Source organism: Hemicordylus capensis, chromosome 2 (genome assembly GCF_027244095.1).
Source record: "Hemicordylus capensis ecotype Gifberg chromosome 2, rHemCap1.1.pri, whole genome shotgun sequence".
Lineage (NCBI taxonomy): Eukaryota > Metazoa > Chordata > Lepidosauria > Squamata > Cordylidae > Hemicordylus > Hemicordylus capensis.
The window spans coordinates 254,153,429-254,297,607 of record NC_069658.1 but is presented as its reverse complement, the minus strand read 5'-3'; the positions used below and the strand labels follow the sequence as shown (position 1 = coordinate 254,297,607).

Genomic DNA, 144,179 nt, shown 5'->3' with positions numbered 1-144,179 from the left:
TTTGAAAAAATTGAAGCCAGTAGAGTGTCTGGGCTATACCAGTGCCCTCCTCTGCCCAACCTTAGGATTTATCCATTGTGGGGGTTCCTAAAGGATACCTTGGGGGGGGGAGATTTTGTTTAATCCATCATTTGGTCCATCTCTCTGGCGGGCAAAGCAGTCACCCAATTGATTCTATCTTCTTGTTATCTTTTTAGTGTTGTGTTTGACTCCTTCAGGAGAAGGAGGCTGCCCACGGGTGAATTAGATAAGGAAACAAGATGAACAAGATCTGTTAACTCAGGAAGGGAGGGTGGGAGGGAGAGAGAAGGTGGGGAAGAAAGACAGGGGAAGAGTGAGTGGAGGAGAAAGAAAGAGAGAGAGAGAAAAGGAGGGAAAGAGAGAAAGAAGGAAGGGTGAAGGACGGGCCCGAGCCTGTCAGTGGCCTGAGGGGATTGAGTGGCCATGGTGGTGCCTATTGGCTGCAAGGAAGGGCCCAGACAACCACACTGCTGTTTGGAGCTACTGAGGCCATTGGCAGAGGCAGGCAAGGGATGGGCCTGGGCTTGGGCCTATCAGTGGCCTGAGGGGAACAAGTGACCATGGCAGTGGCGGCAGCGAGGAAGGGCCTGATCAATCACTGCTGCTGCTACGCCTGTGGAGAAGAGCAGGAGCGGGGCTTGGGTGAGGGTGGGGAGGTCTCTGGGGATAGGGGGCTGCAGCTTGGCCAATAGGTGCCAGCAGCACTGCAGCCATGACCAAAAGGGGTGAGGGGGATGGAAGCAACAGGATGGAGGAGGAGGAGGAGCAGAAGTGTGGCTCAGGTGAGGGTGGGGATATCTCTGAGGTGAGGGGGGCTGTGGCAGGGGGTGAGAGGAGCAATCAAGTACTAGCACGCAGATGTTCTGTGCAGGTTAAGCTAGTTATTATTTTATGTAAACCGCTTAGTGCACTTTTTGTTGAAAAACAGTTTATAAAAGATAGCAGTAGTAGTCATAGTTGTCGTCATCATCATAATGGTGGTGGTGATCCAGCTTTTAAAAATAAATTGACACTGATGCCTCTCAACAGAGTAGTCTCAGTAGTCTGCCAGAATGTGCTTTCACTCTGAAATGCAAAAAATCTATCTATCTGTCTATCTATCTATCTTGCAGACTGACCCAAACTTCCGTCTCTGAGCAGTTCACAATAACACAAAACAGATTAAAAATAAAAAACACTTAAAACAATTTAAAACAATTTAAAATCTTAGTACGGTTAAAAAGCTTGGGTGAAAAGATAAGTCTTTAAAGACTTTTTAAAAGTTATCAAATATCTGCTTGCTGTGGACACAAAACTAAAAACACAAATCTATTTTAAACTTTCACTTTTCGCAAATTGAGCATATGGTTCAAGTTTGCTTTTAGCAGGATTTGCTGTCAAAGTGAAACTAACAAGGGTTTCTTGATTCAGATTCTCCCTGGAGACCATTTTTAGCCATAGAACTAAAAGAAAATTGAGAGTGAGACATAGACCTCTCTTTTGGCTCGCACTTGAAAGTCACCATTTGGGTGGCAGGGCCATGACCCAGCTAAGGGAAACTGCTCTGTTTCCAGATATCTTTTTACCCAGCCCCATTTTCCTGTTACTGCTTGCTATTCAAATTTTATTTTCAATGTCGTTTTGGCTCTCCTGTGTTATGCAAAAGTGGTTTCCAGTTTCAGGGGGAAATGCAGAGCTTGTGCTGACTGAGAGTCAAAAGGGCCCATGGAACTTCATTGAAATGGGGCCCCTGTGGATTCAGCTTGACATACGAACCTGGAGCACATATCATCTTACATTTAAAAATGGGTGGCCCATCTTCATTAAGCTCCTCAGTTTGGCTATCATGCTATTGCCTTTGGACTAGGACTTGCAGAACTGAAAAAGCATCCTTGTAGGACCCAGTTTGTCCTGATGTCAAACTAAATGTTCACGCTAGCTAGTAATCAACATGCTACATATGCTCAAGGTTCAGTTACGCTTGCCACCGGCTTGTTTGGTGGCGACCCAGGACTAGGCTTTCTCTGTGGCTGCCCCAGGGCTTTGGAATATGTTCCCTGATGAAATAAGAGCATCTCCTTCTCTGTTTGTTTTCACGAAGGCCCTCAAGACTCACCTGTTCTTGCAGGCTTTTAATTAGAATGAATTTTAATAATTTGTTTTAATAATTGTTTCATGCTACTTTTAAAATTGTTTCATGTATATTAATCTGTGCTGATTTTTAAATATTATTTAAAATTTTGTACATCACCTAAAGATGTACATATCAGGCAGTATAAAAATAGCTATTGCTAGTATAAAAATATGATAAACTAACAAACATACCCTGGGTCTCAGGAGCATATGCAGCATGTTGATTGCTAGCTGGTGTGAACATTATCAGGGGACATCTTTTGCCAGTTCTTAAAGAGCTACCATAGCTGCCAATTTTCAGGCACAATTCAAAAGGCTGAGGGTGACACACAGGGAACAATTATTTCTCATAATTTCCCTGGGAACAACACTGTGTTGTCATCATAGTATCATTCTGAGGCAACCTCTGAGGAAAAAATGGCAACTGCCAATGGGACAAATTCTGTCCCCTGCACCTGATGCATGAAGTTCTTACAGGATAACTTTCGGCTCAGCTGTAGTGACTGAAAGCCTCTGATTTTATATTGTCTGGTTTGTTTTAATTGCTCATATGTCTTTTGTTTCACTGAAATATCTTCTGTTCTTAGCCCTCTCATGAATAAGTGTGATTGTGATTTATACACACACACACGTGTATGTATAGAAATATATATATATAATATTTCTATACCGCCTGATATAGACATCTCTAGGTGGTGTACAAAGTTAAATCATAGCAAATGTAAAACAATATAAAACAGTTAAAATTGATAAAACAAAACAAGTTAAAAAAATCTCAAAAGATAAAATATTGAGGTTTTTTTTAAAAAAAATCAGTTAAAAGCCTGGGAAAACAGGTAGATAGATATTGAAGTTCTTCAAAAAGCAAGCAGAGAAGGTGTTATTTCAAGAGGGACCGTATTCCAGAGCTCTAGGGCAGCTGCAGAGAAGGCCCGGTCCTGAGTTGCCAGCAAAGGAGCCGGCGGTAATCATAAGCGGGCCTCTCCAGAGGATCTTAATAGGCGACAGGATTCATGACAGAGAGGGCACCCTCAAGTACCCTGGATCCAAGCCATTAAGGGCTTTATAGGTAACAAGTGTTTTCAAGCCCGTTTAAATAACGGGCGCTAGTAGGGGAGAGTTCCGCCGCTCGCCTTCCTTTCCCGCCCACCCGGCGGGCTCCCTCCTCCATCTTTCCCTCCCTCCCTGCCCTTTCTGCAGAGCCCCAGTCACCGGACGGGCGGTCTCTGGACGGGCCGCTGCCGGCCTCCACGGCCCGGCCGGGCCCTTCGCAGTCGCCTCCATGCCGGCCTCCGCTCCATCCCCGGTCTCCGTCTCCCCGGGCCGGTCTCCGTCTCTCCCTTCTAGCCTCTCTCCTCTGGCCGAGGCGGTGGCTCTGCCGCCGCCTCGGTCAATTTCCCCTGCCGCCTCTTCCCCGGCTTCGCGGTGGCCGCTTCTGGCCTTTCCGCGGCCGGGCGAAGCAACCAAGATGGCTGCCTGGTCCCTGTGTCCATTTCTGCCTCGGCCGTACTGGGCATGAACTCCGCGCATGCCCAGAACGGCCGAGGGAGGCACGGACACACGCCTTGGTGTCCACAGATGGACACCAAGGCTTTTATTAGAGAGGATAACCAGCACTTTGTCTTTCATTCGGAAACATATCAGCAGAAATCGGTGTTATATACAGGTAGTCCCTTCGGGCTGACCCAGAGACCAATCTGGCAATAGAATTTTGTACCAGTTGTAGTTTCTGGACTACAGACAAAGGCAGCTCCATGTAGAATGCATTACAGTAGTCAAGCCTAGAGGTTACTAGGGAGGTCCAAACCAGCTCGAGATCAAGCTGTTTCACCATCAAACTGGCTTGGGGCCAGTTCAGAGTTCCAAAGATTTCTTTTTTAATTAATTACTGCCAGTAATTAATGACAGTAGGTTCTGTCATGGCTGTGGGGTGTCTCCAAATGTTTCCCCCTGCCAGGCCTCCCCCCCCCCGGTCTTTTTTGAGCCATTTAGGCTCATTTTGGGGTCTTTTCGGCTCTCTCCCTGCTCACGGTGGCCATTTTGAAGGCTGTCATGCATGTGCACAGGCTGTTTGCATACCCGAGTCATGACCCAGGCATGCAAATAGCCCATGTGCATGCATGCCGGCCTTCAAAGTGGCCACCGTGAGCAGGGAGAGGCCCCCAAAGCCCCCCAAATAGGCCTAAACAGCCCAAAAAAGACTGGGTGGAGGCCAGCAGAGGGAGGGGGAAGCTGATAAAAGGTGCTCCTGGCCACTGCCTCAACCTGAGAAAGCAGAGAGAGTTTGGGATCCAAGAGCACACCCAGACTACATACCTGAGATTTCAAGGGGAGTGTAACCTCATCCAAAGATAAAGACATAAAGACTTTGAGCCGGGTCTCACGATCCGTGAGAGCCGGTTTGTGAGAGTGAGTGGGGAGAGTGGGCTAAGCCCATTCTCCCTGCACACGAACAGGACAGGAGCCCTGGGTGGCCCGATCGGCTGCCCACATGATTGCTGGCTCTGGTACGGAGCCGGTGGGGGCTGGGGGAAGTGGCGGCCGATCGGCCCCCAGAAGCTCCAGCATGCCCTGCGCGAGTGTGCAGGGCATGCTGGCAAGACCCCCGGAGCCGGGAGGCAGGTTTTTCCCTTCCCTCCGGGGGTCTTCTCATGAGTAGCCATGGCACGGAGCTACGCCGCGGCTACTCACAATAAAAGTGAGGGGGAGCTCACAATAAAAGTGGGGGGGCTACTTGAGCAGGTTTCCCACTCAAGAACCACCGGGCTCACAGCCGAGCCCAGTGGTTCTCACGACTGCAGAAAATTGGGCTAGCGAGGCTAGCCCAGTTTTCTGCAATTGTGTGAATAGCCTCTTTGAATAAATATAAATTGTTACAAGAAGCCATCTTTCCTCTTCCTAGCAACATCTGTCTGATGCTGTGAGGGCTTTCGCATCAGCAGTTTCCTTGTACTGACAACCATTTCCTCCCTCATTTATTCCTGAGAATGCAGAGGACATTCCACCCAAATTATTGCATTCCTGTAGCCCTATTCACACATTATATTCAATGCATGTACAATCTATGTACAGTCTACACATGTACAGATCTGTAAGCATGTGCAGTTATTCACACATTAACATTCAATGTACATACAGGAGTCCACTTCCTACCAATACCCTGCATCGTGGGGGGGGGGGGGGCGGCTATACCCAGTTGCTTTACCGCAGGAGGTTTTACTGCAAGTTCAAATTTGCCCAAAAACAACACCACAAAAAGTGGATTTTTAAATCTTGGACATAAATTGGGTTAGGCTCTAATACAAAATGAAAAAACCCAAAGTGCGTCCCAATATCGCACAGACTTTGGCATGAATCCGGCCGATGTACACAACCTCATTCCAAGCTAAAAACACCAACTGGGAATGCTCCAGGTTCACTTTTCAAATGATCACATGTGCAGTCATTAGCCAAAACAAACAAACAAAATGTACATGTTTACAGACACCTGCATACACATATAACATAATGGGGCTATTCTTACGATCACAAAAATCGGGCTAGGAAAATCCTAGCCCGGTTTTTGTGATTGTCAGAACCACTGGGCTCGCAGCTGAGCCCGGTGGTTCTGGAGCGGCTAACCTGCTCTTGTAGCCCGCCCCTTCGCCCTGGTTTGCGGAGTGAGCGGTCCGCAAACCCGGGCTATCTGCTCGTGAGTAGGCGCGGCTCTGCGCCACGGCTATTCACAAGTAGACCCCCGGCCGGGAGGCTTAAAAGCAGCCTCCCGGCTCGGGGGTCTCCCCAGTATACCCTGCGCACTCACGCAGGGCATACTGGGGCTTCCGAGGGCCACGCAGCCCCCGAGCTCTAAAAACAGTTGCCAAAAAACAACTTGCTCAGGCATTAAAAGATATAAATGCTGCACTTGCAGAAATAACAACCAATAATTTGCAAGAAACAAACCAACTAATGTACAGTGCAGCAACAATAACACAAGAGCTCGGATATAAGATCAGTGGACCTGTAAAAAAAGAAAGCAGTACATCACCTAAAAGGAAGATTAGATTAGAAAATAAAATCGCCAGGCTTAGATCAGATGCTAGTAAATTGAAAGATATGAAAGACAAGAAGCTGAAGAATGAAAACACCAAACAATACCTGATCAAAAAATACCACCTAGATTCAAGGAAAATTAGAGAAGTCCTGGAAATAATAAAGCAGCAAATAACAGCAGTGTCAAAGAAGATTTGCAGATATGAAGCCAGAATTACACAACACAGGCAGAATCTCCAATTCCAGTCGAATCAGAGACTTTTGTACCAAAGCATAGAAGGAGAAACTGCAAGAAACGTAGAAACACCAAATAAAGAAGAAACAGTGCAATTCTGGGGGAAATTATGGGACAATCCAATAGATTATAATAAAAAAGCAGGCTGGATGAAAGAGGTCAAAAAATGTAACCACCAAATGCAAGATCTAATAATAACACCAGAATTAATAAGTGAAAGAGCAAAGAAAATTTAAAAATAGATTGCGCCAGGCGAAGATGAACTGCATGGCTTCTGGCTTAAACACCTAACAAGCCTTCATAAACAACTATCAAAACAGTTCAATCACATTTTGCAAGGAGGTGATATTGAACAATGGCCAACAACTGGGAAAACTCATCTCATCATGAAAGACCAAGCAAAAGGTGCAGTTCCAAGTTATTATAGACCAATAACCTGTCTGCCAACCATGTTCAAATTATTAACTGGAATAATAGCAGATGAAGTGATGCAACACTTATTAACTAACAAACAGCTTCCAGTTGAACAGAAAGGAAATTGCTCAAACACCAGAGGCACAAAAGACCAGCTGCTGATTGACAAAATGAAAAACAAATCTAAGTGTTGCATGGATTGACTACAAGAAAGCCTTCGATTCATTGCCTCACACATGGATACTAAAATGTTTAGAAACAACTGGTGTCAGCAAAAACATTCAGATATTTATAAATAAAGCAATGAGCATGTGGAGTACACAGTTAAAAATCAATGGCGAGACACTTGGACAGGTTAGCATTAGAAGAGGCATTTTCCAAGGGGACTCACTATCCCCTCTGTTGTTTGTAATCGCCATGACCCCACTTTCACAAATACTAAACAAAACAGGCCTTGGATACCAAACATCTAAAACATCAAGTAAAATCAATCATCTGCTGTACATGGATGATCTGAAGTTGTATGGAAAGTCCCAGTCAGAAATTGAATCACTGCTAAACACTGTCCGTATATTCAGTAGCGATATAGCAATGGAGTTTGGACTAGACAAGTGTGCTGCATTAATAATGAACAGAGGAAAAATAAGAAAAACAGAAGGAATAGAACTGCCCAATGGAAGCAACATCAAGAATCTGGAAGAGAAAGAACATTACAAATACTTGGGCATTCTCCGGGCTCATAACATCAGAGGGGTCATAGCAGAGGGGTGAATTATGGTGAATAGAAAAGGTGTGAATTCTCATTCTATCATAGCAAATGAGATATTTTTCAATTAAACAACTCTCATGACCCCACTTTCACTTTTTCACACTTTCCTTTACTATGAATAATATGAGGAAGTAATCAATTTAGCACACTTCGCCTTATGAAGACAAACCTCATACAAATAAATTCACCATAATTCACCCCTCTGCCCAATCACTCTTAAATTGGGGATGGGTGGTAGCCTCCAGCCATTAGGCACTATCTACCAGCCCACCCCACTCCTTTGGGGCAGATCCACTTTCTGCCCCCAATCTGCCCCAAAGACACCCAAACTTCAAAAATTCTCAAAAAATCAGCCCTCTGCCCAATCCCTCTGAAATTGGGGTGGTAGCCTCCACCCATTAGGCACTACCACCCCACCCCACTATTTTGGGGCAGATCCACTTTCTGTCCCCAAACTGCCCCAAAGTCACTAAAACTTCAAAAATTCTCAAAAAATCACCCCTTTGTCCAAACCCCCTGAAATTGGGGTGGTAGCCTCCACCCATTAGGCACTACCATCACACCCCACTATTCTGCCCCAGGCCCCACTTTCTGCCCCAATATGCCCCAATATGCCCCAAAGATATGAAATTTTCAGAAATTTACCAAAAATCAGCCCTTTGCCCAATCCCCCTGAAATTGGGGTGGTAGCCTGCACCCATTAGGCACTACCACCCCACCCCACTCCTTTTGCCCAGATCCCATGCTATGCCCCCGAACTGCCCCAAAGTCACTAAAACTTTAAAAATTCACCAAAAATCAGCCCTTTGCCCAATCCCCCTGAAATTGGGGTGGTAGACTCTACCCATTGGGCAATACCACCCCACCCCAAAATTTTGCCCCTGGGCCCCTTTTTACCCCCCGAATCGATTCGGATTCGGATTAAATCCGAATCCGAACCAAATCAAGGGTGATTCGGGTGACCCAGATTCGGGCACAAAACAGAACAGGGGTGATTCGGTTCGGGTCCGAGCCAAATCACCCGAAATCCCAAATTGCACACCCCTACTAAGCACACACACAGAGAAGAAGCAGGAGGCGGAGTGTGGATTCTATGATAGCATATTAGAGTGGATTGATGGTGTCTCATTGAAAATCTCATTTGCTATCATAGAATCCACACTCAATACCTCAGAAACAAGAGAACCCTGTACCCATGGGGGTGCCCCTACCAGAGATCCCTGTACCCCATGGGTTAGAAACCCATGGGGGTGGTTGGCACCCTATGTGCACTACACCACCACTTGCTCTGGGCCACCCCAGCACCCCCATGTGCTCTTATAGGGCTGCTGAAAGCTCCATTATAACTTATTATGAGGAAAAACCTTAAAGACGCGTAAACTTCAAAAATCACTTAAAAATCACCTCTTTGCCCAATTCCTTTCAAATAATTCTGATAGCTTCCTTGCCCACCCTAGGAACTACCACCCACCACACTGCACTCTACGACACCCCTTTCCCCCCGACGTGAAGCTATACATTTGCTGCAATCCTAATTATTCTCTATGAGGAATTCAAAAACACTTAACAATTCACCAATAATCAGAGGAGTGTCCAATTGCCTTGAGATTTTTTGGGTGGTAGGCACCCATGCCTGTCTACCATCCACCCTGCTTTTGTGCTCCTAGGTCCTCCACAACAGGGGATATGGACTGGTTCGGGTCCCATTATACTCAATGAGAAAAATAATTAAAAATATTTCAAATATTCATAAAAAATCATAGGGGTGTCTGATTGCTTCAGGGTTTGCATGGTTGTTGGCACCCATGAGTGCTCCACAATAAGAAATAATGGCCTGGTTCGGGTCCCATTATATCCTATGAGAGAAAAATAAAAATATTTTTCAAAAATTCATAAAAAATCGTACGAGTGTCCGATTGCTTTGGGGTTTGGGTGACAGGTACCCCTGGGTGCCAGCTACCATCTGACCAATTTTCAGCTTTCCTAACCAATCCGAACCTGTCCGAACCGGTTCGAAACGAACCACCCCCAGTTCGGTTCGGATTCGAACCGAACCAGGGGTGGTTCGGTTCGATCCGAACCTCCGAACCGGAACCGGTTCGGACCCGAACCGGTTCGGATCCGAACCAGTTCGCACACCCCTATTTATTAGGATAGGTCTCAGCTGTAATGGTCAACTATTTAACTGTCCAAACAGCCTTTCCCAAGAATATGAAGGAAACGAGGGAGGGATATGTACTTACGTTCTCTTATCCACCAGGCTCCTTGTGTTCCTTGTGATCGCAGGGGCTTGTTCCAGGCTCCCCCGCACACTTTCCACTAAACTCCTGCAAAACTCCTATGTTGTGTTTGCTATCCCTGTGCGCTATGCTCTCGGGCCTTCACCTCATATGTAGAGTAGGCTTCCAACTGTCACACTGGATGTGAGTCAAAGGAAAGGAATGTGGGGCCTCTCCCAGCCCTAGCTGACTCCACCCCCTCCAGGCACCTACTAAGTAAACACTGGAGTTAGGTAAGAACTCCTAAGAACTCCTAGCCCTGTGATATCTTAACCCTAACAAGTAACAGAGAGAGAGAGAGAGAGACTAAGACCTACCCCTTAAAGAGAAACAACCCCTGCAAAAACCCCCTCTTCCTGTTAGTTTGTTTGAAGGGGAAAAGGCTAGATGTTTAGAAAGGCTTGCTCACCTTCTCAGCTGTGTCTGCTCTTCCCAGAGTAGCCTTCCAACTTCCAATATTGTATTGTATTGTACCCATGGCAACACTGGCAAGGCTTTCCAGCCACAGCTAGCCCAGAGAAGTAAAGTGGACAAGCTTGTCAGTCTTGAGCAGGGCTTCTTATCCCAACCTTGGGTCTCCAGAGGTTGGACCACAACTCCTATCATCCCCAGCCACAATGGCATGTGAGGATGATGGAAACCCAAGATTTATTACCTCTGCTCTAAACTGAGAGTCCAGTGACAGGTGGTTCAGGAGATCTATGGCTGGATTTCCATATGTATTTCTTTTCATATACAAGCACCCACAGAGTGGAGAAAAGGTTGGCATGGGATTGGTGCAGCATGATGTTCATCACAATAAGTACCCACATTGTTCCTACCTCCACCCACCCCCACAGAGCCAACAGCTGATGGGAGTGATTTAGATTGGGAAAATAGTGTGGTAGAAAGGATGTGGGCCAGTTCAGATGATATGTCAGCTTGGACCCTGGGTATTTAAGAGAATGTCTTCTTCGGCATGAACCCCACCACCTGTTGAGATCATCAGGAGAGGTCCGTCTGCAGCTGCCACCGGCTCGTCTGGTTACTACTCGGGGATGGGCCTTTTCAGTTGCTGCCCCGATGCTTTGGAACATGCTCCCTGCTTAAATAAGAGCTTCCCCATCTCTGACAATTTAAAAAAAAATCTTTAAAGACACATTTGTTCACCTAGGCTTTTAATTAAATACCATTTTAATAGTTTTAACTTCATTTTAAAATATTGTTTTAAGGCTTTAAATTATTATGTTTTAACTTTTTGTTGTCATTTATTTTAACCAATGTTTTAAGTTGTCATTTATTTGTTTTAACTAATTTTTAACTTTTTGTTTTTGTTGTAAACTGCCCAGAGACATAAGTTTTGGGTGGTATAAAAATATATAAAATAAATAAAATAAAAATAAATGTCCAAACTGCTCCACCTACATGCAATTAGAGATGTCAGTCTGCACATCCTGCTCCTTGTCCTGGTACACTATTCCAGTTGTCAAAATCACATGGAAGTTGGTTCATTCACACTGCCCCCTCACACGTGATTTAAATACATGACAATACTGGATTTGCAATTGTTAAAACTGGAATGGCACTCAGGGAGAGGAAGTGGGATGTATGTATGCACTCTCTTCCCTAATCACGTGCGGGTGGGGCCAGTTCAGACATAATCTGGACTGGCGCAGTGTAATGGTGATGCTGCTTTGATTTCAACTGGAGTTTCCATGCATTTGCTTTTAAGTGAAAACAAAGATGCTGGGAGATCAAATCATGTGTCTGCAAAAGGTATAGTTTGGCCCTCCAAACAGACACGTTTATCCATTAAATGTTGCTAGATTACAGCTGCAGTAGTTAGCGAAGTTTTCAATGGTCAGTTTCACCACCTGTTTGCATGAGTCCACAGTAATATATATATATATTAAAAAACAATAAAATTGACATAGCTTTTCCTTATCTCTGTGGCAAATCCCCCTAAACCCAGTAAAACTTACTTAGATGGACTTACTGCTGAGATTTATTTTATTTTATTTATCGTATTTTTATACCGCCTGATATGTACATCTCAAGGCAGTATTCAAAATTTAAAATATTTAAAAATCAACACATTGAAATATACAACACACAATTAAAACTATAGTATAAAACAGTTACTATTAAAATTAATTCTAATTAAAAGCTTGTGAGAACAGGAGAGCCTTGAGGGTCTTCCAGAAAACAGAAAAGGAGATGCTCTTATTTCAGCAGGGAGCATATTCCAGAGCCCTGGGGCAGCCACAGAAAAACCTCAGTCCTGGGTCACCACCAAACGAGCTGGTGGCAACCGTAACCAGACCTCTCCAGAAGATCGTAACAGGCGGCAGGGTTCATGACAAAGGTGCTATCTTAAATAGCCTGGACCCAAGGGCTTTATAGGTAATAACCAGCACTTTGTATTTCACTCAGAAACATATTGGCAGATGGAAGGCAGGGAAGAACTCTGACAGCAATATCCTCTGACAGGGAAGAACTCTGACAGCAATATCAGGTGATAGGCTAGGGATGGACTGCCCACCCTTCCAAAGAGGTTTATCTTGCTATAAGGACTTAGTAGCATGCAGTCACCATTTGCTGGGTGGATTTGCGGAATGCCAAGAGTCAGCAGAGGGCGCTGCTTGGCAACTTGTCTCACCAGTCTTCCGCAAGGAAAGGGTGTTTGACAGCTATGTTCCTTATTGTCTGCTTTCCTGACTGTGGCTAGCTTTGCTTGGGAAGAATCTAAGCTGTTATTGAAATGGGCTAAATGGGGAGCCGCTGCCCTTTCGGAACCTGTAATAAGAGAAATGTTTTATTTATTTGTTTGCTTGTTTGCTTGTTTGATTGACTGATTTTTATACCACCCTTCCAAAATGGCTGAGGGCAGTTTACATATATAGCAAAGGGTTTTGGACACTGGAAGTACTGCTTGCCGCGTACTTCTTCAAGGCTACCTTCCTTCCCCCTCTCCCATAGCCTGCCTTTTCCCAGCAAGCCAACTGGAAACCAAAGGCTGGAGGAGAGAGAAACTACCTGTGATCAATCATGCTGCTTTGGCAGTGTTTACCTAGGACAGAGCATGGGCAAAATCGAGCCAGCCACCCATGTTTTCGCTGGCAATGGGGAGGCAGTATTGTGGTGCAGGGAGCACAACTTTCGCGGGTAGGCTTTGGGCAGGGGGAGAGCACGTTTGCTTCTGGCTGTGTTAAAAAAGGTTTGGTGAACCTAGAAATTCTGTTCCAGGCTGGGCTTATAGAACAGTGTTGGCATGTGGTGGTGGTGGGGACCCTCATAAAGAAAAGATTGGTGCAAGTCCCTGCAAGCTATCGGGGAGCACTTCACACATGATTGGGATTTTTCATTGCGCATTAGAGTGTAGCCCTATTTCTATCCAGGGTTTAAAAGTCCACTTTTTGCATGGGCAATTTTGAACTTGCAGTAAAGCCTCGCAGCAAACTTGCAACAAAGCCTGCTGTGTGAAAAACACCCTGGAAGTGCCCTGGCAGGCTCTTGCTGCAGTCTCTTTACATTTCAGCAAAAACTGAGATTTTAATCATGATTCTTCTGTGTCCTCTGGTGGCAAAACTGGAGAGCACAGTCTGATGTGCTATGCTTAATATTTACATGTCCTACAGTGTAAATATTGTAGGCTCTGTGGTCGCCAGGAGTCGACACCGATTCGACAGCACAACTTTACCTTTACCTTTACAGTGCAAAAGGGTGACATCGAGAAGGGAATGAAAGTGTATGCGAGTGTGTGTGTAATGAATTCTCCTCACTATTGGTTTCACTTTTTTTTTATATAGTCACTGTATCCCAGTCCATGTACTGCCTCTAGAGAGCGCCAGTGTTTTAAAAGTCCACATCTAACATTTCTCTCTGGTCAGATTATCAACAATGTAAGGAATGGCACAGCGGGGAAATGCTTGACTAACAAGCAGAAGGTTGCCAGTTCAAATCCCTGCTGGTGTGTTTCCCAGACTATGGGAAACACCTATATCGGGCAGCAGCGATATAGGAAGATGCTGAAAGGCATCATCTCATACTGCACTGGAGGAGGCAATGGTAAACCCCTCCTGTATTCTACCACAGATAACCACAGGGCTCTGTGGGCACCAGGGCACTTTCTAGACTAGACTCTACAACAGGGTCAGGATGCATCTCGGAAGTGTGCTTCCACACTTCCTGCATTGCGACACCGCAGTCCCTACGGGGACAGCAGGGCACCGTTTCCAATGCCTTGTTGCAAATTTAATCTCTGTGATACAGAGCAAGGACGTTGTATATCCAGCGTGAAAAAGTTGCTGCCTTTTCAGGTTGTTAGTTGCTGCGAGTCTGCTCTCCCTACTGTTTACGATCCGAATACGACTTGCCCGAATGGAGGCATTTTGCTGCTGTTTCATCAGCTAGTCTGGAAAGTTCCCAGGAGTCGAAATCGACTTGACAGCACACGTTACCTTTACCTTTAAGTAAGACAGGTGCCCCATGAAAACAGAGGGGGGAAATGGGGAGCAGAAAACCTGAGATGCACAGAAAGAAGAGGTACTTAGTTACCCTAATACATTCTGAAAACATGACAGGGGTTCTGCAAATGATAACACTCTGTTATATATAGCAAACTTCAAAGCTCCAGTTGAGATCAAAACAGCATCCTGTATTGAAGGAGCTACACTGGCTTCCGATATGTTTCCGGGCAAAATACAAGGTGTTGGTTATAACCTATAAAGCCCTAACAGCTTGGTCCCTAGTTATTTAAGAGAATGCCTTCTTCGTCATGAACCCCACCGCCCACTGAGATCATCTGGAGAGGTCTGTCTGCATTTGCCACCGGCTTAACTGGTGGCCATTCAGGGACAGGCCTTCTCCGTTGCTGCCCTGAGACTTTGGAATGCACTCCCTAGTGAAATAAGAGCCTCCCTATCTCTGACAGCTTTTAAAAAGTCTTTACAGACACATCTGTTTACCCAGGCTTTTAATTAATATGGTTTTAATGGGTTTTAATGCTGTTTTAAAATATTGTTTTAAAAATTTTAAATGGTTGTAAAGTTTTAAATTTTTATTTTCTGTTTTTATTTTGTTGTAAACCACCCAAAGACGTAAGTTTTGGGCAGTATAAAAATATGTTAAATAAATTAATAAAATTAAAAATTACATGAGCCAGTTCAGGTTATGTCTGAACTGGCCCCACTCACACGTGATTAGGGAAGAGAGCGTATACATACATCCCATTTCCTCTCCCTGCATCCCATTCCAGTTTTAACAGTTGCAAACCCAGCATTGTCATGTATTTAAATCATGTGTGAAGGGGCAGTGTGGATGAACCAACTTCCAGATGATTTTGAAAACTGGTTAGTCAAACTGGGTGTAATGTGATTTTGCTTTCTAGAAAGAAAAGCATTGTTAGCCAGTAAAAATAGGTTTCACACTGGAGCACTATCTAGTAGTCATCGTTTGCATGGTTTTCATGATCCTGATACCTGGATAATGCTAAGGAAGCTCATCATTGATGGCTGTTAATATTAATGTTTTTGTTAATATCCCCAGTATGGGACTGTTGGCAACCCTAATCCTCCACTCCATCAGAACCACAGAGTACCTGGAAGGGAGGAAGAAGGGAAAGAAATTGTATCTCATTAATTACTTCATTCTTTGTGAAAATAACTGGTTTGATCTGAGCCATAGGTTCTTCCCATCAACTGAAATCAAGGGACAAATGGCTTCCCGTAAGATGCCAGCAGATGCAATGGAGGTTGTTTCTGCCTCCATTGCGTCAGTGCAGACCAGTGGAGCTGTTCTGTGTAGCAAAGGCATTGCTCCACACATCCCTCCAGGTAATGTGAGAGGAACCATCTATAGCCCATTGTGATCAATTTGCATGTCACTTCTATTCGGAAACTGCAGCTAGTGCAAAATCTGGCAGGTAGGGTTTTATCTGGAGCTGTCCACTGGGATCATATTACCCCTGTTTTGAAAGAGCTACATTGGCTGCCAATTTGTTTCTGGATCCAATTCTTGGGTGCTGGTTTTGACCTTTAAAGCCCTTAATGGTTTGGGCCCTGCATAACTGAGGCACCACCTGTTCCCTAGGGTTTCTGCCCGCTTGACAAGGTCATTGGAGGGGGCTCTCCTCCATGTGCCGACAATGAGGGAAGTTTGGCTGTCTTGCACACAGGACAGGACCTTCTCAGTTATTGCCCTCCAACTTTGGAATGGTCTCCCAGTGGGCATCCGCTCCTCAGTCTCCATCAGTTTTAAGAAAGCAAGTGAAATCTTGGCTTTTTACCCAGGTTTTTATATGAGTGTAGTTTTTCTTGCTGCTGCTCTGTATTTTATGGTCTCATTGTGTATGTTTTTTTTTAATCCTTTAGAGTTATATTTTTATATTCCAATTTAATATTTTTATTGTGTAACTGTTTTATAGTTTTATATTGTGTAAATGTTTTGCAAACTGCCTTGAGATTGTTATAATGAAAGGGGGTATAAAAATCTTACAATAAATAAAAATAAAAAATATCACCACCATCAACAGGTCCTTTTAATGGAGAACCTAGGTGATTTGATGCCTATAGGTTGGCAGGAAAAACAGGGTCACCTGAAGTCAGGGTAGTTCAGCTTTCAATTCATCCATTAAAAACCCATGGATTTTATGGATGAGTTGAGGGTTGCACTACTTTACCTTTAGGTTTACTGTCAATCTATACACACTAAATCATCCAGCTTTGGGGCAGTCAGTATCTTTTAGCCCAACCTACTTTACAGGGTTGTTGTGAGGATAAAATAGTAAGCATGCACAAACACACACACACACACACACACACACACACACACCATCATCTTGGATTAAGGTGGAATCTTGGATTAAGGTGGCAAAAAGAAGGGACTCAAAGGCCACCCAGTCTAACCTCTGGCCTCAAAGCAGGACCATTTCCCTCCACAGAGAGAACAAAAGCTATGGAGTTGAAGTGTGAAGAATGATATTATGCACATGAGACAACAGGCTTTACAGACATCAGGGAAACACAAAGAAAGAAGGAATTTATTTATTTATTTATTTATTTATATCCCACTCTTCCTCCAAGAAGCCCAGAGTTATGTACATTGTTATGTTTATCAACCCTGTGAGGCAGGTTAGGCTGAGAAATACATGACTGGCCCAGAGTCACCCAGTTTTAAATTGTTTAATTTACTGTATATGTTTTCAGCTCTTTGCTCCATTTTAAATTCTATGTAAACTGCCTAGAGATTTATGGATTAGGCAGTATACAAATGTGAGAAATAATGAATACTGTACATATATATAACATATTTACTTAATGCTATTATGCCTGCCCCATGATGCATATAAAACCTGCCTTGTGTGTGCAATTTCATTTATAGACACATAAATACTTGATCTGATCTAATCTACAAAATGAGAACTAGCAGAAACTTTCACCTTTAGACTTGCAGCAAATCATTTCTTTCATATTCACAGCAATGAGGAAGTTCTCCAAGTCTGAGGAATTCTAATCGCTGAGACTGAGATTGGGAGCAGGGTGTAGCGGGTGGGGGCGGGAATGGAGAGAGGCCGAGTGAGCGGGACCTCAGCTAAAGCTGTCATCTGCTAGGATGTCACCTCCAACTTTCTTTTTCAAGCCTGAGCCCATGAGTACAAGAATGACAAAAGGATTTTTGCTAGCCATTCTGGTTATGAATTGAAACAGTGTTCCAGAGGGAAGGCTGCTTCTCCACACACACACACACACACACACACACACACACACACACACCACCCCCCACAACCAGGAGCTTTCCCAGACAGCATGGTTTACAATGCGATTAAGAGGGGTGAAGTTCTGTGAGTTACAGGGCATATCGGATATTTCAAATCTGCCCAAAAACGTGGCGCAAAAAGTGGATTTTTAAACTCTGGACATAAATCGGGCTCGGTGGTGGATTCAAGCAGAGGCAGAGTAGGCATTTGCCTATGACGGCAAAATCCGAGGAGCAGCAAACTTTGCCCCGCGTCAGATTTGCCACCCCTCTCTGTGGGCAGCAGCAGCTGCAGCAAGGATGGAGTGGACGAGGAGAAGGTCCCCCACCCTTTTACCTTATTACAAAAAAGGCAAACCTTTTTCATTTAAAGTAAAAGGGCAGCAAAAGCCTTTCTGCCTATGGATAGCAAAAAGCTTAATCTGCCCCTGATAGGGCTAAGCTCCAATGGGCAATAAAACCCCTGAATCATGTCTGGAGTGCTCCCCGATAGCTCGCAGGGACTTTGGTGTAAAACTGGACCATATATGCATGCACACCTGCCCTTCTGTTGTGAAGCAAAGTAAAATCACTGTCTAGAAGCGGCCCAGCCCCTGCTACTTTTTTAACAGCCATGGGATTTCCAAACACTGGCAAGTCGATAGTGCTTCTTGCCCTACCATGAAAAGCTTAACCTGCTGATTTCTGCAGCAAGAAATCAGCTGGCAACCATGCCCAGGAGACAACACACATTTAATCAGCTGGCAACCATGTCCAGGAGACAACACACAAGAATATAGGAGGCTGTCTTCTGCCGAGTCGGACCATTGATCCATCTATCAGAACATTGATATTGGTCCAAGTCAGATCACTGGTCCATCTACCAGATCATTGATACTGGTCCGAGTCAGATCATTGGTCCATCTAGCTCAGTGTGGTCTACAGTGATGGGCAGCGGCTCTCCAAGGTTCCAGGCAGGAGTCTTTCCTAGTCCTACCTGGAGATGCTGGGAACTGAACCTGGGGCCTTCTGTCTACAAAACAGGATGCTCTGCCAGTGAACTATGGCCCCATACACACACACACACACACACACACACACACACACACACACACACACACAGAGCACAACTGCTTAATTTGCCTGTAGGGCCAAACCAGCCCTGTATACTGGCTATGAGTCACTCAGTCTTTTCTGCTCATACATGGAAGAACTCCTTCTTCCCTTTCTGCATTGTCACTGTTACTACATTCGGAAGATTGCTTAAAGAGTGGTGGGAAGTCAAAGCAGCCCTTGCCAGTTTCAAGCTTCCTTTTCACATAGTGCTGGAGTGTTTCCCATATCATTTAATAATGAGCTGCCAATCGGTGACATTTATTTTAGCTGATTAATCATCTGCTTGTTGAGTGACTGAGTAATCAAGTGAATTTAAATCACTGGTGTATCACCAAAACCTCTATATACTGTAGGTGCCTCTTTGAGAAATGGAAGGCAGGAAGGTTGCTAGGGGGAAAAACCCTCAGCTTTGTGGCAGAGGAACTATTTATAAGAAATTGAACAGAACAATTGAACTTTAACTGAGAAACAAGAGTTAGATATTTATTACTAACTGAAATATAGGCTAAGAAAACAATAAACAGAGTCTCTTATGCAGAGAAAGAGAGAAACTCTCAGTTTGACTTCTAGACAAGAAGAGTAACTGAAACTTACATCGCATTCACATGTAACATGAAACTGGAGGTTGACAAACCTGCGGTTTCAATTTCAAACCGTAAATTGCATCACAGATGTTTCTCCAACTGTGGTCTGGCAAACTCCAGTTTCTGGAGAGGGGAACCCCTCCCTGCTGCTTGGCCCCCGAGGGTGATGCCAGCAAGCTCCATGGCCAGACTGTAGTAGGAAAAGCGTCAGCATGTCCACAGAGCAGCTACAATTGACAACGATCTTGAAGGAGGTATGCCAAGCATGATCGTGCATTTTTTGAATGGTCTGTCCATTCTCAGAATGGAAAGGGTATTTAAATCCCTTTAAATGCCATGCCATGTCAACGCTTCTTCTGACAGTGATGGCACCACTGCCCTCTTAAGAGCCCTGCACTAAAATAGTCCATCACAAGGAAGACGGGGGATGTCTGAGGGGCCACTATTTCCCGGTTAGGAAAGGAAAGATAACACAATGACTTCCTAGAAGGGGTGATGTATATGTGGGAGGGGAAAGGAAGCTTGAGTTCTGCCCCACTTCCACCTAGGATGCTCTTGCGAGGGATCACCCTGGCAAAGCAAGCCATGCAGACCAAACCAAAGCCCTGCTCCCCTGGCAGCTTGCTGCCAATGGGCTATACTTGTCATGAGAGGGCCAGTCTACTGGGGAGGACCATGGGGTTGTAAACCCCCTAGATCTTCCATTGGACTGCTTGCTCACAAGTTAAGCTAACCCCAAAGGGGGTCACTTGCATGGGGCCCCCACTCTCTCTTTGTCAAAAATAGAACTTTTGCACTGCAACCCCTCCTCCCCTGGGAAGCTGTGCACACACCCAAAGGAAATTTTGATGCTCCGTGTATCAGAGCCTGGCCATGTGCGCGAACAGGGGGAACAGTGGGTGTGGGGACGGATCATTACTCCCATTCAAAATGCATTGACAGCTACTTGGTGGCAGTCACCAAGACAGGAAGGGCAGTTTCTGGGGCACCCATCCCCATGGCTTTCCTCCATAGAGCAACCAGGCTCGATCTAGAACCCTAGGGGACTGACACTCTAGTGAGAGGGCTGTCCGTGGGAGAAGGGCTGTCCGTCACGGAGCCGGTAATCGTGTGGGTGGCCAATCCAGCCACCCAGGGCTCCCTGCACACACTCCATAACCGGTTCTCACTGATCGTGAGACCCGGCTCATTATTAGAGATTGTGGCAAACACCCCTGCCCCACAGACGGTTCTTCTCATGATTTGTGAGGGGGTGTTTCCATGGCCTGGCACTCTCTTGAGCAAGTGCAGTCCGCTCTGTGTCAGCATCCATCCTCATTGCATATGAGGAATCGCTCCTTTCACTGGCGCAATGCTGATCCTGCTGCCTGGCCCTTCTCATGAGTAAGCCTAGGGACCGAACAGGTACCCTAAAGGGGAAGGGGCTGGGGGCCCCTTCCCCAACATTTTTTTTTTGGGGGGGATACAAACTTGTTGCTCAGGAAGCAAATGGCAGGAGCTGCCTTTTAAACCCAACCCTGGACCCCCCCCCAAGCCACATGTCCCCATCCCAGTGCTGTGATGGAGTCCCCTGCTCATGTTGCCACCTGGAGTGTTTGTGCTTGTGAACATACATCATTGTTGCTTCATTCTCGGGGAGCAAAGCACTTAGTGCCCATTCTGTCATCCCATCCCTTTCCCTCCTGCTTGCCAGGTGGGGGGAGCAAGGGACAGAGTGGGAGGAGGGAATGCCCCTGTGTGACTTTGCCACTTGACAAGCTGACCAGCTTGGGATGGGACGTGGCAGCATCCCTATTGCTGGCCAACTCCATAGCTGGATAAGTGACAGGAGGGGCGGAGCTGGTGCTCAGAGAGGTGGCCAGAGAGAAGCGCTGCGGGCATGGAGCAGGCAATTCCAGGTGGGTGAGCACCACCATCTCTATGACTGCGGTTTCAAAAAGTAGCACAAAACCACCATTATGGTGGGGTCCAGGTTTGGATGTAACACTTTGGTGACCAAACTGGAGGTGTCGGTTAGGGATGTGCGAACCGGTTCGGAGGTTCGGATCCAAACCGAACCAGGGGTGGTCCGTTTCGAAACGTTTCGGACCGGTTTGGATTGGTTTGTACACCTGAAAATTGGTAGGATGGTAGCTGGCACCCAGGGGTATCTGTCACCCAAACCCCAAAGCAATCGGACACTCGTACGATTTTTTAATGAATTTTTGAAAATTATTTTTATTTTTTTCTCATAGGATATAATGGGACCTGAACCAGGCCATTATTCCTTATTGTGGAGCACCTAGGGGCACAAAAGTGGGGTGGGTGGTAGACAGACAGGGGTGGGTGGTAGACTGCAATACTAATTATTCTCTATGAGGAATTCAAAAATACTTTAACAATTCACCAATAATCAGAGGAGTGTCCAATTGCCTTGAGATTTTTTGGGTGGTAGGCACCCCATCTGTCTACCACCCACCCCGCTTTTGTGCCCCTAGGTGCTCCACAATAGGGGATATAGACTGGTTTGGGTCCCATTATACTCAATGAGAAAAATAATTAAAAATATTTCAAATATTCATAAAAAATCATAGGGGTGTCTGATTGCTTCATGGTTTGCATGGTTGTTGGCACCCATGGGTGCTCCACAATAAGGAATAATGGCCTGGTTCAGGTCCCATTATATCCTATGAGAGAAAAAAATAATATTTTTCAAAAATTCATTAAAAATCGTACGAGTGTCCGATTGCTTTGGGATTTGGGTGACAGGTACCCCTGGGTGCCAGCTACCATCCTACCAATTTTCAGATGTCCAAACCGATCCAAACCGGTCTGAACCAGTTTGGATCCGAACCGAACCAGGGGGTGGTTCGGACAAAACCAAAAATGAACCACCCCCTCCTGGTTCGGACCCAGTTCGGATCCGAACCAAACCGGGTGAACCGGTTTTGTGCACATCCCTAGTGTCGGTGGTGAACCTTACTGCAAACCCAAGGTTCAAATTGGAGTTTAGAAGCAAACCAGAGGTCGCTTTTGGTTCAAAATCACAGTTGTACAAATTTGGACATACTGGAGTTCCAACCTCTGCCCCGTTTAACTCCAGTTTCACGTTCCGTCTGAATTTGGCCTTAGGCAGAGATGCATACACATAGACAAGCATGCACTGGACCAGAACAGAGAAAATGCAATATTTAACCACACAGCAAATTCCAACAAGCCTATCTTGCTGCTGTGTCTTTAAGAGAGGCTTGCTTTGCAGAAATCAGCAGGGAAAGCTTGTTAGGGCAAGGAGCCAAGCCCTCAAACAGCTGTTAAAGGGACAGCTACAGGAACCAGTTCAAAAGTTGGCAGCCCTAGAAGAAAGGGCTAGAAGAAAGACTGGGTGGGTTCAGACATTGTATGGAACCATCGTTAAGGTCTACTAAAGTTTATTTAATACATCTGGCTTGTTACCGCAGATGATCATCAAAGCTTGGTTTGTTTCACTGTATTGTAATTTATTTGTTCCTGCCCCTTCTTTGTACACCCATGGCTCTCTCTATGCCATTCGCTATGTGAGAGAAGAACTATTGAAACAAACCATGATTACAGGTTCAGCTATCACAAGAAACCACAGTTAGGTCAAACCGATCAAATCTTGGCTTCCGATTGCTCAAAATAAACCACTGTTTGTTGACTGGCATGGGTTCAGAATACAAATTAACCACACTTAGACTAAATAAACCATGGCTCCACATGATGTCTGAACCTATCCTGTGTGGGATTATTAGTTGCCTAATGAATAAAAACTACCAGTAATGGTTGGAAGCAAAGGCAATTGCTAGGGCCCTGTCAGATGCAATGCAGAGACATGGAAGTTTCTAACCAAGCTTCTGAAAACAAGTGGAGAATTCCTTCCCCAGATGATGGATAGCAACATGACTTGTTTTTCTGGAAGGTGGTTTCTTTGGTCCCTCCCTCTGCCCTTCGCTGATTCCGTGGCTGTTTCTTGGCTGCTCTGAGCCACGCCTCTTGCAACAAGCCAAGAATAATGCTCGGGGGTCAGTTTGGACACGACAAGATGGCAAATTCAGCCTCGCTTAAAACAAACAAGCCAAGCCACTACACACCTTGGTTTCAAATCTCAGTTTGCTTGAACTGCAATTGAATTAGGGAGGCACATTCAGATGGAAAAACATAGAATGCTTTCACCTGAGCTCCTGCTTTGCGTCTGAATGACCTTACTATATTCATTTTCATTTCATTTGTGACAGGGACAAAAGAGTCTCATATAATAGACAAGCAAGCCCTTAACTTTAAGTCTCTTGCCCTCACTTAGCATTTATATACTGATCCAGAGCATTCAAAGCTCTTCACACAGATAATCTCAATCTTTAAAACAGTCCTGTAGGGTGGGTCTGTAGAAGGTGGCAGAGTCTGAAGGTTTGCCTAAAAGCCTTCTAGGGAGTTCTTGGCTGATATGAGATTTAATTTGTTTTACTTATTTTGTACATTGCCCTTCAATAACAATGATCAGGATGAATAAAACCATAGGAAAGAATATTTCTTTTAAAACAAAAAAAATTCCAATTTTAAAGCAGTGAAAGAAAAGCAGCAAAAAGATATCAAGCTATTAAAATATATATTCAGATAACTATTTAAGTAATATTTAAAAGATCTGAATCAGCAACTTTATTTTTACATTTATATCCCGCTCTTCCTCCAAGGAGCCCAGAGTTGCTCCTTGTGTACATGAGTATGCTTATCCTCACAACAACCCTATGAGGTAGGTTAGACTGAGAGACAAGTGACTGGCTCAGAGTCATGCAGTGAATTCTATGGATGAATAGGGATTTGTACTTGGGTCTCCTCAGTCTACTCCAACACCACTGTACCACACTGATTCTTAAAAAAAAAAAAAATTAACCCACTAAAGTCAGCAGTCCAAATAGTTATTTTCAAAAGCACAGGAGCAGAGGCCAGTAAAAAAGTTGGCAACCCTATCTACTAGATCTTTTTGCAGACTCTAAGTTAACACTTCTTTTCTTAGCAGGTTTCTATACCTCTTTGATGCTTGACAGGTAGAAACTGAGCAGGTGAAGACGTTTCCTAGGCTCCAAATGCATTAATGAAGAAATATCAGCTGTTGGATTTCTGCTTGCGACACACATATTAAAGGCACAGGAGCCTTGTCAGGGGAAAGGATGGTCACAACGTGCACATTTTTTTCAAAACTTCATGATATATGTCAATGTACAGGTTGAGAAAGAAAAGCACCGGGAAGCCCTGTGGCACAAGTTTTTGTGGGCTAGAACCCACTTTGCCAGATGTGGACCTGGCCTCCTCTGTGGTTGTAATAGTCAAATGGCAGACAGAAATTCAATAGGCATTGCATTATGTCTCATGCAGCTGTAAAAGAAATCCAGGAACCATCTTCTCCCACATGAATCTGCCTGAGTATTGAGACCCTTTCCCCATAGGCTCCAACTCTTCCTATTTACCAGCGAATCTGCCCTGTTAAATCACTGTTCCTATTTTTGTGTCTTGGGGATGTATATATATTTTTTTTTTAATTCACATGAGTTGCTAAGGCCAGAGTAAGGGGGAGTTGCTAAGGCAACCTGTGGTACTCCAGATGTGGCCAAACTACAACTCCCACCATCCCTAGCCACAATAAATTGTAGCTGGGGGTGATGGGGTTTGTGGTTCAGCAACATCTGGAGTACCATAGGTTTTGAACTCCTGTGCTAGGCATTCTTCAGAATCCACCTTCCTCTCCAGAGTCTTTAAAAATTAAATCTCCTGGTGAGTGGGTGGGTGGGTGGAGGCATCGTGTCTCTAGTAAGGATGTGCACGGAACCAGTTCAGAGGCCCTTTATGGGCCTCCAAGTCCAAACCGGTTTGACTGGTGGGTGGTTCTGCCGGTTCGAAGGTGGGGGGTACAGCTTTAAGGGCGGTGGAGTGAAAGGAGCGATTCCTCATATGCAATGATGATGGATGCTGACACAGAGCGGACTGCACTTGCTCAAGAGAGTGCCAGGCCATGGAAACACCCCCTCACAAATCATGAGAAGAACCGTCTGTGGGGCAGGGGTGTTTGCCACAATCTCTAATAATGAGCCGGGTCTCACAATCAGTGAGAACCGGTTTTGGAGTGTGTGCAGGGAGAGCGGGCTAAGCCCGCTCTCCCCACACACGAGCGGGGAAGGAGCCCTGGGTGGCCGGTGGCGGTGGAGGATGCACTTACCCCTCCCGCTGCTTTCCCCCCATCAGCATCCAATTTCAGTAAAGCCTATCGGGATGGGAGCATACCTCCCTGCTGGCCTGTTGCCCCCGTTTACTGGAACTACCCAGACGTATTTGGGGCGGGCGCATGCACATCACACACGCATGCACTTGATGTGCATGTGCATGGGCACAACGTGTGTGTGCCCGCATCTCCCAGGTAGTTCCAGTAAATGGGTGCATTATTATTATTATTATTTTATTTTAAAAATAGAATTATTTGATTGCTTTTGGATTTATTTTCTTTTAAAATCTGGATTATTGTTTAGCTATCTTGATCGAAAGATGGGGTAGAAATGTTGGTAAATAATGATAATAATTGGCACATAAACTCTGCTGGGGAAAATAGTTTAGCAACCTTCTTGTGTAGATGGAATAGAGACCTTCCTCTATTCTGAAGCTGCTCAGTGGTTTTGTTCTGCACAATAGCCTGCTTGACTGCTAGTTCTTAAACCTATCTTGCTTCCCAACCTCTCTCCAGCAGCCCTTAGGAAGGCCAAATGCATTGTGTAAAGGAGGATGAACTTCAGTGGCTAAGTGCAGAAGAGGGAATTGTGGCTGCTGTCCATTACCACTGCAAAAAATTTCCCCTTATTCTACACAACTATTAAAAAGTGCAAATAGCCCTGATGGCCCATTAGAAAAATTCCCTGTAGGAATAATAAAAACAAAACTTCTTTTCCTTGTTAAAACCTTCAGAGACTGGCTCAAGAGTTTGCAACCCTATAATCCTTGGAGGATAACTTAATGTTTTATAAGGCAGTTGTGGCCAAGCTGAAGCTCTCCAGTTATTGTTGGACTAAAACTCCCATCATCCCCAGATGGAGATGATGGAACTTGTAGTCCAACAGGAGCTGGAGAGCCTCAGTCTGGCCACCACTGCATTATAACAAAAATAGTCTATAAATGTTAACCACATTCATTAAAATAATTATAATTTTCCCTATCTTCTCTCAAGAAGCTGAAATATGTATTATTATTAGTAGTATTCATTAACACAGCCAGACAGATGTTATTGACTGGTTTGTATTATCCAGACATCGAGTCCTTCTCAAGGACCTGGGAATGGGATGGCTGAATTTTATTGTCAGTGTTGTTGCTGTTGTTATAGATGTCATCGCAGAATATAGGCTGTTCCCAGTAAAGTTGCTTTTTGTAATTGGCTGATGGTGATTTCTGTGGCCCCTATGGTGTTGAGGTGCTCTTCAAGGTCTTTTGGAACTGCACCCAGGGCGCCAATTCCCACTGGGATTATTTGGGTCTTTTTCTGCCACAGCCTTTCAATTTCAATTTGTAGATCTTTGTATTTGGTGATTTTTTTCTATTTCTTTTTCTTCTATTCTGCTATCCCCTGGTATTGCTATGTCATTTATTTTGACTTGTGTTTCTTTCTTCTCGACTACAGTTATATCTGGTGTATTGTGTGGCAGATGTTTGTCTGTTTGTAGTTGGAAGTCCCATAATATTTTTACATCTTCATTTTCGACAACTTTTTCAATTTTATGGTCCCACCAATTTTTGGCTACAGGTAGCTTGTATTTTTTGCAGATGTTCCAGTGTATCATCCCTGCTACCTTGTCATGCCTTTGTTTGTAGTCAGTCTGTGCGATCTTCTTACAACAGCTGATCAGGTCGTCCACTGTTTCATCTGCTTCTTTACGAAGGCGGCACTTGCTGTTTGTTGTTGATTTTTTTACTTTTGCTCTTATTGCATTTGTTCTTAGTGCCTGTTCTTGTGCAGCCGGTATTAAACCCTCTGTTTCTTTCTTCAAGTTGCCATTTTTTATTATTTATTTATTTATTTATTTATTTATTTATTTATTTATTTATTTATTTTATTTTAGAAACTCAGTCTTGTATATCATGGCTAAATTTCCAGCAAATTCATTAGCTACAGACTATGGCAGTATAGCTCTTTAATGGCTCTATTGGGACCAATGAAAAACCACAAAGTAGTGTGCCAACTTTGTAGTTAAACAAAATGTCTTCCTGAAGTCTGAAGAAGATTTCTGGTAAGCTCAAAAGCTGGCACAATATGTTGTGGTTTTTCATTGATCCCAGTACAACTATTAAACATGCAAGCTGTCTTGTAGCTAAGGAATTTGCTGGAATGGAAAGCTAGTCTCCTCCCAATGACTTTAAAATGCATACTTTGACTTCTTGTGAAAATTTAGCTTGTGTCAAGTAGAGAAAATTAGAATTATCTACAGAAACGTGGTTAGCATTTGCAGAGGACATTTTCTTTTAAGGAATTAAGCCCTCCTTCAAGGTTTTGTAGGATCCCCAGATCTTGAGCCCATCTGTGTAACTGTTCCTGTAACAACAATCTGAGCTGCACTAATTAGCAGGTGATCATGTTTAGCTCCTAGGGATGTGCAAACCGGCTCAAGCCAGGGCCTCGCAGAGGCCATTTGTGCGTGCACAGCAGTGGTCAAAATGGCTCCCGCGCTGCGCTACAGAAGTCTGAACGCTCTGAAAAGGCCTATAGAACTGGCTGCAGTGGTGATTATTAAAGCCTGCAGGGGGAGGGGGAATCTCCGTGGACACATACGCACCCCGCCAACTTTGGCAACCCCCCAGAGGGGGTTTAAGGTTAAAAAATAAATTTTTAAAAAATTACAAAAGGCTTGCGAACCCCCCCGGACCAAGCTGAACCGGGATTGGGGATTCGAGGGGGTGTCAGACCAAACTGGTCCGGTTGGGTTTGAGGCCGGTCCGGCCTCAAACCCAACCGGATCAGCCGGTTCCGTGCGCACACCCCATTAGCTCCACGATGTGTGAAAAGCTTCACTTACAGATTTCTAAATGGAATTTAAAGGGACACTAGCCAACCAGATCAGGTTTTTTCTGGCCAATCAACAGCTCTGATGGCTGACTGGAGACTCTGATTAATTAACTGTCTAGATTATATATAACTAAGAAACAAGCAGACAGGCTGTCATAAGTTATGTGTTTAAAAAAGTGCTAATGTGAACTTTGAATTGTATTCAGGCACAGTGAATTAAGTGTGCACAGTTCCCTTAAATACAAACCAGCCTCCAAACTGCCCCCTTCTCCCTCCGCCACTAAAAAAAACAGCAACCCTGCTGCAGGCCTGTGTTTACAGCACTGCCAGGATTTATACACACCCCTCTCTAATAAACCTTGTATTTTACCCATTTGGGCCCTTAGTGTATACTCATGTTGACTTGGGGCATGTGTGTGTGTATATATATATATATATATACACACACACACACACAGGAACTTGACAGCACACTTTACCTTTGCAGGAACCCTGTCCCCCTTATATAGTCATCCTAGCTACTCTGCAGAGAATTAGGCACCCTATATTTTGTAACAATTATTGGACACTGCCTCTTTCAGAGGTAAACCACTTGGGCCCAAGGTATTTAAGAGAGTGCCTTCTTCTTCATGAATCCTATTGCATATTGAAATCATTGGTGGAGGTCCAATTGTGATTACCAATGGCTTGTTTAGTAGTGACCCATGAACCAAGATGGAACCAAGACTGCTGGCACTTAAAATCAAAAAGGTTGCAGAACAGCTTTTAAAATGACGCCTGGGGAATAGCCGACAGGAGCTGGGCAGTATCCAGTATGGCAAATGCCATCCTTTAAAGTGTGATGGTGCAAAGGATTCAGATAAAAGAGAAGGGGAACAGAGCAGAACCACATAAAGAGCAGACAGAAGGCTGTGCCAGCTAGTCAAAGAGTCCAAAGAAAGATAACATACACCAGATGAGAGATTCAGCATATAGGTGGTTATATGCCAATGCCAGAAGCCCCCGAGCCAAGATAGGTGAGCCGGCGTGCTTGGTCGCTAGTGCAGAAATAGATATAGATATAATGGACATAACAGAAACATGGTGGAACAGTGAGAAACAGTGGGACACTGTTATCCGTGGATATAAACTCTATAGAAAGGACAGGGAGAGGTGCCTTGGAGGTGGAGTAGCACTGTATGTTAAAGAAGGGATAGAATCTAATGAAGTAGAAAACCTAGGTGGACCAGAGTCCTCCACAGAAACCCTGCGGGTGACAATACAAGGCCTGAAAGGAAATGTGCTACTGGAGATGTACCATCGCCCTCTGGATCAAAAAGCTGACAGTGACTGGGAGTCGCAGCAGGAAATCAGGGAGGCTTCAAGGAGAGGCAGAGGAGTAATAATGGGTGACTTCAATTACCCACACATAAACTGGATAAATTCACAAGTAATAAGAAAGTGGTCAAATTTCTAGATACGCTGAATGACTGTGCCCTAGAACAGTTGGTCTTGGAACCAACCAGAGAGAAGGTGACCTTGGACTTAGTCCTGAGCGGCACCCTTTAGGGAACAGTGACCATAGTGTGATCAAATTCAGCATACATGTGGGGAGAGAATCACCAAGGAAGTCTAACACAGACATTTTGAATTTCAGAAGAGGAAACTTCTCCAAAATGATGAGTATGGTGAAAAGAAAGCTGAAAGAGAGAATCAAGAGAGTCACTTTGCTCCAGAATGCATGGAGTTTACTCAAAACCACAATACTAGAAGCCCAGTTAGATTGTATACCCAAAAGGAAGAAAGGTACCACTAAGTCCAGGAGGATGCCAGCATGGCTAACAGGTAACGACAAGGAAGCCATGGAAGGGAAGAAGACTTCCTTCTGAAATTGGAAGGCCTGCCCAAATGAGGAGAACAGAAAGGAACACAAGGAGGCGGATCTCATGATCAGTGAGACCCGCTTTTGCCGATACTGTAGGGAGAGTGGGCTAAGCCCGCTCTCCCCATGGACGATCACTGCAGGAGCCCTGGGCGGCCGTATCAGCCGCCCACATGATTGCCGGCTCCATGACGGAGCCAGCGGGGGCTGGGGGGAGTGGGGGCTGATTGGCCCCCGGAAGCTCCAGCATGCCCTGTGCGAGTGCGCAGGGCATGCTGGCGAGACCCCCGGAGCTGGGAGGCGGCTTTTTGCCTCCCCTCCAGGGGTCTCCTCATGAGTAGCTGTGGCACGGAGCCACGGTGTGGCTACTCACGATCAGAAAGCCCGGGTTTGAGAAATGCTTGCTCCGCAAACCCGGGCTTTAGGGAGGGCTACTTGAGCAGGTTACCCGCTCGTAAACCACCGGGCTCACCTGTGAGCCCGGTTGTTTACACAATCAGCAAAAATTGGGCTAGGCTTTCCTAGCCTGATTTTTGTTGATCTTGAGAATAGCCCCAAACTCTGGCAAAAGAAATGCAAGGCAACAATAAGGGAGGTGAAAAGAGAGTTTGAGGAACATTTAGCTAAAAGTATCAAGGGGAATAACAAAAACTTCTTTAAATACATCAGATGCAAGAAACCTGCCAGGGAGGCGGTTGGACCGTTATATAATGAGGGAGTGAAAGGGATTGTTAAGGAGGATATAGAGGTTGCAAAGAACCTAAATGAGTTCTTTGCATCTGTCTTCACAGCAGAGGATACTGAGCATATACTTGTTCCTGAAACAGGCTTTTCAGGGATGGAGGCTAAAGAACTGAGCCAGATAGAAGTGACAAGAGATGATGTTCTAAACTTTCTGGAAAAACTGAAAACTAACAAATCGCCAGGGCCGGATGTCATCCATCCAAGAGTCCTCAAAGAACTCAAATGTGAAATGTGACAGCCAACAACCTGGATGGCTTTAAGAGGGGCTTGTATAACTTCATGGAGGAGAGGTTTATCAACGGCTACATTCGGAGGGCTGTGGGCCACCTCCAGCCTCAAAGGCAGGATGCCTCTGAGTACCAGTTGCAGGGGAGTAACAGCAAGAGAGATGGCATGCCCTCAACTCCTGCCTGTGGCTTTCAGCGGCATCTGGTGGGCCACTGTGTGAAACAGGATGCTGGACTACATGGGCCCGATCCAGCAGGGCTGTTCTTATGACTTTCATTACTAAGCTTGCAGATCATCCACATTATCACCTATCAGAGTGGTGTCATCAACGTAGCGCAGGTTATTGATGTTTCTTCCTCCAACTTTAAAACCACGCTCATCTTCTTCCAATCCAGCTTCTCTCAGTATATATTCAGCATATAAATTGAATAAAGAAGGATAAAGTACACAGCCTTGTCTTATTCCTTTGCCGATCTGGAACCAGTCTGTTTCACCATGTTCCGTCTGGACTGTGGCTTCCTGTCCTGTGTATAGGTTTCCCATGAGGACAATGAGATGTTCTGGGACGCCCATTTCCCTACGGATATTCCACAACTTGACATGGTTGACACAACTGAACGCTTTTCTGTAACCAATAAAGCATATACAGTATTGACTTATTTCTGGTATTCTTTGGCTTTCTCAATTATCCAGCATGCACCAGCAATTATGTCTCTTGTTCCTCGCCCTTTTCTGAAACCAGCTTGAACATCCGGCACTTCCCTTTCCATAGGGCTCTAATCTGCATTGGATGATCCTGAGCATTATTTTGCTAGCATGTGAAATTAAGGATATTGTGCGATGGTTTGCGCAAGTCTCCTCTCTTTGGTATGGGTATGTAGACTGACCTCTTCCAGTCTGTTGTCCACTGTGTCGTTCTCCAAATTTGCTGGCATAGTTTGATTAGAGCCTTGACTGATTCTTCTTCTGTTGCCTGCCATATTTCTGTAGGTATTCAATCAGTTCCTGTAGCCTTCCGACTTGGTAATGACTGGAGTGCTGATCTTACTTCATCTTCCCATACTAGAGGTTCTTGCAAGTAGGGAATATCTTCTAGAGTGGCTCCCCAAAAATCTTCTGCTCTAGGCAGGTGCTTCACTTTGCCCATCCTTGACTAGCTCAGTAGAGTGCTGGTCTAGAACAGGGTTTCTCAGTGTTGGGTCCCCAGATGTTATTGGACTTCAACTCCCATAATCCCCAGGCCCAGTGGCCTTTGGCTGGGGATTATGGGAGTTGAAGTCCAATAACATCTGGAGACCCAACGTTGAGAATCCCCGCTCTAGAGCATCTCCATGGAGATGCTTTAGGTCAGCACTGTACTTGGTGGCTCAAAACACGACCTCTTTCCACTCCCTTCCCTGGCTTTTAAAAACCCAGGATGGGAGAAGCAGACAGTGGATAGCTAGGGCTGCTCTGGCTCATGTGCTACTGGGTGAGATGTGGGGAAAGAGGGATATGGTGGGCTGGGCTGTCAGTAAGGAAGTATGATGGGTGGAGAGGGTGGAAGGAGAGTGAGTGAGAGATTGGTGTGGAAACTATGGCTGAACCTGGTGTCACAAAAGCAGGTAGCATATTGCTTCCATGCCTCAGGTGCCACAGGGGTTTCAGCCACTATTGTATCTGCAGAACAAGCTGCTGTTAAAGCCACAGAACCCTTGGCAATTCTAAGGGGGAGAGCCCCCAGTCTATTTCCACCTCTTATTTAAGAGTGTACTTAAGAGAACACTTTAAGAGTGTATTTAAGAGAGCCCTGCTGCCTATTGAGGTAATCTGGGGAGGTCTGTCTGCAGTTGCCACAAGCTCATCTGGTGGCTTCTCAGGGACAGGCCTTCTCCATTGCCACCCTACAGAGCCTCTCTGACAGCTTTCGGGCTGTTAAAATGCAATTATTCATCCAGGCTTTTAATTAGACTAATACAATTCAGCATAGTTTTAAATTGCTTTAATTATTTTAATGTTTGTTTTAATCTTGTTTTATTGTAAACTGCCCAGAGACGTAAGTTTTGGGTGGAATAGAAATATGCTAAAATAAATAAAAATAAAAATAAAATATATCTCCTCCAATGATCTTGAAGCAAGTCAATGCTTCAGCACAAAGGTCTGATCTCAGCTCTGTTTCCAATAGCAACCTCGGGGACAGACAAAAAAGCAGCTACATTTTCAATCAATATTGAATGCTGTCCTTGACAGCCAAGAACAAAAAAGCTTTCCCCCTCTCCTTTACTCTCCTGTGTTCCCCAACTCTGCCAGCCAGCATCCTGTAATCCTTTCCCAGCCCACAAGCCCATCAGATACAGGCATAGCTATTTATCTTTCCCTGGCTTGTGAAGAGGAGATAAGTGCCTACGTCCCTCTTTAATCAGACAGCTGTAGAAAGGGCTGTGTCTCACTCCCCATTCAAAAGGTCCTCCGGCCTCCCAAGCACACAGATAAGGAGACTGATCCAAATGCAAAGGCACATGGAAGCAGGAAGCTGCCTACTATAGGGAAGTGAGGCTGGGTGTAGGTTGGTAATGGGAGATATGAAGTGATGGGATAAGGTATTCAGGGCATGGCTAACAAGAGGGCGAAGTCCCTGGGCCCTCAAAATGCATTTCAAACCAACTCACAAACAAGGAAAGGTCAGATTCATCATTATGCGAAGTACACTGCCGACCAGAACAGCCGCCACAAAGAACCACCCCCTCCCCGCCCACACACACAGAACTTCAAACCTCCATAGTTGTTCAGTTATTTGGAATTTCTCAGAATGCAATGTGTGCTTAGTTTGCTCCTTGAAGTTGGCATTCTGTGGTTAATTCAGTCTGTTAAGCTGAAAGGCTGGTGAGTGAATGCTAACAGTTGCACGGAGGGCAAAATTTCATCTGGTGCAGTTTCCCCCAGGCACCGTGCTGCAGTGATGGGAGAAGCCACCAATGCTGACCGTATCATGAAGCAAGATGAACATGGCCACTTCAGAAGGCAGATTGTGGTGGGTCAGTCTCAGGGGCAGCAGAGCAACCCATCTGGCACCTTCCCCATGGATGATCTGCAGAGAATGGAAAGCGGAATGGCTTTCCTTCATTCTCTTCCTTCCTTATTTATTAGGAAATGGAAGTGGTGGGAGACTTGAAGGAAGGAAGGAATTGTGGGCTATGTGGTTGAGACTGCCTTGGTCGGCCTGATGGATGATCTCCAATTGGCTATCGACAGAGGGAGTGTGACTCTGCTGATCCTTTTGGATCCCTCTGTGGCTTTTGAGACCATCGACCATGGTATCCTTCTGTGCTGCCTGAGCGAGGTGGGATTAGGTGGCACCGTTTCATAATGGTTCCATTCCTACCTCTCTGGTAGATTCCAGATGGTGTCGCTTGGAAACTGTTGCCCCGCAAAGCGAGAACTGAAGTATGGAGTTCCACAAGGCTCCATGCTGTCTCCAGTGCTCTTTAACATCTACATGAAACCACTGGGAGAGATAATCAAGAGTGTGCTGGGTGTTATCAATATGCTGATGACACCCAGATTTACTTCTCCATGTTGACCTCATCAGGAAATGGTATATCTTCCCTAAATGCCTGCCTGGAAGCTGTAATGGGCTGGATGAAACATAAACTGAGGTTGAATCCAAATAAGATGGAGGTACAGACTGTGCAGGTTCGGGATCCGAGAGATGGTTTAGCTCTGCCTGTTCTGGATGGGGTTACACTCCCACTGAAAGATCAGGTACGTAGCTTGGAAGTGCTCCTGGACCCCAAGCTCTCTCTGGTTTCTCAGGCTGAGGCAGTATCCAGGAGTGCTTTTTATCAGCTTCGGTTGATACGTCAGCTACATCCATTTCTAGAGATGAATGACCTTCAAACAGTGGTACATCTGCTGGTAACCTCCAGACTTGGCTACTGTAATGCCCTCTACATGGGGCTGCCTTTGTATGTAGTCCGGAAACTACAATTGGTACAGAATGCGGCAGCCAGATTATTCTCTGGGACAACACGAAGGGAACTGCACTGGCTGCCAATATGTTTCCGGGTGAAATACAAAGTGCTAGTTATCTTTTAATCTTTTAATTAAAATTGTTTTAATGGTTTTAATGCTGTTTTAAAATATTGTTTTAAATGTTTTAAATCATTCTGTTTTAAACTTTTTGTTTTTGTTTTAACTAATGTTTTACTTTCTGTTTTTATTTTGTAAACCGCCCAGAGATGTATGTTTTGGGTGGTATAAAAATATGTTAAATAAATAAATAATAAATATTACCTATAAAGCCCTTAATGGCTTGGATCCAGGTGATTTAAAAGAGCGCCTCCTTTGTCATGAACCCTGCTGCCTGTTACAATCTTCTGGAGAGGTCCGGTTAGGGTTACCACCAGCTCATCTGGTGGCGACTCAGGACCAGGCTTTCTCTGTGGCTACTCCAGGGCTTTGGAATATGCCTCCCGCTGTATTAAGAGCATCTCCTTCTCTGTTTGTTTTCAGGAAGAATGTCAAGATTATCCTGTTTTCACAAGCTTTTAATTAGAATTCATTTTAATAATTTGTTTTATATTGTTTTTATTGTGTTTTATCTATTTTAATCTGTGATTTTTAATATTAAAATGTGTGCACCGCCTAGAGATGTACACATCAGGCAGTATAAAATATGATAAATAAATAATAAATTGGAGTGAGGTGGTGGTAGGGAAAAAAGAGCAAGAAAGAGGAAGATAAGGGGTGCCATTTGGTGCTCCACTTCAAGCAGCAAAATGTCCAGACTAAGAGAAACACTGATGCAGGCCTGTGTTTAGACCCCTATCAGGCAGCTGCATTACCACGTATGACTCCAAGACCAGTTTTGTTTTGTTTTGTTTTTAGTTCTTGATCTTAGAAATAGGGGACTCATCTTAAATTCAGAATCTTCTTCTTTTTGAGTGAATATAGGCATAACCTGTATTTAACCTGTGTTTTTTTAAGGGGGACATCTTTTTTGTCTTCTAGTCTGATACATACATTATGTCTGTTTAATAAACCCAGGAGGATAGCTACAATTGAACAGCGGGGGGGGGGGGGGGAGACAAATGTCCCTGGCCCCTTGAGCGAGGGAGGCCCAATAGCTGAGTGGCAACTTGCTCTTTGCTTTCCCCTTCATACTGTCCAAAGAAGGGGGGGCAGGGCCCATCTTGACTTCTGGTCCCAGAGCCCACTCCAACCTTCCTATGCCCCTGAATAAACCTGTTATGTTACTAACCCCTGTTTGGACCCTGAATGTGTAATCAAATTTTTTTCTGGCCATTGTATACATGAATATTATTAAAACTGAAAGTCATACTAACCTGCATATTACCTTCTGTGCAACTCTTAAAGGTACAACAACCCTCTTAGCATTTAGTAACATCTTGAGGCTCTTCACACGATTAGTGTGAAGAGCCTCTAGGGGGGTTGCGGGGAGAGCAGGCTTAGCCCACTCTCCCTGCAGACGAGCAGACAGGCTGCTCTGGGCAGCCGCCCACATGACTGCAGGGTCCGTCACGGGACTGGGGAGTTCGGGGGCCATGCGGCCCCTGGAAGCTCCAGCATGCCCATGCTGGAGAGACCCCCGAGCCTCCCAGTCGGGGGTCTACTCGTGAGTAGCCATGGTGCGGAACCGCACCGCGGCTACTCACGATTTTAAAAAGCAGGTTTGCAGAGCACTCACTCAGCAAACCCGGTTTAAGGGCCAGGCTACCTAAGCGGTGGTTTACACGAGCCCGGTGGTTTACACAAGCAGCAAAAATCAGGCGAGGCTCTTCAAGCCCGATTTTTGCTGCTCATGGGAATAGCCTCTTTGTGTCTGTTTCCTTACACTGTTAGGGTTCTCGAGGGCAAAAGGGGAGGTTCTTCCTAGGGCACTCTCCCTAGAAAAGCAGGAATTGTAAGGATTATGGGATGGAAAGGACGACAAAGATCCTGCACCTTTAAGGGCTGTGTAGAAGCAAGACTTGTTTCATAGCTGCTTCCTTCCTAAACACAAAGTAATTGTACGTAGATTTAACTAAGAGTTGATTCAGAAACAACTCCATTTTCTCATTCTCATTTCCCTCCCTTTTCCCTTCTGACTGCGCTCCCCACACTTTCTACAGGATCCCCACTGAGACAAACCTCTCAACTAGAAAACATAAAAGACAGAATAAAATACACCCCTCCCCTTTATAACAACCAGAATTGAATTAATTTAAAATTTTCAGTGACAAAGTCTTGAAATCTTTTAAGTGGTCTCCTGCCACCCACATTTCTCCTAATTCTTGGTTTCTCTGGCACAGGAACTGTTAGTGATGTTTTTTTCTGGTACAGAGGATTGCCCACCACTTTCATCAGCCTCCTCTGTGAGGTCAACACAGGAGGCAAGATCAAATTCCTCTCCAGTTCCTCTCGGGGGATCAGACTCCCTTTCCACATTTATCATAGTATGCATGCTGGAAAGTCTCAAACTGTTCCACTTCTTTCAGTCATCCAATATGACAGAATTTCCTTGCATTTCAATTATTTGTTTTGGTCTGGAATATCAAGAACATCCCTATCTCAATTTATAAGGCAGCCATACTCCAACAAAGTCCCCCACCTGAAATGTTCACTGGAGAGGAGAGCTGGTCTTGTGGTAGCAAGCATGACATGTCCCCTTAGCTAAGCAGGGTCCGGCCTGGTTGCATATGAATGGGAGATTAGAAGTGTGAGCACTGTAAGATATTCCCCTCAGGGAATGAAGCTGTCACTCTTGGAAGAGCAGAAGGTTTCAAGTTCCCTCCCTGACTTCTCCAAGATAGGACAAGTTTTTGGTTTTTTTAATAGGACAAGATTTTTTTATTGAACCAACAAACTACCAAAGTATACAGTATGTTGCCAAAGCACAATTATATACAAAGTGGTTGTTTGTACATGATATATCTACACAGATGTACACACAAGGATTTGGAAACCCACAAGGTTATGAAGTATATGCAGTTAGTACTGTAACTCAGGGGTGGGGGATTACAAGGCACATCAGGTAATCGAGGGGGGGGGGTTACATCCAACGTCCATTTCCATAATTTGTCCCATTGCTGTTTAGAAGAGATACTGAGAGAGATTCCTGCCTGCAAGCTTGGAGAAGCCGCTGCCTGTCTGTGAAGACAGTACTGAGCTAGATAGACCAATGGTCTGACTCAGTATATGGCAGTTTCCTATGTTCCTGTTTCACACCTCTTTTCTGATCCATAGAGAACTTGTATTTTTGTTGCTTTTCTCTTTCCCAACCACAAATCTTTGCATCCTCAGAGTGAGATGGCATGGAAAGATCTATCAGTTGTTGCCATTGGGTAAGTTTGGTGGTAGCTTTGTGTCCTCTCAGCAGTTCAAAAGGTGATTTTCCTGTAGTAGGATGAGGAGTAGTTTGATAAGCAAATAGAGTTTCCCCGGAAAGCCTTCTTTCCAGGGTTGTTTTGCATGGTAGGCAGCTGTTTCTTTCACGAATCTGTTCATTCTTTCCACTTAGCCATTCCCTCGAGGATGATACAAGGAAATAGTATTGTGTTTTATTCCATGGTTATGCAAGTATTGCTACATTTCAAATGAGGTAAGCTGTAACCCATTGTCAGGCACTAGTTTTTTAAGAAGACCTTCTTTTGCTAAAACTGAAGCTGGGAACTGAATCACCTTGTTTGGAGTAATTATGTCAGCAAATGAAACTTCTGGCCACCTGGAATAGTAATCCACCATCACTATAACAAATCTTTGCTTTGCGGGTTGGTTATCAAAAGGCCCCATTATATCCAGAGCACGTTTTTCCCAGGGACCATTGGGATATTCTACTGTAGTCAAGGGGGTGGTAAAAGTATTCTGTGATTTGTCAGATACAACACAAGCCATACAGTGTCTGATTACATTTTCAATGTGTTTGTCCACACTTGGCCACCAAAAGTTTCTCTGATTCGCCTTTTAGTCAAGCTCATACCCAGGTGACTTTCATGGGCAATTTTGATCACTTTTGCTTGTAAGAAGGTTGGCACCACCAAATTACCAGTCCTCAGCACCAGCTCATTGAGAACAGACAGCTCACTTGCTATGTGCATGTATGATTGTAGATGTTCAGGTACCTTGTTTTTGTGTGGCCACCCATTAGTTATGTAAGGTTTAAGTTCAATAAGCACTGGATCAGCACTGAGGGCTGCTTTCCATTCAGAAGACATGATCACTCCATGAGTGGATGAAGCTATTTGCACAATAACAACTCCTTCATCCTCTTGGCCTGGAAACGGAAGTCGAAATAAACCATCTGCAGTTGTATTCCGAAGACCTGAAAGATATTCCACCTGGAAATCAAAATCCATAAATCTACTGATCAATTTGGCTGTTCTTGGGGTTGCTCCACTGGATCCCTGAGTAGTAAATAAAGCTGATAGGAGTTCATGGTCTGTTGGTAAAGTGAATTTTCTGCCCCACAAGTAAGTCCTGAAGTGCTTCCCCGCCCAGAAACTGGCTAGGGCTTCTTTTTCAATGATGAAACACATCTTCTCTGAAGCAGTAAGCACTCTGGAAGCAAAGGCAATGGTAACTTCCCTCCCCCTTTTTTGCTGGGTCAAGACAGCAACCAAACCACATTCAGAAGCATCAGTGGTTACAATAGTGTGCCTGTTGCTGTCAAAGGAACTAAGAGCAGGGCTTTCAACAATGGCCGATTTGATAGTCTGAAAACCTACCTTTCTGATAGTCTGAAAACTAGTTCAGATTTTGAGATTTTGATAGTCTGTAAACTAGCCTTAAGGAAACCACAGGTTTGTTTAACCTCAGCTAAATGCTGGTTTAAGAACTGGGGCTTGGCAGAGGGGCAGTGCCGGGAGCATCCTTGCTCCCTGTGCTTCACATGCCCAGCCGAAAACCAGGCTGGGCTGCCATAGCTTGGGTTCGGCTACACCTGTGAATACCCTTACAGAGTCCTAAAAATGATTGAAGTGTATCCTTGTTGTGTGGCTCTGGTGCTTCCTGAATAGCTGTTACCAAGCCTGGTTTGTGATGTACACCACTCTGTGATATTGTGTGTCCCAAGCACGTCACCAGGTGTGCACAAAATTAACATTTCTCTGCAGAGATAGTATGTCCGTATTGTCGCAGGTTTCTTAAGACTTCTGTCAGTTTAACACCATGCTTCTCAATGGTTTTGCCATAGACTAAAATGTCATCCCCAAAAGTAAGTGATGCCATCCACAGTTCCAAAAATTAAGTGTATCATTCACTGAAATACCAAAACTGCAAAGGCTAATCCAAAGGGCAGTCTTTTGTAGTGAAAAAGACCATCGTGGGTAATGAGGGCTGTGTATTTATGAGAACCTTTGAGCAGATGATAGACCAAAGACAAGTCCAAAAGTTGTGAACACTGAGGCCTCTTTCAGAGTAAGCAGCATTTCATTGATATTGGGTAATGGATGACAATCCACTACCATGTTGGAGTTCACATCTCTTAAATCTATGCACATTTGACGTGTACTGTTTGATTTCTGCACAAGAACAATAGGAGAGACCCATTCTGATGCATCAACAGCTTTTATGATGTCAGCACACTTTAGTCTTAAGAGCTCCTCTTTAAGTGGTTAGCACAATGCTACGAGTACGTTCCTTACCTTATGTTGTACGGGTATTGCATTTGCCTTCATCGGAATTTTATGTTAGAAATGTTTGGCTGTGCCAGGAGTATCAGCAAAAATGTCTGAGAAATCAGCAATCATATCAGCATATGGATGCTTCATAATCTGCAATACGGGTTCCGTGCTATTTGAGTCTCACACTATCCATAGATCTTTCTGAGGTTTCCAGCCCAATATAGAGAATCCTTTTTGTGACACATAAACTTTCCCTTCTGCAGGACATCCTTTGTATTCCAGGACAGCCGTGAAGTATCTCCACTTCATGGCCATTAAATTTAATTTGACAATGTAGAAAAGCAGGCTGATTCTGTCACATGTAAAATGCTGTCAGGAAGTGGTTTATCTGCCTCATCCTTATCATATGGTGAATCAGTAATGGAGTGGATAGCAGACTTTAGCAAAGTGCCCCATTTACCTTCCATGCAGGACAGTGAGCAAATTGGCTTTTGTGGGCAGAGTCTCCACGATTGGTAGCATTGGTAGCCCCTCCTTTCTTGTGCTTCCACTTTCTGGGGCAGTGCAATATGAGAAGATTGGGTCTGGAAGGATTTAGAGTGAGCAGCCTGGATTTCAGAAGGTGGGTTTGGGGGTACTAAAGAGAGCGATCTGGCACAGTAAAGACTCAGAGCATTTCCTTCCCTCCTAGCCATCTCTATAACTTTATCCAAGGTAAGTTTCCACTTGAATAGCAGTTTTTCACACAGTTTGGAGCAGTCTGTTTTCACAACAATCTGATCCCTGATCAATTTCATCAGTAAAGCTGGCAAACTCACAGATTACACTTAAGGTACACAATGTTGCGACAGACTGATTGATAGATTCATCAGGCAGTTGGGATCTAGAACAGAACTTGTAACATTAAGCAATCACATTCAAAGTAGGGTTGAAATGATCATCTAAGGATTGAAGAACAGCTTCATAAGGGTTGACACCCCCTTCCAATTTGACAGAAAATGCCAAATGATTATATATTCTTTGGTCTTCAGGGCCCAGGCAATGAAGCAAACTGCCTGGGCCCTTTCATTCTGCTTTGCTGTCGTAAAAGCAGGGGTCTGTATGGTTGCAGAAATAGGATCTCCGTTGTTTCCAGGGAAGAGCAGGTTCTCCTGGGCGCTTTCCAGATAGCGAGGTTTACACCAGCGGAAAGTGGTGTAAGCTGCGATGACTTGTGGTGCCGTATTTAAACTGCAGTCAAAACCATGTTAATGGTCCGTGGTAAGCTGACGGCCATTCATATATTGCCATCCATTGCAACATGTTTTCTCAGGAGTGACTGTTCATATATTCTGCTTCAAACGTGTTCTCCGCTCCCTCCTCCTGCCCCATTTTGGCCAGTGGGGTTGCAGAGGGGGATGGCATGACAAGGAGTTTTTTGTTTGTTTTTTGTAAATTCTCTAGGCGGTTTTGTGCAAAACTGTCACCAAGAGGAGCACCATGGCGCAAACTACAATTCCTTGATTGCCTCTCTGTATTAAGGAAATAGAAAGGAGATTGTACCTTCGCGCAAGAACCCGAGCGAAAATAAATTAAAAATTCATACACCAAAAGGGGCTTTCGATATCAACAAACCCTCGAGCTGCGGAATCAGTCCTCCACACCACATCGCATTGAGAACAGTTTGCAGGCTTGCTGGTAAATGATTCAGTTCACTGGGCTTCCTTGCAGTAAACTAGGGGGGAATGTCCTTTGCCTTGCAATAAACAAATGGGATTGCACAGAAGTAAATGATTTTAGTTCAATAATGTGAAAGAGATGGAATACTCAGTCTGTCCTTGTCAGTGCAATGTAGGCAATAATGTGTCCCCATATTGTGTTCTCAATAAACACACTTTGTGAATTATGTTTAATCCACCACAATAAATGCATGTGTGGAATTTGGTCGCCAACACAGAACTGACACCAAACTGTTATCCCACTATTCCTCCCTTGCTATGGGGTAAAGAGGCATATTTTCAAATCGTAAAGTGTGCCATCGAGTCAGTGTCGACTCCTGGCGCCCACAGAGCCCTGTGGTTGTCTTTGGTAGAATGCAGGTGGGGTTTACCATTGCCTCCTTCCTCACAGTATGAGATGATGCCTTTCAGCATCTTCCTATATCGCTGCGGCCCAATATAGGTGTTCTCCATACTCTGGGAAACATACCAGTGGGGATTCGAACCAGCAACCTCTGGCTTGCTAGTCAAGTCATTTCCCCACTGTGCCAAATCTTAGCTCTCTTATATTCAGCAGTCAGAGACCAATTGTCCCTATGTCTACCTTGTGTTTATTTTTAATTGTGAGCCCTGTGGGGAAAGGTAACCATCTCGTTCCTTTTCCTACATAGGCTGTTTTTGTTTAAAGGCAACATATAAAAGTTATCAATCATCATCATAAGAGTTCGTTTTCAAAAAGATCCAGTTTCTCTCCTTATAGCTACGGAGAGAAACCTTTTGGAAATGGGCTGGCAGTGCTGGGTGGCCAAAAGGTGGAGGAGGACCAGGGTGAGCAAGATTTCTAAGCAGTCAGAGGAGAGTCAGGCGGAGTAGAAAGACCTACAGCAGGCCTGCTCAACTTTGGCCCCGCCAGCTTTTTTTGGACTATAACTCCCATAATCCCCAGACACAGTGGCCAATAGCTAGGGATTATGGGAGTTGTAGGCCAACATCTGCAGGAGGACCGATGCGAAATTGAGCAGGCCTGACCTACAGCAAGGGTGGGCAACCTTGGCTCCAATTGTTGCTGAATTACAACTCCCATTATCCCCAGCTGCGATTAATTGCATCTGAGAATGATGGGAGTTGTAGTTCAGAACCAGTTGGAGAGCCAAGGTGGCATAGCCCTGACCTAAACGGTGTGCCTGTCCAGGAGACCTATGTGAAGAAATGAGCCTTGAAGAGGAATGTGAAGAAATGGGTAGTCAAGAGGCCTGGTAAACACAGAGGGAAGCTGTTCCAGGCATAGAGCGTATCATAGTGGAAAGCATGGAGAAAGGAGCAGGGAGGCAAGATGGCAGGGGGCAGTTAATAACTGGTTTCCTCTTTTGGAGCAGATGCTGAGGAAGGAAGATGGAGAGAGAGAGTTGAAATATTTTCCAGTCCAGAAGAGGGGAGATAATATATATATTATCTTAGCAACATGAGCACTAGAAATTTGGCATGAATATGGAAGCAATACTGGTGGCCTTTGTGAGTTATCACACCATAGGGTGGGTTGCTGGCTTCTTTTCTGGCAATGCTCCTGTGTCTTGAACATCTGCATGTCAAACAGAAATTCTGCTGGTGATGCAATGATGAAGGAGATGCTTAATCTCAACACTATTCATTTATATATTCCAATCTCTAGCCTGCTTCATTTCAAAGGACTGAAACCATAGGCTGTGTTGATACCAGTTTTTTTCTTTGTCTAAGGTCATACTGGGAACCCTTAGTACAGGGCTGCACAGCTTCAGCCTTCCAGCTGTTTTTTGACCACTCCCATAATCCTCAGCCACAGTGGCCAATAGTCAGGGATTATGGGAGTTGTAGGCCAAGATCTGCAGGAGGGCCAAAATTGTGCAGCCCTGCTGTAGTAGAGCCCACATCCAAGTTTCTTTTGGAGGCAAGTCAGTGCTCCATTAAAGATACATTCACTTCCTTGCAATGTTTGTGGCCCAGGTCTGGACAGACATCCTATGGACTATGTCCTCCCCAGGGGCGGAGCCACCATTGAGTGGACGGGTTCAAAGAACCTGGGTTGCTGCCAATCAGGGGCCATGCCTGGAGCCCCAGCCACACTTCCTGCATCTGATGTCCCCACTGGAGAGCCTTCTTGCCAGTAAGTCTAACATAAGAAGAGTTTTGCTGGACCAGTTCAAAGGGCCATATTGTCCAGCATTCTCTTTTCCACGGTGGTCAGTCAGATGCCTCTGTGGAGCCCATAAGCAGGACAAGGAGGCAACAGCCATCTCTCTTGTTCAGCCAAGTAAAGTAAGGGAGGGAGGAAAAACTGGCACCATGTCCAGCTTTTTCTCTGCCCCCCCCCCACCGCTTTTGCTTTGCTGAACAACCAGCCTGATGAAGAGCTCTGCAAAGTTCAGAGAAGCTTGCTGCTCAGGATTTTGTGTCAGTGTGGTGAGTGCTGGACTGTGGCTTTTGGATTATTATTTTTTAATGGACCGACACAATTTTTCTTCATGGCAGCTAATTGTTAGGAGTTGATCTGTTCACCTGGAGAATGTTGAGTCTTTGGAAGGACACGGCTATCAGGGCTTGAAGAAAGTGATCCCCCCAAGTAAGGGCAGAGGCATTTTATCCCCCGACCTTGGGGCCCCAGTCTGTGGCCTCCAAGGTCCAGGGGGGCCTCCTGCCACCACCCCACGCCTGCCTGGCCACCACCCCGCAGTGCCGAACTGCAGCACGGGAAACTTCAAGAATTCTAGCTGCCATCTGCACGGCTTGGGTGTGGGGTGAGAGCCGAGCAGGCCTTCCCCACCCCTGTGGTGGTGGCGGCGGCGGGTAGAATGAGAGCAGCTGCAGGGCCTGACCATTTGGCTCAGTAGCCCTTGAGAACTGCGAGGCACACCAGAGTGCCTGCGCAGTTGGAATAGAGTGTCACAAGCTCATGATGTCAGGGCTTGTGACACTCTATTCCAACTGTGCAGGCACGCTGGAACACCTCACATTTCTCAAGGGCCGCTGGGCCGAATGGTCAGGCCCAGCGGCCACTCCTGCTCTCCTGCTGCCACCACCACTGGGGTGGAGGAGGCCTGCTCTGCTCACCCCACACACCCCAGACCTCAGCCGCACATACAACAGCTAGAATTATTGAGGTTTTGGGGGCCACGAGGCAACAGTGGCATGCTTCTGGGGAGGCCCTCCATAGGAGGCCTTCAAAAAATGCAGGTCCCCCTTTTTTGAACTTAAAAAAAAAACCTTTAAAAATTTTTTTTACTCGCGGGGGCTCTGAAGCCCTTCAGGTCCAGTCACCAAAATTACCTAGGTACTCCCCTGTTTAAGGGAAGGGTGCTGGGTGTGTAGGAAGCAAAAGTCATTGCTGAGAGCTAGCTGAAGGCACTTTGGGGTGTAGGACATAGGAAGCTGCCTTATAGCGTGTCAGACCCTTGGCCCATCTAGCTCAGTATTGTTTACATTAACTGGCAGTGGCTCTCCAAGGTTTCAGGCAGGACTCTCTCCCAGCCCTCCCTGGAGATGCCAGGGATTGAACCTGGGACGCTCTGCATGCAAAGCAGACGTCCTACTACTGGGCTATAGTCCCATCCCCCAACCATAGAATCTTAGAGTTTAGGATGGTCCCTGGAGGTCTTCTAGTCCAGACCCCTGTTCAGTGTAGTGCTGAACATTATCTCTCTCTAGGGGTAGGATGTGGGATTGTGCCTGTGTGTGTAGTGGTTCCATTACACACTGTAGTGGATGTCAGAGATCAGGGATTTAAACTCGGCTCAGCCATGAAGCTCACTGGGTCACCTTGAGCCAGTCACTCTCTCTCAGCCTAACCTACCTCACAAGGTTGTCAAGAGGATAAAAAATGGAAGAGGGAGACCCATGCATGTTGCCATGAGCTAGGGGTGTGCACAAATAAAAAATCACGGTTCAATTTGAATTCAGATCAAATTCGCACCGAACCGAATGTTGCCGAACTGGTTTGGTCGAATTGACTGGACGGTCCATCCCATTTGACTGAACTAGTTTGGCGGTTCGAGCGCAATCCATTGAGGATTCCACTTTACAAGTAAAGGGTTGGGGGTCCTGGGAAGATGTAAGGGGTGGCCGGGGGGGGCAGCAAGAGAGGTAGTTAAGGTGCCTTACCCAGCCGGCACGGCAACTAGTAAAGCCGCTCCCCACCGCTGCCATGGCGCATAGATGAAGCATGTACCACAATGCCTCTTTTAGCAAGCTGTGGATGCACAGAGGCCAGAACTTCACCGTTGCAGTGCAGGCAGCCTGCTAAAAGAAGCATTGCAGTGTGTGCTTGGGCTATGGGCTGCACCGGAGGAGGCAGGGAGCGGTAGCCATGATGGGCAGGAAGACACCTTAACTATTTTGCCACCCCCTAGCTGCCTGTTCAGTGCTGAACTGGTCTGCCCAAATCGCCACTGGTTTGGTTCGTGATCAAGTCACTGAACTGGCCCAGCTCAAGACAAACCGGTTGAGCGTCAAATGGTTCGTGCACACCCCTACCAGGAGCTCCTTGGAAGAAGAGTGCAAGAGCGCAAGCAGAGAGAAAGAGAAGCAACTCCTCACTTAAATTTTTTCCGGGGAAAGGAAAGACACATGAGGGGGCTCAATAAAGTGGGTGGGGGGACTCAGATGCTTAGGGGAGATCCACACACCTGGGATGACAGCATACAAATGTCATACATGAATATAGTGGATCTGTTGCCTTGAGGGAGGGCCTCCTCTTTGCCTCCATTCATGCCCCCCCTTGAAATAAGGCAAAGATTACCCAAATGCCTGGTGTCTCCAGGACACACAAAGGAAATCAAACCCCGATAGCACTGCTGCCCCCAGAATTTCTCACTGCTTGGGGAAGTGGAGAGTGCAAATAGGCCTGCAAGCTGAGAGGCTGTGACAGGAGGCAGGGGAGGAGGAAGGAGGAACATCAAACCAAGCCAACGCCATTAGGACTTTAGAGGTCAAAACCACTCCTTGAATGGTGGCCCAAAGACAACAGAAGAACTGGCACAGCACAAAGAAAGGTGTGCTGATGTGCTCCTGGAAATCTACCCACATCAGAAGGCAAACTGCCAGTCTGTCTGCACCCACCTAATGGCTTTTCACATCCAAAATATGCTGTGCCCAGGCTCAATCATGAACAATGGGTACAGGTTGATCTATGACTTTCAAGCAGGAGCAGCATTGGTGGGGGGGGAGTATATTTTGGGGAGGCACAGAAGGGGCAAAGTGCATTTCTGGGGAAGGCATGGGCTGCGTTCCACACGTCAAATATCTGGAAGAAAAATAATGGTGCATTTTACATGAACGCTCCGATCTTTGACATAACTCAAAGAGAACTTCTAGGGAGCTGCTCTTCATATCTATTGATTGATGAGGATGATAACCAAGCAGCCTGAGGATGTGAAAAGTGCCTTTTCTGCAAGTAACCACAGGGTTCTGGCAATGGGGTGGTGGGGTGGTGAGCTAATTGTCTGACACTGTCTGTCCCCCCCCCAGCCCCCCACTCCCTATTACATTCCCCTTGTGCTTTCATACCTGGCCCACTGTCCCCACCCTGCTGTTGAACTCTTTGTATTTCCTGAAGCTTGTTTACTGAACTCTGGGTTTAGGTGTGTGGAAAGGCATCTAGAGGAGCAGGTCGCCCAGTGCCCCACTCTTACAGGGACCCCTCACTGCAGCACCGCAACAGAGATCATTCTAGATCCAGCGGGGCTAGAACAACAGTGATTCATCATTCATTCCTTTTGGATAAAGGAAGCCCTTTAGCTCACATCTCCTCCAGAATGGGAGGTATATGTTCACATATTGGGCAGATTCACCCCAAAGTCCCTGCAAGCTATTGGGGAGCAGTTCACACACAATTCGGGTTTTTCACTGCACATTAGAATGCTGCTTGATTTATATACGGGGTTTAAAAAAATCACTTTTTGCATCAATTTTTTGGGACAACTTCAAGTTCGCAGTAAAGCCTCACAGTAAACTCACGGTAAAGCCTGCTGTGTGAAGAACACCCTGGTGAAGCGGTTCAGGGCAAGGAATTCAGATGAGATTTTGTCCACCGGCTTTCAGCACATTCAATAAGGACGTGTGTGCTTCATGGGTGTACCCATCCTTCCCCACTTCCCAAACATGCCCAGGCACATTTTCATAATCACATGGAGGGGCAGCTTACTGAAACTGCTCCTCTACACACACTGTAAATACTACCTAGTATTACCAATGCACTGTAAATACCAGTATTTAGAGCAGGCCTGCTCAACTTAGCCCCTCCTAAATTGAGGTTTTGGACTGCAGCTCCCATAATTCCCAGTCGCAGTGGCCAATAGTCAGGGATTATGGGAGTTGTAGGCCAACATCTGCAGGAGGGACGAAGTTGAGCAGCCCTGATTTAGAGAGTTTGTAGAAGAAGAGTTTGGGTAAATCTCCTCCCCAACACATGATTACAGAAAAGCATCCTGGTGGATCAGGAGTAGGGAAGGACGTATGTGTTCACAGAGCACGCGCATCCTTATCACATGTGCTGGGATCTGGCAGACAAAGTATCATCTAAACTGATCCTTAATGTCTCAGCTACAAGTGCTGATTCTGAATCTGATAACCCTAAATGCTTTTCCTGTGGGATCTCTCTGTCAGGGAAGCCCATCAGTGGCAGAGCATCTTCCTTGCATGCATTGCAGAACATCCTAAATCCAATCCCTGGCATCTCCAGGGGGTGCTGAGAAAAACTCATGCCTGCAGTCCTGGAGAGTTGCTGCTAGTCTGACAATACTGAGCTCAATGAGTTAGAACCTCTTGGGTACCTATGCCTGAAACCCTGAAGAGCCATTGCCAGTCATTGCAACATAGACCAGGGTTTCTTAACATTGGGCCCCCAGATGTTGTTGGACTACAACTCCCAGGTTCCCCAGCCACAAAGTATATGTCTGGGGATTCTGGGAGTTGTAGTCCAACAACATCTGGGAGCACAAGGTTAAGAAACCCTGGTCTATGTTGCAATGGACCATTGTAGGGTAGCCTAGAGGTTCCCAACCTTGGGTCTCCAAATGTTATTCCAGGTCCCATCATCCCAGCAACAATGGCTTTTCACCATTGGAGATTGCAGTCCAACAATATCTAGTTGTAGTCCTACCATTCACCTTTGAGCCTGAACATAGGAAGCTGCCAAATCATTGGCCCATCAATGTTGGTATTGTCTGTACCATGGGATTCTGAGCCATTGATGAGCCAATGATTTGGCAGCTTCCCATGTTCAGGCTCAAAGGTGAATAGTTGGTACTGCAGGTGTCCCGAATTGTGCTCCAATCATTCATATTGTTACAAAATAGTGCCTCAATAGCTGGTGGGCCATCCTTTTGGAAGTTAATTTATTTATTACATTTAGTTAGTTAGTTAGTTAGTTAGTTAGTTAGTTAGTTAGTTAGTTGATTTATATATATATATCTTCCAAAATGGCTCAGGGTGGTTTACAAAAGGATAAGAACAATTAAAACCAGTTAACAATTAAAATCAAAACTATAAAAACAGAATAAAATCAATTAAACATTCAAACAGCTAAAAACCCTGGAAAACCAGGGCAACCATTTAAAACAATTTAAAACAGTTTACAGTAGTTTAAAGACCCTGGAAGTAGTTTAAAAACCCTGGAAGGCCAGGCCAAACAGATAGGTTTTAAGGGCTCTCCTGAATGACAGGAATGAACTCAAATTACGGATTTCTGCCAGGAGTGCATTCCACAGTCTAGGAGCAGCTACAGAGAAGGCCCACCTCTGAGTTGCCACCAGATGAACCAGTGGCAACTGGAGATGGACCTCCTCAGATGATCTTAACATACAGTGGGGATCATGCAGATGAAGGCGCTCTCAAAGATAACTCGGACCTAAGCCATTCAGGGCTTTAAAGGTAATAACCAGCACTTTGCATTTTGCCCAGATACATATTTTGCCCAGAAACATATTGGCAGCCAGTGTAACTGTTTCAAGACAGGCATAATAGTCTCTCCAGGTTGCCCCAGAGACCAATCTAGCTGCTACATTTTGAACTAACTGAAGTTTCCAAACTAGATACAAAGGCAGCCCCACATAGAGCACATTGCAATAGTCAAGCCAGGATATTACCAGCCGATGCACCACTGTTTTGAGGTCATCTTCTTCAAGGAATGGGCACAGCTGTCAAATCAGCCGACGCTGATAGAAAGCACTCCTGGTCATGGCCTCCACCTGAGATACCAGGGTGAGGCCTGGGTCCAGGAGTACTCCCAAGCTGCACACCTGCTCCTTCTGGGGGAGTGTAACCCCATCCAGTACAGGAAGATCTAACTCACCCCTCAGATTCTGAGCCCCCACAATGAGCACCTCTGACTTGCTTGGATTCAGCTTCAAATTGTTATCCCTCATCCAGCCCGTTACTGCTTGTAGGCAGGTATTTAGAGAATGAGTGCCATTTCCTGAAGATGAAAAGGAAATGTTGATTTGGGTGTCATCAGCATACTGGTAACACCCAGCACCAAATCTCCTGATGACCTCACCCAGCGGTTTCATGTAGATAGATAAGCATTGGTGACAGAATGGAGCCCTGAGGGGTTCAGTGATTAACAGTTAATCACTCAGTGATTAACAGTTAATCACTGTTAACAACTCTGACCAATTCTGAGTATGTGCCATGCCATTATGGAAAAGTGTAAGTGTTGCATACATCCTGTCTTCTGGCAGAGACTCATGGGATGGTTTGGATCACCTCATCCCCCTTTCGCCCTTCCCCTGTAGGTCTGGGTGAGTCAGTGAAAGAAGAGCAAGCAGGGGTGAGATTCTAGGTGGGAGATTCCAGGAAGGATTTTAGAGAGAGCCAAGCCAAAGCAGGGAGCCGCAGCATTCCAGGGTGCAGGTTGGCCTCTCTGATGCAATCTGCTGGTGACTTCTAAGAATAAACTGCTGTCTTTCAACTTCATCCTATGCTCAACCTGTATATGTGTGTCAATACACCAATAGTACAAAGACACGAAGGCTGTTCTCACAAGCTGCCTAACCCAGGCTAGGGCAGCCCAGTCTGGGTTAGGCTGCTCATGTGCCTCACCGGGATCGAGGTGGATCCTGGCACTGCTGTGGTGCCTAACCTGCCTTTTTGACCTGGCCTTTAGTCTGAGTTAAGGGCACCAGTGCACCCTTAACCCGGTGGCTGGTACTGTGTGTTTGCTTGGGCTGCTTCCAGCCTGAGCAGACATGGAGATGGGCACTGAGAGTGCCTGTCTGACAGTAGAATCCCCCAATGCACCGGGCTCATTGCATGGTGAACTTTGGGATTCCCAGAGCCTGTATGGATTGTCCCTGCCTCCAGAAAGCCACGCAGCTCCCGGGAGATCCACTTGTGTGCTTGACCAAGCTGTGTGGCCAGGCGGTGGTGGGGAGGGAAAGGAGATTGTCTGAAGGAAGGTAGGTTCAGTGCAGCTGCCTCCCCCACCCCACCAGTCCCAGCCCACCCTAGCATCGGCCGTGTGAATAGCCATGCTGTCACGGAGAGGCAAGCTGGTCTGTTGGAGAGGAGAGCTGGTCTTGTGGTAGCAAGCATGACTTGTCCCCTTAGCTAAGCAGGGTCCACCCTGGTTGCATATGAAAGGGAGACTAGAAGTGTGAGCACTGGAAGATATTCCCCTCAGGGAATGGAGCTGCCACTCTGGGAAGAGCAGAAGGTTCCAGGTTCCCTCCCTAGCTTCTCCGAGATAGGGCTGAAAGTGATTCCTGCCTGCCAGGGGCGGAGCCACCATTGGGCCAACGGGTTCAAAGAACGCAGGCCATGCCCAATCAGGGGCTGCACCTTGAAGCCCCGACATGCCCCACGCGTCTGACGTCAGATGTGGGGGTGCTGGTTTAGCTCCCAAGCGGGGGCCGCGTGGCGCCTTCGGGAGTTGAACTCCAACTTCCGAATGGAGCCTCAAGGCTCCGTTCGGGAGCCAGACCACGTCCACACCAGGATCACAACGGGGCGCCGGCAGTCAGGCTCCGCACCTGCTGCCTGCAACCTTGGAGAAGCTGCTAGTCTGTGAAGACAATACTGAGCTAGATGGACCAATGGTCTGACTCAGTGAGGCTATTCAGACGATGGGAGAAAATTGAGCTAGCGGAGGCTAGCCCAATTTTCTCCCTTCGTGAGAACCAACGGGCTCTGCTGCAAGCCCAGTGGTTCTTCAGTGGGTAACCCGCTAAACTAACCCATTGCTTAAACCAGGTTTGTGGAGCGACCGCTCCGCAAACCCGGTTTTTTCAAACATGTGTTGCCGCGGTAACTCACGAGTAGACCCCTGGCAGGGAGGCTCAAAAGCAGCCTCCGGGTTCGGGGGTCTCTCCAGCATGCCCTGCACGCTCGCGCAGGGCATGCTGGAGCTTCCAGGGATCATGTGGCCCCCAAACTCCCCAGCGCCCACCGGCTCCCTAACGGAGCCGGAAGTCGTGTGAGTGGCCACTGCAGCAGACTGACTGCTCGTGTGCAGAGAGAGCGGGCTAGCTCTAACCAGCTAAGCCCACTCTCCCTGCTAACCCTCTGGAGGCGGGTCTTCTTGATCGTGAGACCCGCCTCAGTATATAGCAGCTTCCTATATTTCTATGTCAGTCTGCCTTGACTCTCCTTCTAAGGTGTGCCGTGAATCCCTGGATTTTCTTATCAACTGGGGATGTGGAACAACCGAGGCAGCTGAACACTATATGTGGGGCATTTTCCAGATTAAACCCTACAACAGTGTCACTACGGATCTGCTAAGTGTGCTTCCATACTGCCTGTCAGGGGCGTAGCTTCCATTGGATAAGGGAGGACAATTGCACCTGGGCCCACATGGTTTGAGAGGCCCCCAAGGGACCGCAGAGCAGCCCCCCCTTTGTCCATGAGTCACCCCTGCTGTGCTTTTGCCTCCCCCCCATGCTCACCACTACTTCTCATCTCTGCCACTGGGGGAGCGGCGGCGGGCGGGCTTCTCCCCACTCTACTACAGGCCAGCGCATGGGCTTCCCTTCCTCCAAACAGTGCACCTGCGCTGTTTGAGTACAGAAGCTGCCGCATACCATGATGTCACGGCATGCAGCGGTCTCCATATTCAAACAGTGCAGAAGCACTGTCCAGAAGAAGGAAAGTCTGCATACTGGCCAGTAGTGAAGTGTGGGAAGCCAGGGAGAATCTCGTCTGCTGCCGCTGCTCTCCTGACAGCAAAGAGGTGAAGTAGCAGCAGGGGCAACAGTGAGGTGACAGTGAGGCCCCCCACCCCAGAAGTAATTAATGGGGAGGCTTGCAGATGAAGGGGGTGTGGTTTCGGCACTGGGGTCCCCCTGCCTAACTTTGTCCCCTGGCCTCCGGGAACCTTGCTACACCCCTGCTGCCTGTGTATCAATATCACAGTCCCTGCACTTGCAGCAAGGTGCTGTCCACATTTCCGAGGCCTTGTTTCGGGTTTTATCTTTGCAGTATAGTGCTACAATGTTGTATGTGCGTCGCAAAAAAGTAGCTGTATTTTCCTATAGTAGGGGTTTGAGATTCTGGGGATCGTTTTCAATATGATCCTGCCAAGCCGAAGCAGTTTACTGAGGTTGCAGCAAGTAATCTGGAAAGTGCCTGGGAGAAAGTAAAGGGATCATGTGGAGACTCCACTGAGGTGGGAACTAATCTGGTTATTGGTGGTTGGTTCTCTGCCTCTGGTGGTGAGCTTCGCCAACCTCCCTCTTTCAGAGTGTTAAAGAAGCACGTTAAAATTGATGTACCCATGCAAACCATCCACGTTGGGAGGGCAGTCTAACCTAAGGCCTAGGGAACCACAGCACAGCCATCTTAATATGAAGTCCCATAACTCTCTATGCCTCTTCCACACTGGAAACTAAGGGGTTAATCCCCCCAGTCCTCTCTGCCCAGGGAGGTAGCCTTTACCTCTTAAGGAGTTAATCTGCTGCAGCTGTTGGTATCTTACTCTTCAGCTAAGAGAAACATAGACAAGGGGCCCATAAAACACCTCTAAGGAGATAAGGGAAGGGGCAATGGACAGCAGATGTTGGGAAACTGATACAAGTTAAGGGATGGTCAATTGTCTTGTTCTGATGTAAACAAAGGTGGATCTGCACTGATGATAGGCTTTGCATTCCTTCTAAGACTTTTGTTACATCATGACAGATGACTAAGCTACACTCTGTGTATAAATACTTACCTGTAACTGGGGGTCTTCACTCTCAATTTGGGTGTGCCCCAAAAGCCTTACTTGCTAGCAGTAAACATCCTATAAGCTTTTCCCTGTGTGTGTGTGTGTATTATTTGGTGTCGTGCACCACCGGCTTTCACGATTATATCAAAATGATGAGTTTGTAAGGCATTATAGTTTTTATTCTCTGTCTGCCTCCAGTAGGTTTTTAATCTGTAAATCCGGTTGGCCGAGTTTTTGACTGAATTGTATTGATTTTATATTGTTTGATCTGTTTTATTGCCTTTGTGAGCTGCCACGAGCCGAATTGTACTGGATGTGTGGGAAACAAATATTTTAAATAATTAATAAATAAATTTCCCTGGCACGAAGAGACTGTGATGAGGGCCTTTCACCTGCTGAATTCCTGCTTGTCATTCAGTTGCAAGAGGCACCGTTTCCCTGCCACAAATTGTTTTAAAAATAGTAACCCTAGGGTGGGGAATGCAGGGGGGAGGGGGGGCATAGTACCATGTTCTCTCTTTGTTCAGAAAGATGTTGGTATTTACAGGGCAAGTCCTAACTGGCCCAGTTACACAACCTCTGACTTCCTCATTCCGCCATCCACAGTTGTGGGATCGGAGGCTACAAATAATCAAGATGCAACTCACTCTGCAACGACAAAGACTCTTGTGGGACCTTGCTGCAACAGACTGGAACGGCTGCCTTGCTGGAATTTACCAACTGTACTGTGTCTGGCATGCAGTGCGCAATTCAAATAGCCCCCACTCCCCCCCCCCCCAGCAAAATGACTTCTTCAAATGGCTGCATGTATTATTATTATTATTTCTCGTTTACACAGTCAGACAGGTGTTATTGACTGGTTTGTTTTATCCAGACATCGAGTCCTTCCCAAGGAGTCAGGACCTGGGATGCCATAATTTTATTGTCACTGTTGTTGTTACAGATATCGTCGTAGAATATAGGCTGTTCCCAGTAAAGCTGCTTTTTGTAATTGGCTGATGGTGATTTCTGTGGCCCCTATGGTGTTGAGGTGCTCTATTATTATTATTATTATTATTATTATTACATTTATATCCTGCTCTTCCTCCAAGGAGCCAAGAGCGGTGCACTACATACTTGAGTTTCTCTTTCACAACAACCCTGTGAAGTAGGTTAGGCTGAGAGAGAAGTGACTGGCCCAGAGTCACCCAGCTAGTTTCATGGCTGAATGGGGATTTGAACTTAGGTCTCGCCTGCTAATTGGTGTTTGGGGCTCTTTACAAAAAATGTAAATAGTAGTAGTAATAATAAAATAATAATAATAATAATACCACTTTAAAAATGAAAATTAAAGCTATGTTTAAAGGGGAGGGCTGGGAACAGGAGAGAAGCAGCAGGGGAAAGCGGTATGACCCAAATGATCCTTGAAAAACAAATGCAGCCTGGACAACAGAAAAATCCTCCTTGGTGCTGGAAAAGACAATACTTCTTCACACAGTGCATACTTAATCCATGGAATTCACTGCCACAAGATGTTATAAAGATTGCTAGCTTATTGACTTCCCAAAGAAGTCACACAAGTTCATGGAGGATGAGTCTATCAGTGGCAATGTGGAACCTCCATGTTCCAGAGCAGTGTGCTTGTCAATACCAGTTGCCAAGGAACAAGAGTGGGAGAAGGCTATTGCCTTTGTGCCCTAGTTGTGAGTTTCCTTGTAGCATCTGTGAGAAATAGGATGCCAAAGATGGACCTTTGACCTGATCCAGCAGGGGTCTTCTGATGAAGGGATGAACAGAGATAGAATCTGAACAGAGAAAATTCCATCCAGAGAGCCCTTTTGCAACTGGAAAACATTTTCTTACACCTTTTACTCTATGAAGTGCTTTGAGAATGTTTTAGTTGAAAAGTGGTATACAAATATTTTAATATATGTTTCATGATTATGTGATTAAAATATGCAAGTTATAAAACAACTGTAGTTGCCATTAAACAACAACAACACCAGAGCTGTTCCTCTTCAGTTGTCATCCAACCAGAATATTACTGACTCAAACAGAATTTTATTTTCTTGATCTTGCAAGGCTGCAGATCAAATTTTAAAAACTCGAGATGAAACATTTTTCTTGCTAGTTGGCATGTGAAAGCTGCGACAACACCCACATGTATATTATTTTAAACCGTGTACATGCACACCCCAAGCCATGCCTCCTGTGCCTGATGTCAGATGCAGGGGGCGGGGCCAAGACCAGGGATTAGGCTCGTCAGCCCCTGCAGAGATTCCCTAGTCAGTGGTTTGTGGAACCTGCCTTCTCAAGGAGGCAGGGAAAGGAGCTCCCAATCAGGGATTCCATGAACCACTGACTGGGGAAGCTCTGCAGGGGCTGATAGGCCCTGTCCCCTCTATTGGCCCCACCCCCTGCATCTGATGTCAGATGCAGGAGGCGTGGCCAATGCCTAGGAAAGGGTCAGTTGGGGCCTTCTCCCATCCTCCCCAGTTAGCATTTCATTGAAATGCTGGCTATGCTTTTTCCCATCAGCCCAGCCAGCATTTCAGTGAAACACCAGCTGGGGAGAATACGGGCGTGTTTCATTTGCTGGCTAAGCGCAGGAGGGGGCAAGGGGGCACCCTGGCCGAGGGTGAGGGGGTGCCTTGACGGCCAGGGGACAGTTGTCCTCCCTTTCTCCATCATCTCTACGCCCCTGATGTCGGGAATAGTGTTGCCTTATGGCTCATCTGCGTGTTGAGCAGCATGAAGGCAAACCTATGTGTGTTACTTTCCTGCCACATAGAGTTCTGTCCTTTAACATGAGGATTGTGCAGATGGCTAGTGCCATTTAATAGGACTTAGTTGGAAAGAATGCTCTACATGAACGTTGGTTGTTCAGCCATGGCGAGAGGGAGGACAGCACATGCCACAGTATAACCAACCAGTCTTTTGACAGGTGAGGAAGCATTCCCTTCACAATGGGAAATCACTCTGTACATTCTCAGAGGAACGCGGCTGGAGATGTCAGCATTTCTGCAAACAACATATACCAGCATGGTAGTCCAGAAAAGTATAACCTGTGCCATAAAACATACTCAACATATAGCACAACAGCACCTTGATTCAAGCTGTGCACACATGATCAGGGGTTTCATTTCATGTTTTTTGATGGAGAGAAAAACAGTTATGGGAGGGAAAGATTCACTCCTCTTAGATATCTTCAATTGCACCCCACCCCCTCAAAAAGCCATGGCTTCTAAAACTAATTGTTTTGGTTGTTCTTATGCCTCACAAGAACTACAATATAGGTGATCCTAAGGATAAACCACACATGGTCCCTCTTGCGTTTTCCCTCAATGGAGCCTGTGCAGATGATTATTTCTGAGCTCCAAATGGAGCATCTCCCCCCTTGGCTCTTATGGCAGCAGCTCTGATCCAGCAACGGTGACTGTAAAGCAGAGTTGTGCCATCGAGTCAGTGCCGACTCCTCATGACCACAGAGCCATGTGGTTTTCTTTGGTAGAATACAGGAGGGGTTTATCATTGCCATCTCCCGCCCTGTATGAGATGATGCCTTTCAGCATCATCCTATATCACTGCTATATCACTGCTGCCCAATATAAGTGTTTCCCATAGTCTGGGAAACGTACCAGCGGGGATTAGAACCCGCAACCTCTTGATCCCTAGGCAAGTTACTTCCCCACTGTGCCATTAGGTGGCTTCTGGGTGACTGTACAGATATAAGAAAGAAAGAGGGTACTAAAGGAGGAAAAGGCTGTTTGCTCTAACTTCCCAATGGTTAAATTGCAGCCAGTGTCCTTGTCAATGGAGTATTGAACTTGACTAGACCAGCTGGGAAGCAATTTCTGGACTAGTTAATTTCAATCCTAAGTAGAAGCAGCCTGTACAGGTGGCATAAGAGTGGTGATGAATGAGCTTCAGGTGCTGCTCTCCTCTCCAGACACTTAGGTCTACCTAATTTTGCCCACTGCTGCATTAAACCCAGGTGTTTGGGCTGGTTATTTGCCTGAGCCCATGTATTCCACAGGGTTGCTAACTTTTTCTGGCCTGGGCCCCTGTTCCTTTAGCATAAGTTTGATCTTCAGCTATTAGCAGGCAATAACGCTTACATACAAGGATTACCTTTTGATTTCTGCAATCCATGTTACCATTAAAGTCAGGAGGGTGGGTTTCTGCTCAAATGGCAACTCTGCTGCTCCAGCCTTCTGTTTTCAACAGCACTCAGCCCCATCTCTGGGAAGCGCCCAAACAGGGCCTGAAAGTAATTGTCCTCCCCAGTTGAGGGTTCCCAGGATCTGATGCCCAGAGTGGCACTTGGGGCTACATGAGTGACAGATCATGTGAATAAACATTAATTCTTTCACAGGCTGTTTTTCAAAAATTACCCCCCCACACACACACACACCATAACAGTCATTCCTGAAGTGTTACAAACATGTGTAGAGAATGTGCTGCTCAACATGGATAATAGCCAATAGGAGCCTGCGAAGACTCCATCAGTCTGTCCACACATCTGTCACAGTGCCAGTAACTGTTCTTCTAGAGGCCAGTTCTGGGTTTCCCAGAATACAGCCCGAAGGCACTACAAGACCGATCAAGCCAGTTAAACCAGAAAGACCACTGCATTACTGAAAAGGGGAACATGCGCACCACAGACCATGACGGTTCTATTATAGTCTCTCCAGGTGTATGATAAACAACCCTTTAACATCAAAAATGGTATTCTTTTATCATTTCTATTGCTCTCTTCCCTGGACAAAGGGCATTGTGACACATTAGCTCATGGTAGATTTGCACATCAGGAATTGCACCTGGATCTTCTTCGTGCCAAGCATGTGCACTGTCATCGAATTGTAGCCAGCACTAAAATCTGGGAGTTGCATATGGAATCCAGCCTAATGCTGTGTATTTTAACTGTAGTGGCTCTGTGGAATCTCAAGCAAGAGTCTTTCCTAGTCATATGAACATACAAAGCTGTCTTATATTGACCCAGACCACTGCTCCTCCTAGCTTAATATTGCCTTCCCTGACTGGCAGCAGATCGCCAGGAATTCGGACAAAAAGTGTCTTTCTTAATGCTATCTGGATTGAACCTGGAACCTTCCGCATGCAAAGCAGGCACTCTACCTCTAGGTCATAGCCCTCCCCCACAACTGTGAAAGGACTAGGAACCTGCTTTGTACTGAGTCAGAGTATTGTTCCATCCAACTCAGTATTGTCTACACTGGCTGGCAGCAACTTTCCAGGGGTGCAGACAGAGAAAGATCCTTCCCGGCCTTACCTGGAGATGCCAGGGAGTGAACCTGGGACCTACTGCATGCAAAGTATAAAATCTATCCTAGGGCTTGATAAATACCAGGCATCAGGGAGGGATGGCGCCTAGAAACTATGGTACTTAGACTAGGATATTCAGGAGCAGGGTTATTTAATAAAAATCGTTATTTGTCCCAGGTAGCCCTGTGTCTATTCGAAGTATGCTATTTATAAAGGGGACAAAGCCAGTGCGGTGTAGTGGTTAGAGTGCTGGACTAGGACTGGGGAGACCTGAGTTCAATCCCCATTCAGCCATGATACTTGCTGGGTGACTCTGGGCCAGTCACTTCTCTCTCAGACTAACCTACTTCACAGGGTTGTTGTGAGGAGAAACTCAAGTATGTAGTACACTGCTCTGGGCTCCTTGGAGGAAGAGCAGGATATTAAATGTGTATTTAAAAAGAGGAAGAAGAAGAAGAAGCCCATTTACCCTCCCCCGCTCCAAAGTAGGCAGCTTCGCATGATCACCCTAAAGTAACGGAAAATATGTAGGAGGGAACTGGAGGTTTCCGGCAAGCACATGTTCCCAATGGAAGCATTGTCTTTAGCTGCCATCCACTCATTCTGCACTGGACTTCTGAAGATTCTACTGACTTGTAGAATCTAGAAATTTTACAATCTAGACTTGTCCTGCACTGGACTTCCCACATGTAGGATCTAGAGATTCTGAAATAGAATTCTGATTCCTTGCAGCAGGATCTCTGACTTCTGTCACCAAGGTTTGATGTTGGATTGACAGTTTTGGTAGAATCTCAGTATTGAGGCATAGGAACTGGTAGCTGGCAGCAGGGGCATAACTATAATGGGGCAAGGGGAGACAGTTGTCTGGGGGCCCACTGCCGGGGGGGCGGCAGAGGCAAGTCACATGACTGACTCTCCCAGCCGAGCACCCGCCCAGGCTTCCTTCAGTGGTATTCATCCTCCGAAATGGATGTGAGTGAAGACCTGGAGCTACCAGAACAGCAGGTCTTTCTCTAGTACCATTAAATGACTTGCATCGTCCACAATTTACAAAACCTTTCAAAAAACAATTTAGGATGAGTTTCAGTGGGGCGGGGGGGCGCATTTTAAAATCTTGTCTCTGGGCCCACTACAACCTTGCTACACCCCTGGCTGGCAGCTTCAGATGGCATGGGAGCACGCACTGGCTAGGAATCTCCAGTTCCCTCCTACTTGCTTTCTATTTATTTTTAGGTGATCGTGCAAAGCAGCCCCGTGTCTGTCAAGTAATTGTGTCAAGTGTCCATTATCTGGCGCCTACATTTTGGGGCTGGCTCCTAGATCCAAAGAAAATGGGCCAAGGCCTGTTCTCCCACTGAGCTCTGGCTCCCTCTTTTTTTCTGCCAGCACAGCTAGCACAGCCAGGTTGGCCCGACAGGGAGGAGCCTGGATGGAGTGGAACCATCTCCGAAGACGCAGACCATATTGCTCCGTCCTGCATTGCCTCCTCCGCCCATCCCCCTCTTCCTACACAAACACCACATCACATCCTGAGTTATGTGTTACTCAACGCAGCTTTGGGCTTCACATCTGCTCTTGGTAGCAAGTTGTTCCTGTACAGAAGTTCACCAGCGGAAACTTTTTTTCTTTTTCCTGGCATGGTGATTCCCTAACTGCTGAACTCCTGTCTTCCTCCTATCTGTTGAAAGCACAGATGCCCTGCCAGAAGCACAGTTCCTGCCTCGAGCCGTACAACCCATTTGCCAACAAGCAAGAACGGGACACTCCCACAGCACTTGGCAATCCTCCTTCAGAGAGGGCACACATCTGAAGCCGCTGTCCGCTGTTGTCGCTCAATGCAACGGCCTTGTATAGACGCAGTATAGCTCTGTAAATTCTGGGACAAAGAGAGAGAAACGATCACCCTCATGCCCTGCCTGTGAGCTCCCAAAGGTATTTGGTTGGATGCTGTTGGCAAAGGGATGCTGGACTAGATGGACTTCGGGTCTGATCCAGACAGGGCAATTCATCCATGAGGCAAGGTAAAGCGATGGCCTCAGGCAGCACCCATGTCATGGGGCAGTGCCAGTGTAGGTATCATCTCATCCACTATTGCAGCTGCTGCTATCTGGTTCTGCACTGCCCTCCCTTTCTGACCCCTCCCCACCTTGTCTCTCAGCCCAGCCCCCTGACACCAAACAAGAGATGGAGCCAGCCTCATCTCCCTTGCTAGCACCGCCCTTTCTCATCTCCAGCCTGCCTTACTTTCTGGACATGCTGGGTTTTTAAACTGCAAGTCAGTGGCAGAGGCTGTGGTGATGAGGGAGCATAGGAGCGCACTTCTGCAAATGCCTAATATCCCACAAATGCAGTCGCATGAAACTACAGCTACTAATGCCTTTTTTAATGTGCCTACAGCAGCATGGGTGGTGCAAAAACCATTCACGGGACAGTGTGCGGTATGCCAGTCAATATTACAGTCTTTCGGTTATAGGGATAGCAGCATGTTTCTGCGAAGCTTGCTAGATGTAAGCTTATACAGGATGAGCACCATGTAGCTCATGCATGGCTTGAATACAGCCATGTATTGAATACAGAATATAGCTTGAATACAGCCAATCAAGAATGTGTTTCTGCTCACTGCTGTGGAGGCATGAGCAAACACAATCAAAAAGTCCCCGGGGGGGAGAAATTTTGGGGAAAGTCTACCATGATTTAATGAAAACTATATTCATCATCATCATCATCATCATTATTATTATTATTATTATTAATAATTCAATTTCTATACTGCCCTTCCAAAAATGGTGCAGGGTGGTTTACACAGAGAAATAATAAATAAATAAGATGGATCCGTGTCCCCAAAGGGCTCACAATCTAAAAAGAAACATAAGATAGACACTAGCAACAGTCACTGGAGTGATTCTGTGCTGCAGGTGGATCAGGCCAGTTACTCTCCCCCTGCTAAATAAAGAGAATCACCACGTTAAAAGTTGCCTCTTTACCAAGTTAGCAGGGGTAAGGTTATGAGAATACATTATTCTTTTGGGTTGTGGGGATAGGTGAAAAAAGTTTGATAACCATGGCAACAGAAGTCACTGTAGGACTGGGGTGTACCTTCCATAGCTGACTAGGGGAGGGAATTTTAGCAGACAGCTTTTCTCCCCACACACCACTGCAGCCTAGAAGTAGCGCCTGCTGAAAGCCTCTTTCAACACAACTATTACTTATGTATTGTTCCACTACAACGACAAAGCCAGGGTACCACAACCATCAGAACCACAGTATTAGAGGTACAGAATCTTCTCCCGGGCTGTTCTTGTCCTCACTCACCTTTGATATCCACAGGTAGGTGGAGTAGCCCTCCCCCAGGAACACAATCACTCTGCTAGTGCTTTTAACAGCTTCCTGGCAGGCAGAAAATCAACAGGTGCTGCTCTGCCATGATGGAATGGGAGCTTTGGCCTATTACAGACTCAGAATTAAAGGCACAAGAGGAAGGTGGTGACCCTGAGCCGCAGGTGCTGACTACACACGCGAATCCACCCTATGACACATGCTGAATCCAAATCACCCACCACACCAGCCGCCCGGGGAGTGAGTGTCTCGCGATGTCACACTCCTTCCCTCCACTCGCCATGCTCTCCAAGGCCCAGGGCCACACATACACCCACATACACTCACAGAGACCCGTCAGGGCACTTTGCCACTCCCTTGAAGGGAGGGAGCGACTCGAGGGAGGGAGGGACCGGCTTAGACTCCGTTGCGCCGAGCAGCAAGGAAACCGACTCGCCTCCTCTGTGATCCCTGCAGGAGTGAACAGAAGGAAAACACAGAGCGCAGCCGGCAGCCCCCCTCAGGGGAAAAGAGAGCAGGGCAGAAAGGTAAGCAGGCGCCTGGATGGCAAGTGCCGACTTACCTCTTTAATTACCTCGCTGTCTGTTCCTCTTTCCCCTTCTTCTCTCTTTCTAGCTTGTGGAGCTGCCTAATCAACTTGATCTGCCTGTCTTTGGCTGGCTCTGGGCATGTTCTTAAACTCTCTCTCTCTCTCTCTCTCTCTCATCTGTCGGGTGGCACTTCAAAGACTTCTGCTACAATACGCCTGGAAGGAGCCTCACAATTCTTTCCTGTCTTTCCTCCCGTCTCACCCCAACACGGCAGCGGCTGGCCCTCTGGAATGTCTCTTGTGTTCCCTGAAGCCCCTTCCCTTCCTTCCATTCCCTTCTCTCCTCTCCCCTTCTGTCTGTCTCCGCTACTTCATCTTTTCCCACACCAGTGATCTCGCTGCTCCGCCTCAAACGCGACGATCAGGTAATATTTTCCATCAAACAGCAGACAGCCTGTGTCTGCCTACTTTACTTATCCTGCTTTAAAAAAAACAACACCCAAGAGAGTGCTTCTTGTGTCCCATGCCACGAACCTCCCTCCCGCAACCTTCACTCTCTGGGGCAGCTTATAGCTGTGTCCATGTTGCTTGCAGCCCTCCCCCTCCTTGGCTACCCACAGACCTGCCCATGTCCCAGCTCGCAGCAACTCTCTTGTTATTCCAGTCCCTCCAAAAGGCCCCTGCTCTGGTGGTGTTTATTCTCTGGACATTCCTCTGCCTTCAGGATGGATGGACAGATGGACCAAAGGGTGACTCCAGAAAGCTTGTCCCTGGCTCTAGTGCCCAAAAGAGGGTGAGGGAATTTGACCGTGGTGTGTGTGTGTGTGTGCGCGCGCATGCAGCACAGAGACAGACAGGATGGGGGGCACACAGGCTTGTGGGGCAGCAGCCCAGCCTCTCCCTTCTCTCTTTCTCCAGATGCATGATTTACATCTCCGCAGAGACATAAGCCAGAAACTCCATCCCTGACCTTTTGCTTTCCCTTGGGGTACAAACACTGTTTGGAGAGGAATTAACTCCTCCTTTCCCGGCTTTGTAGTGACAGCCTCACAAGCAGCAGACCAGACTGGGAGGGAAACGAATCCCAGAAAGGCCCAGGATGTCCAGAGTTTCATTGAGCTCTGGGACACCCTGCCATGGGATAGCAATGCACCTAGCTAGTATGATCAGAGATGATTGCTGAGCCACGGGTTTGGAAGATACGGAGGCAACGGACATATCTTTACACTTTTTAGCAAACGTTCCCAAAGTGGTTTACATGAATATAAATAAATAAATAAAATGGCTCCCTGCCCCCAAAAGGGCTCACAATCTAAAAAAGAAACATAAGATAGATACCAGCAACAGCCACTGGAGGGATGCTGTGCTGGGGATGGATAGGGCCAGTTGCTCTCCCCCTGCTAAATATAAGAGAATCGCTACTTTTAAAAGGTGCCCCTTTGCTCAGTTAGCAGGGGACCCCCCCCCAAAAAAAAGACCCTGAAAAGGCATCCATTCCAATCTCTCCCCAGCATCAACAGGGAGTACACCCAGGACCCTTCATCTTTCAAACATGCTGTGCATAGGAAACCACTATGTGCTACAAACAGGGAACAGGTGCACTGCAAAACTGATATGGCTGGAGGTTGGTTCTACAGAGCAAATCTCCCCAGAAGACTCAAGCTGCAGACTAGGGGGCTAGTCACAGAGCAGCCACAGAGAAGGCCTAGTCACGAGTCGCCACCAAACGAGCCAGTGGCAATGTAACCGGACCTCTCCAGATGACCTTAATAGGTGACTGGTTTCATGATGGAGAAGGCACTCTGTTAAGTACCATGGACCTAAGCCATTGCTGAGGGCTTTATAGGTAATGACCAGCACTTTGTATTTTGCTCGGAAAAATATCAGCAACCAGTGCAGTTCTTTAAAAACCAGTGTTATATAGTCCATTCAGGTTGTCACAGAGACTAGTCTGGCTGCCGCATTCTGTACCAATTGTAGTTTCCAGACTACGTACAAAGGCAGCTGTGTTCCCTCTATAATGTGCACATGTGCTCGCACACACATTTTTTCTATGTTCGCTCAGCTGATTTTAGATCCTGCTCAGGTTGAATCAGGAAGGCCCCATTCTGGATGTACATTCGCATACACTGCCATGATACTGCTGCCCAGAACAAAACTCATTCTGCACACAGATAAGAAAAATTAGAACAACACTGAAAAGCAGCCCCACGTAGAATGCGTTACAGTAGTCAAGCCTGGACATTACCAGCATATGCACCACTGTTTTAAGATAATTTACCTCCAGAAATAGGAGTAGCTGACATATCAGTCAAAGCTTATAAAAAGTGCTCCTGGCTACTTCCTCAACCTCAAAACCCGACAGAAAGGGTTTTGGATTGAGGAGCACACCTAAGCTACATACCTGATCATTCAGATACATCCAGAATGGGCATCCAGAATGGGCAGATCTAAGAGCCAGCATGGTGGCTGGCCCCACTCTGGGCTCCTTGGAGGAAGAGCAGGTTAGAAAATGTAGATAACAACAACAACAACATCCAGAATGGGCTAAACCATCTCTTGAGTCCAACCCTCCACAGTCAGTACCTCCGTCTTATTTGGATTCAACTTCAGTTTTTTATCCCTCATCCAGTCCATTACTACCTCCAGGCAGGCATTTAGGGAAGTTATGCCATTTAGGGAAGTTATGCCATTTCCTGATGAGCATCAGCATATTGATAACACCCTGCACCAAATCTCCTGATGATGATAACAGTGGTTTCATATAGATGTTAAAGCACATTGGAGACAGTATGGAGCCTTGGAGACAATATGGAGCCTCCTTACCTTAGTTCTCCCTTTGCAGAGCAGCAGTCTCCAAGCAACACCATCTGGCATCTACTAGAGAGGTAGGAATGGAACCACTATAAAACAGTACCACTCAATCCCACCTCCCTCATGCAACCCAGAAGGATACCATGGTCAATGGTATCAAAAGTCTCAAGAGATCCAAAAGGATCAGCAGAGTCACACTCCCTCTGTCGATAGCCAATTGGAGATGATCCATCAGGCTAACCAAGGCAATCTCAACCCCACAGCCTGCTCAAAAGCCACTTTCAAATGGGTCTAGATTATCTGTATCATAAGAACATAAGAACAGCCCTGCTGGATCAGGCCCAAGGCCCATCTAGTCCAGCATCCTGTTTCACACAGTGGCCCACCAGATGCTTCTGGAAGCCACAGGCAGGAGCCGAGGGCATGCCCCCTATCCCGCTGCCACTCCCCTGCAACTGGTACTCAGTTGCATCCAGCCTTTGAGGCTGGAGGTGGCCTTTAACTGCAACTGCAACTGGCATCCTGCCTTTGAGGCTGGAGGTGGCCTTTAACCCTCCAACTAGTAGCTGATGATATCCAAACCCATCATCCATAACTGCCTGGAGCTGAGAGGCCACCACGTGCTCAATTACCTTGCCCAACCATGGAAGACTGGAAATGGGTTTGTAGCTAACTCTGAGGGATCCAATGCAGGTCTCTTCAAATAAGGTCTAATAATAGCCTCCTTAAGACGAGGCATCCTGCCCTCTCTCAGAGTAGCATTTATATTTACCAGACCCTCTCTGATAATAAGATTACCAGATGAAATAAGCTAAGTTGGGTAAGGGTAAAGAGAACAGGTTGTAGGGCGTACAGTCTGAAGCAGTTTGCCCACACAGCCACAAACTGAAAGTGATCCAATCTAATCCTATAAGAGGAGTTGATGGACACCTCCACAATAGACTCTGCAGTAACTGTGGAATCCAGTTCAACCTGAATATGAGATATTTTATCTGCAAAAAAATCACTGAAAACATCATAGCAAGTGATTGAAGGTTCCAAGTTCAAATTCAAGGGGGAGGGGGCATATTCTATCCCCCTCACAACCCTAGACAACTCCGCTGGGTGTGAATTTATGGAAGCAATGCAGGCAGAAAAGAACTGCTTCTTTGCCACCTGCACTGCCAGAGCTTAGATCTTCAAATGTTCTCTGTGTTGTGCTCTGTTGGATTTGTGGCAAGTCTTCTTCCATTTGCGCTCTAGTCATCTACCTCGCTGCTTCAGCTCCTGTAGTTCATCTGAATACCATAGGGCTAATTTTTGAAGCAGGTCAAAGAGCAGCAACTGTGTCTACTGCTCTAGTGTGTTCAGTATTCCATGTTTGCACCAGAGTATCGACAGAATCACTAGCAGAGCAAACTCTAAACACTTCCTGGGCTTCTTGGAATCCTATTGGATCCAATAATCTTCCCCAGTGGACCAACCTAATAGGCCCTGCATCCCTGCAGAGGTGGGTGATATGAAACTGTCTTATACACAGTGAGAGTATTTCTCCATCTAGTCCAGTGTCATCTGCTCTGACTGGCAGTGACTCTCCAGGGTCCCAGGCAGTGTTCCCTCTAAAGCATGTGCATGTGCACGCGCTCACAAGTTTTTGGAAGTCCATTCAGTTCAATTTAGATCCCGCTCAGGTTGAATCAGGAAGGCCCCACTCTGAATGCACGTGCACGCACACTGCCGTGATACTGCTGCCCAGAACAAAACTCACAGATGAAAAAAAAATTAGAGAGAACAATGGTCTCAGGCAGGGATCTTGGGCAGCGGGCTTAGCTCAGTGATAGCACACATGCTTTGCATGCAGAGCCCTGTAGCTGACTTTGGTAGAATACAGGAGGGGTTTGCCATTGCCTCCTCCCACGCAGTATGAAATGATGCCTTTCAGCATCTTCCTACATTGCTGCTGCCCAATATAGTAGTAGTGGGGATTTGAACCGGCAACCTACTGCTTGTTAGTCAAGCATTTCAAGCCCTATCCATCCCCAGCACAGTACCTCCAGTGACTGTTGCTGGTGTCAATCTTATGTTTCTTTTTAGATTGTGAGCCCTTTGGGGACAGGGATCCATCTTATTTATTTATTATTTCTCCGTGTAAACCGCCCTGAGCCATTTTTGAAAGGGCAGTATAGAAATCGAATGAATGAATTTCCTTGCTGCACCACTTAAGGTGGCGTTTGGATTATGTAGGATTAGGATAATTATCCTAATCCTAGCGAGTTGCTGCCAATCAGTGTAGACAATACTGAGCTAGATGAACCAATGGTCTGACCCTAGAGTAGGCAGCTTCGTCTGGACCAAAACGCCCATCCTCCCCAGCCGCAAAGCCATTGTAGATGCAGTTGACGGGAGTTGTAGTCTGAGGATCTGAGGATCCAATGTTGGGAATCCCTGCTCTAAAGCAGTATTTCTCAACCACCGGTCCACAGACCGGTGCTGGTCCGCAAAGTGTCGGGTACCGGTCCATAAGGCATCACTAATAAAAATCACTCTCCCAAAAAACCAATTTTGGGCCAGCGGGGGCCACCGAGAGCTCTCTGGAGCTCATTTCCAGGCAGACCTTGCTGCTGGATAACGTTCATTTCACTTCCTCGGAATGAACATTATCCAGCAGCGAGGGCTGCCTGAAAATGAGCTCTGGAGAGCTGCCTGAAATTGTTTTTTGGGGGGGTGCCTAGGGTTGGGGGTGAGGGGGGCAACCCCCTTACTAACTGCTGGTCCAGGAAACAGCGCATGGATAATGTACTGGTCCATGACTCCAAAAATGTTGAGAAACACTGCTCTAAAGTACACTTGGAATATTATGATTTTGTATATCTATAGATTGTATTTACTTATTTATCTATTAGATTTATATGCCACTCAACTGACCAAAGTCCTCAAAGTAGTTTACAGAACTGCTTTTCACCAATAACAATGTTCACAAAGCAGTTACGCCTTATAAATTCCATATTTCTAGGGCACCTTAGAGCTTCTCTCTATTATTGATTCCGTATTGGTACATTCACGCCATCTAGTTCTAGGGGTCTCTCCTAGCCTGGGATCCTTTTAACTGGAAATGCCTGGTACTGAACCTTTGGCTTTCTGCATGCAAATCATGCAAGACATAGCATGTTGTAGCGGACAGAAGACTGCATGAGGGCCAGAGAGGCCTGGGTTCTAGTTCCCGTTCAGCTAGGAAGTGTCCTGGGTTTTCTTGGGGCAAGTCACCCACGCCCTCAACTTAAGTGACTTCAGAGGGTTGTTGTGAGCTTTTTGGAGGAAGGAATGCATTAAAAGGTGAAAATCATAGTGTGTCCTTTATCACTGAACTGTGGTCTTTTGTAAAAGAGGGGAACTTCCAGGAGGAAGTTCATATGGTCATCTGTTATCAGACTTATAGAGTCTGATAACACAACGCTGGTCTATCTATTCACACAATACTGGTCTATCTAGGCAAGATAGAGAGGAGAGCTGGTCTTGTGGTAGCAAGCATGACTTGTCCCCTTAGCTAAGCAGGGTCCACCCTGGTTGCATATGAAAGGGAGACTAGAAGTGTGAGCACTGGAAGATATTCCCCTCAGGGGATGGAACCGCTCTGGGAAGAGAAGAAGGTTTCAAGTTCCCTCCCTGGCTTCTCCAAGATAGGGCTGAGAGAGATTCCTGCCTGCCACCTTGGAGAAGCCGCTGCCAGTCTGTGAAGACAATACTGAGCTAGATAGACCAATGGTCTGACTCAGTATATGGCAGCTTCCTATGTTCCAAGTCTGTAGTCAGTTTGACTTTGGGGAAGAAACTCCTTCCTACCCTCCCAATATGGCTAACAAGAGCTCCTCCAAAAGAATGAGCAAAGCTCTCACCCAGTGAATCTTGGTGAAGCTCTCACCCAGTGAATCTCACCCAGTGAATCAGCAGAGCTGTCTCCAGGACTGAGTCAGCCTTGGTTTACAACCAACATTTCATTCCACAATACCCCCATTAGGCAACATTCTGGGGAACGGTGAGTCTACTACCATTCCACCCCCACCCCCCAATACTGCCTCAGATGATGGTGTTACACTGGAGGATTATGGAGAGAAGAATTCCATCCAGGCCCGGTCACAGGAGGACCCAAAGGCAGCTGTCAGTGGTGGGCCCTGTTGGGAAGCTGTGTCGCTGGCAGCTGCCCAAAGAAGCTGTGTTGTGACTCCAGACCTGTAAAAAGGAATTGAGGGCAATGGGAGAGGTGGTCACATCCATGATATTCAACGTTATCTTCCTTGTAGTGGCAGTCCCTGGTGCCCTTGAGGAAGGCAGTGGGAAACAGAATCATATGGGGACATGGGGAAACACCCCTGATCCCATCAGGCCCCCGTGGAGGTTCCAGACCATGAGCATATATCAAGGCATGTTATACTGAGCCATTGGTCCAATTTGTCCAGCATGGTCTACTCCAAGCTAGGAGTGTGCACAGAACCATTCTTGGAGGTTCCGTTTGAATTAGAACCAGTTCCGAACCAGCTGGTGGTTCAGTTCGTGTAGTTGAACTGGGTTGAACCAGTTTGGGGTGGTCCAAGGGACTATGCTCGTAAAGGGGAATCCTTTAGAGGTAGGAATCCCCTTTGCTTGTAAAGGGGAATCTTCACCAGATTCCCCTTTACAAGCATATCCTCTCGGCCTGGGTCAGACTGGACCAAACTGGTTCAATCTGAACTGGGCCCAGTTTGGTTCAAACTTGGGGGGACAGGCATTCCTGTTTCAGCTCGAATCAGTTTACCCAGGCCGTATCAAATTGAACCTGGTTTGAGTCAAACCAGTTCGGCCCACCCCTATTCCAAGCCAGGGTTTTTTCCCAGCACTCCTAACTGAAGCCTAATCTGTTTATCCAGGAGAAGGAGATTATTGGGGTCACAACACCACTTCTGAATATTCCCCTATATTACATAGGAATATAGGAAGCTGCCTTAAACGGAATTAGACTATTGGTACATTTAGCTCAGTACTGTCCCAGACTGGTAGCAACTCTTCAGGATTTCAGATGGGTCTTTCCCAGACCTACCTGGAGATGCCAGCGATCAAACCTGGGACCTTCTGCATTCAGAGCTGATGCCCTACAGCTGAGCTACAGCCCCATCTCCCTAAGGGGAATAATTTACAGCAGACAGTGCTACGTAATCATCCATCCAAATAAAAACCAAAGCAAACCCTGCTTAGCAAACCACAAGTTTACTAAGCAGTTGTACTCACTACCGCAAAGCTTGCTTAATCCCCACTAACAACTCCCTGCAAGTAGCAAGCCAGCACAATAAGCAAAGGGCTGGTCTAAGACCTTTATCCTTTAGGTACTAGTTATCTCTTTGCATTTTTGTTTTGTTTTTTATGTTTGGGAGCATTCAGAAATGCTATTTTCCTACTACTACTGCATGAAGTGGGGAAATGACTTGATTAGCAAGCCTGAGGTTGCCCTTTCCAATCCCCGCTGGTATGTTTCCCAGGCTATGGGAAAGCACCAATAGCGGGCAGCAGCAATATAGGAAGATGCTGAAAGGCATCATCTCATACTGCGTGGGAGGAGACAATGATAAACCCCTCCTGTATTCTACCAATAACAATCACAAGGCTCTGTGGTCGCCAGGAGTCAACACCAACTCGATGGCACACTTTACCTTTACTGCATGAATAGACCCAGCCTCAGATCAAAGAGGCCTCAGATCGTGGCACAGGGCATTTTGTGCTCTCTTTCTTCCCATAATGTCTAGGGGTTGCTCAGTGTGTGACAAAATCACACTGTCCCTCAAGCAACAGCCAATGAAGTGGATCTGGAAGCAGGAAAATTTGCAGCATGATGACACCATGTCATGCACAGAGTATACTCAGACATTATGGGGGAGAGAAAGAAGGAGATATAAAGCCACCTTAAGTGGTGCAGTGGGGAAATGCTTGACTAACAAGCAGCAGGTTGCTGGTTCAAATCCCTGCTGGTACTAAATCAGGCAGCAGCAATATAGGAAGATGCTGAAAGGCATCATTTCATACTGCGTGGGAGGAGGCAATGGTAAACCCCTCCTGTATTCTACCAAAGAAAGCCACAGGGCTCTGTGGGTGCCAGGAGTCAAAATCGACTCAACGGCACACTTTACCTTACCTTTATGGGGCTGCTGTTTTGGGAGCAATTCAGTAGCCCTATTCAGACCTTATGTTGTACCTGCACTGAGATGTTGGTGCTTATAGAAGTATTTTTGTGTGAATGACTGTACCTGCATTCATTTAAAAAGTGAACCTAGGTACAAGCCTGTGTCCAAAGTAGGATACAGATAAGAAGTGTATTGCAGTATTTGCAATCAACATAACACGTGAATTACTAGTAGTAGATTTAGTACCCCTACTACTATGAATATATATGGTTTTCTGTACTGCAGAAGAACAGTTACCCCTTTCCTTTATAAACTGCACTGTATACAGATCCGTATCTGTATATACTGTACACAGATTGTACGACTGTTGAACATTACTTGCAAATAGTGCTAAAGTCTCCATAACATGTAATAACATCTCTCCAAAACCTCTGCTAACTGCCCAGTAATGGTACTTTTAAAAAGAAAGCTCTCTTATATATAGCAGGGCAGGAACCATTTTATTTGGCTTTGTACATCGCTTTGTGAACTTCTTATGTTGAGAAGTGATCTATAAATTTGGTATGATAACAACTACTATAATAATTCTGTGCTCAACAATCTTCCTAAGAACCCTGTAAAGTGGGCCAATTGTTATATTCATATTTCAGACTGTGATGGTGGAAAGGCAGGGCCAGTCCATAATCAGCTAATTCAGGCACTGACCAAGTGCCCAAGGCCACCAAAAAGTGCATGGCTGGCCCCTGATGCCTGGTAAGAACAGATTGTGGCTGCCGAAAGACACTCATACGAACATAGGAAGCTGCCATATACTGAGTCAGACCACTGGTCCATCTAGCTCAGTATTATCTACAGAGACTGGCAGGAGCCTCTCCAAGGTTGCAGGCAGGAATCTCTCTCAGCATTGTCTTGGAGAAGCCAGGGAGGGAACTTGGAACCTTCTGCTCTTCCCAGAGTGGCTCCATCTCCTAAGGGGACTATCTTGCAGTGCTCACACATCAAGTCTCCCATTCATAAGCAACTAGGGTGGACCCTGCTTAGCTAAGGAGACAAGTCATGCTTGCTACCACAAGACCAGCTCTCCAAACTGTTGTTGCTGTTACCATTGCCAAGGTGAGCTTCTCCCAAACCTTTCTAGGGCCTTCCCTTAATGGCCATGGTGGTGTCTCAAAGCACTCTTCATCAGTTGCAATGGTGTCTGCCATCTTCCTGTACCTATAATGCACACACACACACCCCAGCTGTTGTGTCCAGTGACACCATGTCACTGCATAAGCAGTGACATGCATGGCATTGAATAGGTTAAAAAATATGGGGGCCACCACTTCAGCAGGCCCCGACCACTAGAAGGCCCTGCAAAGGTACTTGGCTGAGAACCCCCTTGAACCTGGTGCCAGCTTTGGTGGGAAGGAGGACTGAAGCTGAGAAAGAGTGGCTTGGCTAAGGCTACCTAGGAAGTTCCTGGCTGAAGTGAGATTTGAACTGGGGACTTCCCAGATCACAATTCTCCCTCAGCCCTATTCACATGTCATGTTCAATACACTGCACCATCTGTGTATAGTGTACACAGGCACAGATCTGTATGCAGACACAGTTATTCACATGTTACATTGAAGAGAGGTGCAGCAATATGCAACCTATCTTTACCATACATTTGAGGGGCCTATACCCAGATTCACATTTCAAATGAACACAGGTATAGTCATGACTCATTCATACAAAAACATTTTTGTGTGCACAAGCATCTGAACCTCAGGTACAACATAATGTCTGAACAAAGCTCTTGTAGCCACTGTAGTACACCAGCACATTGATGGATGGAGTGGGGGGAGGGGCATGAAGAAGGTCCCAGATGTCCATTGAAGAGAAGGTTGATAGAGAGAAAATTTTCTTCCTCTCACATAAAACTTGAACCAGAGGTCATCCCATGAAACTGACTGCCCAGAAATTTAGGACTGACAAAAGGAAGTACCTTTTCACACAACACATAATCAACCTATGGAATTCTTTGCCACAAGATGTGGTGATAGCCAACATTTTGAATGGCTTTAAGAGGGTTTTAGATAAATTCATGGAAGACAGGTCTATCAATGGCTACTAGTCTGAGGGCTATAGGCCACCCTCCCCTTCTGTATTAGACATATCGGCTTCAAGCTGGCAATCATCAGATGGGAAACAAATAGTGGGGCTGCAGCATGAGGAGGCAGCAGGGCTCGGAGTACCCACTGGGAGCCCTTCAAGTACTCCTGGGGCTAGTACTAGTACCCCCTGCTGGGCTCCGCTGAGCTAGATGAACCAATGGTATGACTCAGTATAAGTAATATAATGGTTGGTATTACTATGTTATTAATGTAATAACAGAAAGGGATCATCCATTATTGAGGATGGGGTCATAGTTTCAGTGGTACAGCTCTTCCTTTGCATGCAGAATGCCACAAGTTTTATCCCTGGCAGCACCTCCATGTTGGGTTAAGAGGAGACTCCTCTCTGAAATTTTGAAGACCTGCTGCCAGTGAGAGTAGACAATACCAAGCTAGATGGACCAATGGTCTGACTTGGTTTATGGCGGCTTCCTTCATCCCTACAAACCTATGTGTATGGAGTATGGAGTTAGAATGCATGTGAGTAGGACAAGGCAATGAGACATATAAAGGTGGATACAACCGCCGGAGTACTGGGGATCCCAATTCAAACACCTGCTCAACCATAACACTTCTTCATTAAGTTCTTCTTCACCTTAATCACATCCCTCTCCCTCAGCCTAACCTGCCTCCCAGAGTGGTGGTCGTTGCCCTATGGAGTAAGAAAACGAACTTAGTACTCTGGAAAACTCAGTAGGCATATGTCCCAACTTGGACCTTAAGATCTTTTTTGGAGGCCCCGTTTCAAGTGCCCCTACCAAATGAGGTGGGGCGGGTGGCTACTAGGGAGAGAGCCTTTTCAGGGATGGCACCCTGTTTATGGAATAGCTTCCCCAGAGAGGCTTGCCTGGTGTTGTCACTTTGTTCTTTCAGATGCCAGGTGAAGACTTTTCTGTTCACTCGGGCCTTTTAAGACTGATTTCTAAACTTGATTTTTAAAAAAAGTTTTAAAAATATTTTGTGTTGTGTTTTTTGTTTTGTGTTGTAATTTGTTCTTGCATTTTATGTATTTTTGTTAGATGATTTTAAATGTGCTGTGAGCCACCCAGAGAACAATTTGTTATGCAGCAGCTAACAATTATTATTATAATTATTAGGCAAGGATGATAATAATAAGAACAACAAACGACGAGGAGATGGATGAATGGACAGATAAAAACAGTTATTCTGAACATTCCTTTCCCTCTTCGGTGCCAAGACTTAGTCAAATAATTTTTTAATGAGTTTCTCTAAAATATTTTCTGCCTTGGACAGATGCCCAGCATGAGAGCAAAAGGATGGGCTTGCAGGCCAGGACCCAAGGCTGTTGGCTGAATAAGGGGAGGGGGTGAGCTCCACGCCCAGAGAGCTTGAGTTTGTTTTCCATCTTATTTTGATCTAGAGCTTATCAAGACTCAGCTCTGCAGAAGAGGCTGGGACATGAAGATGAAGGGCAATTACACCTTTCATTTTAGAAATTAATCACTGTTATGGGGTTTTTTCAACCTCCCCTTTCCTCCTAACTCAAACCCGCTATCCCCAGGTTGTATCCCCAACTGCAACTACTTTTAAGGTTGCTTCTACACTAATAGTTTAGTCTGGAACATTTGTTCACTCACTTTTTATGAAGAATCTAGATGATGTCATTGTCAGCCCACTGGATGTGTGTTTGTTATTTATTTATTTCTTGAATTTCAATACCACCTAATCTCTAGGCGGTGTACAGATTAAAACATAATATAAAACATTTAAAATTCATAAAACAGATAAAAATCATAATAGATAAAAACACATTAAGATTTAAAAATTGGATTTCAGTTAAAAGCCTGGAAAAATAGGCACATCTTCAGGGTCCTGCTTAAAACAAACAGAGAAGGAGATGCTCTTATTTCAGCAAGGAGCACATTCCAAAGCCCTGGGGCAGCCACAGAGAAGGCCCGGTCCCGAGTTGCCACCAAATGTGTTGGCGGTAACCATAACCAGACTTCTCCAGATGATCTTAATAGGCGACAGGGTTCATGACAGAGAAGGCGCTCTCTTAAGTACCCTGGACCTAAGCCTTTAAGGGCTTTATATGTAATAACCAGCATTTTTTATTTTGTTCAGAAACATATCAGCAGTTCTTTTAAAATCGGTGTTATATGGCCCTGTCGGGTAAACCCAGAGACCAATCTGGCTGCCGCATTCTGTACCAATTGTAGTTTCCAAACTACGTAGAGTGCATTACTGTAGTCAAACCTAGAGGTTACCAGGATATATACCACCGTTTTAAGGTAATTTGTCTCCAGATTAAATGGACATACCTGGTTTATCAGCCGAAGCTGATCAAAAGCACTCCTGGCCACAGCCTCAACCTGAGAAACCAGGGAGAGTTTGTGTTTGCCTCCTTGTTTACCCCCATACCTGATCTGTGGTGTTTTGGGGGGGAATCATTAAAAGCTTTCCCCACACTTCATTTTAAAATAACCAGATAGCACTGTTTCTCCATCACCAAAGAAAAGGGAAAACAGATGAGAAGAGGGAAACAGTAATTAAAACCTCCCGTGCTCTTGCAAAACCCAGAACTTACTGTAATGAGCTATAAAAAGAGTCTATTCAAGGGGCCATTAGCAGGCTATTCATCAGTAATTCCACTGCCACACTCAGCAGGAAGCAGTAAAAGGGGCAGGCATTGTTTAATTAATGTTGCAGGGGAGCTTTTCTAAACCTGAATGAATTGTGAGTAAACCTTATAGAAGGATCTTGGCCATGGTTTTCAGCATTATTAGATGAATAGCATTATTATATGGAGTGCCCAGGGTACCAAGTTGGGGACAACGAATGTCCCTAGGCCCCTGAGGGATGGGGGTTCCTGCTGGTTGGGTGACAGCTTGCTCTTTACTTTAGGGTTGCCAACATTTCCTTGCCAGAATGAGGGACACAAGTTTGTGGGGGCTGGCTGAGGGGGCTGGGAGAGGTATGCAGTGGTAATCAAGAGGCTAAGTATCATTGGTGTATATGTAATTGGATTGTATGCTATTGAATAAATGAGGGACAAATGCTGTCCCTATAGGGACCAACATTTCATCCCTGAAATGGGGGACATCCTGTGTAATGAGGGACAGTTGGCAACCCTACTTTGCTTTCTTCATCACTCCTCTTTAAAGAAGAGGGGTGGGGCAAGGGCCCATCTTCATTTTTTGGTCTCAGGGCTCATTCCAACCTTACTACCTGGGAGTGCCATGTGGAGCCACCATTTTAATTCAATTTCATGGTAAATGTGGGAAAGTAATGCCACAGCACTGCTATAGGGCCCTACTATAGGAACAACCTAAATATAAGTGAACCCATTTGCTCTCTTGCTTCTCCCCTCCCCTGTTTTCTCTCTCTATTCTCCACTTTAAATTGTATGTTCCTTGGGGCAGGGGTCTGTCTTGTTTGCTCATGTTATAAAGTGTCATGTTCATAGCTGGTGTAATAATCATCCTTATCATAATAACATTGATCATTTAAATAGTATCTTTTAGTTTCCAGCATGTAAAACAGCCCCATGGAACTCTGGGAAATAAGAGTTTGTGATTATTCCTATTTTTCAGCTGAGAAATTGAAAGTGGGAGATCACAGTTCACCAAAGGTCACCCAACAAATTCATGGTTCATCTAGATCAGGCCCGCTTAATTTAGGCCTCCCCAACTGTTTTTGCACTACAACTCCCATAATCCCCAGCCACAGTGGCCAATAGCCAGGGATTATGGGAGTTGTAGGCCAACATCCTCAGGAGGGCTGAAGTTGAGCAGCCCTGATTTAGATTATAACTCTCTGATCTGCTCTGCCTCATTCTCAGTCCCTGGCCTTCCCCCACATCTATCCAGATTGGATGAGCAGGAAATACATCACTATTGTGGTCTGTTCAGCACCTAACATAACTCTTACTCCAGCATACATGTTAAAAATTGTAGCTACATAACCAGGAAATGTGTGTAGTGGTGTGTGGTCTGGGCAGGGGATTATAGTCACACAAGGTTATAAACGTACTCTTGAGCTTCAGGCATGGGGTTTATGCCAGCAGGGAATGTAAGTAATGTGGGCTAGACTGAGGAGGAGAAAGTGAATGTACATTCCACCAAAGGCACCTTTTGCATTTATACCCTACTCTGATTTACGTATGAGCATTCCTGGGCTTCCTTCTGCTTCACCTGCCTCATAAATGCAAAGAGAAAAGGTAAAAAGAATGAGCAGAAGTTGTTTCACTCTTCTCTACTCTCTCAGGCGTAGCTGCCACAATCTACGTGGCATAAGGTTTATTTTAACATGCAGCTGGACATATTTCAGGAAGGGCAAAAAAATCACGAACAGTGAAAACTTACATTTTTGTGCAGTTTGGCCTATGAAACTGGATAGGGAAGTAGGTTGTTTTTCAGAAAGAAGCAGAGGAACAGGTAAGAGAAAAACAGAATTTTTTTTTTTAAAGAATGCCTAACTTGTCCTTTTAATTTCAATGGGACTTCCCTGAGTAAGTTTGTTAGCCACTGTCCCCTTTCAGTCTTCACAACCTTATATATATATATATTTTATTTTTACATGTTATATCCCGCTCTTCCTCCAAGGAGCCCAGAGCAGTGTACTACATACTTAGGTTTCTCCTCACAACAACCCTGTGAAGTAGGTTAGGCTGAGAGAGAAGTGACTGGCCCAGAGTCACCCAGCTAGTATAATTGCTGAATGGGGATTTGAACTCGGGTCTCCCCAGTCCTAATCCAGCACGCTAACCACTACACCACGCTGGCTCTCTAGTATATAAAACATATACTACCAGAGCCTTTCCCTTACTCTCGTTCATTGCAAGGCTCCTTCATTTTTCTTGCTTCTTCCTGTCTTTGCCTTTCTCGTGTTTTTCCCTTCCTTTCTTCTGTTGTGGTTTGCCTCATGACGCTTCCTTCCTTTCATTGTTATTTTCCCTCCCTCCGCCCAATCTCCCACCCACCTCTTCTCAGGTTCCCTTTCATCTTCCTTCCTTCCTGTTAGAAAATTCTGGAGGAAGGGGATACCCTTGTATGGGGGTGGGCTGCACCTGCCATTTATGCAGAAGGAAGCAAGGCTTAGAATAAACCTTGCCACAAGGCCTTAGTTCAAGCTTTCTCACTTCACTGAGAGGCTGTCCCCTGTCCCGTTCTTTCGGCAGCCTTCCTACACATACAGACTTGCCGTGATTTCCAAACTATCTTCCAGGGAACCCAGGGGTTCCTTGGATGTTTATCAGGGGTTCCTCAAGGAGAAGATTAGAAACGGTGGTGGACAAGCTTCCCTGAGACCTCCATTACTGCTTTTCCTAGGTAGCATACTGACAGGTCAAGTTGGGTCAGGTGTGCTCTAGTGAACTGCCCTTTCGGTTCACAGGGAGACTACAGCCAGTGATGCCTTGCAGGCCTGCAGTGCCCTGCATGGTCACAGGGCAAAGGCTCAAGGGGTCCTCAGTAGACAAGTTGCTGTAAAAATGGGCTCCCTGAAAAAAGAAGGTTTAAACTAAAGGCTTGATGACAAAGCTTTGGCTGATGATTTCAGATCAATATGTGAAATCCAGCCTAGTTCACCTTCAAATGCTTCTCTTATTTCTGCCAGTTTTCTTTATACTAGTCGACTCCGCACAGAGCATCTGTGCGCTCTTTGGGGCTGGCAGTTACCTCTCCCCTGCCCCTTCTGCCCCAGTCTTTGCTTCTGGGCCCAGCCACCTCTCCTCCCTACTGCCGCTTCTGCCCCCCCCCCCCGTTCTTTCCCCCCTCCTGGGCCTTGCCTCCGCGGCCTGGCTGGGCCCACCACCTCATGGCAACCAATCCTCCTGGGTGCGCCTCAGCCAATCAGGTGCGTCCGCCACCCAGCCAATCAGCTGGGCTCTGGGACGCACATTCCAAAGCACACCTAGGAGAATTAATATAATAGATTCCTCTCAGATGCCTTCCTCAGCCTTTCCCTTTATTTCTATGGGGACCACTTCCCCTTCCAACCCTTCTTCACAAGGCCCCACTACTTCTCATAGCTTCCTGCCTTCTCAGGCCCCAGCCTTATCCATTCCCGAGTGTCCCCACTTCTTCTGTCCCTATTTTCACTTTTGCCTCTCCTGTTTCTGGAGCAACAGAGACCAGTTAGCCTCAGAGCAGATCACTTAACAGCAGTCAGAGTCCCTTCTGCCTACTCCATTGCTCTGTGAGATTAAGGGAGCTCAACCAGTCAGAGGCTTCACCAGAGGTGCTCTAACCCCTGGACTTCAGGGCCGAAGTCCAGGACCTCCACACCTCCTGGAGGGCCCCAAATCGACTTTAGTCTGTCTTGGGTGGTGTGCTTTGTGCCCTCAAGAACCTACGTGTTAAAAAATGATGCTTAACTTGCTGCAGGGGGGGCCTCCAAAGGCCTTTTGGTCCTGGCTCCAAAATTACCTAGGTGCACCTCTGGGCTTCACCACCACCAAATCCCTTAGTGCAGGGATTCCCAACCAGTGGTATTCCAGATTTTGCTGAACTACAGCTCCCATCATCCCTAGTTACAATATATTGTGGCTGGGGGGTGGGTGGGAATTGTCATTCAGGAACATCTGGAGTACCGCAGATTGGGAACTCCTGCCTTAGTAAATCATCAACAGATGGCATAGGTCTTCCCTTTGTCCCACAAGAGATCAGGAGATGGCTTAGGCCCACTAGTTTTTACCTTCACCCCCATCTCTCTCTCTTCCAGCTTCTTGCTAAGTTGCTGGCTACCACCCATTAAGAACAAATCAATTTTCTCTTTCTCCTAGAGATGCTAAGCCCCCTCCAAAAATGCGGCTCTGAAGGCTGCCTTGTAGACTGTGACTTTCTGCCTTGGCATCGGAGCAATCTCCACAGGAAACAACGGAGCTGTGAGGAGGAGAGAGAGGAAGGGGATGGCCATGAGGAGAGAAGCCAGGAGAAACCACGGCCTCCAAGTATCCGCCTAGAGGCCCCAGAGGCACCCCACGGCCTCCAGCTCCCTCTACAAGACCCTGGAGGGGTATGGCGATCCCGCAGTGAGGGGCGATTGAACCAGAAGGTGGAGCCATGTCCAGGGGAAACAGAGGTGGGGGACAAAACAGGCAGCGGGTGGAGCCTGCCATCTCCCAAGTCCCTGAGGAAGGAACGACGCCTAAGAGGAAAAGTTGCAGCGGCAAAACAGCACTTGAGAAATTTCTTTGGAGGATCAAATAAAGTCAGTGAGCATACCATCTTCTCTTCACCTAATGTCATATTTTGGGGTTCATTACTACTGCTCAATCTTGGGTGATGTTGGTTTTGGACTACAAACTCCCATCGTCCAGAGCCTTCAGTCAATATGGCTGAGGATGATGGGAGTTGTAGTCAAAAAACAACAACTTACCCAAGACTGCTACCGATAATCTTCATTTTCTTTCTTCCTTCCCCCCATCCCAGCCACCATGAAAAACATGAACCAGAATGCTGTTTTGATTTGTTTTGAATTTGCTTATATAAATATTTTAGTGTCTTTGTTCCTGGTCCTCCTAATCTCTGGAATTTCCTGAAGCAAAAAATGTAACCCAAGGCTGAATGGAAAGCTAATAATTAATTATCATGGAAGAGCTATGACAGAGAGGCCTGGGGGCTGGGACTCCTGGGTTCTCTGGAACAAGAATGGAGCCTTGAAGCCTACATTTGGTTCTAGGAGTCAAAGTTCCCTGGGAGTGAAAAGTCATTTAGTTGGTTCACTTGACTATCTGACTCTCGTACGGCTCTAACTTAATTGGCTCATTACATTCTGCAGCTCATACAATGAAAGGTCAGTGTCAAGCGGATTCCTGTGTAAGAGCGGGATGCGTTGTAGAGCAAAGAATAGACTAGAGCTTCACAGAGCCCTGAATTTGCAGTCCCCAACCTAAAATCACAGTTTATGGAACAGGAGCACCATGTGGCTAGAGGGAGCCACTATGCCTCATAGCTCTATGGTGTGCTGTTCTATTTGGTTGTCACTGGTTACCTCATGCAGTATATGATTCAGCCTATGGCCCCTCAGAGCCCATCAGCCCAGGAAGCAATGTGAAACAGTTGCTTTGGACTCTAGATAGACCAAGATATTTTGGTGCTGTGCTTGAGGAAAAAGGTCCAAATGGCACTCCTCGCATAGCTGTAAAGAATATAAATGATCATTGCTGCCCTTTAATGGGACCTAACATCTGCTGCTTGAGGAGGGTTGCCTCACTGGCCTAAATGGTAGGGCCAGTCCTCAACATCAGATTCCAGAGGGACACCATTTTTCTCTCAGTACAATATAGACCTCTGCAAATATTATTTTTTCAGAGGAAGAGCCAACACATGAGATTTAGAACAGGATTGAAGCACTGGATGTGGGGACATCCAGGGAACATAGCCAGGAAGCATGAGTGTGGCCAGCTATCTTGCTCCTATTGGTTCCCCTCATGCATTGACTTCACCTGAAGGGGGCGCTAACCTGTTGTTTTGGTTTGGTTTTTTAACTGAGCTCCAGTCTAAAAGGGGTCAGTTGGACTTTGGGTTTCAAGTGAAAACATATCTAATGCCGTTGGAGGAGTCTGGTGTACAAGCCCAGACACTTGGGTCCTTAGGGGGAGAGAGGAAATCTGGATTGAATTTTCTGGGAATTGAGTGAAGTCAGCTGTAATTCTGGATTCCAAGAGGGGTCAGTTATGTTAAGAGAGTGAACTCTCCAGTTCTCTGAAAATGGTGTCTCTTGTAAGCCTGGATCTGAAATTATAGGGAACCCAGATCTCTGGAAAAAATAAGCTCTTCCAGGCCAAGGTCAAATCATGATTTAAATCACAATTTAAATCGCTTCACAGAAGGATTCAATCTTAATGACTTAAATCACAATTAAAATTACTAATCAAGAAGATTGTTTAATCATCATTTTCTATAAAAGTATATTCTTGTTGTCTAATAACCTTAATATATATTTAAAGATAGATGTAGGTTTCATTTTTAGAAGGTAGGTGCATATACCATAATAGGTGCACACTTCTCATAATGCTGTTTCATTCAGGCAGCCAGGCCTTTCATTTCACTGTTGCACTGTTTGCATTTTGCACGCATGCCTTTCTTACCCACAGGTACAGGAACTTCATTAAAATATTTCCAAATCAGGTCTCTTTTACAGCCTGCTGCCATGATAGGTGTTTCCCTTCTACAAAAAAGAATACACTCAGAAAACATTCCCTCATGACTATATGGATATTATGTTCTATTCACAATCACTTTTGGTTTCACTTTCTATTCCCCTACCCTCACCATCCCTTGCATATATATCGTGACTCCTCCTCTTTGCTTAGATCTACTCCATCCCCCTAAATCCTCTATTCATTCATTGGCCTTCTTTGTCTTTGCACTTGGGGGTGGGGAGCAAGGGCTTGACTGTGCATGAGTATGTGTGTGTTTCATGTGTGTGCACTTCATGTGTATGCGTGTGTGTGTGCTTCGTGTGTGTGTGCTTCGTGTGTGCTCTGTGTGAGCCTCCGGTTGCATACATGTACGTGTGTGCTTCGTGTGTGCTTCATGTGCATGTGTGTGTGCTTCATGTGCATGTGTGTGTGTGTGTGCTTCATGTGCGCGTGTGTGTGTGTGTGTTCTTCATGTGTGTGTTTCGTGTGTGTGTGTGTGTGTGCTTCATCCCACCTGCAGGATGGGACTGATCAGCTCTGTTATCTCTCATCCCCATGTACTGCTGTTAACATGTTCATAGAACATAAATATGTTTAATATTCATGATGATATTTTTGACTATATGGATTTTTTAAAAAATTAAATTAAAATCCAATTTAAATTTTAAAAATCTGATTTAATTTTTTTAAAAATATATTTTGATTTTGATTTTTGTAAACGATCTATTCTTATCAACCCTGAGTCAATACAATTAAGAGGGAGGTGGCTCAGGCTCCGGTCGTGTTCATTAGATCATCTGTAGAGGTCCCCCAGCCCTGTACAGATGTAAAACACATTAGCTGGGATGGAGTATGCCCCATGCCCCATTCAATCATTATCCATAAATCTGGTCAAGCCTGGATTTAGGTTGTAGAGACTCTAATTACTGAACAGAGAGCCAGCGTGGTGTAGTGGTTAGAGTGCTGGACTAGGACCGGGGAGACCCGAGTTCAAATCCCTATTCAGCCATGATACTTGCTGGGTGACTCTGGGCCAGTCACTTCTCTCTCAGCCTAACCTACTTCACAGGGTTGTTGTGAAAGAGAAACTCAAGTATGTAGTACACCGCTCTAGGCTCCTTGGAGGAAGAGCGGGATACAAATGTAAAAATAAGAAGAAGAAGAAGAATACTGCAGCCTAATACTGTTGGACCAAAATAATGTATATGTTCAAAATGTGAATGTTTGCAGTTTGGTAACTCGTACAGCTGCAAAAAGGTCTTTGTTCAAAAGCAGTGACAGATCCATCCCTTGCAAGGGATTTCTTTTACAGTAATGATAAAGTTATTATGATTATCATCATCCTCAGCAGATGTTTTTAATAAGGGGGATTGCTTCGGTTGTTTTTGCTCTTCATTTCTCTTACATGACCACGAGGACTGTAAAGATGAGAGGGCCTGGGAATGTGCTTGGTTTGTTCGTCGGTTAAGCTGATTGTGATCCCAGTGGGAAGCAGTCTGGGATTTTCCTAGACTCTTTGGGAGAAGTCACAGGGGGACCTCAGACTCCTGAGTCCTGAACATGGAATCTTGCTCCTCTGTTTCAGTCTCTAACATCCAGTGTGGAATCAGACTTGGGGTCAGAATGCGAGAGCAGCCAACAGACACGACAGAGGCAAAAACACCGCCGGTGAGTGGCTGGGCAGAATTTAGTGGTTATAAGGTCATATAACTATACACAGCTAAACCTCCATCTGCAGTATTGGGATAAATATGCCTTATAGCAGAGATGGCCTGAGGCTCTCCAGCAGTTCTTGGACTACAACTCCCATCATACCCAGCCAGCTGAGGCTAATGGGACGTAGTCAAATGTGCTGGAGAGCCTCTGGTTGGCCACCACTGCCTTATTGGATTGTCTGAAGCCCTCTTCAGTGTGTGGAGAAGTGGAGAATTGCAGCCATGGCCCCACGGCTGTTCTCTGTACATCAGATTGAACATAAGAAAGCATTCTATGTTCACACAACCCTTTCTTGCTTTCCAACCTGTGCACAGAGACTGGGGGCAGGTCCAACAGGTGCTAACCTGTGTTGCCATCCACCTGTTGATTGAATGCATGGAAGACAACATGAGAAAAGGGCCGTTGATAATGTATCTGAAATGTTTTGAATCCTCGAAAGCACAATATAGAGGTTAAATATGCTTAGTAAAGTTGTGCCATCGAGTCGGTGTCGACTCCTGGCACCCACAGAGCCTGGTGGTTGTCTTTGATACAATACAGGAGGGGTTTACCATTGCCTCCTCCCGCGCAGTATGAGATGATTCCTTTTCAGCATCTTCCTATATCGCTGCTGCCCGATATAGGTGTAAATATGTTATTGATGGTGAAAGTAAGCCTCCTATAGGGGGAAATGCCCCCAAGCAAGCCTCCTTATTCTTTTTCTCCCTGCCACATGAGATTTCACACGTCTTTTAGTACCAAAGTGACACACGAAGCTGCCTTATACTGAGTCAGACCCCAGAGTCTAGCTCAGTATTGTCTACACTGACTAGTAGCGGCCAAGGTTGGGAAGAGAGCTGGTCTTGTGGTAGCAAGCATGACTTGTCCCCTTAAGCTAAGCAGGATCCACCCTGGTTGCATACGAAAGGGAGACTAGAAGTGTGAGCACCATAAGATATTCCCCTTAGGGGATGGAGCCACTCTGGGAAGAACATCTAGGTTCCAAGTTCCTTCCCTGGCTTCTCCAAGATAGGGCTGAGAGACACTCCGGCCTGCAACCTTGGAGAAGCCGCTGCCAGTCTGTGTAGACAATACTGAGCGAGATGGACCTATGGTCTGACTCAGTATATGGCAGCTTCCTATGTTCCTAAGGTTTCAGTCAGACAGTAGTTTTTCACAGCTCTAACTGGGGATTCCAAGATTTGAACCCAGAAGCTTCTGCATGCTAAGCAGATGCTCTTCTACTGAGCTCTGGCCTCATCCCCTACATGTACAAATTGTATATGTGTACCTGTAGCAGCCTTTCCCCCTCTCAAGATGCTATTTTGGATGGGGGCTAGTTGAATATATGAGAACAGCATCATACAACAGTCTTGGAATAACACAACTATTGATTCATAATTGATTCACTGGAAAGGCCCAGTATATAAGATTTGCAAAAGCAAAGCAAGCACAACTTTTCTAAGGCCTGTCTCTGGTTTCTAATCCATCATGACCTGGTGGTTTCTAATCCATCTGGACATGACTTTTCTCATTCTGATGCTTTCTGGGCTTGCCTCTTAAAAAATTCAGTTCACAATAGAAGCAATCGAGATAGAGAAGTGGATGACGGAGGGGGCATGACCCTTTTCCTGCCGGTTACTTCTGCCCTACTCCAAACTGACCCTTCCACGCAACTTTTCTCTTGTGGGGTTCCATCTCAAATTTGTGTGCATCTAGTTTGGCCTTGTGCGGCAAGGTGGGGTGCACCGGGAATATGCCCTGTTGCCCTGTGGGCCAGTCTGAGCCTGGAGCCACCTAATGGCGCAGCAGGGAAATGACTTGATTAGCAAGCCAGTGGTTGCTGGTTCAAGTCCCCACTGGTATGTTTCCCAGACTATGGGAAACACCTATATCGGGCAGCAGTGATAGAGGAAGATGTTGAAAGGCATCGTCTCATACTGCACGGAAGATGGCAATAGTAAACCCCTCCTGTATTCTGCCAATAACCGTAGGGCTCTGTGGTCGCTAGGAGTTGACACCAACTCACTTTACCTTTAGTTTGGCCTCAGCAACCTCCTTACCTTTGATGTTCTTGTCTTTTTAAAGCAAAAGAAACAAAAGAAATTTCCTAAGGCTATGGAGCTCAGGGGGTCATGATATGCCATCACTTCGGTAAGATTTAACTGTTTGTAATGATCATGATGACACAATTTGCAATTCAGAAGGTCCAGGCAGGCAGGTCAAAACAATGCAATGTCTTTGTATTAGGTATAATGGGAGAATGATAGATGCCCCAAGGAAAGCATAATGTCTGTGTCTGTTATTATAGGCAATACAGATGAGGAAAAACACAGCTTTGATCTGCAGAGAGATTCCACAGTTCTTACAGCAGGATCCATTCTTACTCTAGAGTGGCTGGAGGCATTTACCCCCTCAGAAAAATAGTAGCTTCCCCACCTGCCCCTGAAATACTGTATAGTATGTGGAACATGGCTCACCCACCCAAAAATTCACTTTTCCCTTTCTGTGCCCCTTCTCACTTTTTTGGGGAGCTGCCACTGTCCATACTCTGTGCTATCAGCCCATGTGATTTAGCATATGTCCATAAATAATATATTGTTAACTACTGTTCCTATGGACTCAATTATGACCGCAATGAATGCACCACTGAGAAACCTTGCTTTGGGAGGGTGGGTGTGCATTCACCTATTGGCCAGATTTACCCCGAAGTCCCTGCAATATTTCAGAGAGCACTTCACACACAATCAGGGATTTCCCTCTGTATTGGAACCTAGCCCGACTTATGTCCAGGGTAAAAAAAAATCCTCTTTTTGCATCGGAGTATCCGTTATGCCCCGAACTTGCAGTATAAAGCCTGCTGTCTGAAAAGCATCCTGCCTTTGCAAGCCCTCCTAATTTGGGGGATCTTGGAGAAAAAAGCATGCTTGCTTGATTTATCAGTTTGGGTAACTTTGGTTCCTTCCTTCCATCTTTTCTTTTCTTTTCTTTTTTGTGAGTGTGTGCTCACGGTGATCAGATGCATGTGATCACTGGGAATGGGTCTGAGCTTAGTCATTGCCTGATTTATTATAGGTAGGAAAGAGTAGGGTTGGCAGGTGGCATGGGGTGGGGGTGGGGAGAGAGAGCTGTGAGTTGGCTGAAGGTCAAGCAACTTGGAGTGCAGCTTGGTCCGCTCTGTGGAGTTCTGATGAGAAACACTGGATATGCTGCCTTGTCAGAGTGTCTGTCTTTTCTTACACTCGGCGTGTGTATTTATGAATACAATAAATGTTACAAAAGCATTATAAGTCTCTATTGTGCTCTTATCCAAAGGAAACAAAATCCCATTAGTGCTGCTGCCTTCTGGTACTTCTCACTGGAGTGCTCAGGGAAGTGGGAAGGTTGTAACACTAGTGTTAGAGTGGGGTTGTGTTTCCTTGGAGAAAAAGGCTATGAAGAAGTGCAAATTGAGTCAAAATGGAGCAGCTAATAACACTTGTGGAATTCAGAGCAGCCCAGCAGAAAATGGAAGCTTTTCAGTGATAACGTTTCTCCTCTGAGGGAGGATAGCCGGTTATCCATCAGTGAGCATGGCTTTTGCCCATTGCTAAGCAGGGTTTTGCCTAGTTTGTATTTGGATCAGTGACTTCTAGGGATGTGCACAAACGGCTTGGAGAGCCTCTGGTGGAGCGGGGAGCAGTTTCCTTTAAAGCAGGTAAGTAGCCCCTTACCTGCTCATCTGCCTCCCCACTGCTTTTCTGGCAGTGGCACCCGCTCTCCAAAACACCACGTGTGACTGAGGCGCTGTTCCCTGCAGCCTCTGCGCGGCTTCAGCATGCACATGGCCAGTGCCACAGCCATGCTCAGTCTTTTGGAGAGCAGCCACCACTACTAGAAAAGCAATGGGGCCATGGATGAACAGGTAAGGAGCTGCTGACCTGCTTTTTTCAGGGAACCACTCCCTGCCCCGCCAAACCAGTTCGAATGCCGGTGCCCGAGCCCATTCAGCACTTCCCAGAGAAGGCACCAAACCGGTTCATGCATATCTTGAGTGAGTACATGTGAGCACTGTCTACTGTAAGATATTCTCAAGGATCCACAAATTTAGGCTTAGCTCACTAGCCGGCCATTATTTGTTGTCACCACCACTCTTCCCTCTAACAGAGATACCCAGATATTAGGAACATAGGAAGCTGCCATATACTGAGCCAGACCGTTGGTCCATCTATCTCAGTATTGCCTACACAGACTGGCAGCAGCTTCTCCAAAGTTGCAGGCAGGAATCTCTCTCAGCCCTATCTTGGAGAAGCCAGGGAGGGAACTTGAAACCTTCTGCTCTTCCCAGAGCGGCTTCATCCCCTGAGGGGAAGATCTTGCAGTGCTCGCACATCAAGTCTCCCATTCAGATGCAACCAGGGCAGACCCTGCTTAGCTAAGGAAACAAGTCATGCTTGCTACCACAAGACGAGCTCTCCTCTGGGGGTTGTTGACTACAACCCCCAGCATCCCTAGCTGCAGTGGCCTTTGGTTGGGGATTCTGGGAGTTGAAGTCAACAACATCTGAGAATCCCTGTTCGCGGGAACATTGGTCACCACCAGCCCCCTCTCTTCTCCCAGATCCTTTTCTGACACACTTAGGAGAGAATTGAGTCTTCTGTCACTTGGACTGGGAAATGAAGATGCTGAGAGACAGTGGGAACCCTCTCCTACTGCTCAGAAACGAGTCCTGTTGTTTCTTATCTTCTCAAAAATGGCAGTGGTAGAGACCTCTGTGGAAGAGATTTGTATGGTGCTGGGTGTCCTGCTTGCTAGAGGGCCAGGGCACTTGCCACTGGCGAGCTGGCAAGTGGATTTCTAAATGCCTGGATATTCCCTTTAAGGAATGGGTCATAGCTCAGTGGTAGAGTCTTAGGGAGACGTCTTGTGGTAGCAAGCATGACTTGACCCAATAGCTAAGCAGGGTCTGCCCTGGTTGCATGTGAATGGGAGACTTGATGTGTGAGCACTGCAAGATATTTCCCTCAGAGGATGAAGCCGCTCTGGGAAGAGCAGAAAGTCCCAAGTTCCCTCCCTGGCAGCATCTCCAAGATAGGGCTAAGAGAGATTCCTGCTTGCAACCTTGGAGAAGCCGCTGCCAGTCTGTGAAGACAATACTGAGCTAGATAGACCAATGGTCTGACTCAGTCTATGGCAGTTTCTTATGTTCCTATGTTCCTAGAGTATCTGCTTGCATACAGAAGAAGGCCCCAGGTTCCGTCTCTGGCTTCTACAGGTAGGGCTGGGAAAGACTCTTGCCTGAAGCCTTGGAGAGCCATTGCCAGTCACTTTAGACAATACTGAACTAGATGGACCAATGTTCTGATGCAGTATAAGGCAGCTTTCCATTTTCCTGTGTAAGGACTAGAGATGAGCAGACTCTCCCCCATTATTTGAGGGGATCCAGAAGAAATTGGTTGTCCAAGGTTGCAGGCGGGAATCTCTCTCAGCCTTATCTTGGAGATGCCAAGGAGGGAACTTGGAACCTTCTGCAAGCATACAGATGCTTTTTCCAGATCAGCCCTACCCCCTAAGGGGAATATCTTACAGTGCTCACATGTAGTCTCCCATTCATATGCAACCAGGGTGAATCCTGCTTAGCAAAGGGGACAATTCATGCTTGCTACCACAAGACTAGCTCTCCTCCGCACTGCAAACCAGTCTCATTTAAGGATCTGGTATTTGCAAGCAACAAGAAAGGATCTGGCAGACAGAGGGAGCTTGTTATCTGCTTGTGAATGACACTGTACCTTAGATTGTGTAGAGAGGCAAACATTGTCTTTTTGTGTTGCTAATGGTGATGGTTTGAATAGACATGCCCAAAGAGAATGTTTTTAGTCTAGAGGGGAAATATGCTTGTAATTTGTGAGCAGCCAATGATGAATCACATTCTAGGGTTTTAAATTTTTAATCTTTCTCATTAACCTGTCTGTTTACCTTCTGCTCCAGGAAGAGCTGTAGGCCATTTAGAGCTGGTCTAGGGCCAGACCTTCTTTGGCAAAGGGCAGTTAATGGTGGACATTTGGTTGCTGTCAGTGGGTTTATTGCTATGATTTTGCCTGACAGTGTTACCTGATTGGAGTCTGAAATTTGACAGGAGAGTGATAATGGCCCTTTAATGGGTGGGCTGATTCTCTGGGATAGGCTCTGAGGGAAGTGCTTGGCAGGATGTGTGTGAGGGAGAGGGAGAGCTGCTTTTGCAGTTGGAATGGATAGACTGAGAGAGCAAGGGGCAGAGATAGGTTGTGCGGGCGCTAGAAGTGAAGCATGTGGGGGTACAGACACCAGAGTCTAAATGCCCTTCCATTTTGCTACATCATTCGCAGGCAGTGGAAGAAGCGGGCTTTTTTTTTTTTTTTAGTGATTTTCAGAGGAACAGAATGAGAGGCTTTCTGGTGGGAGGGGTGGCAGAGGAAGGGGTCCTCCCTGCAGTTGCCAGGCAGCAGCCACCATTCTGCCCCCCACACGTCCCCATGAACATACTACACGATTGCCAGGGAGCATGGAGGGCAGTGCCTGCCATCTAATGGCCACCAGGAGTACAGCCGTTGCCAAGGGCACAGCAAGATTGGGGTGGGCCATGGGACAAGATGGGCCTTTGCCCGCCTGAGCCCCCAATCTCTTTCTCCCCCCCCCCCCCGCCGCCCCATGTCTTTGTTGCAGAAGATCTGTAAGGACATGGTTAAGAACAAAACATTCTTAATGTACATCCCTCTCCTCCTCAGCTGGTGTTTCACTGAAATGCTGGCTGGACTGTGGGGAAAAGCCCAGCCAGGCAGGGTTTCAATGAAACGCTGACTGGGGAAGATGGGAGAGAATCCAAACGAACACTCTCCCGGGCAGTGGCCATGCCTCCTGCATCTGAGTCAGACACAGGGGACATGTCCAGTTCCAGGGACGGGGCCAGTTGGCCCCTGCAGAGCTTCCCCAGTCAGTGGTTCACAGAATCACTGACTAGGAGCTCCTTTAGGCCTTGGGCCCTAATCCAAAAGAGCCAGTGCATAGCTGTAATGCTCTAGGAGCTGGTATGGCCATGCCCCCTGTGTGGTCACACCTCTTGCATGCAGCAGTGCTCAGAAACTCCCTCCCCGCTGGGGATCACGGCAGCAGAGAGGGCTTTGCCCTTGTTCCTGCAGAGGATGAAGTCAAAGCCATCCCCACCGCTGTGATCCCGGGTGGCGAGTGAGTGCCCAGGCACCGTGCCAGGTGCTTCCAGAGCCTGGCCCCGCCCCTGTATGTGGAACACAATGGGGCATGGTCAAGCTCCAGGAGCTCCTGGCACAAGGCCTGACAACTCACTCCCCTCCGGGGATCGCAGCTGCATGAAGGGCTACGCCTTCATTTCTTCAGGGAACAAAGGCAGGCCCAGGTGCCAGTAGGTATCGGTACTGCATACCAGCACCTACGGCCACAAAATAGCCCTGCGCTTACCTAAGGGTATACGATCTCTTTGTGGGGGTCTAATGTGGAATAGTAGATCTCCTGCCTTGTAACAGTGTCTGCTGTTTGCCTTCAAAAAATTCCACCATCTTTTGTTGGTGAATAAATATAATAATACTACTGCTGTAGGGCTGTCTCATCCAAAGGAAATGAAAGCTGGTAGCACTTCCCTTGCATCTTTTCACTGCCCATGGAAGTGACGAGGGCATAACAATGCATACCTGCTGACTGTGCCGATTTACCCGGGACAGCCACAAATTCCCACTATGTTTCCCAGCTCAAAAACACCCATCTCAGAATCACAATTTTCCAAAGCCCTCCCTCCCAATCTCCCCTCCCCCCCCACCTCCAGCCCATCTTCCAGGCAATTGGAGGGCTCCATGCTGCACAGGGAGGCTTCCTCCCCCAACTCGACCATCAGTTGTTCAGCAGGGGTGGCTGGTGTGTGCACAGTGTATGCTGCCTTCCTCCCTGGCTGCCAATCAAAAGTGTTCCCGTGTGGGGCAGGCAGGCAGGGAAGCAACAGCAGCTGGAGCACCCTGCTATCAGCTCTCCTGGGGGGCTGCAGAAGCAGCGCTTAGCAGAGCCTGACAGTGCCGCTCCTCCGTGTAGCCTGAGCTCTGTGCTGCAATGCCTTTTCTCCTGGCATTGACATGCTCCTGCTGTGAGAGCCTAAAAGAGTCTCCTCTCATGCCATGCTGCTGTTGCTATTGCCTCCTGTGTGCTATGTTCCTGCCTATCCTCACTCAGAGGACATGAAGCCGTGAAGGTTCATGTGTGGGACTATGGGGTTATGTGGGTAATATTCCCCCCTTTGTATGTATCTGGGATGGCTTGACATAGGCCTTTGATACTGGACATAGAAATGGGGTAGGTGGGAAGGCTCTGTGTATTTGATTTGAAGATTGGCCAATCTGTTGATTTTTAATAATTTTCCCCCTACTGCAGTAAAGCTGCCAGAAAGAGTCACTTCTATCCATAGAGCACACCTAGTGAAAGTGAAACTAACTATTACCATTCCAATAAACAGCAATATTTTTGTTTATAAATGCACTATGCTCAGTTTGGTTTGTGAACTGTTCATGGAACTGCCCCAGGGTGATTGGCAAACACACCTAAATGTTTCTGAACTTGTGGGGGGGAATTAGTGAGCTAGAGTGGGGCAGTTCCACATCATAATAAATTTCTACAAAGTTCTGGTCCCAGGGAAATGAACTGACAGAGAGTGGGTTAAGATTCAAACAAAGTAAGTTTTTATTCAGGGATTTAGGCGTACAGTGGAATAAGAGAGTTGATTCGAGCAATATTACTACTAAAATATGTTACAGAGACTTACCAGAGAGCTTGGTGTTTGAATTAGATGAATTCCAGGCTGGTTAGAGGAAGAAGGTTCAGAGAATCAGGGTTTGGGATTTAAGAAAAAGCAGGGATAGAAGAAGCCCAGAGGGGATGCAGTGGTTATCATACAACTTCATCCTTCCATTTAGTGGCAAGTGGATCCTTGTGGCTCTTGCACAACCGAAGGACCTCTTTCCTCAGGAATGGAACTGGGCAGCAGCGGAGAACCAAATGCAGTTCTGGGGTTAGACAGCAGGGATAAATCCCAAAAGGTTCTGTTCTCATGTAGCCAACTTCTTGTAGCATCGAGGCGTGCTGGACAGATCAGGCCAGCAGGGAAGGTCAATCTGGAGGCCAAGAGCAGGAATGGCATGAAAAGCAAGACATGGCCTGGTGTTATGCCTGGTGTCAGGTCAATCACTCAAACAGTGGGTGACTCCAAGGTACAGAGACCAAATGAAGCACACTGGTTCATGAAACCAGGGCCAATTACAGTCCAAAATGTGCCCTGAGGCAAAATACTGGCCTCTCCTTCTTCTTGAGGTAGGAAATTCTGGTGGATACTTTGAGGCTATTCTGATGATCAGCCGAAATCGGGCTGGGGAGCCTAGCCCGGTTTCGGCTGACCGTATGAGCCACCTCATTCTGTTCTGTGTAGCCAATGAGAGGCCACCCGCCTCATTGTCTTTGCTGTGCTTGAGTAAAACACAATGGCATGAATGGTCAAGAATAACTTGTATGTAAATGTACTGAACAGATGTGCAAGGACTGTATCTCTCAGCAGTGTTCCCTCTAACAGGGATTCCCAGATGTTGTTGACTACAACTCCCAGCATCCCCAGCTGAAATAGCCTTTGCTTGGGGATTATGGGAGTAGTAGTCAACAACATCTGGGAATCCCTGTTAGAGGGAACATTGTTAGGTCAGAAGGACCCGGTAAACCAATCAGTAATTTTAATGAGCGCATCTCCTGAGTTCCTATCACCCACTTAGCTCTTTTGTGATGGGGAAGGGAGTAGTGTTCACAGTGCCTTATCTGCTTTCCTGCTGAGGTGATTAGCATTAGCTTGTCCTAGGCAACCACAGAGTGGGTAACAGGTCAATCTGTGGAGAGAGAGAGACCTTGAAGTGGAGTTAACTCAAAAGGTAACTCTGGGTCTGCTTAGACATTCCCAACATAGGGAAAGGCGTGAGGCTAATCCCCTTTCAATTTGCTTGGTAGCTGGTGAATCTGGGGGTGGTCGTCCCACTGCCTGCTAAGTGACCGGCTCCCATATGTCAACAAACAGGGAGCCCATGTTCCTCTGAGGTTCCTGAGCATATTAAGAGTAGGGACTACAAGCCTGTAGTCCCAGGCATAAACAGAGAGGTTTCTGGGAGCCCGCAGAATGGCAGTGCTGGCAACAGAACCAGAAAGTCTGTGTGAGAACTGTGAAGCAAGGAGCATATGCTGTGGCTTTAATTCCCCACCACCACTTACAAATGCACTGTATGTCCAAGCTGGTTTGTGATCCAGATGTGTGTTTGAACTGTGGAGCAAGGGACATGTGTTGTGTCCCAGTTGGTTTGTAAATGATCAAGAAGGTATGTGGATTCTTTGTGGTTTGCGTAGTCTTTTCTTTTTCCAAATACACTTTGTCCCAGACCTTTGGGTTTGTGGTGAATGATCAAGAAGGTGTGTGGATCCTTCAGCTGTTCTGCAGGTGGGAGGGGCTGGCTGAGGCAGAACACTCTGTCCCAGTGGGATTCCTGTTTGTGTTCCAGAGAAGGCTGGTGACTGTGGAGAAAGGGTGGCTGGCATGTGGTGATGACCCTGCTACTTGCTTTTGGATGAACCTGCAAGCAAAAGCAGATCTTTCTTAAATTGGACTGGTCAGTGACAAGCTCTGCTTAAGCCTCAATAAGCTGTCACTCATTATTTGGATGTGTTTTTTGTTTGGGCTTATAAGATGACTATTCTTATAGTTACAAACACTGCTTCAGTCCCATTCTTTAGATGTTTTATTGGACCTATATGAAGATTACTCCTTTAGAGCTAGAATCATAGAATTTCATGGGTTGGAAGGGCACACAGAGATCAAGTCCAGCCCGCTGGCCAGTGCAGGAATCTACAAGCCAGCAGCACCTGGTATTTTCAGATGGTCTCAGGTCTGACTCTCCTTAGCTTCTGAGATCAGATGATTGCTTTGGCTTATTGGCATCTACTAGCCATGCACAGAATGCCTGCCTGGTGGGGTGCATGTGTGTAAAAGATGCCTATCCAGGGCGAGGGGGGGAGCTGTTGTTTTTTTTACTTGTCCCTATTTCTCATTCTGAAATGTTGGCAGGTATGACAATGTCTTGCAATGCAGACTAAGAACACAGCTCTGACTACAATGCGTAGATGTTGTTGCAGCCTTGTGATTGAGACATGTGTCTTGCTTATTGTGTAGCAAATTGGAATGGCTTGCTAACTCCTTCGGGCAGGGACCTGCAATCAGAAACCCTAGATATGCCATTAAATGAAACAGACTCCTTAGTAGAAGAACAGAAGAAGAGCCCTGCTGGGGCAGGTTCAAGGCCTCTTCAGTGCATCCTGTTTCCCACAGTAGCCCAGCAGATGCCCCTGGGGAGCCAACAAACAGGAAATGAAGGCATGTCCCCTCTCCTAGCGTTGCTCCCCTGTAACTGGTATTTAGAGGCTTCCTGCCTCTGAGCCTGGAGGTAGCCTACAGCCACCATGACTAGTAAACTATTGGTAGACCTGTCCTCCATGAAAGGTGATGTACACATCAGGCAGTACAGAAATATTATAAATAAATAAAGGTACCACTCTGTGGGCAAAGGCCCCTGGGCCCAAGGACATAATCTGTCTCTCCTTTCAGGTCATTCAGTTCTCTGTACTCCCTCTTTTTCAGGCCAACTCCTGAAGAAGCCCAAGAATGGGCTGAATCTCTGGAAAAGTTATTGCTTCATCCATGTAAGTCCAGCAACCTTCAAAACAGCTCTTTTCTCTCTTGAGTGGAGGAGGGCCATAGCTCAGTGGCAGGCGACATCCTTTCCGTCAGGGCCGGCTCCAGGTTCCAGGTGGCCCTCAGCACCGTGCATTTGTAGACCCTCCAAACATCAGAGGGGGCTTGGCCAGGTGGCAGCAGTCAGAGTGCCACAGAGCAGCTATGCTAGCAGCCACAATTTTAGTTGATTTTTTTAAAATTGGAACATTCTTACATTTATTCAATTTAATTCAACACAAATCAATAATTTAATACAAATCAATATAGCATATTTATCAGGGGCGTAGCAAGGTTGGAGTGGGCCCAGAGACAAGATTATACTACCTGATCTGTACATCTCTAGGCGGTGTACAAAATTTAACTCAGTATTAAAAGTCACAGATTAAAATCCATGAAACACAATAAAAACAAGAACATAAAACAGTTATTAAAACAAATTAAGAGGAGAACTGGTCTTGTGGTAGCAAGCATGACTTGTCCCCATAGCTAAGCAGGGTCTGCCCTGGTTGGATCTGAATGGGAGACTTGATGTGTGAGCACTGCAAGATATTCCCCTCAGGGGGTGAAGCCGCTCTGGGAAGAGCAGAAGGTTTCAAGTTCCCTCCCTGGCTTCTCCAAGATAGGACTGAGAGAGATTCCTGCCTGCAACCTTGGAGAAGCCGCTGCCAGTCTGTGAAGACAATACTGAGCTAGATAGACCAATGGTCTGACTCAGTATATGGCAGTTTCCTATGTTCCTAAATTATTATTCCCAATGATTTTGGGTATACAGGACCCACAAAGCCCTGGCCATAAAAAGCAGTGCATTCACTAGCACTGCCACTACTCAAAATCTGTTTTGCAGCAAGCATTTGCCATCGATCTGATTTTTGTTCTGTTCATCTCATTGTTAGATGGTCGGAGTGCCTTTCGCTCTTTCCTGGAGTCAGAGTTCAGTGAAGAGAACCTAGACTTTTGGATGGCGTGTGAAGACTACCGGAAGCTCCGGGGCTGTGACCAACTCCAGGATAGTGCCAGAAAAATCTATGACCAATACATCACCATCCAGGCCCCTAAAGAGGTAGGAAACCGCTAGGGAGGCTTCTGAAATTTTCTGCATCTAAATTTCTCCCTGGAATTGTAATTTAACTAATCTTGTTTCTGAAGTGGGACCATGCATTCTGAATTCTCCATTGTTCTAGTTTTTATTTCTACATTTTGTACAGCACACAGAGAAATCTCAGTTTTCACCTAATTGGGGGAAATGCCAGTCCAGGTTAGGTGATTGTCCGGAAAATCAAGGCAAAAAGCACTTGGTGACAAGAGCTGTAAAATAAGTTTTCACAGCACAAAACACGCAGCTTTGGGGACATGGAAGGCGATGTACACACACAAAAAAGTTTTTTATATTAGCACACAAAACAATCTTTGGGACATGGAAAGTTATTTTTCTGCATGAGGTTGCATAGCATATGCCCTCGACAGCGGTCAAGAGCAGAATGAGGAAGCAAAATGGTCAAACTTCTGGTTCCCCAACATTGTTCGGAAAATCAAAGTTTCTCTGTATTGCCATGTGCAGCGTTTAATGCCTTCACTTCAGTCTTTCCCCTCACCTTCCACTATATCAAGCTTCTGGTGTCAAAATCCTTGGAGTTCACATCCCACTGCTGTCCAAGGCTTAACTGGTGGATATGTGGGACAGGGCCTGCCCAATGTTGGCACCCAGGTTCTACAACTCTCTCCCTCAGAAAGTACATTTTGTCTCTTCCATGTCAGTTATGGAAATATAGCAAAGACTGGCTTACATTCTGAGCAAGGATGCACTGGTACAGCAAGAGAGCAGCCTAACAGAATCTCCCAACTAACCGCACTAGTGCAGCAGGAGTTTCCCACACCCTCCCTTTCCCCAAGAAGCCTTCTGTGTTGCCCAAAAATATGTACCCAAGGGATGTGCAATCCTCAGGGACATATTTTCAGGTCACACAGAGAGCTTCCTGGACAAGAGGAAGGCATTAAAAACTGCCATTTTCCTGCTGCTCTGGTGCAATTGGTTTGGAAGTTTTGTTAGGCTGCTCTCTTGCTGCAGTACATCCTTGCTCATATATCAGCCACTACCTTGTTTTGACAGGCTTTCAATACTGATCGGACTACATTTTCTCCTGGTTGAACTATGCTTTCTCACCAATGTGGGCTGCCATTATTTTGATTGTTTATTTTTGTTGCTGCTGACTTCTTTTAACTTTTTGGTATTGTAATGAATTGGTGTGTGGAAATTTCCTTTCCTGACTCAGGCCAGGATAATGCTTAACTGAATGGCCTCTCTAGTCAGCTCTTTTCATCCAGCTAGCTCATGAGGCAGACTCTTATTAGATGAGTCATTCTCTGAGAGGGCTCTGAGAGGCAGACTGGTATTTAATCTTTAATTTCCCAAAAACTCAGAAAGAAAAAGAAAAGGTTCTGGTAGTATAATTCTGCTGCCACCAAGCACTCAAAAACTTGCAAGGTTCCAACCCTTGGACTGGAGTGCTTTAGTCCAGGGTCCCTCTGTAACTGGCTATTGGGCAAATATAAGAAAAATCTGCACCCCCTTGCTAACAGGGAAGAATAAAATCTTTCCCTCTCATGTATTTTGCCTGCACGTGGAGATAATTATTAATTGGCCAAGGTCTCCTTGAGACATGTTCTGCACCAAAGAAATCCCCCCTTATAGCCCTCCCCCCCCGAGTTAATAACCAATCCTCTTGTAAAAAGAACAGAGAAAAAACTTTTATTCAGTTACTACAGACTGGTTCTGTGTGAGGCTTTTAGCTTTCTAGAAACACTTAAAAATACTTAGTTGGTTACAAGAATGCTTCAAAAGTGCCCAGATGATTCTGGGGTGACTCACATTAAAATCTTAGTTACTCAATTGCAAAGATCAGATATTTGGACATTCAAAGCTCCACACAAAAAGCAAAATAAAATCCCTAACGCAAAGTCTGACTAAACAAACTTTTCCCTAGACTACATTCCTGCAGCCAAAGCCCTGGCTTCTTGTTTCTTGAACTCACCAAACTCCTGATGCCTCCTGCAGATCTCTCACCCTGAGAGATTATCCTGTACCTCTGCCATGAGGCATCTTACCTCATGCTAGTCTGCACTCTCTCCAAGACTTCCCATCTTCTCAGAATTTCCCCTGCAACTCTCATGTCCCAGTCACCTGGTCGACTGATTGGTTGAGCCCTGGAGTTCACCAGCCTGTCTGTCAAGTCAAGGATTCACTTCCTGTTAACTCTTTAGAGGGTGGGGAGGCTGGTCACTACAGGTATGTTGTCTAAAACGCTTTTTGTCATTCATTTTTATGTAAGCTGCCTTGGGGACTTTTTAAAGCCCAAAAACTACAAATATGCTGTACATGTGAACATAGCAATCAATTTCCTTCCCATGCTGACCCATGACTTTTTGCTGCCTGAAACAGAGCATCAAATGTAGCCCCACCCCTCTGTTCCCCACTCTCTTTAATTAAAACTACATCCCCAATTTCTTGCTTCTTTCAAACCTCCAACCACTTCCTTCCTTTTCCCTTGGAAAGGGAAGAGAAAGAGTAGTTGATTTTATTTATTTATTTATTTATTTATTTAACACACTTCTATACCACGCAAAACTCATGTCTCTGGGCAGTTTACAAGAAGTAAACAAACAAAAAGTTAAAACATTAGTTACAATAAATGACAACAAAACACTTAAAATGGTAGTTAAAACAAAATAAATGACATAGTAAAAGTTAAAATATTACAACAATTTAAATTTTAAAACATTTTAAAATGTTAAAAATTTTAAAAATATATCTAATTAAAAGCCTGGGTGAATAGATGTGTCTTTAAGACTTTTTAAAAGTTGTCAGAGATGGGAAGGCTCTTATTTCAGCAGGGAGCATGTTCCAAAGCTCTGGAGCAGCAGCAGAGAAGGCCTGTGCGTGAGTAGCCACGGCCTGTCCCCGGGTAACCGTCCCCGGTTGATGCCCTTCTGCCTTGTTTCCTTCGCAGGCCATCCATGAGGGAGGGATGTTAGGTAGGCTGCTGTGCTCCCCCTGAGATCTGGCCCACAATCTTCCACTTGAAGTGTCCTGCTTCACCCTGCTTCATGCCAGCCCTGCTTTTGCCAATGTATGTGATTGCCTGCATCTCATCTTGCAGGTGAACCTGGATTCCCAGACCAGAGATGTCACCAACCGGAACATTCTGCTCCCCACCCGCTCTTGCTTCGAACAAGCCCAAAGGCGAATCTATGGCCTGATGGAAAAGGACTCGTATCCCAGATTCCTCCGCTCCATCGTCTACCAAGCACTGACACACTCTCACGGACAGCAACCCAACGGGCCTGTGTAAACCCACCCTAATTGCCCTTCATTCTGTTTTGGAGCCAGTCTAGGAGAGGAGAAACCATAGACAAGGCTGACCTTCAACCTGGAATTCCCTTGCTGGATTGTTTAAACGGTACACAGCCAAAACAAAGTGTGAAGAAGGGTGGTCTGACCTAGCTCTCTGCGGTAATGACCAATGCTGGGGGAATGTTGGACAGTTCACATACATAAACATTTTTGAGAAGAAAATAGTTCACGGGAAGTTGGAACGTTGCCCGTTTGTTGCGGGCTTGTTTGTGGACTGATGTAAAATAATAATAATAGAATTGTAGAATCACAGAGAGAGCCCTGCTTGGTCTGTGCTCCAACAATCACACTGTATCAGTGTGGAATCTGATGATACATAACACACTTCAGCATCTTCAGGCTTTCTCCTGCTGAAAGAAGAGGGGTGCTATAGAGAGAAAACCCATCCTTCCCGCTTCCTAGCATGGTGGTAGCTTGGCACTTCATCCTGTTTCACTTTTCAATGAAAAGTTTGCAAAGTGGTTTACATAGATATAAATAAATTCATAGATAGGTAAATAAGAGCTCACAATCTAAAAAAGAAACATAAGACAGATACCAGCAACAGCCACTGGAGGGATGTTGTGCTGATGGATATGGCCAGTTGCTCTCCCGCTGCTAAATAAAGAGAATCGCCACTTTAAAAAGGCGCCTCTGTGCTCACTTCAGTCCTTATGAGGACGGTGTCAGACATTGGGGCTTGAATAATGAATTATGGCCTGAGGTTGTGAGCACCAAGTATCCTGGGATTGTTTCTCCTCAGGCCTCAGAGCCCTCCAGAGGTGTAGAAAGAAAGAAACAGGGATAGGCAACCTCAGCCTCTGAGATTGGCAGTCAGTAAGAAGCAACTGTTTTGGCCAGACCTGGTAAATACTAGAAGTCTGGCCTTTTGGCCTGCCAAAAATGAAACATTATCTGCCTGTTTCATGCCTAGCTTCAAGCCTGGTTTTAACTTGGTACCAGAGATCTCAGGATGGAGAACATGCATGCTAGGTCTGGTTTTGAATACAACCACTCAGTCCTGCCCTTGCCCAAGATGAGCCTAGCTGCTGAGTAAATCCTGATAGGGTTTATTTTTCCAAAGGTGGCAGACCTTCACAAAGTATGACTTATAATTTCCCCATTCAAAATCTTTACTGTAAGGGAACACAGAGATCCACCAGAGGGTGCTGTGTCCACTCAGCCAGTTCAACCCAGATCGGAACACTGAATAGATGGCACAGAATGTGCGGCTTCAACTTTTGGCTGCAAACAGGACCGTGATTGAAGCTATACTGATGTTCTTTGCAGCAGTGTGGATAACATACACACATGTATATGCATCTTCAAACACATGCAAACATGAATTGTCCCCTTTGCTTAGCAGGGTCCACCGTACTTTGCATTTGAATGGGAGAATGTATGTGTGAGCACTGTAAGAAATTCCCCTTAGGGGATGGGGCTGCTCTGGGAAGAGCACCTGCATGCTTCCACGCAGAAGGTTCCAAGTTCCCTCCCTGGCAGCTCCCAAGATAGGGCTGAGAGAGACTCGCACCTGTAACTTTGGAGGAGCTGCTGCCAGTCTGTGTAGACAATACTGAGCTAGATGGTCCAATGGTCTGACTCGGTATAAGGCAGTTTCTGATGTTCCTATGATACGCCTGTGTACACTGTCCACACAAATGCAGGAAAGTTTGGGCAACATCCTGACTAATGCTGCACTTGCACAATGGATGAAGTTGCACTACTGCAAGAAGATTATGTAGATGACGATTTTCAGCATGGCATGCTTGCACAAAAGTTCCCCACGAAACATAGGAGGTGTGCCACAGGGTGCACACCTTGTTCCTCAGTGCAAGCATATTTGTGTTAGTGCAACACTAGTCCGGAATTTAAGTTCCAGACATAGCACACCTGACTAGTGCCACAGCCTTGCACAAGCACAATGTTAGGATGTTGGCCTTTGCTGCCCTGCAGTGTCTAACCAGTTCTGACCTCGTCCAAACAAGTTTAGTGCCGAACCAGTGCATGATCCTTGGTTCATGCACATCCCTAGACCACAGTGGGTCTTGCACTTGTGGCCTGGGAGATGTCACATGGTAATTTGGCATGTGAGCCATCCAGTTCTACTTAAAAAGTGGAACCAGCAAGGACTCTAACCAATATCTATCAAACCGATAGGCCACAGCAGGTCATGTGATGGTTGGTGCTTTCTGATGCCTATAAATGTTTCCAAATCAGGCTCCCTCACTGGTCTGGTTGGAGATCCTACTCTTTCTGCTGTCCACAGACTGCGTTGCTTCATCCACATCCTCCGCTTAACAGGAATCATATCTGATAGTGCACAAATCTCAAAACTCTCAGTTAGGCTGATTGAGAGTTTGCTTAGCCATGGCCATTAGAGTGCTTCATGAGCTAAGCCGGGATGTAAACAAAGGTCTCCCTGGTTTAAGTCCAACAGCCTCCCACAGGGGGGAAATGTTTCCCTTCCACCCTACACAGGGCTTCGTAGATCTAGGGAAGCCAAAAGCAGAAAAGTGTAGTACTTGTGGAAAGACCCAAGTCCCAGAGCTTCTTTGGTTGGGGCAGCTTCAAAGAAACAACCAGAAAATCAATGATTTCATAACCAACAGGGTTTGGTAATCCTTGAGCCAGCGTGGTGTAGTGGTTAGAGTGCTGGACTAGGACCGGGGAGACCTGAGTTCAAATCCCCATTCAGCCATGATACTTGCTGGGTGACTCTGGGCCAGTCACTTCTCTCTCTCAGCCTAACATATTTCACAGGGTTGTTGTGAGGAGAAACTTAAGTATGTAGTACACCGCTCTGGGCTCCTTGGAGGAAGAGTGGGATATAAAATGTAAAAAATAATAAATAATAATAAAATAAATAATCGGCTTACCAAACCCAAGTACCTTTGATTTGCGTGTGTCAGAAACAGACCACTTGAATAAGAATAGTTATTTGAAGTTCACTTTTACCCACTTGTGATGAACATCTTCCTTAAATATGTACTAACTTCCTTAATGTACTTTCCCCTCTCCCCACCCTTGTATGTTCCCTGCCGTGCTAACAGTCATAGTAACGAAAGGGGGACTTTTTCAAGATCACTTAAGCAAGACGAGGGTGATGGTGATCTTGAAAAATCCACCAGGGGAATTTGGAGTAGGCAGTATGAACTGGAACACTACCACTTGGGGAGATGGGACAGCAGCTACCGCTGGTGTTTTTTGTTTTTTGTTTAAATCAAAATCCTGTTCTAAAAAGAAACTCTCATTTAAATTGAAATGTCACAAGAAGTCTGAAAAGTCTGAGTTTTTAAAAACCGCTTAGGTGGGGCAAATACATGTTCCAGATGAGCCGGTCATCATGACCCCAAATCCAGACCTCCCCAACTATGGGATGAAGCAGAAAGTTCAGAGTAGGTGTGTACATGGACCATGGTTTGAGGTCCGGTCCAAATTTGGACCAGCCTGTGGTCTGGCAGACTGGTTCAGTCTGGTTCAGCCGAATCTCGAACCGGTCCGGCAGTTAGTGGCACCTTTAAAAATAAATATGGAGGTCCTTACCAGCATGACCCGCTGCTCCAGGCAGCTTCCCGGAGGCCAGGTGAGTGAGTGATGGAGCCACGCTGCTGCAGTTCATGGGCTGCTGGGGGGAGCACCACCTCATCAGGAAACTGCCTGGAGTGGCAGTCATGCTGGTAAGGAGCTCTGTCTTTATTTTTAAAGGGGCTGCTTGCCACTGCTGCCCCCAGCGCTGCCTCAAACTTCTGGACCGGTTTGAGTTTCAGCAGACAGGCAGACCGCAGACAGGTCCGAATTCAGACTGGACCTTGATCCAAATTCAGTACAGACCTAGTGCACACCCCTAGATCAGGGGATGAAATACAGTGGGAAGAAGCTGTGATCCAGACCCTGGATGACCCTATGCCACTCGGAACCCCCCACCTCAGGGAACCAAGGGACCCGAGCCAGCATCTCCACCACAACCCAAGGATGCCCAAGGACACCGGACTTCACAACCCACAACCCAAAGATTTCATCTTCTGAACTGGAAGAATTCCCTAAGGCCCTAGCAGTCTTAGTAGAGGCCACCCCAGCACCATCAGAGCCAGTGCTTAAGAAATTGGGGCAAAGCCCCTGTAAGAAACAGAGGCTGGCATTCTGGGCATGGGTATGTCAGTCTGGTAATGGCTGCATGCAAGTTTTGCATAAATAATGTTACATGAGAGTGAACCCCTTGTTTCAAATGGGTTTACTCTTGTGTAACATGATTTGTGCAGCTTGCATACACACATTGCTGAGTTGACATACGATTGCCCAGTGTGTCAGCCAAAGTCTTTCCTAGGGAAGGGATGGGGCCAAGACAGTCTGCCTGGGCAGCTGTTATCAAAACCAGCAGTCTGTTGCACTAGGAGAGGAGAGCTGGTCTTGTGGTAGCAAGCATGATTTGTCCCCATAGCTAAGCAGGGTCCGCCCTGGTTGCAGATGAATGGGAGACTTGATGTGTGAGCTCTGCAAGATATTCCCCTCAGGGGATGAAGCCGCTCTGGGAAGAGCAGAAGGTTTCAAGTTCCCTCTCTGGCTTCTCCAAGATAGGGCTGAGAGAGATTCCTGCCTGCAACCTTGGAGAAGCCACTGCCAGTCTGTGAAGACAATACTGAGCTAGATAGACCAATGGTCTGACTCAGTATATGGCAGCTTCCTATGTTCCTATGTTAGGTTGCTGGAGTAACATTTATTTCATGTCGCAGTGCCCAGCTCTTGTTTCCCTGCTCAACACTGGCTGAGCTTTTGACTCTTGTCTTCAGAACTATCTGAGGTCTGGCATGTGCCTGGATCTCTGCCTTGATGGAGACTGTGGCTCAGCCTGGAACAGGATACTTGTTGTGCACCTGTTGGTCCCATTTGGTTACAGGCCTGCCAGATTCAGTTGCCCGCCGTATATTCAATTGCAGGGAAGGTAACTCACTTAGCTCTTTCTCTCAGATTTTTTCTAAGATGTGACCACATGTGTGCAGTTCCTGCCCAAGTGCTCAGAGATTATCACACCCCTGAAAAAGAAAATCCCCGGTTTAAAAAATACTTTAAGAGTTACCATACATGAACTAAAATTAGCGTTCTAACACTTGCACAAGTTGTTACAGCTCCTACATTCTGCTCTGTTGCTAGGTCTGCAAAGGGGGCTCTTCTGCCATTTGAAATGAATTAACCCATGTCCTGTGCAAAAGTGGCAATCCTTGTTGCCTACTAGAATCCCTAGTGGAGAAAGTGGCAGATGTAGCAGGTTTTGCAGGACCAAGGACAGCAACTAGGTAACTTAGACATTGTTCCAAAAAACAGTCAGAGTTTAACTAAGCCTGTACCTACTGCTCTGGTTCCTGAAGCTTTGTATCCATTCTTTGGTTAGAGCTGTGTCCTTCGATGACGTGGATTGGAATCTCTTCCTGATTCATTGTCTTATCTGCCAACTGAGGCATAGAGGTCTTGCGTGGTTGATGGGTCACTGGCACTGGTGACACCAGGAAAAAATGCTCTGGGGTGGCACAGAAGGGGCATTTCTAGGTGTGGGGAGCGAGCTTTATTCCACATGTTAGATTTCTGAATGAAATAATGATATATTTCACATTAATGCTCTCACCCTAAACATTTATGTGCTATTTACATGTATATCCATCTCTTCCTCCAAGAAGCAATTCTATTGAATTTGATCTGTCAAGTAGATCAAATCATTCAAGATCTGTCAAGCAGGGGAGGAGCGTGCATTGTCTTCAGGCAGTGTTCATGAATTGCCCCCTTTGCTAAGCAGGGTCTGCCCTGGTTTGCATTTGGATGTGTGATGAGATGTGAGCACCGTGCGCTGTAAGATATTCCCCTTAGGGGATGAGACCATAGCTCAGTGGTAGAGCATCTGCTTCCCATGAAGAAGGTCCCAGTTCCAATTCCTATCATCTCCAGTTGGGGCAGGAAAGACTTCTGCTAGAAACCTTCCAGAGCTGCTGCCAGTCAGTGTAGACAATCCTGAGCTAGATGGGTCAATGCTCTGACTTTGGTATAAGGCAGCTTCCCATGTTCCTAAGGAAGGATGGTTAGGATGGCAATCTTATTTTAATTTCCAGTTTATTATTCAGCAATGGGGGGAATGGGTGAGGGTGAGCTGCTTGTCTGGGAGGGCCCTTGTGTCCCTCGGCCAGCCCTCTGGTGCCACGTGTGGCCGCTGGGGAGGAGGGCTTGAAGGCCATGCTAGTGTCCTAATCACTAAGGCTTGCCACAGCATTAGATGTGAGACTTCTGTCAACACGAAGGTTCTTGGCCTGTTCTTCCTTGCACGTAGCTGAAGTCAGGGATAGTTGGGCTACAAAATTAGGACATGGCCCTCTCAACTTCTCCTGGTGGGTGGCCCCTCAGTATCAGAGCTCCTGTCCAAAGTGTGAGTCACAGACAACCTCTTCTCTGAAAGAGGTATGCGCGCACACAGCAAGCGCGCGAAGGACTGCACGTGCATGGGCATCGGGAGGGGGAACGGCAAGGGGAAGCAGTTGCCCCCCCCCCGCTGGAGTGAGCCAGTTCCCACTGAGTTCAATGGGGCATACTCCCAAGGAGAGGGGTATTGGATGCTGGCTTTGCCCCCCCCCCTAGAAAAAGCCCCATGGTCACCCTTGTCTTGTGCGCAGGTATGTAGGCCAATGTTTGAACATGACTGTAGCTCTATTGAGAGCAGAAGGTTTACAGTGCAAACTCCCTTCCCCTGCTCGCCTCTACGGGAACCAGCAAGCATACCACAATTTTGCAAGACCTGCACTTTCAGAGTTGCACAATTGCTGCCAATTGCAGGTTTTTATTTCCAAGTAGCTGCTGCTTTAAAACGACACTTCCCTCCCTTCCTGCATCCTAGAAAAAAGCAGGGAGCCATGCCTCTGAAATGTCTCATAAAGAAAAATCAAAGAAAATTTGGGATTATTTCCTCATGTCGTGGGGGGGGGGGGAATTGAGATGGAGATGTGTGGTTGCCACAGAACACAGCAGACCTTCATTTCCTCCTCCTCTTCCTCCTCTCTTCCCAGTAATGTGAAGAACAACAAAAGAAAATATATGATGTGAAACAAGGAAACTTGGAGTGTCACAGCTCAGGAGATTTTCAAGGAAAGTCCAGAGTGCTCTGATAAGAGTTTATGACATTTCTTGGGGTGTGGCCAGCACAGCCCTGCTTGGCTACAATGCACCCTGGTTTATTTTGGGTCAGTGACCTCCATCTCTCAGTTTAAGCTGCCTCACAGGATTGCTTGAGGATAAAGCAGGGGGATGCGATATGTGTCACCAGGAGTTGTTATTGTTGGTACTCTTCCAAGAATGTGCTCTCTCAAACTGTGCTGGTCTATGATCATAATAATAAAGTGAAAGAAAAAGGGTGAAAGGCTGGATTCAGAAATCCGCTCAGCTGCAATAGTCAAAGTCTCTGGCCAAAGTAGCTAATTAAAAGGGGATTGCACAAGAACCCCAGCAGAAAAATGAAGGAGGAAAAAAACAAAAACGGAAAGGGGCTCTAGAAATTCACAAACCTTCGAATTGCGATTTGAACCATCCATACCACACCACATTGCAATGCATAAACAACAGGGCAGCTCTCCTGCAACGGGGAAATACAGCTATTTTTTTGTGACGCACATGCAATGTTATAGGACTGTAACGCAGCAATAAAACCTGAAAGAAGGCATTGGAAGTGTGAACGGCACCTTGCTGACAGCACAGGGACTGTGTTGTTGAAACCCAGGCAGTACAGAAGCACACTTAACAGTTGCGAAACTGTTGTAGCGTGTAATCTGGAAAGCACTCTGCAGATTTTAAATTATTTATCTATCTATCTATCTATCTATCTATCTATCTATCTATCTATCTATCTATCTATTTATTACATGTTATATCCCGCTCTTCCTCCAAGGAACCCAGAGCGGTGTACTACATACACATTACATACATACATACATACATACATATATAACATAACATAACATAACATAACATACAAATTACAACACTCATTGTTCCTGCCTATTGGCCACTGCGGCTTTGGATGATGGGAGTTGTAGTCCAACAACAGCTGGAGGGCCAGAGTTGTGCTTGTGCAGCCCACTGACTGGCAACAACCCTCCAAAGTTTCAGGCAGGAGCCTTTCCCAGACCTACCTGGAAATGCCAGAGACTGAATCTGTGACTTTTTGCATGCTAAGCAGATGCTCTACTACTATTACTACGAATATTTATATGCCGCTTTTCAACAGAAGTTCCCAAAGCAGATTACACAGAGAAATAATACAAAAATTAGATGCATCCTGTAGAATCCAGGTGAAAGAGTTGTGGTATGCAAGGACAAAGCAGTGAAGTGGAATCAGGAGGAATATTAATAGATGATACTGTGTAGTGTGTACAGAGAGGCAAGTGCAGTCTGCTTTCAGTGTTCTTGCTGCTGGTTGTTTGTGAGCCCTGCCTCTACTCCACCACTGGAGTAACTAAATTACAAGTAACTAAAGTAACTTTAACCACTGGAGTAACTAAATTACAAGTAACTAAAGCCCCATTCAAAAGCTGGCCTAGATCAAGGAATGGATTAACCAAAAACACAACAATTCCCTGTTCTGAAAGGGCTCACAATCTGAAAAAGAGATGTAAGATAGACACCAGCAACAGCCACTGGAGGAATACTGTGCTGGGATTGGATGAGGTCAGTTGCTCTCTCCATGCTAAATAATAAAGAATCATCACTTTTAAAAGGTGCCTCTTTGCTCAGTTCGCAGGGGAAAGCTCTACTACTGAGCTATGACCCCATCCCCCCAAAAGCCCAAATCAACCCCAACATCACCTCTTAGGGCAAAGCAACTCAGAGAAGAGTCTCTGAGGATTATCGTCACATTCCATCAGGTTTGGTGGGGGGCAGAGTAGCTATTAATGCAAGACATAAATAAAATGTCATTTATAATGAAAATGTTCCTGTTTGTGTTGTAGGATGCCACTTGCAGTGGTGTCATTGCTACTGATACAGGCATTGGTACAGGTGGTACTGCAATCATCAGGGATACAATCAATGAGAGTCAATGATGTATGTATGGTTTGTATAAATGCCTTAATTGTATTTCCTTGCTGATCACTGACTGTGATAGAGATTGACTCAAATAATCATCGGGGCAGTTCACACAATGATTAGGGTGGGAGATGCCTCCTACCTTAGTTCTAGAGCCAAGCACATTCCTGATCTATGATTGTCTCTGAGTATGAAAATAAGTTGGAGGCAGGGATCTTGATTGTGTGCTTAGGCCCAGCTGGGTGTCCACCTACCTTGTTTCAAAACTGGGGACAGAATGTGGGTAGAGCAGACTCGTCCTAACCAGCAGGGGCTTAGCACAGGATCAAGATCCCTACCTCCAACCTTGTTTTACACTCACAGATTATCACAAATCAGGAGCACACACAGCTCCAGAACTAGGGTAGGAGGCGTCTCCTACCCTAGTAATCATTGTGTGAACTGCCCTATCATCAATTAATACAGTAAGGTTTCTCTTTATGGTATGAACCCATTCTCGTGACATGAGCTACCTGGGTAGAAGGGAGTTAACCCAGCTAGCTTGTGTCATCTGGACCACTGGGAGGACTCCCGACCCAGCGGCTCCAGACTTGGGTGGCCCAGATCTGCTACCTGGGTACAAAGTGTGAGGTAGGTGGAAAACAGAGCCCATCTTGCTTGACTTTGTGGTTGTCTGAAGCACCACAGCACTCCAAATAGCTGCTGGGAGTGGCGGCCATAGAGTCTTGGAGAAAGCAAGATCAGGGAGAGGAGCGGTGCCACATAGCCGTGGGCTGCCTCTCTGCTGCTCACGTGGTGCATTGTGGGATACGGGAGGACTTCCTCTTCCCAAGCCCACCTCAGGAGTCTGCCGCTACACCGGTCATGTGGGTGCGTGAGCAGTGGACATCTGAGGGGGCTCTGATCATCTGGGGGGAGGGAGGGAGGGAGGATCTTGCCTTCCCCCACCCCCAGCCCACCCCGCTCTGGTAATGAGAACAACCTCGACATGTGCTAAGAGCGGGGGAGGAGAGAGTACGCAGCAAGAGGAGGAAGTGATGGGAAAGTTCATTTCCTTTCTTTAATTTTTTGACTTGTAGGGAGGAAGAAAGGGAAGTGCAGCAGTTACTTTTAAAATACTTTTTGGAGTCTTTGCCGAGAAGTGCCAGAACTTCTTTTTTAAAAGGTCACTGTGGGGTTATTTTAGGTGCTTCCACGTTCCCCTTATTTCTCTGGAACTGACTCTGGTGAGGGGGGCTGCAAAAGAGTGTGTGTGGAGAGATCTGTGTGCAGCCCTCCTATGACTACTGAAGGTATTTGTTTTTGTATTTCCTGCTACTTCCGTTTTTTTGCTGCCACCATCTAAAGTCAGCAGGATTTCAGGATCTTTATATATCTTCTCTTTCCAGTGAGGGGCATGTGGGGGAAGTTCGATCAGGTTGCTCACAGATTTCTTAAGATGAATAAAACAAAAGTTTATTTGCAAGTTCTGCTATTGTCTTGGTTCACTATTGAAATATAGGGTTACAGGCATGCGCTTGGTTACAAAACAGTTATGTTTCACTTTACAGTATCTTTTCCCACATGCACAGCCCACATAAGGATCTTATGTCTTGGGGTATGAGTGTAATTTAGCTTCGTGTGTAATTTGGGACTTTGGAAAGGGGCTGTATTTGTTGTGAGACTGCGCTGCTCTACATGCTGTTCTATTACCTGTAGTGTTGCTGCTTTCTCTACAACAGTGGTTCCCAACTACGGGTGCCATCCCCCCCCCGGAATTCCAGTATCACCCGGATTTTACTCATCTCACCCAGATTACTTCGCCCACCCGGATTCGCCTGTAATTCAACCACTGGTCTTGGATTAAGAGAGGAAGAGCACAGGAGGCTAGCTGGGAGAGGGAATGGGACCACTCTCTGCGGCCAACTGTCTGCGGCCAACTGTCTGTGGCCAACTCACTCTGAGACACTTCAACATGGCCGACTCACTGCAGGGACAACTCAATGTGAACAAATCCAATAGTGCCCCATACTTCAAAACAGTTCCCTGCTCTCTCTATAGGGATGGGAAGTGCACTCCTGTTAGGATATGCCGGTACTCATGCAGCTGAGCTTGGCTCTAAGCCTCCTTGATTTGAATTTCTGCATTAAGACTAAAAGGGCTCTGGAGAAGCGACCCAGGGGCACTATCGGGTTTGTGAAAGAACAAAGAGAGAGCAGGGAGCTGCTTTGAAGTGTTTGTGGGAGATTCACATTGAGTTGTCCCTGCAGTGAGTCGGCCATGTTGAGGTGTCCCACAGTGAGTTGGCCACAGAGAGTTGGCCGTAGAGAGTTGTCCTAAAGCCAGTTTCACAAGTATGTATTCCCCTGAGGCATGTTACCTTGCTTGTTATCATCAGGGGATCTCTATCAGGCAGTGGAGAGGATAGTTTGCTTTTGATGTAAATCACTGCCTGCCTACCAGGCTGTGTATTGTAATGTTTTAGGACTTTCTTGGCTTTACATTCAATGCATGCCTACTTAGAAGTAAGCACCGTTTCAATCAGATCTTCTCTCAAATAAGTGTGTGCAGAATTGCAGCCATAATGAAAAAGCTGTGCTTTTTGTTGTTGTTGTTCTATTGCTGCTGTTAACATGTCAAAGGGAATGGTCAGACAAAGATATCTTCCCCAATTATTGTTGGTAGATCTCCAGAGCAAATGCAAGTCAACTGGAAAGTGCAGCTGATAATCTGTATATGCAAATTATTTTCAAGCCTATTTACATAATATGCAAATTAGTCACCCGGATTTGGAGAGACAGGATATGTCAATCCTATTCCCAACTGGCGGTCCTCCACTTGTTGCTGAACTACAACTCCCATCACCCCCAGCTACAACTTATTGTAGCTCCCATAGGTTGGGAATCACTGCTTTAAAGCATTAGGAGGGCAACACAGTAGCAATTCTATGCCTGCCGTTTCTGAACTTCATCTGGCAGCCATTTTGCAACCATCTTTCCCATCTAACAAGCTAGCGAGGTGATGAGAAGTAGATTGCACATCAGGAAAGAAGACTGCAGAGGTGTGCCCAGGTGCAGAAGTGAGGGGCATACCTGATGGAGTTGTGGCTGTAGAAGCAGGAGGAATCTTGAACAACTGAAATGGGCTTGTGGGCTTGTGCAAAGGTGTATTTGTGCAAATACTCCAAAAATACGTTTTTAAAAATAATAAAGGGGGAAATCAGGCAGTGTGCTTGGTGGAAAAACCCAGAGCTAAAGCTGGGGAACCCCAAGAAATCAACCCAGTGAAGTTACTGCTATCTGAGTAACTGAAATGGGTTTGTTAGTTTGTGCAAAGGTGTATTTGTGTAAATATTCCATTAAAAATATAAGTTTTTAAAGTGGAAGAACAAGACACTTGTGCCTTGGGGAAATCCCAGAGTTAAAGCTGGGGGCCCTCAAAATGCGTTGTGTATTTTCTACTGTGTTAGCCACCTAATGGCGCAGCAGGGAAGTAACTTGAGTAGGGAGCAAGAGGTTGCTGGTTCGAATCCCTGCTGTTATGTTTTCCAGACTATGGGAAACACCTATATTGGGCAGCAGCGATATAGGAAGATGCTGAAAGGCAACATCTCAGACTGCGCGGGAGGAGGCAATGGTAAACCCCTCCTGTATTCTACCAAAGACAACCACAGGGCTCTGTGGTCTCCAGGAGTCGACATCGACTCAATGGCACAACTTTATTTTACTTTATTTTCTACTGTGCCACCACAGCAGAAGCTACATAGTGCTTAGAAGTACCACTGCAAGTGATCCGTGGGTACCATGCATGCGCACAGGCATTGTGAGGGGTGGGTGGGAAAGGAGTGATGTGTAGGTAATGGGAGGGGAGATGATGATGAGGGATTTAAAAGATGATGGAACATAGGAAACTGCCATCTACTGAGTCAGACCATTGGTCTATCTAGCTCAGTATTGTCTTCACAGACTGGCAGCAGCTTCTCCAAGATTGCAGGCAGGAATCTCTCTCAGCCCTATCTTGGAGAAGCCAGGGAGGGAACCTGAAACCTTCTGCTCTTCCCAGAGCGGCTCCATCCCCTGAGGGGAATATCTTACAGTGCTCACACATCAGGTCTCCCGTTGATATGCAACCAGGGTGGACCCTGTTTAGCTAAGGGGACAAGTCGTGCTTGCTGCCACAAGACCAGCTCTCCTCTCCTAGTGATGGATAGTGATGTGGAGGGGAAGAGGAAAGAGGGAGTAAGCAGGAGATGAAACCAGCAATTTTTCAAGATGAAAGCCTCCTGTGTGGACAGAAGCGGGGGAGGAGTGGGGAACGAGGCAGCCCACTCAGACAGCCCAGAATGTCCCTGTTTTATGTTTATCACACTTCCTCCCGCAATAAACCTCCTTGTTTGGAAAATCTCATAGTGAGTTCTTCATAATGCAAGTGCGGGATCTCCTTTCTGGCATATCATTTAATCTGTAATTCTGAAGGCAACCCTCTAGTCCTCATGATTCATATTCAGTATCTCATATTGGTATCCCACTTTTCCTTAAAGAACTCAAGCGGTTAAGCTGAGACTAGTAATGTGCCCACAGTCACCTATCTAACCTTCATGACTGAATGGAGGTTTGGATGCAGGTCTCCAGGGCACTCTCCAGATTACACGCTACAAGAGGGTCACTTCTGTCCATTAAGTGTGCTTCCGTACTGCCTGTGTTTCATCATCACGGTCCCTGCGCTGGCAGCAAAGTACTGTTCACATTTCTGATGCCTTCTTTTGGATTTTATTCTTCCGTTGTAGTCCTACAATGTTGCATATGCATCGCAGATAAATAGCTGTATTCCCCCATTGTAGGAGGGTTGCGCAAGCTATTTACATTCTCAAAATGATCCCACCAAGCCGAAGCATTTGACTGCGGAATAGTGTGTGATCTGGAAAGCGCCCAGGTCCCTAATACCACATCACAGGCTGTGATGTTGAACTTGGTAGTGTCTCCATATTTGCCCTTCCATCCATTCCCCACCCCGCTTCCCTTGCAAACAAACACACAAACAAAAAACCTGTCTGAAAATTTAAATCATGAAAGCGGAATAAATTATGAAAAAAAAGTCTGAAAATATATTCAACTTGTATTAAGCAGAATTTTCGTTTCCTGGGTACAAAAGTTTAGCATAATCGATATACAGTCTACATCCAATGTCCCTCTGTCTCTCTGCTGATTCCCCTATTCCAGTTCAATAGAGTCTCACTCCTCTCCCACAGATGATTGACCTTCCCTGACCCCATCCGTCTCTTCGTTGTCTTCTTTCTGTTCCTGGCAGCAGTTTTTCTCGCCAGTATTTTCCATTAACTCTGCCACAGTAGCGTAGTCACTGTTCTGAACTATGGGAGGAGGAGATGAGCTGGTCCCCCCGTCACATTGCCCTCTGCTGGTAGCTGGCAGGTTCTGCAGTTCAGCATAATGCAAATTAACTTCCTCGGGGTTATCGTCCTGGTGATGGGAAAAGATTAAGTAAGCTATTACATTTATGAGTACTACATATGCTGCATTTATTAGTTCTACATTTATTAGTGCTACATGTTAGTACTGTCCTGTTTTTACCAGGGACTGTCCCTATCTCCGGTAAATCACTGCCCACATTTTGTCCCTGTTTTGCCTTTGAAAGAGAGCTTGTTAAAATGCTATTACTGAGTTGTCAGCTTGTTAAAATGCTATTACCGAGTTGCTGTTACTGAGTTGTTCTTATTTGTTTTACTTAGATAGTTGATGCCCTGCCTGCTCTTCAGTCTAAGATTCCCAAAGTGACTCACAGCAGAAAATTCGAAGCATAAAAATAAAATCAATAAACAAAAACCACACATCATTACAACACAGCAACCAGCAAACCAATAAAAGGCAATACTTCCTTGGGCGGTATTGGATGCTGGTGGTAGATGGCTGAAGCTCCTAGACTTGATGCCAAGAACAGTCTACAATTAAGCCGCAGAATCACTGAGTTGGAAGAGACTTGGAGGCATCCAGTAGCACTCTTACCCCTGGACTTCGGGTCGAAGTCCAGGGCCTCCACACCCCCTGGGGGCCCCCAAATCCTCTTTAGTCTGTCCTGGGTGGTATGGTCGTCACTGGCCCCGCACGGCACTGGGAGGCCGAGTGTGATTATGACCTATGCCGGGTGCTTTAGAGACAGAGTGGGGAAAGAAATACGTAGGATGGGGATATGTTAAGTTACGTGTTGAAATGTTTCTGCTAATGCATAGTGGCATAAATAGACCTGTTTTATATTCTTACATTGTGAATTCAGTTGCTTGTTGTTCCCTCAAGAACCCACGTGTTAAAAAATACTATGTCTGTCACGGTGTGTGTAGGGGGATTATGCTTAATTGGGGGGGGGGCAAAGTCCTTTAGGTCCAGGCTCCAAAATTACCCAAGTGCACCTCTGGAGGCATCTAGTCCAGGCTTCTGCTTGATGCAGGAGAATCAGAGCTAGGGCATCCCCAGTAGATGCTTGGACCTCCCATGAAGGAAGGCCCATCACCTTCCTAGGTAATTGGTTCTATTGATGAACTGTCCTTGCCATTAAGAAGCTTCTCTTACTTTCCAGCCCAAATCACCTCTCCTGTTAAGCCCATTAGATCTAATCTTTCCCTCTGGGGCAGGAGAGGACAGGTCTTGGCCCTCTTCTATGTAGTAACCCTTCAGTTTTTTGAACAGTGCAATCATGTCCCCATTCTCTTCTCGAGGGTGTTCTTCACACAGCAGGTTTTACCACAAGTTTACTGCAAGGTTTTACTGTGAACTCAAAGTTGTCCCAGAAAACCAACACAAAAAAGTGGATTTTTAAAACCCCAGATATAAATCGGGCTGCATTTGAACACGCAGTGAAAAAACTCAAATGGTGTGTGAAGTGCTCCCCAATAGCTCACAGGGACTTCGGGGTAAATCTGTCTAATATGTGAATGCACACCCTCTGTTCTGGAGGAAATGTGAGCTAAAGGGCTTTAAAAGACCTGTGTGAAAACTGCCCTGGCTAAACATATCCAGTTCCTCCAACTTTTCATTCTAGGGACCATTTCCCAGACCTCTAAAAATCTTTGTTGCCCTCTGAACCCACTCCAATTTGTCTACATCCTTCTAATACTGTCCAGAAGTGGACACAGTCGCCGAATGAGATCTATCTGACCAGTGTGGAAGTAAAACTAAAGTGGAGTCTACAGTTAAGTAATTAAGTAACTAGTGTCCAACTGAGAGCTGTCATTCTTTAGGAATCAGCTCCCTTCCTCCAGAACTCAAATCTCTGAGTGGAGGTTCAATGCATCTGGTCTCTAGTACACATTCAGATTTGTCCATGATGCCTTCACAAGATGCTGAGACATCATGCAGTGCACCTATTTTGTGTTTGTGACCCCTTTTAGTGTTTGTGGTGAAACAGAGATGGGGGGAGGGTGAAAGGAAGGGGGGAAGGAGAGAGAGAGAGAGAGAATCCTGACTAAGAAGCAGAGAGGTTTTACAAAGAATGTTCCTATTTCATCTGGAGAATGGGCCTCCAGATGTTCCTCAACTATAACTCCCATCAGACCCAGCTACAATTTATTTACAATTATTATTTATTAAGGTTATTGTCAGCTCTCAGGGACATGTTTTCATGTGGCACAAAGCAATTCTGGGGGAAGGGGACATCGTAGAAATTCACCCGTCCCCCCTGCGTGATCTCTAGAACTGCATTAATCTGAAAGTCAGCAGCACCGGTGCTTCTCCCCTAGTAGGGATGTGCATGAACCTCTTTGGAGGCCCTTTTATGGGGCCCCCAACAGGTTCGAAAGACTGGCGGTTCGGCTGGTTCAAAGGCGGGGACAGATACCTTTAAGGACTGGGGAGGGTGCACACACACACACACACACACAGAGAGAGAGAGAGCATTTCCCCCACTGGCACTGCAGTCACTTGCAGTCCCAGGAGGCAACAGAGCAGCAGGGAGGTACACTGCCACCCCGCCAGACTCTTAAACTGCAGTGCTGGCCAGGAAAACATGGCGGAGTGTGTGTGAATGTACCCTCCCCAGTCCTTAAAGGTATCCCCCATCTTCAAAGTGCCCCCCACCAGTTCCATGCACATCCCTATCTCCTAGCACCAGCGCTTTGTTACTCAGGATCTCAGCCCTTGAATTTGACAGCAAGTTAGTACGGATTGCAGCTCTGTAGGGCTCCACCCCTTCTGCTTGCTAAATCTCATCTTACCTCTGAAAATCTTCGCTTCTTTGCTGCAAGGGAAACAAAAGCAATCATGTTACATGGCAAGAGCATGAGGGAAAATATCATTTAGCTTAGGAACATAGGAAGCTGCCATATACTGAGTTAGACCACAGGTCTATGTAGCTCAATAGTGTCTTCACAGACGGGCAGTGGCTTCTCCAAGGTTGCAGGCAGTAATCTCTCTCAGCCCTATCTTGGAGAAGCCAGGGAGGGAACTTGGAACCTTCTGCTCTTCCCAGAGCGGGGAATATCTTGCAGTGCTCACACATCAAGTCTCCCATTCATATGCAACCAGGGCAGACCCTGCTTAGCTAAGGGGACAAGTCATGCTTGCTACCACAAGACCAGCTCTCCTCTCCTTAGAATGCAGATTTTATTCTGCAATAATTTCTTGCTGGTGAATTAAATTTGCATTTGTTTTTCTTTTTAGTGTACGAACACCACTCATTTTGTTCAAGTTGTACTTTTGTTACAGAAATATCACATTTTCTGAACAGCTAATGTTCAAAACCTTTGTTTATTAGAGAGAGAGAGAGAGATCTCAATACTGTATCTCTCAATATATCTCAATATGGTATCATGACTCCTCGGCATTTTTCACAAAGGACTTTTAGCTCACATCTCCTCCAGAATGAAGGTGTGCATTCACATATGGCCAGATTTCCCCCTAAGTCCCTATGAGCTATCAGGGAGATAGAACATCACTCACGATTTGGGTTTTTCATTGTGCATTACAGTGCAGACCAATTTTTATCCAAGGTAAAAAAAAAATCACTTTTTGCATCAGGGGGGTGGGGGAACTTCGAATTCCAATAAATTCTCGCAGTAAACTCATGATAAAGCCTGCTCTGTGAAAAACACCCTGGTAACATACTGCATGACATTCTTGCTGATTTCCATCCCCCTGGTGGAAAATAAATCCTTCAGCCCTTCTGCAGATGTTGGCCTACAATTCCCATAATCCCTAGTTATTGGCCACTGTGACTGGGGATTATGGGAGTTATAGTTCAAAAACAGCTGGGGGGCCTAAGTTGAGCAGGCCTGGTCTACAATGACTGGTAGTGGCTCTCCAGTATTTCAAGCAGGGGTTCTTTCTCATCTCTACCTAGAGATTCATCAATGATCTAGAAGTTGAGATAAGCAGCGAAGTGGCCACATTTGCAGATGATACCAAACTCTTTCAGGCAGTGAAATCCAAAACAGATTGTGAGGAGCTCCAAAAGCATCTCTCCAAATTGGGTGAGTGGGCGACAAAATGGCAAAATGTGGTTCATTGTTGGCAAGTGTAAAGTGATGCACATTGGGAGGGACGAAAAACCCAAACTTCAAGTATACGCTGATGGGATCTGAGCTGTCAGAGACTGACTAGGTTGTGGTGGACAGCTCGTTGAAAATGTCAACTCAAGGTGCGGCAGCTGTGAAAATGGCCAATTCCATGCTAGGGATCATATTAGGAAGGGAATTGAAAATAAAACGGCTAACATTATAATGCCCTTATACAAAACTATGGTGCAGCCACACCTGGAGTACTGTGTACAATTCTGGTCACCACATCTTAAAAAGGACATTGTAGAACTGGAAAAGGTGCAGAAGAGGGCAACCAAGATGATCAGGGGCCTAGAGCACCTTCCTTATGAGGCAAGGCTACAGCACCTGGGCTTTTTAGTTTAGAAAAGAGACGACTGCGGGGAGACATGATAGAGGTCTATAAAATCATGCATGGTGTGGAGAAAGTGGACAGAGAGAAATTCTTCTCTCTTCCACATAAAACATATGAGGTAGAATTTGTGATGCAACCCCTAAAAGCAGATGAGGCAACTCTTCCCTCTGCTCAACTAGTTCACATGCAGCTGTTCTGTTCAGAGTCAGGCCATTAGTAATCCTAGTTCAGTATTGTCTACACCAGGGCTGCAGTGCTCAATTTATACCACCCAGAGACGTAGGTTTTGGGTGATATAAAAAAATGTAAAATTTCATATGGGTATGAAATAGTGTAAGGAACATAACCTTATGAATGCCACACCATAGTTTGTGTGTTTAGCATATGTATACACACTACTGGATAGGTGTACCCCTAGGACCAGGCAGTATTACCAAGGATAGCTACCAAATACTTAGAAGAGTAATCTCCCAGTCATTTTAAAACAGCAATGCCAAAATCCACTTGTGAGATTATAGTGGTTGTGCTTCTAGCAGTGCCCCAACTTCTAGCCCAGGTAGGTGATCCTAGGAGGTATCCCATGGCTGATTCCAGCGGTATTGGAAGGACATTTTGGGAAGGTGCCCTACGATAAAAGATTATGCCCCTGCCAGAACGGTGAAGTGGAGACTACAGATCATCTGATGCTGAAGTGCAGATTATTGAATTAAGGGGAAAGCTTCTCTCCCCACTACTAACTCATTACAATTCTAATTGCCCTTCTGATGGAGACAAGGTCCTTTTCCTGCTTACTGCTAGGTCAGAGTAAGGGAGGAGAGCTGGTCTTGTGGTAGCAAGCATGGCTTGTCCCCATAGCTAAGCAGGGTCTGCCCTGGTTGCATATGAATGGGAGACCTGATGTGTGAGCACTGCAAGATATTCCCCTCAGGGGATGAAGCCGCTCTGGGAAGAGCAGAAGGTTCCATGTTCCCTCCCTGGCTTCTCCAAGATAGGGCTGAGAGAGATTCCTGCCTGCAACCTTGGAGAAGCTGCTGCCAGTCTGTGAAGACAATACTGAGCTAGATAGACCAATGGTCTGACTCAGTATATAGCAGTTTCCTATGTTCCTAGAGTATGCTTACAGGAAGGTAGCAAAATTTCTCTTCATAGCAAGCAAGATTCGGTTTAGAGTGATTGAGGCATGAGATGCTGGGTTGTGCACTTCAGATTAACCGGTTTTATTTGAACGAAATTAGCCATGTATACGGTATTTGAAGGTATCAATGTTTTATGTATTTCATGTATTTACTGCTGTTGTTGTTTCTTTTTCTTTTTGTATTTATGCTGGCCTTGGGCCGAAATAAACAAATACATACATACATGGCTGATTGTATCAAAAGTCACACAGTAGTCAAAGTAATCCAACAGGGTAACTCACACTCCCCATCTCTTCCCCCCAGTGATGATCATCTACCAGATAGGCAGGGCAATCTCTGTAGGATAGTAGGAGACAATGTCTTTCATGAGCAAGTGCTTAGAAAACAGAAGAACAACAGCAGGGAACAGAAACTAAGGAGAGTGGTCATTTTCAAATCTATTATAAGAACTGCACAGTGTCAAGTTTGCTATGCCTTTGGCAGCTGCCCAGCTCCTGCCACGGGCCCTCCAGATAACCAGGTTGCACATTTTCAGAATGGCAGCTTATCAACAGGACAAGCCACAATACACCACGATGGGCTTTCCTTCATCAGTCATGGACGCCGTACAGGAGGGGGCAAGAAGACAGTTCAGTCCCGGAAGTTTATGATCTAGAAACAGCCTGCATGGTTTCTCTGAAGAAAAGGAACCAACCACTTGCACAGGATGATCTAGCTCCTGTACTTTGAATAGATTTGCAGAAGGAAGACGTTTCATTCGATGCGGTTGTCAGGCAGGCGTGAGAAAAGCTGCACTTGCTAAAATTTCCCCTTTCCGTTAAAAGTACAGGAACTCTGTCCCCCTTTGCACCAATCTGCTTCCTCCTAAAAACAATACTGCCCCATAAGAATCTAAATCCCTCTTCCCGACCCTCTACCAATTAAAGAGCTATTCTCTGAAGGTATCCTCTTGTTGTAGAAGCTTTAGGAGAAGAAAAGGCTACCCAGCAGCCTCTGTTCCTTTCCTCCTCTACATTTGCTAGCAAGTAATCGCAAGGGCCCCAAGGCCAGTAGTAGGAAACCACGAGGGCACGCACCACATCATGTTCATGTCTGCAGCCCGTTGGCATCAGGGGATTTAGGAGCCGGCCGGTTGTGGTCCTTGACCTGCGTCTGAGTGCGACTTAAGCACCCCATGGTGTGACACGAGCCAGCAAGTACGCCAAAAACATGAAGACTGAGGAAGCCCAACGCACTGAGAACCTCACCAGAGGTGCGGAGGCGCAAACCTTCTGCTTGCAAAGGGAATGCGGCGTGCAGGTGTCTCCCCTCCAGGCGCTTCTTTGGAAGATGAGCGGGGGGAAATGAACCAGCTGAGCTGCGCGTGCCAAGGGACTTCCCTCTCTTAGGCTTGTGTACCTTTAATTTTAGGCCGCAGAACAGGGAGGCAGGCTCCGCCCCTCTCTCACTCTTCTTCTTGCCAGCATTGCTGCTGCCGGCTGCGCTTCCTTCCCTCCCTGCTACTGGCAGGCACTGCGACTGTGCAACTTCCAGTGACTGTTGCTGGTGTCTATCTTATGTTTTGTTTTAGAATGTGAGCCCTTTGGGGACAGGGAGCCATCTTATTTATTTATTATTTCTCTGTGTAAACCGCCCGGAGCTATTTTTGGAAGGGCTATTTTTGGAAGGAAATAGAAATAATAATAATAATAATAATAATAATAATAATAATAATAACAACAACAACAACAACAACAACCATAACTGGTCTCCTGATTACTTGGGTGGCGTAGCCACATAGCAGGCAGGGGGCTGCTGACTGCCCCAGTCCGGAAGAAGGGGCTGGGGCGCGCTGCGTGCACAGCTGCTAGTCTTGACTAAGACCCCCACCAGTAAGCAGAGAGAGATGGAGAGAGAGACCCCAGTTAGCAGAGAGAGAGAGAGTTCACTGCTAACCCCCGCCAGTTAGCAGAGACAGACGCCAGTTAGCAGAGAGAGATGGAGGCTGTTGGGCCGCCCCTGCTGAGGCCCGTGCACATGGCTGTGCACATCGCCGTGCACATGGCTGGGCTAGTGGCACCGGGCAGCATGGGGAGGCTGCCTGTCTGCATAGAGAAGCACATGGTGCCTGCCCCAAGGGCTGGCGGCGAATACCAAGTGACTGACTGAGCGGCGTGCCGCCCGCATGCAGCATTTCTTCTTATGTGTTGGGCGTGCGCTGTGGTGGTATACAAGTGCAGTGGCAGCGGCATGGCATGCCCGCCACTGGAGACTCCCCGCCCGCCCACCAGGCCCCAGCCAGCAACACAAGCGCTGGTGGGTGGGCCCATTGTGGACGCTGCCACCAAAGGCGCTGACATTTTTGGAGGCATCCCTGCCGGTCAGGCCAGACCAAGGCAAATGGCGACTGGTCTGCCACCATGGCGGGTGGGTGGGAGAGACACAGTGGAGGTCCCTGGGGACACATTTGGAGGCCCCCCCCAGCAGAGGATCGGACCTGGGCCCCGAGGTCCGGTCCTAAGTGCGCCCCTGCACAGGGCTTAAGGAGACTTGCAAGATATATAATCAAGTATTTGTTACATACTGGCTAACACAAAATACTAAATAAATTCAGTAAAATAATTCAGACTAAATAAATAGTAAAGAATATATGCCAAGAAAAATATCTTATAAAAGACAGGAATAAATACAACATATCAAATATTATGAAAATATAAATAACCTATTTTTAAAAGTTTTAACAAAAACACTGAATCACACACACACACACACGTACACACACACGTCATAACTTATTCTTTAAACACCAGATTCTCAGCGGGAGCAGGGGACCCTTTCTGTAAACCATCCAAAGCTAAAGAGCCAAAGATTAATGAATAAAAATACTCAGTGAAACATAAAGTCACTTGGGAACGACATTCCCAGAGGAACGTAAAGCCTCCTTTAGGACTGTTTCTCATATGTGAGGACAGGAAGGCACACTTGCCTATCATCTGTCTTAAAGTTCACATGAGGGACGCAACGTATTTATTTATTTTATGTATTTTTAGGTTTGCGTGCTGCTTTCCACCTCTAGGGCCCCAAAGCAGCTCACAACAATATTAAGAACATAAAACAATATCAAAATAACTAAGATGACAGTATAAGCCCCAGAGAGAGAGAAAGAGAGAGAGAGAGAGAGAGAGAGAGAACGCTCCCATCCCAGTTTCCCATGTTCAGCAGTCACCAAAGTGCAGCAAAACACACAGGAGTGAATGAAGCAGGGAGTGTCACAGATTTTTAAGATTGCCAGCTGCCCTCTCAGGTACTCAAAACCAAAAGTCACTTTCCTCAAGAAGAAACTGCAGTCCCCATCATTGGTACTGTGAGTTGTAAGCTGAACTGGTTGCTACTTTAGTTTTCTGATGCTAGGTATATAATGCTTCCCTCAGCTACTGATTCTCTGCGGTAAATGCCCCTCTGGCTTTTTTAAATCACACACACACACACACACACACACACACACACAGAGAGAGAGAGAGAGAGAGAGAGAGAGAGATCTCCAAGACTGAAAGCAGGTCCCACTGGGAGTGGGGTAAAGACCTCTGGGGAGGAAAGATGGATGGCAAGGGTTAAGCACCCACTTCTGACTGCAAATTCTCTCCAACAAATGTCCTCCCACCTTACATTTATGCTACTTCGGCAAAGACAGGTTTAGGGAATCATGTCTGCTGAGACAATGCCTTCCAACTGTCCCCAATATCCAACAACTGTATTGTTTGGAGGACAATACCTTCCAAGCTTTTGGGACCCTTTTGGGTGCAGAAGGTCCCAAAGATTGTTCCTGTTTTCTGGTACCTGTTCCGGGTAAAACCACAGGCTGACATACTGAATAAAATTTACTAAATTTTCAATCATTTACCTGATTGAAATTTAGTAATCCTTTAGACCATCCATCCCCTAAATAATACCACTGAGAAATTGAGTCAAAATGGCAGCCACTATCCCTGTTTTGTCTCCATTTTTGCGTTTGGGGAGATGCCTTGTTTAAATGTTGCTTTTGTGAGAGCCACACATGAAAACAAAGGCACCAAGCCATGCATTCCCTAACATTTCACACACTACATCAGTAGCGGCCGGTGCGAGCACCGCCAGAGGGGTGGCAAGAAGCACCCTTAAGGCTAAATTAATAGGTGCTTACCTCTCCTCTCACCACACCTAAATGCTGCTTGGAGCAGCAGTGTGTCACCCAGCACCCCCTGTGGCAAGGGACTGCCTCTGCCACTTGCCTGGTCTATGTGGAGCTGATCCCCTGCCAGCGGCAAGGTGAGTGGGGGAGGCGATCCCCCACCGCAGGGGGTGCTGGGCAACGCATGCTGCTCTGAGCCGTGTTCAGGTGAGACGAGAGTGGAGGTCAGCACTTACTGATTTACCCTTAAAGGTGCTTCTCACCACTGCCCCCTGGTGGCATCCGCACAGGCCGCTACTCCACTACATATGTTGTGTGGTATGCACATATAGAATTTGTTGATAACACATTATAGGATAATTATGCTCTTCTAGAACATCTTTACCAAAAGCACAATCACCATCTGGGCATTCAAGTCAGTGGAAGACAAACTGGGGTGCTTTCCAGATTGCCAGACTTATACTGCACAAAGCAGAGTAAACTGCAATGTTTTGTGGCGCTGAGTTCAAACTGCACTAGAGATCTGTTGTAAAGGGGCAAGCCTCCTTCAATGGGCAAAGAGAGCTGTTTTGTTTTGGGGTTTTTTGCAACAGACTTGCGACATTGCAGCACTATAATGCCGCAATGAAATCCAGAAGAAGGCATCGGAAATATGAACGGCACCTTCCTTACAACGCAAGGGCTGCGATGTCAAAACACAGGCAATACAGAAGCACACTTAAGGGACCTGTTGTGACACTGTGAAAGCGTGCAATCTGGAAAGCGCCATGCTGCAGTACATATGAATGCATCATACAGTAGGCAGCGAAGGGCATCCATTCCTGACAAGTAATTCAGTGAGCAGAACATCTTCCATTCTACTCATACAAGAAACCAATCCCCTGCTTCCCACTTCAGCCCCATGTACCCCTGAAAATATGTCCCTGAGGTCTGAAAGAAACTCAACAGCAGATTTTGTTTGGTGGGGTGCAGCAGAGGAAGGGGGATTGGTAAGAATCATCCCCTTCCCTTGAGCAAGCCGAACATCTTCCACTCACAAAACTCCTAGTCAGGATACTGCACAATGTAGGGGTGTGCATGGACCATTTGGAGCAGTTCGTTCCAAATGCGAACAGATTTCAGACCAAACAATGGGTCTCCAAACTGGTTCGATAGAATGCACGGCCTTGGCCGGTCAGGTCAACGAGCAAGCTCGAACTAGTTCGAAGTGGTTCGAGATCGAACCGCTCAAGCTGGTCCTGTTTGCAGTGAACCGATTTGTGATCGAACCAGTTCTGCACATCCCTAGCCCAATGTGTAACGATGGAGGCAGTCTTAGATAACTTGTTGTTGGACAACAACTCCCATTATCCCTGGCTTTGGATCATTGTGGCAGGGGATGATGGAAGTTGTAGTCCAAAACTGATAAGTTACACAAGACTGAATGAAGGGGGATGTGACTCATAAAATGATCCTCAGTATATTAATAGAGATGTTACAAGCATTTCCCTATTGCCACCACTGAATTGGAGAGTATGAATGTGTTGCTCTAAACAGAGAGTGATGCAGTTCTTAGGAAGTCTAATTGTGGGTAGAATTCACAGTGTTGTAAGCATATGCTGTGCAGCTCTGTACTTCTTTTGTGTGTGTAAAACAGCACATGAAGGGGCACAATCCAGATCCTCTCCAGCACACTATATGACTAAGAACATAAGAACAGCCCTGCTGAATCAGGCCCAAGATCCATCTAGTCCAGCATCCTGTTTCACACAGTGGCCCACCAGATGCCTCTGGGAAGCCCACAGGCAGGAGTTGAGGGCGTGCCCTCTCTCCTGCTGTTACTCCCCTGCAACTGGAACTCAGAGGCACCCTGCCTTTGAGGCTGGAGGTGGCCCACAGCCCTCTGACTAGTAGCCTTTGATAGACCTCTCCTCCATGAAGTTATCCAAACCCCTCTTAAAGCCATCTAGGTTGCTGGCTGTCACCACATCTTGTGGCAGAGAATTCCATAAGTTGATTATGTGTTGTGTGGAAAAGTACCTCTGTTTGGTGGTCCTAAATTTCCTGGCAATCAGTTTCATAGGATGACCCCTGGTTCTAGGGTTATGTGAGAGGGCGAAGAATTTCTCCCTATCCAGTTTCTCCACACTGTGCATGACTTTATAGACCTCTATCATGTCTCCTCGCAGTAATCTTTTTTCTAAACTAAAAAGCCCCAGGTGTTGTAGTTTTGCCTCATAAGAAAGGTCCTCTAGGCCCCTGATCATCTTGGTTGCCCTCTTCTGCACCTTTTCCAGTTCTACAATGTCCTTTTCTAGATGTGGGGACCAGAATTGTACGCAGTACTCCAAGTGTGGTCGCACCACAGTTTTGTATAAGGGTATTATAATATTAGCCGTTTTATTTTCAGTCCCCTTCCTAATGATCCCTAGCATGGAATTGGCCTTTTTCACAGCTGCCGCACACTTTCAATGAGCTGTCCACCACGACCACAAGATCTCTCTCCTGGTCAGTCACTGACAGCTCAGATCCCATCAGCGTATACTTGAAGTTGTGGCTTTTCATCCCAATGTGCATCACTTTACACTTGCCAGCTTTGAATTGCATTTGCCATTTTGTCACCCGCTCACCCAGTTTGGAGAGATCCTTTTGGAGCTCCTCACAATCCGTTTTGGATTTCACTACCTGAAAGAGTTTGGTGTCATCTGCAAATTTGGCCACTTCGCTGCTTACCCCTGATTGTGGGGGAAAGCTCCTATTCACACCCATGGGCACATTTCCCAGAGGTTAAATAGTGCATGTGGGGCAGAGGGACAGTCAATCTGGATATAGACTATGGCGGGGCAGGGCAATACATGTGGCCCTTGTTATCCTTGGGGGTTCCATTCTTGGCTACAACCTCAGATAATGATACCGTAGGTAATGAGACCTTAAGTCAATGGCAATTGGGGGCTTAGGTTCCTAGAGGGCAAAAAAAAAAAAAGCAATTAAAAAGCAGGGATAAGTGAAGTAAAGTGCCATGTTATACTCTCCAAGTGTCCATCAATGCCCTTCAAAACTCTAAAATATGCCAATTTTCCACAAAAAATTGCAGAGATATTTTTTAATTAAGTACCGCAAGAAGAAGAAGAAGAAGAAGAAGAAGAAGAAGAAGAAGAAGAAGAAGAAGAAGAAGAAGAAGAAGAAGAAGAAGAAACAACAACGGGCGGTATTATACATTAGATAGATAGATAGATAGATAGATAGATAGATAGATAGATAGATAGATAGATAGATAGATAGATAGATTCTTTGAGCAAAATGGTGGCCTCGGAGGTAGTTTCTGGCTACCCAGGAACCGTGGATAGGCAAATTTTAAACTTTTCTAAACCTCGCATTACTAGGGCAGGTCTCCATTGCCCAACCATGGATATGAGAAACCATGTGTGCCAGGACCATGGACGGCAAGGGCCATCTGTATGTTTAAGCCACTTTCTTCTTCCAGTCTTGATCTAGATCTGATTCCCACATGCACTATTTTGCACAGAAGAAACGAAAACCCAGCTGCATAGCACATGCTTACAGTAATATACAATGTGACCTTCATGGTTTGGGGACATTCCTAATTCCAGAATGTTTCCTGTTAAGAAGAGAGGCTTAAGACTTTGTCGATTTCCCAGTGAGAATCCACACCTCTCACTTCAATTCTTCGTTAAAAACCACTGTTTTATTTATTATTATTTATTATTAATAATAATGAAAAGATGGAGATCTCTCATTTCAAGAAGTTTTTTTCTCCTTATTTTGAAAGCTCCAAGTTCTAAAGCTCATTTGAATCCTCCCCTGCCCCAACGTGCAGTTTCCAGATATTTATAAATGTGATACTCACTCCTTTTGCAGGTCCGGCAAAGACATATGGAGAGGATAAGACTCGTCACCAACAATAGGAAGGCAATGCCTCCTACAGTCCACAATGCCCAATTTGGGAAGCTATAGCATTCTGCAATGAGATGAAGCAGCATCAATGCTGGGCAGTCCAGTCCATTCCCGTCCCTCATTTCTTGGGGGTGGGGCCATATTTCAGTGGCAGAGCATCTGCTTTGCCTAGAGAAGGTCCCATCTCCTATTCCTGGCATTCCCAGACAAAGATTGGAAAGTTACCTGCCGGTAACCCTGGAGATTCACTGGTGGTCATAGTAGACAATACTGAGCTAGATGGACCAATGGTCTGACTTGGTAGAAGGCAGCTTCCTATATAACTATCCCTCCTCACAGAGTTCATCATGCTGTCTTCAGTTTGCAACCAAAATTGACTTCAGCTCACATCCCCCTGCCTTATGGAATAGACCCGAGAGGCAGATGTGGGGTTTCACTCCCCCCCCCACATCAGCCTTACTGTCTGTCTGTTCCCCAAAATATAGTGGCTGTGTAATGGACAGTGGGGGGGGGGGGGGGTTCATCACAGGCTGGCATTCAGACTAAATTATGAATATTTTCAGTGGAACTATCCGTTAAGTAATTTGTCTGCCTGTCAGCCAGTGTATTTTATTTTTTGCTTGTTAATTTTGGTTTATTTTATTTTATTTTATTTTATTTATTCCATTTATATACCGCCCTCCCTAAAGTGGCTCAGGGTGGTTTACATTAAAATCAAAAACACATAATAAAACAATGAAAATTTAAAAATAACCATTTAGACCAGGTTGAAATTAAAATCAAAACTAGATATCATTCAAAGCCAGGCTAAAAAGAAGGGCCTTTAAGGCTCTCCTGGATGGTGACACACTGCCACAGTTTCGCAACGTGTCCATTAAGTGCTTCCACCCTGCCTGCATTCCGACATCACTGTCAGTCAGGTGCCGTCCCTCTTCCTGATGCCCTATTTGGGCTTTTATTGCTGCGCTGCAGCGGCACAACGTTGCATCTGTGTTGCAGGAAAGCAGCAGTATTTTTTCTCTTGTAGGAGAGTTGCAACAATGTTTCCTCAGTGTAAGTGGCGTGGTGTGGATGGCTCATTCAGCGGGGAGGGAGTGATCTGTATATATTGCCCCTTGTGGATTTCATTTTTATCTTTTTATTTCATCTTTTATTTCTTTTTTCTCTAACCCCCCCCCCCATATTTTTCATTGTGCAAAGGGGGAGCAGCAGGCAGCCACTCACCCACACCTCCTCACTATCCTCTGGAGCACTCCCCCCCTCCGGCCTCCCCAGGGCTCAGGGAGAGGGTCAGGCAGCGGCTCTTCTGAGCTCACTGCAAGCGAAGGCGGAGGTGGTGGCGGCAGCGGCTTGTTGCAAGGCGGCGCTGAGAGGCTCTCACCACTTTTCGGGGGCAAAGCAAGGGGGATAAAGCAAGGGGCCCCAACTCCCCCGCCCCCGCCCTCCCTGCCATTGTTTTTATGTTTGTTTATTTTGTTGGAGCACTTGTGCAAGGGTGCGACGCTGCAATTAATTTCTTTTGTTTTGAAATGGTGCTTTCATGATGACTTTGCACAAGGCAGCCCAGATTTTTAAAAAAATTAAAATTAAAAGGTCGTCATGTCATCCCTCCTCCCCCTTTGCAACCCCATTGGCCCAAAATGGAGCAGGAGGAGGGGGCAGAGAATGTGATTCAGGTAGAATATGGACACCCACTGCCTGGAAAATCCATGGCAGTGGTGGGCAATATGAACTGCCACAACCCTGTCATGATGCATTGAAAAATGCTATACTCTCAGTTTCAAGCCGTTGCCTTATACCTTCGCACCTTGCAACACTTTTGCCGGCACAAAGCTCGTAATCTGGAAAAATCCCTGAAGGCCTTATGATGATTTATTTAAAAATTATACCCTGCTTTTCTGAAAATTAAAAATTTAAAAATAGCAGCCAATAATCCCAAACCATCATAAAAGCATTTGGAACAAAGCAAATCTCAAAACAATTATGCAGCAGTCAAAACCCACAGAATCAAAAGCAGCAGCCAACAACAAAACAAAAACCAGCAAAAACCTTCAGAAAAAGTCATGATGAAAAGTGAGCCGTGATGAGGCCAGGCCAGCTTCCCTGGGCGGAGGATTGCACAACAAAAGTGCCATAACCAAGAAGGCCCTGCTTCTCATACCTATTTAGGAACCTGCCTGATAGTAAGCTTATTCACATGACCACCATAAAGCAGAAGAAGTGCCCAGCCTAGGTAGGAGAGGCAGGTATGCTCCCAATTATCAATCACGTGCTTGCAAACATTCAGGGAAGCAAAGGGCATGATCATGTGCAAGACGGCAGCTGAGTAGGACAGCTTTTCTTCCTACCTTAGAAAACACCTGGGGATGGAATCTAGGTAGGGCATGCTCATCCTACCCAGCTGCCATCTTGCATATGATCATTCTCTTGCCTCCTACCCTAATGTTTACAAGCACACATCTGGAAATCAGGAGCATGGTCAGCTGGGCACTTCTCCTACCCTGCTGGTGGTCATGTAGACAAGCTAATTGGGGCAGACCATTGACTCATCTAGTTCAGTATTGTCTACACTGCCCGGAAGCTACTCTCCAAGGCTTCAGACAGCAGTCACTTCCAACACTCCTGGAGATCCCAGGGAGTGAATCTGGGACCTTCTGCATCTCAGCATTCTAGCCGACCCTCTTCTCCCCTCCATACTTCCTCTTCCACTCCCTCCCACTCTTTTTTTAAAAAACAGGAGTATGAGGAGGAGGGTGATGGTGGTAGCACACCACCGGGACACTGCTTAGTAAGGACACAACTTGAAATTGGATTCCCTGGTTCCCCCTACCCCTGCAAAATCACCAAAGTGGCCTCCCCAGTTTCATCACTTGCAAACATAGCAACAACTTCACGGTCTTCATTTTCACTCACCCCTAGCCAGGGTCAAAACAAGAGAGGTGTGTGCCCCGGGACAGAATTGCATAACATGCAAAATGTTGTAAACCGCCCAGAGACGTAAGTTTTGGGCAGTATAAAAATGTTTTAATAAATAAAAAAATTAAAAATAACCAATATTTTATTTATTGATTATGCAGTAACAGGTTCTATTGCTGAAGACACAACCTGCAGTTTCCTTAAAAAAAAAATGCTTGAGATTGATTTGAACAACAGCTGCCTCTACCAAGTGATCAAATAAGCCTAAGAGCTTCAGAATCAACCATTCAGGTCACCAATCTCAACAAGATCATTCCACTCAAGGGCTGAAAGGCACCTACCTGCTTTGTAATATTTGTCAGAGCAGCAGCCACAGTTGTTGTTTCCCATCGTAGTGGGTGGTGGTGTGATCTGGGCGGGGGAGGGGGCAAAACAAAGCCAGCAAGATAAGTCTAAGGCTTGGCCTGTTTAATATAAACACTGACCATTTACATAGCAAGAAAGTTTTTCAAATATGTTCTTCCTTCAGGGAATCCTTAGAACATAAGAACATAAGAAGAGCCCTGCTGGATCAGGCCCAAGGCCCATCTAGTCCAGCATCCTGTTTCACACAGTGGCCCACCAGCTGCCGCTGGAAGCCACAGGCAGGAGTTGAGGGCGTGCCCGCTCTCTTGCTGTTACTCCTCTGCAACTGGTACTCAGAGACATCCTGCCTTTGAGGCTGGAGGTAGCCCACAGCCCTCCGACTAGTAGCCGTTGATAGACCTCTCCTCCATGAAGTTATCCAAACCCCTCTTAGGAACATAGAAACATAGGAAACTGCCATATACTGAGTCAGACCATTGGTCTATCTAGCTCAGTATTGTCTTCACAGACTGGCAGTGACTTCTCCAAGGTTGCAGGCAGGAATCTCTCTCAGCCCTGTCTTGGAGATGCCAGGGAGGGAACTTGAAACCTTCTGCTCTTCCCAGAGCGGCTTCATCCCCTGAGGGGAATATCTTGCAGAGCTCACACATCAAGTCTCCCATTCAGAGGCAACCAGGGCAGACCCTGCTTAGCTATGGGGACAAGTCATGCCTGCTACCACAAGACCAGCTCTCCTCCCATCCCTCTTAAAGCCATCCAGGTTGTTGCTGCATTCACTTTTCAGTGAGGTACGCTGGAGCACCTCACAGTTCTCAAGGTCCGCTGGGCCGGATGGACAGGCCCAGCAGCCGCTCCATCCATCACCACCACCATGGGAGGGGAGGCCTGCTTGGCTCACCACCACCCCACCTCCCTAGCACATGGCAGGGCCCAACCCTAACACCCCCCTCCCACCTCCCTAGCACCCCACCTCCCTGCAAATGGCAGCTAAAATTACAGAAAATATTGGTGGTTCAGTGCGGCAGCTCATGGCAGGGGCTGTCCAGGTGCCAAAATTACCCACGTGCGCCACTGATTACAAGGGAAGGGGAGATAAGTTTGTGGCAAGCAAACTGCCTTCAAGGAAACATTCTCCATCATTCCTGATCTTCCCATTGCAAAACCCCAAGGTTCCCTGGAATACAGTGGAATACCCACACTGCATTTTGAAGTGCTTCATATATATTATCTCAGTAAATCCTTACAACAGCCTTGCAAGTGGTAATCTCCATACTTATCTCCATGCTGCTGATCAAAGGAAAAGCGTACTGTATATTTTAAGACTGAGAGAGTTTGTCACATAGAGTGTGTGTGGGTGGGTGCATGAGATGCAAGTTTATCCGGGGACTTCTACGCTCATATGTTTAACCACAATACTACACCATTATACTATGGACTTCTTATAATTAGAGCAGATGTTGTAGTGATTGTTGTTTTAAATCCCACTTCTTTGTGAAAAAAACCACACCAATTTGCACTGGGCATGCTCAGATATTACAACCAAGAGTCTTGCGACACCTTAAATGACACCTTAAAATTCTAATTTGTGTATTTTAGCATAAACTGCTGTGGACTAGAGCTCCCATTTTGCACATCAGATGCATCTGATGAGGTGAGCCTTTGTGTGACCACAAAAGCTTACACTAAAATACTGCACCACAATTTACAAAACCTTTTAAAAAATAATTTAGGATGATGTTCTATTGTGGCACATAGGAGAGATAGATAGATAGATAGATAGATAGATAGATAGATAGATAGATAGATAGATAGATAGATATAGATATAGATATAGATATAGATATAGAGAGATATCTCCTTTTTGTTACCACTATTCAGCCTCATTTAAGATTTCTTTCCTTCATGAGCTGAGCTTCAGTGAGGGGGGAAGCCCATTTAAAAATCTTGTCTCTGGGCCAACTCCAACCTTGCTACGTCCTGCACTGGGCATGCTCAGAGGTATTACAACCAAGAGTGGTACCTTTAAAGACTAATATTTTATTTTAGTTGTGGATTAGAGCTCCCACTGATGAAGTGGGCTGTAGCACACAAAAGCTTATGCTCCAATAAACGTGTTGATTTCTAAGGTGCTACAAGATTCATTCTTGGTTTGCTGCAACAGAGAGTAACACGGTTACACCTCTGGCAGTTAGAGATAGTTTTCATGCTCTTCAAAATACATCTCCCACACTTTTCTAGTGCATAGAAGATGTTGTTCCATCTGTTTCATTCAGGAGGGCATGCTCCCCTTCTCCCCCCCCCCCCCGCTTCTGCTAAAAGAATCATATCACTTGGGAGGTGGAAGAGCCCATGGAAGTCTTCTGGTCCAATCGCTTGCTCAGGGCAGGAAACTGCTACAGCTTTTCTGGCAGATGGCCATTCAGTCTCTGACTGAAAACCTGTAAAGAAAGAGAGCCGACTACCACTAAATGTGCTACTTCTAGATCAGGGCCGAACAATTTCTGCCCTCCAGCTGTTGTTGGACTACAACTCCCACCATCCCTGACTATTGGCCATGGTGGCTGAGGATTATGGGAGTTGTAGTCCATCAGCAGCTGGAGGACCAAACTTGTGTCACCCTGCCCTAGACTAATCAAGATCCTGTTGAAAAAAAATGAAATTAGTATTTTCCCCTAGTAGAACTTAACTAGTAACAGAACTGACTTTTAAAAGAAGTTGTTCTAGTAAGAACTAATCTGCCTACTTTCCTTTCACTATCTCTGCAACTGGACTAAATTTGGCTCAAATCGAGGTCCACAAGTTAGATCACTTGTGCCTCAAATGTTCATGTGTCCGCCATCTTGGATCAGGGTGGATGACATCATTACAAGCAACACTATTGAGGTGAGAAGAGAGCAGGTCTTGTGGTAGCAAGCATGACTTGTGCCCCTGGCTAAGCAGGGTCTGCTCTGGTTACATATAAATGGGAGACTAGAAGTGTGAGCACTGTAAGATATTCCTCTCAGGATGGAGCTGCTCTGGGAAGAGCAGAAGGTTTCATGTTCCCTCCCTGGTTTCTCCAAGATAGGGCTGAGAGAGAGATTCCTGCCTGCAGTCTTGGAGAAGCTGCTGCCAGTCTGTGTAGACAATACTGAACTAGATAGACCAATGGTCTGACTCAGTTATATGGCAGCTTCCTATGTTCCTATGTCCCTGTGTGTCACTCACTACAATGGATCCAAATTTGGTTCAAATCAGTTAGACAGTCCTCAAGTTAGTGTACTTGTACCTCAAAAGTTCAAACATCCACCATCTTGGATTGGGGTGGATGACATCATCACAAACTACACCATTGGGGCATCTCTATATGTCCAGCTGTAGCCAATCTGGTTCAAATCGGTTAGGCGGTTCACAAGTTAGCCCACATGCACCTCAAAGGTTTACACATCCACCATCTTGAATTGGGGTGGATGACATCGTCACAAACTACTCCATTGAGGTGTCCCTAGGTGTCCCTACAACTGTACCCAATCTGGTTCATATTGGTCCAGGCGTTGCGAAGTTGATAGTGGGGGACACACGGACACGCGAAATGTCAGGTGATCTCATAAGCCTACTGGAAAGTAGGCTAAAAAGAGGAGACCTTTCTTCTCTTGATTAAATGCACTTTATTGCTTTAAATAATGAATATCAGTGGCATAGTCACCATTGAACCATGGGGGAATAAAGGTCACCCAGCCACCAGTGTCTGGGGGGCTGCTGGGGGGCTTGCCCCTCCCCCCGGCTGTTCTGTTTCTCACCCCATGTAGGGCACCCAGCTGTTGTGTTTCTAGTGAATCTTTCTTGATCCAGGACAGGTTCTAGATCAGGGGCATAACTGCTATTAGGCAAGGGGAGGCGGCTGCCTGGGGGCCCCCACGCCTCGAGGGGCCCCCCAGAGGCCCCCAGAGGCCCCTTCACATGTGAAGTGTGTGTGTGTGTGTATCAGCGAGGGGCCCATTTAAAAATTTTGTCTCTGGGCCCACTCCAGCCTCATTACGCCCCTGTTCTAGATTATTTAAAGTTTTAGTTCAATCCTTCACTGGAGCCACCTAATGGTGTAGTGGGGAAATGACTGAATTAGCAAGCCAGAGGTTGCCAATTCGAATCCCTGCTGGTATGTATCCCAGATTATTATTATGGGAAACACCTATATCAGGCAGCAGCAATATAGGAAGATGCTGAAAAAGGCATCATCTCATACAGCACGGGAGAGGGAAATGGTAAACTCCTCCTGCATTCTACCAAAGACCACCACAGGGCTCTGAAATCGCCAGGAGTTGACACTGACTCGACAGCACAATTTACCTTTACCTTCACTGGAAGTGGGACAGAAAAAAACAACAAGCAGAAAGAGAGGAGAAAGCACAAAGCAGTCTTGCCTTTCTGTAATCAAGACTGCTTCCATTAAACTACTGATATTCTTAGTGATACTCCACTGCCTGATCCTTGTGTGCCACAGCTCTTTCCTCTGGATTCTATACCAGCCAGGGGACAAAGCTTATTGGCTTAAAAGAGGGCAATGGGCAGCATGTCCATGCCCCAATGTTGGCCCCACTCCCTGTGCTGGCCTGGCTCTGACGTGGGCCCCGGAGGAGTTGGGGCCAAGGGTGGCCCTTGCCTGAAAAGGTAGGTGGCGGGTGCCTCCAACCTTCCTACATCCCTGATAAACATATACATTACACATAGTCAATGTGTAATATACGTATTTGTTATTTTGTGCAATAAAGTTGCAGGCATGTTGTTACTCCGGAGGCCTTCCGGCTCTAGCAAAGAGGCGCCACCACACAAGCCAGGATGTCTTCTGCACCCTTCCTGGACACAGGAGGCCACATAGTCCTCCCTCCCTGTGTGGAGAGGCTGGTCTAGAGTAGCCAAGCTTAGGTCCACCTTCTAGATCTCAACCTTGGCCAGTATCTGCTCAAGGGTGCCATTGGAGGCTCTCAAGAAAATTATTGTGTTGGTTTCTGTGAGACTCCTTGTGGAGTCTCACAGAGACCAACACAATAATTTTCTTGAGAGCCTCCAATGGCACCCTTGAGCAGTGCCCCCAAGGCAGAGGCATAATTACTATTGAACAAGAACAGTCAGATGTCCTGGGACCCTGAAGGAAGGGGACCCTACTGGCTGGGTGACAGCTTTATTTTTCCTCACCCCCTCATGCCTCTCTCTGAAGTATCTCTCACTGTGATTTACGGCTTCTTCGGAACGGTCATGGCAACTAAGCATTTCTATTTTAAACGACAGGTCCTGACTTTCTCCCTGGCAATTAGACTGTGGTGGACACAAAAGGCTTAAGATCCCTCCCCCACTACTGTGGTCCTAATCCAGATCAGGCCTAGTCTGGATCAAGGTCACAGTAAAACCTTTTCTGTCCACCACAGTCTCGATTGGAGGATCCCCATCCTCTGACCTGGGGGAAAGCTCTCATTGGCACCACAGCCTGAGACCATCAAGCGGGCTCATTGGCAGAGGTGAGATCCAGATCAAGAACTGTCCCATTCACAGCTCAGTCCCTCTGCCATTACCCTGTATTACCTTTTTGACTTCTGCAGGTCACTGTAGCTTTTAGGTATTATAGGGAGAACTATCAGCCCCTGCTGAGTATCAGGATATCATAGAAGGAACTATGCATCCCTGCTAACTAGCACCCCTGCTATCTGAGCAAAGGGGGACCTTTTAAAGTGGTGGTTCTCTTATATTTTGCAGGAGGAGTGCAACTGTCCCCCAGGAGAGCATCCTTCCACTGGTTGTTGCTGGTGTCTACCTTATGTTTCTTATTAGATTGTGAGCCCTTTGGGGACAGGGAACCATCTTTTTATTATTTATTTTTCTACTACTACTACTACGACAACGACAAATATTTATATACCACTCTTCAATCAAAGTTCTCAAAGCAGTTGATATAAAAAATTAAATAATACATAAATAAGATGGTCCCGTCCCCAAAGGGCTTGCAATCTAAAAAGAAACATAAGGTAGACACCACCACCAGCCACTGGAGGGATGCTATTCTGGGGTTGGATAGGGCCAGTTGCTCTCCCCCTGATAAATATAAGAGAATCACCACTTTAAAAGATGTCTCTTTCTTCAGTTAGCAGGGAGTTTCCTACGTAAACCGCTTTGAGAACTTTGTTGGGAAATGGTAGTACAAGGAGTCATAGTAGAACTACCAAGATTCCAAAAACCGCTGGAGTATCTCTCTATCTGCCAATCAATTCTTCTACCATTTCCCTTGTTCTCTGGTTTCTTGACAGCTGTTCCCAACACAACCTCATGCAGCCATCTCCCAGGCAGTTTACAGGACCATGGAAAATTCTCACCTTCCTCCACTTATCCAATTGTGATGACCCCAAGATGCCAGCCTTTGAGGGTTTTCACCATCCCAGATACATCCGTCCTCAACCGTCTGCCTTCCCTTTCAATCTGTGACCTTCTGCTTCATGCAGCCGTCAGAAAACAGCTTGCTGCTGCTGCAACTTCTGCTTCCACCAGGAAATTCAGGCCCATTTGTACAAACCAGAAATGAAACAGCAGATGTTTCCATTCAACCACAGTCTAACCACAGAAGAACAAGGACTGAAAAGGTGGCGGGATGGGGTGGGGGCCTATTCACAAGAGACACACAAGAATGCAGTCTCAGTACAAAACTCAGGCTTTTTTCTGAAGCAGTGAAATCAGCTGTTGTGGCACAGAAACTGGGTTACTGATGGCAGTCCTGTTTAATTTGAACGATAGTCTCCCCTGTCACGTGCTTGTTTAATCTGAAATAACCAGTCCAGTGGACATACATTCAGATGCTCATTTGCAGGCACACTCGCACATGTACACACATTGAGACACAGAGTGAGTAGACACAGACATACACATCAGTGGTGCTTATCACTTTATTCCATTTGTTTATGTATATACCTATTTTTAAAGTTTCCATCTCACTTTTCTCCCCTTAAGAAGCAGCTAGCAGTATAAAGATACAGATAATCAAGACAATATCAAACAACATGGCAAAATATTAGGTTGAAAGCAGCAAGCACAACTAGTGCTTGGTTCAGCTTCCTCCAGAGGCCTGTTTAAAGAGCCAGGTCTTCAGCTCAGCTTTCCTGAAAAGGCCTCTTTAAAGAGCAAGGTTTACATCAGGCACTGGACGGCATGCAGCCATCTAAGCTTCTCCAGGGAGGACATTCCAGAGTATCGGCACCACAACCAAAAAGGCCCTGCTCCCTCTGACCATGTGCCAATTATCAGTCAGCAGGGGATGTTGAACAGAGGGCACATATGGGAGAGGGCACATTTAGAATTGTTTCCCCCAATGCGACTTTTCCCTTTTGCATGCTTTGAAGCTGGGGAAGTGTCAATGTGGCACCCCACCCTGTTGCCAGGGATAACAAGACCTTAAGTCAATGGCGGGGGGGCGGGGTTAGGTTCCTGGAGGGCCAAAAAAGAGAGAGGCAGGAATTGGAGAAATAACGTACCACTAGCTGACCCCGCACAGAGCATCTGTGCGGCACTTTGGGGCCACCTGTTTCCCCCTCCCGCCTGCCCCGTCTCTCCTCTCTTCCCCTTCCCTCCAGCCCTGAGCTCTCTAGCCCTCCCCCCTCCCATTCCTCCACCCACACAGAGCCTCACCGGGCGGCCAAGAAGGGCCCCGCCGTCCACCTGCCGCCACCATTTTTCTCTCCCTCCCACCCACCTGCTACCGTCGCTTTTCTCTACCCCCTCCGCCTGCCCGTCACCACTGCTTTTCTCTCCCCCCTCCTCCACCCACCCACCGCCGCCACTTTCTTCCCCCTCTCCTCCTCCTTCCTCACTCAGAGTCAGCCGGGCCTCTCACCGGAATTCTCACAGAGAGTTCCTCTTGGCGGAACTCTCGCGAGAGTTCCGCCGCCAAATCCTGGACATGCATGCTGGCTAAGAGAATTAATTATATAGATGCTCTGCAGGTCTCCATCTGCTCAGCGATGCCCACCTCCAACCCCCAGTTGTGCCCTCTCCCATATGTGGGAGACAAACCCCAATTGTTTATTTATTTTAAGGAAACAGCTACATAATGGCTCCGCTCAGCAAAATTGTGGCCTGAAAATGACCCTTGGAGGTCATTTCCGGCCACCTAGGAACTGCGGATAAGCAGATTTTAACCCATCTGTATCTGCAAATAACAAGGCCAGGTGCACATGGCCCAACTGCAGATACATGAAACTGGGGGTGCTGGGACCATGGATAATGAGTTCCACTTGTATAGCAAAAGAATGTTCTTTGCCTCCCCAAACTAGTTGTTCTAGAGTCGCCCCTGCATGAGAACAAATTCAGTAAAGGGAAAACATGGCATCCCAACTAATGGCACATTCACACAGGTAAGTTACCACTTAATGCTACAGTCCTCAAGGGATTATTTTGTGAACCAGTCCACAGACACACATTCATAGGATGGGTGTGGGATGTTAGCACGTGCTGTTTTTTGGCTGGGGTTTCTTAAGTTTTTTGCACCTGCATACACACCCACACCCACACCAACACAGAGAGACACTCCGATACTCAAGTGTTTCCCATGGACTTCCACCTCTTTTATATACATCATCAGAAGGCATAACCTTCCTAAATGCCTGCCTGGAGGCAGTAATGGGCTGGATGAGGGATAACAAACTGAGGCTTAATCCAGATAAAGCAGAGGTACTTATTGTGCGGGGACAGAACTCAGAAGACAATTTTGATCTACTGGTTCTGGATGGGGTCATTCTCCCCCGTAAGGAACAGGTACGCAGTCTGGGGGTGATTCTGGATCTGCACCTCTCCCTGGTGTCCCAGGATGAGGCAGTGGCCAGAGGTGCTTTTTATCAGTTTCAGCTAATACGCGAGCTGCATCCATTTCTTGAGATGAACGACCTCAAAACGGTGGTACATATGCTGGTAACCTCTAGGCTGGATTACTGCAATGCTCTCTATGTGGGGCTGCCTTTGTATGTAGTCCAGAAACTGCAGTTGGTTTAGAATGCGGCAGTCAGGTTGGTCTCTGGATCATCTAGGAGAGACCATATTATTTCAGCCAGCGTGGTGTAGTGGTTAGAGTGCCGGACTAGGACTGGGGAGACCCGAGTTCAAATCCCCATTCAGCCATGATACTTGCTGGGTGACTCTGGGCCAGTCACCTCTCTCTCAGCCTAACCTACTTCACAGGGTTGTTGTGAAAGAGAAACTCAAGTATGTAGTACACCGCTCTGGGCTCCTTGGAGGAAGAGCGGGATATAAATGTTGTAATTATTTATTATTATTATTATTATTATTATTATTATTATTATTATTATTATTTCTGTGTTGAAAGAACTACACTGGCTGCCGATATGTTTCCAGGCAAAATACAAAGTACTGGTTATTACCTATTAAGCCCTAAATATCTTAGGCCCTGGGTATTTAAGAGAACATCTTCTTCGCCATGACCCCACCGGCTGATAAGATCATCTGGAGAGGTTAGTCTGTGGTTGCCGCCAACTCGTTTGGCGGCTACTCGGGGATGGGTCTTCTCCATTGCTGCCCCTGGACTTTGGAATGCACTCCTGTTGAAATAAGAGCCTCCCCATCTCTGGCAACTTTTTAAAGGTGCTGAAGACACATTTATTCACCCAGGCTTTTAATTAGATTTAAGGTTTACATTTTTAATGTTGGTTTTAAATTATTTTAATGTTAATGATTTTAATGTTTAAATGATTTTAATTGTTTTATTTGGTTTTAATTTTAATTGTTAATTGATTTTAATTGTTTTTGTTTTGATGTAAACCACCCTGAGCCATTTTTGGAAGGGCAGTATATAAATCAATCAAACAAACAGAATATAGCAGAAGTCCAGAAGCAGCTGGCAGCAGCAGGAGTGGTGAGTTGAGGCAGCGGGGAGAGGGTGTGGGTAGGCAGCCGATAAGGATGGGGAGTGCCTGCTCATTTGCCCACCCACTTGCTCCAACAACTGAACAGGAGATGCATGCACACCCACAGGGGCAGAGGGCATATGTTCAGGTGGCACATGACCCAGGCCATTGGCACCGCTCTACACTTGGCATCCTAGGCAACCGCCTAGTTTGCTTAATGGATGGGCCAGCCCTGTGACTTGCTTAGGAGTCCACAGCAACCCTCGGATGCCTGCTGTCCATCCTGTCGATGACTAAGTAATTTTATTATGGCTCATCAGGAAGCAAATTAAATTCATGGCAGCAAAGATTTTCCACAGATCACCTGGACCTTCTCTATAGACACCAGCTTGAGAACCCCTGGTTTAGGTGGATTGGGATTCATGTGGCTGTATACATTTTAAATTGTGATCTCCCAAAGTGAGGATGGTGCATATCAGAAATTTAAATCAAGCTCACTAATTAATTCATTCATACAAGGATGAAGCTGGGGCCAGGGACACTAGGACTCTTCGTTTTATGGCTGGCAGAGTGGGGAGTCTAGCAGTGCAGAAAACTGACTGGCATTATAGAGTAGAATGCAGATTTATTGTAGGAAATGGAATAAAAGCCTCAACTCATTTAATGCAGCTTCCAAGTTTTCATCATGAGAAAACTTTACAAAATGCACTATAAAATCAAAGTCAATCAAAATATAAAATGCAGGGATGGCTTTCAAACCATGGGTAGATCCCATTTGAGGAGTACCCAGAGTGGGGGTACATAGCTTCAGGGAGGAATAGGATTCTTTCCTCCCTGACCAGCCAAGACCTGGGATTATTCCTGTATTTCCCCAAAAGAAAGAGAAATCTGAATCGAAGATGCCCCCCCCACACACACACTATTTAACAGGAAAGAATGGTGGGGCTCAGATTTGGGTAAATACACCACAGACTAGCACTTGGTAAGGTTACAATGAAGGCCTTGGAAAGAATATTTAGATGCTGAGATGTGTCTATACCTACAAAGATTAGAATTGTTTGGACAATGGTTTTTCCCATGACACTCTATGGATGCGAAAGCTGGACTTTGAAGAAGCAAGATAGAAAAAGCATTG

At 46.1% G+C, this 144,179-nt stretch overlaps 2 protein-coding genes across 7 annotated transcripts; one reads left to right on the top strand and one right to left on the bottom strand.

The window, feature by feature from the left end:
• The first annotated feature begins 63,596 nt into the window (after positions 1-63,596).
• LOC128348102 (regulator of G-protein signaling 2-like) lies at positions 63,597-104,672 on the top strand. 4 transcript variants are annotated; one of them, XM_053303658.1, is made up of 7 exons: positions 63,597-63,723; positions 81,551-81,978; positions 85,500-85,582; positions 87,698-87,763; positions 97,302-97,363; positions 98,291-98,457; positions 101,552-104,672. In XM_053303658.1, exons 2-7 carry the CDS (start codon positions 81,553-81,555, stop codon positions 101,741-101,743), a joined length of 996 nt encoding a protein of 331 aa, XP_053159633.1. In that variant the 5' UTR covers positions 63,597-63,723; positions 81,551-81,552; the 3' UTR covers positions 101,744-104,672. The 4 variants fall into 4 exon arrangements, with proteins under 4 accessions (XP_053159633.1, XP_053159632.1, XP_053159634.1 ...); XM_053303657.1 differs by lacking the exon at positions 63,597-63,723 and adding an exon at positions 77,402-77,502; XM_053303659.1 differs by lacking the exon at positions 63,597-63,723 and adding an exon at positions 78,797-78,985.
• Positions 104,673-115,912: 11,240 nt separating this feature from the next.
• Positions 115,913-139,671, bottom strand: LST1 (leukocyte specific transcript 1). Of its 3 annotated transcripts, none has more exons than XM_053288299.1 (6): positions 139,514-139,671; positions 135,503-135,630; positions 133,148-133,217; positions 129,844-129,954; positions 119,039-119,061; positions 115,913-116,294 (listed from the first exon to the last, which is right to left on the bottom strand). In XM_053288299.1, exons 2-6 carry the CDS (start codon positions 135,521-135,523, stop codon positions 116,049-116,051), a joined length of 471 nt encoding a protein of 156 aa, XP_053144274.1. In that variant the 5' UTR covers positions 135,524-135,630; positions 139,514-139,671; the 3' UTR covers positions 115,913-116,048. The 3 variants fall into 3 exon arrangements, with proteins under 3 accessions (XP_053144274.1, XP_053144273.1, XP_053144275.1); XM_053288298.1 differs by having other exon boundaries at positions 135,503-135,610; XM_053288300.1 differs by lacking the exon at positions 135,503-135,630.
• Between the last annotated feature and the right edge of the window lie 4,508 nt (positions 139,672-144,179).

Bases quoted from the DNA above. Each gene is read 5' to 3' on its own strand.
- LOC128348102 (XM_053303658.1), top strand. From the start codon at position 81,553: ATGCTAAGCCCCCTCCAAAAATGCGGCTCTGAAGGCTGCCTTGTAGAC. The intron at 85,583-87,697 runs GTGAGTGGCTGG...GTCTTTTTAAAG, and splicing joins CAGAGGCAAAAACACCGCCG to CAAAAGAAACAAAAGAAATT. The intron at 97,364-98,290 runs GTAAGTCCAGCA...TCTCATTGTTAG, and splicing joins AAAGTTATTGCTTCATCCAT to ATGGTCGGAGTGCCTTTCGC.
- LST1 (XM_053288299.1), bottom strand. From the start codon at position 135,523: ATGGGCTCTTCCACCTCCCAA. The intron at 119,062-129,843 runs GTGAGTATCACA...TTTCCCTTGCAG, and splicing joins TTGCCGGACCTGCAAAAGGA to CAAAGAAGCGAAGATTTTCA. The intron at 116,295-119,038 runs GTAAGATGAGAT...TCCCATCACCAG, and splicing joins AGAAGCGAAGATTTTCAGAG to GACGATAACCCCGAGGAAGT.